At 38.1% G+C, this 121,930-nt stretch overlaps 3 protein-coding genes across 4 annotated transcripts; 1 reads left to right on the top strand and 2 right to left on the bottom strand.

The window, feature by feature from the left end:
• Positions 1–7,211: 7,211 nt before the first annotated feature.
• On the bottom strand, positions 7,212–10,192 carry LOC128503114 (uncharacterized). The gene is made up of 2 exons (XM_053473173.1): positions 10,119–10,192; positions 7,212–9,251 (listed from the first exon to the last, which is right to left on the bottom strand). The coding sequence occupies exon 2, from the start codon at positions 9,249–9,251 to the stop codon at positions 7,212–7,214; it is 2,040 nt and encodes a 679-aa protein (XP_053329148.1). The 5' UTR covers positions 10,119–10,192.
• Positions 10,193–20,463: 10,271 nt separating this feature from the next.
• FRMD3 (FERM domain containing 3) lies at positions 20,464–100,278 on the bottom strand. Of its 2 annotated transcripts, XM_053467052.1 has the most exons (14): positions 100,032–100,278; positions 61,500–61,604; positions 57,039–57,081; positions 50,255–50,333; positions 44,268–44,365; positions 43,079–43,202; positions 37,912–37,999; positions 36,066–36,154; positions 35,266–35,329; positions 34,116–34,204; positions 33,415–33,489; positions 32,700–32,768; positions 31,745–31,872; positions 20,464–21,796 (listed from the first exon to the last, which is right to left on the bottom strand). In XM_053467052.1, exons 1-14 carry the CDS (start codon positions 100,170–100,172, stop codon positions 21,198–21,200), a joined length of 1,791 nt encoding a protein of 596 aa, XP_053323027.1. In that variant the 5' UTR covers positions 100,173–100,278; the 3' UTR covers positions 20,464–21,197. The 2 variants fall into 2 exon arrangements, with proteins under 2 accessions (XP_053323027.1, XP_053323034.1); XM_053467059.1 differs by lacking the exons at positions 50,255–50,333; positions 100,032–100,278 and having other exon boundaries at positions 61,500–61,576.
• Positions 100,279–111,840: 11,562 nt separating this feature from the next.
• IDNK (IDNK gluconokinase) lies at positions 111,841–121,631 on the top strand. The gene is made up of 5 exons (XM_053467213.1): positions 111,841–111,936; positions 113,229–113,259; positions 115,138–115,224; positions 120,274–120,317; positions 120,912–121,631. Exons 1-5 carry the CDS (start codon positions 111,899–111,901, stop codon positions 121,261–121,263), a joined length of 552 nt encoding a protein of 183 aa, XP_053323188.1. The 5' UTR covers positions 111,841–111,898; the 3' UTR covers positions 121,264–121,631.
• Positions 121,632–121,930: the final 299 nt, after the last annotated feature.

Genomic DNA, 121,930 nt, shown 5'->3' on the forward strand with positions numbered 1-121,930 from the left:
AATAGTTGACGTTACAGAAGCAGTGAATAAGTATGATGATACCGTGGGAAAATAAATACTTATTCTGCTATTTATTTATTATTTTGCTGAAAAAACTGTGAATGCCCATCTTTTTTAGCTAAATATTCTGCCTATGGTTAAGCTGGATGATAATGACAGAGCAACCAGTTTTGGTCCACCTTTTAATGCATGAAACTTCTACAACAGTTACACAATCAAATAAATATGTACTGCATTTTCTGTGCATGCATAATTCCCAAAATTGGTAATACTTTAACAACAACAAACTCACAAAATGATATACAATTTAGATGTATAGAAAAAAATATAACATGTTACACAAAGCACAAAAGTAGTTTTCATGTTTGACTGCAAATCTTTTATAAAAAATATAATAACCTAGAACTATTTTGAAAGTAATTTTTGCTACAGTTGACTACTATTTATGCTAACACTTTGCCATTTTGTTTTTACATTTGCACATTTTGCCAAAATATGCATTATTTGTTTGCTTACCTGAACTATTGGGTCTGTGGCCTTGACTGTGGGTGTCTTTCTTTCTCACTTCAGCAGAATCTGGTCTTTGAAACCTTTCTGATCTACAAAAACCAAATGCAAATACATCAAATGAATGATAGTGTGCAGATATCAGCACCTCAATTAAGAAAAAAGTATGTTATATTAAATCACGCGAAAGCATGTGAAGGTGTAGTAGAACTGATGCTACTATTTCCTACAGTACACAACTGCAACTTTTGCAAATTGCAAACAAAAGTAGTTGCCACATAGGTATCAGAGTATATTATGATGTAAGCCACCAGTCTTTTTGATACAATGCAGTTACTTTGCCCTGATTTGGCTAGACACTATTTTATAAAAAAATTTTTGCAGTCATCTGATATAATTGGTTCATATTTATTTCTAATCGGAAAATGTGATAAAAATGATTAAATATTATATATAGATAAAATATTATATATAGATAATATATATTATATAATATTATTATTATTACTATCATGGCCTTAAATGAATTGATACTACAGTTTGGCAACAACACCCAATCAACCTTTATAAGCTAGTTTGTCTTAAACAAAAGCATGTCTGACACTTCTCAAAAAAAGTGTGATCCTCAAAGGGGCTATACACTAAAGAAAGAGTTGGCATGAGAGTTTGCATGAGTGCTGTGTTTCAGTTCCTTGACTTTACAATACATCGTGAATGGCCAACACCAGTGAGCTTCAACTGCAGCGAGAGCTTGGCAGGCCCTCTATAATGCATAATTAATTTTTTTCAAAGTCTCATTTAGGTATGAATTATACAGGACAAGCTCAGTCACTGACTTTGGAGAAAATTACCAGTCTTGGCCCTTCATAATGAAGTGAGAGAGTTAAAACCAGAACTCCCTGGAAGCTAACTCTCCTTTTAGTGATTAAATCTTGAAGTTTATGGACCTGTATGAAAAGGTCCTGCTACATAGAAGTCTAGTCACTAAAAGTAGAGTTGTCAGGATAGTTTGTGTTTCAGCTCCTTGACTTCACTATTCATGATGATGGTAAAAACCCAGTGAGCTTCTGCTGCAGAAGAAGCTTCTCCAGACCTCCATAGCTCCATTAACCTGCATAGTATAGTTTTACCTATATGGTATGATAGAGGCTTTAATACTAAGTTGCACTTCACAGCTTATAACGTATGTGAATTATGATTGGGTAGTGAAGTTTAAATTCCTTCTTTGAATGACCTACAATGGTTTCCCATTAAAACAACAATCATAAAGTTATTTATCTCGCCGTATTACCACCCATATTAATTGTTGCTACAAAAATAAAATCAGTGGAATACTATGATCACTGCATACTTAAGAGATTTCACTACACAGTACATATTACCAGCCAACCTCAAAATAAGCATTTCACCTACATCTTTCTAATCTACACCTCTGTAATATATGCAATCTTAAAACTTCCCCAAGTCTGTTGCTATGATTAATTCTGATCTTTGTCCAAGTTGTTGGCAGCATCCTTTATCTTTCCCATGCAGGCACGCAATAGCTTTATTCCTCCCTGACAAGCGTTTAGTTAAATAATATATGCAGGTCTTTGACAAAAATACACAATGGACACTGCATTTTGTAGCTGTCAAATATAAAATATATATGGGTCAAAACAACATTATCTCCCTAAGCACCACTGATTTGTTTTTTCATTAAAATACTGCCAAGGGATGTCCACAGTAATAACTTTGGTTTGCCTTGGCCTGGAAATGTATGGATTTGACTTGTATTACAATTATATAATAGGTAAAAATGAGATCATGATAACGGTAGAACCTCCACAGAGGAGAAGGCCTATTCTGTTTCCCATATGTTTTGATAAGACATTATATTACAATAAATAAAATAATATTTTATAAGAAAACACGAAATATACTGGATAGACCTCCACCTCAGTCCCCCATTAATGTCAGTGTGACATGTGTTCCATCATATATATTTGATCTATCCCCTCTATCACTTCAATTAATGTTGGGGGATTATGCCAAGCAATGTCTACATTCAGTAGGGAAATTGGGCAGAAGTTAGGGCACTTTGTTCTCGGTTTGATTGGTTTGGGCTCCAACGTCTCCTGTGGAAAAGCTTGTTGAGTCATAGTAACAACAAATAGTTTAACTCAATATAGAAGAAGTATGTTTTGAAAGGTCTTGTAATACATGTTGGTAAAGTCATCCAAGCATAGTGCTTTATGCAACTTTAACTTCTTTTATGAGCAGCTTAACTTCATCTATTGAAGTGGGTTGAAAGATAATGTGGGGAGATTGTCCTTTCCTTAAAAAATCTTTGTAATGGGTTGCTTAGTTAGGGTTATAGATACCCTATGAATCCTTCGTCTGTCCCTCCAGGATAGTCTCCAGCCTCAAAAGGCTAATAGATGTATCTTTGTCTTAGATCACAAAAGTAGTCACAACCACCATGATTGCGAAGAACAAATGGAACATTTTATTGTTGTAAAACATAGCCTTATATATCCACATAATTGAATTAACATTAATAAACAGGTACATGTAGACGACCCAACCTTTAATCCCCTTTGGCTACTGAATATCCTCCTGGCAGTAATCCTGTTAATGGGATTTGTTAACACAATGGAGTTCCTGCTTGAGTCATGTTTGTTATGCAGCCAGGCCGGAGCCATCTCTGTCTACCTTGGGGCCCTGTATGACAGGTCATTCTGTCACAATCTTCATCTCCGTTAGTGGTGGTTAGTGAAACGTTTCTGCACATTACATTCTCCGCAAATCCGTCTGCATTATTCCGGTCCCTTGGAGTGCTTCCCCAACAAGGAGGAGCCACAGCGTGCGCCACTAGGACAGCCATTCCCCCATTCCTCCAATTGGACAAGAGGGTATGCACGTAGCCTCTCCATGAGTCCAGGATAATGGAGTGGATAGTGGGGAGAAGCGGACCAAGAAAGAAGAAACAATACATAAGAAAAATAACAGGCAAGACTAGCTGGGGACACAGGGTTGGCAGAGAAGGTAGTAAGAAATTGAGAGAGTGTGAGAGATTGTAAGAGAGAGTGTGAGAGAAAGTGAATGAAGGTGAGTGACAATTTTGTTTCCGAATTGAAAAAACCCTTCAAATTTCCTCAGAACCAAAAGGGCAGGAAATGAAATTTGTCCAAAAATGAATGGATGAAAAATGAAACAAAATCATTTTTGGTCTATGTGTACAAGTCTATTAGTATAGACTAATCCCTGAATGTCTTTCACTTTCATCATTCATCATCATGTTAAAGGACACAATTGTAAACACTTTGTGTATCATAGTCATTACCCCTCTTTTCTTAGAGCAACATGATAAATGTTATAAACTTTTTTTTTACTAGACAAATGGGTTTCTTGGAAGCAAGCAACATGATAATTATTGGAGACAATAAATAGCAAAGAAGCGTATGGCTAATGATTTGTCTCAGCCGCAGTGAGCAACAATAGTTGTAACAGAGGTTCTGTCCTGGGCTAATATGATGTGTCCTGTTGAGGACTAGAAGATGATTCTGCTGGACACATGCCCCAGGACTTAAGTAATGTGAGACCTTCTTCTAAGAAACCACATGTTAAATGCCATTCTTGGTTATTATCATTTTGGTGGGGAATCCCCATCTGTATGGGAGATCACTGTCCCTAAGAAGTTTGGTGAGTGGCTCAAGGGATCTTCTGCTTTAAAGAGTATGCACTGATTATGTGATTTTTTGAATGTACTGAGGATCAGTTCTTTAATGCGAAAGTCATAGGAGTCTTAGGAGACTAAGTATTACATTAGGTGCTACTCGTGGCTTAAGAATCCTTGTGAGTGTGGGTCTTATGGTATATCCAAGTGTGTTGCAGTAGGTAACACAATAGGCATTCGAGATACAGCTCTCTCCTGGAACCCCTAATATCTGTCTTACTGTTCCTTCTCTGTCAACTTCTCTGGCAAGACATCATCACCCCTTCCACTTTCGGTTGGTGTCCCCCAAGGTTCAGTCCTTGGCCCTCTGCTGTTCTCTCTTTATACTTCCTCTCTTGGCAAACTAATCAACTCATTTGGCCTCCAGTATCACCTATATGCAGATGATACCCAAATCTTCTCCTGATCTCTCTCCATCTCTCATGTCCCGTATTACCAATTGCTTGTCTGCTATTTCCTCATGGATGTCACAACACTACCTGAAACTGAACTCATTATCTTACCTCCCTCCATCTCCACTCCACTACCTGAATTCTCTATCATCATTAACAACACGACTATCTCTCCTACTAACCAGGCCCGATGCCTTGGGCTCATCCTTGACTCAAACCTCTCCTTCATCCCTCACATTCAGTCCCTCGCCAGAACCTGCCGCTTGCACCTAAAAAACATCTCTCGTATCCGCCCATTCCTCACCCAAGAATCCACAAAAACTCTGGTTCATTCACTTATCATTTGCCGTCTTGACTTTTGCAACACTCTTCTGGTTGGCACTCCACTGTCTCGACTCTCTCCTCTACAGTCTATCCTAAATGCCGCTGCTAGGCTCATCTTCCTTGCACGTCGCTCCTCTTCTGCTTCGCCATCATAACCCAGCAAGTGTAGTGTTGAGCAAGTTTGCTACGAAGGCTGTGCTGGTCTTCAGAGAAAACTACTCCTCTGTAGTGTATTGGAGCACATTGTAAGGGAGATCTCTGGTCTCCCAACTGGCCCATGAAGCAGGTCTAGTTGGCCAAGAATATACCATTGGTGCATGAATTCTAAAGTGAACCTACATTTATATTGGAGTAATGTACTCATGGCATTGAGGGATGGCTTATTTTGGGACCATGTTCGTTGCAGTTAGATCTTTTTTATATGAATGGCATGGAAATGGCATGCTGCTACCCTATTTATCAGATCAGTACATTCTGGAACGTTTGGATAAACTAGTTTATCTTCTTTAAAGGTATATTTTTTCATGTCATGGTGGGCTAGCAATGGTAGGTACCTGTCCCTTGGGCAACTCTGACTTGAAGATGTCAGGAAACTACCAGTCTTTTTGTGTGCATTACCTCCATGTGCACATTTAACCATCTAAGAGACAATATGTGAGTAATAGTGGTCTCCTTTCCAAAAAAAAATTCAACTTTCTATCTTAAACCAAAATAGCCGTAGGGGATTCTAGCTTCTAGTATATTGTAAAAAAGGGTACATGAAATCAAGCTCAAACAACTAATAAGTAATTAATTGGGGACAGGAAAGTATTCGCTCAACTGAAAAGGATTAACTTTTACACATGCATTACATACCATAATTGTCTATGATCCACAAGACATGTATATGGGCTTTTATTAAAAAATCCTTTATTTGTTGTGAAGCAATGGGCCATGAAAGTACTATTTTAAATCACATAATATAGACTGAAGGACAATAACAGAAAAGCAAAACAAATTGGATTTTAAGGTAGTCAACTTAGTTTTGTTATTCAAAATTGTGTGCTTGCTATATAGTGCAATGTATTGTATTCTAATTGTATTAATACTGATCAAGTAGATTTCAATTCTGCCTTTGAGTTCAAAGAGTAAACATCACAGCCACAATGTTCTATTAAATTAGTTATAATTGCAAAGTAGGTGTCTATTTCAAAAAATCAATTTGAGCACCATGAAGCAACGTATTTAATCAAGCATTGTTCTGTGCTGAAATGTCAGTGGGTCAGTAAAATACATGTTTCAAAGTGTAAAGTAACATATACCACACATAATACGATAATTATTCTTTACAAATATACACAGATGTTAATTATTTATATATATATATATCTATAAACACCCATGTAATTTAAACAGTATACAAACGAATTATGCTTAAACTTATATATGGCTAGTCACCAGATGTTTCTACTAAATACCAAAAGAATATAGTCTACAACAATTTCAAAAAAATGTTAGTAAAAGTAAAGTAAATATGTACAACATCATTAATATTATTTACTAAAAAAATAGATTGTATCAAATTTAATTGATTTCATATTCATATTTAAAAATAAATATTTATATTTTAGATTTAGAACTACTCTATATTACCACCCTCTAACAACTATTGGCCATTTTCCAAATTTTCTAGCAAGTATAAGTAATCTAACCTTGGTTTCAGCTCTCCATGTGTATATGAAGACCATGCAATGCTGGACTTCTCCCAGCACCTCTTAGGACCAGTGACATTGGATGACATATAACTGGACTTTTGCAGCTTTCTGTCTAAAATATTAGTTATAAAAAAAGTTTTACTTCATAATATTCTAGTAAAAAATGTAAGGTAATAATACTCATCGAGTCATTGGAAAAAAAAAATAAAACACTTGACAAGGTAAATAATAAAGGCAACTGAACAATTATTCAACAAACTGATTGCTCCAGTTTATTTAATACAAAATGTACTATACAATTTCAATGAGTAATTTCTGGGAAAAACAAAAGTGATTTCAAGTGCACACACAAATCTGATTTGTGCAATTTACACAAAGTGCTTTCCAGTGTAATTAATTATGTTGATTATTAAAATATAATATAATATTTGTTTCTTATTTACCATGGTAAGGGGGATTAATATGTAATCAAGTAAGCAAAATATAAGTTGAGAAAGATCAATCATTTTTACTTTTACAGGAGTAAATCAATAAATTGATCATATATCTTTACCTAGTGAACCTTTAACAAATTGATCATATATCTTTACCTAGTGAACCTTTAACACTAGTCCCAATAAACTTGTCCTCAAGAAAATTCATGTCATTGGCTGTCTCTTGTGCTTCGGGGTAAGCTTTAACAGCATTTCTTGCGCCCAAAAACTGTACTTCACTCTCTTCAGAGTCACTTGGGTCATCTATTTTGATTACAGTCCTCTGAGGTAATCCAGCTGGTAAATGTGGTTTGCCGTACTCTGCGGTGGACTCAGCTTCACATGACATTTTGCTCGAGCAGCCATTCGTCTGTTTTTGTTCTTCGTGTTTCAGCACGTTCAGTTTGTTAACATAAAACAGATATTTCTCGAACACACTACCTTCACAATCTGATGAGACATCAGAATTAACTTCCCAGCCGACTGTTCTCTTATATTCTTTATCTTTATGTTCTATCAATGATGTTTGATCTAAGCTTTTTTCATGTTTGGTGGGGATCAGTATTTCATCCACTAGATCTCTTGGTGTTAATGTTGACTCATTTGCTGTGCGCTGTCTACACGGTTGGCTTTGGGCAGCCAGTAAAATAGAGCCACAATCAGTACACCAGCTAGTGTTTGTATAGTTTGTGAAACTGCATACTGGACACACTTTATATGATCTTGCTTTAGGATCTTCTGGTAAATTACTAGATGAGTGAGCTGTGTATGATAATGAAGTGTTGGTATCCGACTCATCAGTTTCTGGAGTTAACAAGAGTCTTTTTGGAGCATCATACTCAACAAACTTTTTCACTAAGAACGTTCTATCTGTTTTAAACCCATCATCCTCTGTGAGAGGAATATTCCTTTCTTCAACCGAATAAAAATCTTCCAGGTCATCAAGTCTTTCTGTATCAAGATGGGATTCCGATCGCCTTGGCTTATAATTGTCCCTTAAGTTTCCTATTGATTCAGTTACCGTGCTATCAGAATCATAGTCATATTTTTCATACTTTTCTATATTTTCAGATATGTTTTCTTCCTCGCTGTAGTCACAAACCCTTTTGTCAGTCACGTTTTTTATCAAGTAGATATCCTTTTCACTTCTGGAACTATCTGGGCTGCATCTGCCTTTGAATTGTGGAGGAATCATTTGAAATAAAGGGTCCGTATGAGAACCTTGTGCAGCAGCCATACCAAAACAACTACTTACTTGGCTATTTCTAATGTCCTTATGCAAAGGTGAATAAGAATCCAATTTTGGTACATTAGTTACATTTATTCTGTCAGGACTTTTTGGTTTTATGCTTTTGTGTGGAAAAAGTTCCTCATCATCAAAATGGAAATAAGGGTCTTTGTCTACTTTGCTGATATGAGAATCTACTAAGGCACCACAGCGAATGGTGAGGTCTTGGGCAAACATAACATTTAACTCAGCAGGCCTATGATCCATTGTATCTTCATCGTGTAAATCAGTATTTTGGAAAGTATGCAATTCTGATGATTTTCTATTGCGTATATCAGGTGCAATGGCTACCTTTTTAACAGAAGCAGTTTCTTGGGATGACAGTGAAGTATTCTGTGACCTTCTACTGTCTTCTGACTTGTTTAAAAATTTCTGTGCCCAGGACATCACATGAAGAAGCTTCTGGGTTTCTGGAATAGATGCACTTTCTAGAAGATCTTGATCTAGATCAGATATGAAGCTACTCCTTAGGAGACTCTGGCGAGTATGGGGCTCTCTCATACTTTCTTCAGTTTGTGCTGATCTTACGCCAGTTCTTTCGGGCTTTTTTTCAACAATTTTTACTAAATCTTTACCCTTCGCCACACTGACATTTGTAGAAATAGACTGCTTTGCTTGTGAGGTAGGTGCAGAGAGGCATCTTCTGGGTGTTTTACTCATTTGAGGTTGATGAACTGCTCTTACAGTAGTCAGAGAACGTGGGGATTCTTCTATCGCAGATATTGTACTCTTAGCTTTTCCTCCACAGAAGTAGTTTAACCGTTTTTCACGAATGAATTTGAGATTACGTGTTCTTGGTGTTTCTATATTGTTAGCCTCAGGAGCTGCATCTGTCTTTTGGACTGCCCGCTCCATCTAAAATAAATAAGGGAACACCGAATAAAAGAGAAAAAGCATACAGAATGTACTATTATGTTCTATAACAATAACAACTATTTTAAGGATAATATAATAAAAAAAAATTAAAAATTCTTGTTTCACACGGCCATAGTTCAATACACTCTGAGCTTGGCCATCCTGGATCAGTTCATCAAACCCTTATATAAGATGAGTTGGACTCACAAGACTCTGCATACCCGAAGACAGTATGAAGGATGTGTTTATCCTGCCATCCTGACCATCACCTGCTTCCCAGGCACTAGCCACAAAAGATTCTAGGCATCCGCTCATGGTCATCTTAATACACTCTTAACTGGTGGGGGTATCAAAAAAAGACATTCTTTTGCTTCCACCCTGTTAGAGAACTCTGTAGACTTTGTTACACAAGCTTAATGGCTAAACATGGTCTGACCAATTTGCCAGGTCTCTTGCTGATCAGTCTAACCGCCCCTCCCCCACTACATGGTGAAAATTTACTTTGCTAGAATATTATATTACAGTATGAAAAAACAATCCAACAAAGAAAACCACAGACACCATGGCCATCCACCTCTTGTGGCCAGTGTCAAGCTGAGACAATTAATAAGGGGATTGTGCCTAAGATTACATATATTACATTATTAAAAAAAATACACGAGGCTGGATTATTCCTAAAGGTCATGATTTATTGAGGAAGTCTTGATGTTATGTATAACCTCACTGTACATGGCTGGTGCTATAAAACTAAAAGTTATAACAGGGAATAACGATGATCAATGTGACGCCATACACGTACTGTCTGATGCTGAGATAGAATAATCAGAACGATTAACAGACAATGGAATGCACATTTAGATCACTTACCTCTCTCCAGTTAGTCGAAATGCTGCGTATAATGCGCAATCTTCAGGAACTTCCCAGCAGTAACTCGTGTTTTAGGGAGGAAATCAACACAACGGAGCGTTACCATAGCAACAGCAGACGCCCAACAGAAACTTGGGGAAGCCAAAGCGCAAGCGCCGTGGGGAGCCGGCCTCCCGTGTGATGTCACCTGCGTCTAACAATACAGCTATAAAAAGCGCTATCGGCCGCTGTTAGGGGAATCATGTTGCTTGCAGTGAGTTTGCGTGTCGCGGGTTCTTGTAATAGTAACATTATGTCATACCGTGTGATCCATTGATCTCCCATCAGGTAGCCCGCAGCAGCTAGTGTCTCCCTTGTGGCCAATTACCTGAACTGCGAGCCTCAGACATGCAGGTGGCAGGCATTGTGGGCACATATCCTGCTGAGATGTTCCACCAGTTAATAATCATTGTCTTTGCTTCCTTCAGCCACAACTAACTTGCATTCCATTTCTTTAAAAGAAGGGATTCTATATGTGTTAGCTGCCTTCATGCTTTGAAATAAATGCATTTATTTATATAATGCCAGCTGATACTGTAGCGCTGTTACAACTGTGAGTAAACCAATCTAAAATCACACACAATAACAAACTGGGAAAAAAACGGACAAGAGGGGCCTGCTCTTGTGAGTTTACAATCTAGTCGGTGGTTATGGGAAAAATTAGATATTCCGGATGATGCCCCCAGATACACGTGTGGATATATCGGCTGGCTGTGGATATTCACGCATGTGTCGGTTAATCCTATTGACATGCAACCTTGTGGGACTCTCCTGATAAACGAGGCCTTCTTCAAGAGTTTCCAGCCTAGAGAAATGAAGATGTTTTTTTATACAAAAAGCTGCAATGCAGAGGACAGCAAAGGTCCCAGAAGCCACGGTTTATGTCTGGTGCAGCTTGTATTAACCCCTTTAGTCGCCTATAGACATACCGGTACGTCCATAAAATGTATCTCAAGAATCCCCTATGGACGTACCGGTACGTCCTGACCTTCTTGCAGCGGCAGGGACACATCCCTGCCACTACACAAGAGATCAGGCTGTTTGACAGCCTGGACTCGCCCCTGTCAGCAGAAGCCAGCATCGCTGGCTTTCTGCTGCCCGATCTCCTGTAACAGCTGCCGGTGCGAATGCCGGAAAACCGTTACAGTTTTAAATGGCCGATCGCGTCACTGTGGAAGGACATCGGAGGACAGGATATTTCCTGCCGAGTCTTTCCAGACCCTGCTGGGATATCCGATCGCTCCGATGAGGCACAGATCACAGACACTGTGATCTCTATGCAAGTCTGTGGGGAATTCTATATAAAATTGTTTTTTTCAGATTTTCGCTAGTTTTTACTACATTTCTCAGGTAATTATCTAACTAAGGTATCAAAAGAAAGTCCTCTCTCTTTCTTTTGATACCTTAGTATAATATATAGTTTACATGGGTACACTATAATCGCTGAACCGACATACCGCAAAAATGGCAAAATTGCTCCAGGACTTGAGGTACCAAAAACCCCTGGGACTGATCATCAGGGGTTAATCATCAGGGGTTAATCATCATAAGTACACCTTAATGCCTGCTAATGAGTGGCCATGTCTTCAATATTTATCTGCCGGGCTTCAAGATTTTACATAAATATTGCCAGTCTTGGATTTTTTTAATAAACTTTTCAGAATTAGAATGACAAAAGTACAAATTCCTCCTGTAAGAAGGGCTAAATTGGCCGCGTATAATTTAATGGGTGACCAGAACACTCTCACTGACGCTTATTAGCATACTTGGGAACTTTTGGGCTCCGGCTATCTGGAGCCTACCCTTGCAGGACATGGCCAGGACAACCCACTCACGTCAGACACATGCCATAAAAGCATCACAACATCATAACAGCATCACGGCATCAGGAGGTATAGTCAGCAGCGTACCTAGCGTACCCGGGTGCCGCTCATCATGGGGGCGTCACGGGCTAGGGTGACCACATGTCCCGGATTGCCCGGATCCCTGGCATCCTCGTCACTTTTTTTTACGCAGAGGAGAGTGAGGGGCGCCTAGCAACCGCTCGGCTCCCCTCAGTCTCCTTTGCGAGGTCTCTAACTCCGTCGCGGTGCCGGCATGTCATGCTGAGAGCTGGAATATGACGTCATATTCAGGCGCTCAGCAGTGAAGCGGCGCACACCATGGGAGAGCAGGAAGACGGACAGAGGCATCGCGCTCCCACCGCAGGACGTCTGGATGGTAAGTCCAAAACATTTAACTACAAAGGAGGAGAGGGGGAGAAACAAGGGAGAGGGGGGTATTTAGTGAGAAACGAGGGAGAGGGGGGTAGTTAGTGAGAAACGAGGGAGAGGGGGTAGTTAGTGAGAAGGGAGGGAGAGGGGGTAGTTAGTGAGAAGGGGGGAGAGGGGGTAGATAGTGAGAAGGGAGGGAGAGGGGGTAGATGGTGAGAAGGGAGGGAAAGGGGGGTAGATGGTGAGAAGGGAGGGAGAGGGGTAGATGGTGAGAAAGGGGTAGAAAAGGGGAAAGGTAGATATTGAGACAGAGGGTAGTAAGTATATTGGAATAAATAAAACAGTGAGATTGAGTGAGAGAATAAATCCATTTTTGGGTGCATTGTGAGAATGAGTGAGAGAATAAATTAATGTGTGGAAAATTTGTGTGAATGAGTGAGAGAATAAATAATTGTGTGAATTAATTATGTGAATGAAAGTGTGAATTAGTGAGTGACTGTAAAAGTGTTTGTGTGTATGATAGATGTATAATTGATTTGTGGAAAGGCAAAGATGGCACAAGCAGGATGTTTGAGCCTTGGGTACCAAGATGACACAGGCAGGGTGGTTATGGGACAAAGATGGCACAGGGCAGGCTGTTTGGGGACAAACTTGACTCATGCTGGGCGTTTTGGGGACAAAGATGGCAGGTCCTATGTGTGTGTAATCTGGGTGCTGGTCAGGTTCTATGTGGGCAGTGTGGACGCCAGGGCTGGCTTTGGGTTGTGCCACCTATCATCTATGCCTGTTGTTTCATCTCTACCTTTATTGCTGAGTTTTTATGTGATTTACAGTTGATCTATACCTGCAATGCTATGTTTCCATACATTGTTATTGTATACTTGCAAATACAGGATTTGTATATCTGATTCTATGCCTACAGTGCTGAGTTCACATGTGAACAATAATAATAACAATATTAATATATATATATATATATATATATATATATATATATATATATATATACAATTACTAACAACAATCACAATCCTATCATCCCCAGACAACCAGTACATGCTGGAATCTGGATATGCCTGGGCATGATAGGAGTGTGATTGCTGTTAACAATTATATGTATATATATATATATATATATATATATATATATATATATATATTAATATTGTTATTTATTTTCTTTGTCCTATTTTGGTATGTTACTTTAAATAGTGGTAGGTGTTATGCTGTACAACAGTCAATATCTGCCTCAGTATATAGTGATAGGTGTTATGCTGTACCACCGTCAATTTCTGCCTCAGTATATAGTGATAGGTGTTATGCTGTACCACCGTCAATGTCTGCCTCAGTATATAATGATAACAGTAATGCTGTACCACCTTCAGTGTCTGCGCCAGTATATAACGATAGAAGCTATGCAGTTTTAAAGTGTGTGTGGGGGGGTCCGCCCCAGGTGCCAAATACTCTAGGTACGCCCCTGGGTATAGCCATACCTGGGAACTTCTGGGCTCCGGCTATCCGGAGCCTTCCCTTGCCGGACGCGGCCAGGACTGCCCACTGACGTCAGCGGGCAGTCCCGTGATGTTGGTGGGAGTTCCCCCTGACATTGGTGGGAGGTCCCCCTGACGTCGGTGGGAGGCCCCGCTGACGTTGGGGCGTTCTCGCTGAATTGTGGAAAATGGGCGGGGAACTGGGCATGTCAAGACCCCACGACCCGGAGGATTCGGGTCTTGACCCAGAGAAGCAGTGCTTCACCTGGCAATCTCCGGGGCAAACCCAGAGAGTTCCTAGGTATGCTTCTCATGCTGTGATGCATTTATTATGTGACAATAAACCTTGAATTTTTATCTGGATTTCGTCGGTACTATTTTGTGACTTATTAGTTCCCTATGAGGTGTGCAAGAATTTGCTCATTTCTTCTGTAAAGTTATTATTATAGCCAAAGGAGAGACTGCCTTGTGCTTCACTCAGTGGAAGCAAGCCATTGAAAATAGACATTGGATATCCGGGGCTGCTAGAATATTGCCTGCACGTTATTTATAATTTAATGTAATACCTCTTCTTGCCACTAGAGGGTATATTTGTTCTTGCAATTCATAACTTCCCGAACCCAGCTAAAATACAGTGAAGGTAATGGTGATTGAAAATGTGTGGTTTGTGATCCCAAATAGCCATTGTAAATTCCAAATGGCAACTGCTTAAAAAAAATACAAGTACATTCCAGACTATGAAAATCTTTGTCAATTAATTAAGCAGTCAGTGCATGCAAGTTTTTTTCAAATCTAACTCAGAATTCACTAATGGCAACACCGCATGTGCACTCATAACAAAACAGTTGACTCACGTGTACTCGACTACAGGAGAGTCGAGTTGGTGTGAGTTAAAAAAAAAAACGCAAGTAACCTGTTATTTAATCCACAACTTGCCTGAAATTGCAAAGCGTTAAAACTGCTTTCTATGCCACATATTTCGCCTCACCAGGGGGGGGGGGATTTTTGCAAGCTGCAGATTAGGAAAAGGCCACTATCAGAAATCTTGGGGCTTAATGCCTGGGCCACAATACTCCTGACTTCAGGCTGACCTCCGAAAAGGCCTGCAGGTAATTACCACTTACCTGTAGCACCTGCAAGACTTTCCTCAGGAGCTTGCTGACCAATAGCAGACAATTCACCTGTCCATTTACCTGTGTAACCTCCAGTTTGGCTAATTGGGACTCCATTAGCATAGCCATACCTCCCAGGCCATGACTGCATAGCACCAAGGCCTGGCACACGTGAGCCTCACAATACAGTCATTGCTGACAAGTCCCTACTATAGCAGTAGATGAAGGAGCTGGTAGGCAACCTTGGCACCATGTTACAGATGTACCAGACACCTGACAAAAGCCACCCACCCCACCAGCGAGGTTGGGAGCAGGATGACTGGTGGGAGCTCTATGGAAGTCTTGAACACATGCTAGGGAGTGTACCAGTCCCCATGACTGCTCTTTTGGACCATAACATTTTGTTGTAACAGTCGTGGCCAAATGTTTTAAGAATGACACAAGTATTGGTCTTCACAAAGTTTGCTGCTTCAGTGTTTGTAGATCTTTTTGTCTGATACTATGGTAAACTCAATTATAATTACAAGAATTCCATAAGTGTCAAAGGCGTTTATTAACAATTACATTAAGTTTATGTAAAGAGTCAATAAAAAACCTTCTTTTTCAAGTCCTCTGCAATCCGCCCTGGCATGCTGTCAATTAACTTCTGGGCCACATCCTGGCTGATAGCGGCCCATTCTTGCATAATCAATGCTTGGAGTTTGCCAGAATTTGTTGGTTTTTGTTTGTCCACCTGCCTCTTGAGGATTGACCACAATTTCCCAATGGGATTAAGGTTTGGAGAGTTTCCTGGCCATGGACCTAAAAATGTTTTAGGTTTGTTCCCCAAGCTACATAATTATCACTTTTGGCTTATGGCAAGGTGCTCCATCATGCTGGAAAAGGCATTGTTTGTCCCCAAACTGTTGGATGTTTGGGAGAAGTTGCTCTTGAAGGACATCTAAAACTTTTGGCCATGACTGTATCTGCATCTTGAGGGACTGGACCTGTTCTAGGGAGATCAGGAATAGCCGATGGGTAGAATCCATAGTTATCATAAAGGGTGACATTCTTATAGAGCTATCTAATTTCCTGCATGTGAATTCAATTTAAGGGAGTAGTTGGTACCAATCATCTTGTATGTGAGTGATGTAGTGATGGGTGTGGTTCATACACTTAGTCTGGTGGTAGTAAGCAGGAGACTGATGTCAGATAATGTTAAAATATGAGCTGCTGTATGTTCTCTGGCTCTGTTATGAGGATACCTTCTAAAATATTTTTTTGTGTTTGCACAATAACTAGATTCTGCCAAGCAGGGACTAGTTATAGGGCTGATATTGTCTTGCCCTTTTTCCTCATACAATTCAGGGGGCTCTAGAAGTCAGAGACTAGTCCAGACAATGACCTCCTTGACCACTCTGCCTAGAAGTACACGGACTACACTTCACTTACAGAGGAAACCCACATCACATTTTAGTTCTAGACCATCTGTGTGTGGGATTAAGTTCATATGGTGATGGATTTCTTTTCTCTGTGGCACAAGTTAACTAATATTTGGGACTCATTATTTTATTTTAATGTTAAACACCCATACTACCATCTTGCTTAGTGACTTGAGTTTTACACTACAAAAGTTATCTGGAATCATATCAGTTGTGAGGATGTGTAATCTGGACCTCACACAATAAAAACAATTCTGAAGGAAGGTCATTCAGATTCCATTGTGAATTTTATTTGAGATTGTCAGAGTAATAAGATACAAAACAATCTGAATGTTGACATAGAAATGTGAAATTTACTTCATACAAATATTGTAAGGCTCAAATGAAAGGTAGAGTTGCCCCCCATTTTGCAACAGAAACAATAAATGTGAAATCCCAGAGATGTGTTAATAAATAAGACAGACCACAAAAACACATTATATTTATAGACAAAGTACACGTCACAGTTCCAATATTATCTTCATAAACCAACTGTAACCAGTACGAACGGAACACGTCTACTATACATAACTTAACAGACTGTAGCAAGGCTAATAGGTAACTGTTGGTAGTTAAGCATGACTATTCAACCTGACCTGTGCTTTACTCAGAAACAGAATGGGGGTTTTGCTATGGTTCACGGCACTTTTCGTAAATCTCTCAGATGCCAAGCTAAATCAAAACCAAGGCAGAATATGTTTATCAGCTATAGCCCTGTTTGATATGATATGTATTCCCTTTAATAGATATCATGGTTTTGTAATTTAGTTTAGCTGCAAGAGATTACCGATAAGAGCCAATTCTGTCACTTAAATGCCTATATTGCCGGCACCTGATGGCAACTGTTTCACATGCAAGAATTGCTAATGGACTTATGTGTACGACATCATGTAAACAGACACAAAAAGTGAGTTTACAGATGAACCCTAAGTATTATTAAAGTTTTTCCTGCATAGTTATATCTGGCACTCAAGAAACCTCTCCAAGTTATCAATGGTCTATGGGGGTGGGGGCTCAAATTAGAAACAGTGATTGGCCCTTAATCATTTTTAGTGATGTTGGTGAGATGCGATACTTCATCCAACTCAACTCACAGTTTAGTGAGTATTCCGAAAACCTTAGTGTTAACAGTGCAAAGACTAAATTTATATGGACTAGACATGATCACTATTGCCATACACCGGAGAGTCCACATTCATCCACCTTCAGAGTAAACCATCCAAGTTTTTTCAAACTTTCTAAAACTTTCTGTTCATTCACTTGTGTGTCTTATTTAATAAATATTAAGTAAGTGTACTTGCTTGTATACTGCAAGAAGGGTTGTATAGGCAACATTGTTTAAATACCCTGCTAAGTGCTAGAACCCTCATTATTGAGGGGGTAAAAAAATCTAATGTGATCCATATATATTTTTGTCCCTATTAGAGTTTACAATACAGTGATATAGTACAATACAATGTTGTGATAAATTCACATGTTAGGTTAATGATTAATTTCAGACAGCCGGTAATTGGAAAGAATTTCAACGTGTCTCTACGGTAGGGTGGTTAACATGTATAAACCTATGTATATTAAGTACACAAATATACTTAAAGCTTCAGAGCTGTTATGAATTGCATAAAACAAAACTTTTTTTTTTTTTTAAAAAAGGACAAAGTATTTTTCAAGCATACAAATTCCAATATGAATAATCTTAATAATTGCATAAATCTCAAAATGCAAGAATAACTGAACTATAATCAAAGCAATCAAAAGTATACCTGTCTCCAAGTCTAGACCCCATTCCACAAACCAGGCAGACTTTCATTATTAGAGATAAATCAAATGTCAGTGTGAGTCTAGTGTTGATTAATTTACCTTTGCACATAAGGAGTCATGGCAAGATCATACACTGCAATATATGTTTGAAAACTACAGATGGAAACTCCACAAGTGGTCTATCCTTTACACTCGCTTACACCCCTGAGCAGGATTGATAAAGCTGACTTTTAAGCAAGGTACATAAGTACTGTTTTAATGCCCAAAACCATCTTATGTACAGATATTCATAATTATATTATTGCGCCCAAAGACAACTTATCACCATGCTAGTATTGACAGTCCTGTTTTGTCACTTGACACATGTGTTACAGATACCAGAGCCAAAGAAAGGAGTCTATTCACTAATGGTGTTGAGGATTCAACTCCCCCACTTTGCTATATATTATCAAGGGCCATCACTGGTAGTTTCTCCAGCTAGAAGGGCTGAGCCGGCCCTGGACCATCCAAGCTCCTCTTGCAGCAGAAGATTATTGGGGATGGACCTTCAGAATGTATAGTGAAGTCAAGAAGTTGATACCACAACTCACCTCCAAACTATCATATATATCCATTTAGTAAATAAGCTAAAAGGACTTTCATTTTACTTAAATTAGTCACCACACCTTAAGAGCGCAAGGGAGCATTGTCTCAAATAGTTTGTCTTTTATCATTCTTACAAATAACTTGTGATATTCAGTTCATGGGAATTTTACTAATACCCTTGGTTGACAAGTGAGAATGGAAGCTTTTTTTGATTTCCATATTTTTCTCTACTTATAATTGTTGTGTCTGTGTAAAGATTGTCATTAAACTCTCATTTAGCCAACTCTGCAATCTGATACCTCTACTATACATTTTATACAGTAATAAAAAACATTGTGATATATTACAACTAGCACACAAAAGAGAACCATGAGTTATTTTGTCCTGCTGTTTCAGAATACAGATCAGCATGCTGGTAATTTCTAACATTCACACATTAATGTACCATTACAGGGCTGATGGAACTCAACATTTTCTAGAATATAATACATGGCAGAGCCTCTTGGGTTTTTAAGGCAATCTTATTCAAACGCAGAAAAAGAAAGTAATAAAGTAAGCATAGAATTTAAAATGATATGGTTATTTCAAATGTGTTCTTCCCCCAAAATCTTAAATAACTGTATTTCTGAAACCTATTGCATTAAGTGTATTTAAAACCCAAATTATTTTACATGATGGATCTGTGCATTTTCTGCTAAAAGATCTTCATGACATCAGAGTGGGCTGTGTAGTTCTATTCTGTCATACTAACATTTGCCAAAAGATGATGTTCTTCCCCAAACTGTTTTAAAGAGTGAAACAAACTCCAGCAAGCATATGTAAGGTGAATAATTAGCATAAAAAAGCAAGATCAATAAATTGTTGAGAAATGTAAGTAAATGATCAGCAGCCTATGAAGCAATGGAATGAGTGACATTCATCAGTTGGTTTTTTTAACCTTTTTTGACAACTTAGTTGACAAAAATATGACAAATTAAATTGAACAACCACATTTTATATCCAAAAAGATCATTTTTTATTTTTTTTTTAATTAGCAAAGTTACTTGGTATTTTTGTTGAGTCTCTTTAGATAATGATGTCTGTTCACTAAAGGGAGAGATTGTGTGAGAGAAGAGTTTCAGCTCCTTGAGTTCAGTATACATCATGGCCATCCACTGTCAGCGAGCTTCTACCACACAAAAAAAACTTGGCTGGCCTGTATAATGCCTAGTTGAATCAGAGTTCCACGAACTCCCCTGACCCATTGAACAATACAATATGCAGGGCCAGATCAGCCTTCTTGCTGGAGAATCCTGGCGGTGTTGGCCCTTCATAATGAATGGTGAAGTAAGGCAGTTGAAACCATATCTCTCCTGAAAACTTTTCCATTAGTGAATAAAGCCCAATGTCTCTACCAACCTTAGCACCTCAGTAACATGACACAGAACATTCTATTCTTGTCATTTCCTATCCCTTAAAGCTTCATTCTAAATCTGAGAAATACTTAATAGAATTCTGTTCATAACCTCCTTAAAAGTCACTTCAAACACTTTTCCCCCACTTACTTAGCCCATCAATCACTTACCTCATTCGGGCACTAACGCTATTTATGGCTAAAAAAAAAATTTAGGTACCTTAATTGAGATCCAATCCCCACTGCATTTTGCCAGTCTATTTTTGCTGTGTTTGTGATGACCTTAATGTATATATTTTTTTCTTCCATTTTCTTTACTAGTCATGTAAATTCTCTAACGTACAAATATACCATTTATTTCCTGAAAACAGGACAACTTATTACAAAGAAAAAAAGATCAGAAAATAAGATATTGCCATACATAGAAAATAACAATAATCTCAACATGCTTTTTGTGCATTTATCTTTTAGGTCTGTACAATTTCATAAGTTAAGAAGACTTATCTGTTTGCTACAAATTTACCAAAATATTTAAACACGTAAAAAGTTAAGAAAAATAAGAACAGCAAAAAATGTTGCTTGTATAGGTCTCGATTAACCCTTCTACTGCATGGGACACCTGCACACACTTTCTTTTTCTTGATATTACCCAGCAGTTAAGGGATATTGCACTGAGGTTTATATTTAAAATAACTTTTCCAGTCTGGGCAAGGACTATTCTTTAAATATGCTATGTGCAGTTAATTCCACTTCAACAGAATATCCACAGCTAAAATATTTACATAATTGTCTAATATACAGGAAAAATAGCAAAAAAAGAATAAGATTAAGAATTTTACATTGCACACTTGTTTTTGGTAAAATTTCCCTTACTGGTTTAGTGAAAAATATAACATTATATATATATATATATTCCAAGGGGTAACTGCCCTATACTTCGTAGATTAGTTTTTATTTGTGATATTTATGGTATAGTGAGAAACAAAAAACAATGAATATAACCCTTCAGTCATTTGACATAGTCACTTTTTATGAACTGCTGAGGAGATGCAGTGCTGCACTAACTTTACACGCAATCCACTTCCGCAAAGGGCAGTAGTACTCGTTATGGAACTGCTCAAACTCTGGTGTCTGACGTATTTCATGGAGGAAAGAAATGTCAATGTTGGACTCCAGCAGAATGAGGAGCAGTGGGAGAACCACCATCAGCAGGCCCAAAGCCACCAGGATCAGTCTGGAGAAACTCTTCAGGAATGCGTTCAGCTGCATGTTCCCCATTAGAACATTGTAGCTCCAGCTCAGTGCTTTCCTGGCTTCTTTCATTTCTTCCTCCTCTGCAATCAGAAACGCATGTTCATCTGCCTCTAATTCCTCAAATGAATCAATGTCATCTCTGTCATGTTCTGCCCTAACGGGACTGTTAAAGAGCATTTCAACCCCCTCATCTATTGGGGTGGGCAACAAGCTAGCACTGGGGTTATACACCTGCTCTGATATTGTTAGTGGCTCCTCTTTTATACTCTCTTCCTCATCGATTTCGATGTCTGTTGCTGCCTCTAATTCTCTGGCAGGAGAGTTGCCAGGAACTGGGAGAGAGTTGGCATCGTTTGTCTGTGAGATCACGACACCTAAAGAAGGGAGAGAAATCTCATTAGACACTAAGATCACTGCTGTAAAACAAAACATTTCACATTTCCAGATAACCAAAAGGTGCTGTTCCACCTACTCTGCTGAGTTTGATAATTTATAACTTTTGCCACTTATCATGTGACACAAAGCTAGTGCTGTTGGGCTATAGAGCTGTGTTGGTTTTTGTGATTAAACCTTCAGAGAAAAGAATACAATGACAGATGTGCTAAAGTGTATTTGCCTGCCATACCAGAAAATGCAGTTGATGTAATGTAAGTGGAACAGCAACTTTAAAACAGCGTCAATTAGTTGTTTTAAAAAACATTAGCATCCTGGGCTTTGTAGTGTAAGCTTAAGACTACGGAGAGAGAAACTAAATATCTTATATTTCAATAGGAGCTGACGAGTTAGTTCTTAAAAGCAGATGTTAAATCCCCTTGGCATAGAGTAAGTACACTGGCACTGTAGAATAACTTTCTGATTCTATTCCTGGAGTGAAAGCCCCCTATTTATCCAGCGCATTACTTTCCTATTTTATTTTTATTAGTTTGAGATTACACAGTTTGTATTTGCCCTGCTACTTTTTATGTGATGGGTTATGTTGTATTAATATATGATGTTCATCTTTTATGCGTCTGTTTTTTGATGTTTTCAACTAAGGCTTCAATCAGTGTAATTCCAGAAATTGAGGCACTAGATAGGGAATTGTGTGTAAAAGTGACAGTATCTGATTGCATAGATACAATTAATTAATGTGAATTTTACTTTAATAAGATCTGATTGGCCAGTCCTAGATTAGATCGTGATTTTTCTTTCAGTCTGATTATAGGAATTGAGGAAGCCCTTTAGTGTCAATGAGTGGCAAACATACTCACCTGGGACTCCCCACGATCCTTCAGTCCTCTGCAGACAAGGCATCATTGTTATACATTGTTCAACTCATCTCCAAAATATCTGGTTAATTCAATAAAGCTCTACTTAATCTTTTTTCCTATGATGACACCATTGCTTAGTTTTCCTGCTAAAACCTATGACAGCTAAAAAATGTATAGGTCACACTAAAATAGTATATACGTTAACTGTTGATATTAATTTCTGTGTTTTATCTGAGAACTAGAGAGGTGGCCACATCAGCTGCATATTATGTAAAATAATAGTAGATAGAGATATCTACAGCACTGACACACTGCGGAAAGAAAAGGGTCAAAGGGCACACTGCAAGAATTAATTGCCTCTCATGAAGATAAATTCCAACAGCCCATTGACCCATAATAATTATATGAGATTCTCAACACAGTTGTAAGCAAAGGAAACATATTAATCAGATCATGAACATTTGATTGTTTTTGCAGCATGTATGGTATTATTTTTTTATGGAATTATTATTGCTATTTATATAGATAGCGCCATCATATTACACAGCGCCAAACAATGGGAAAACAGGACATAACAAGTAGTATATAACATAACAATTCAACTTACAGAAACAAGGGGTAAGGAGGGCCCTGCTCAAACGAGCTTACAATCTAGAGGGAGTTATTACACAAGATGTAAAAGTGCCACTGTTAGGTATGGACCTGCAGGAGAGGGACTAAGAAGAGTGGGTAAAAGGAAGATAGGAGGAAGAGCTTTAACGTGCAAGTTTGTAGGCATCCCAAAGGATAAGGGCAGCCCTTGAGAAATCTTTCAAGCGTGTATGAGAACTAGAAGCACAGAACAAAGAGCACAGGACAGACAGAGATCATCAGATGAATGGAGAGACCGGGTGGGAGTGTATTTGGAGATGAGCGAGGAGATGTAAGTAGTGGATCCACTATGAACAGCTTTGAAAGTAAGAGTCAGGGTTTTGAAATTTTGAAGCACACAGGCAGCCAGTGATGAGACTGACAGAGAGGAGAGGTGTTAGTAAAGCGATGGGTAAGGAAGATAAGTCTGGCAGCAGCATTCATAGTGGACAGTAGAGGGGCAAGATGGGTATGAGGGAGACCAGCTAAGACAGGGTTACAATAAACAAGGCAGGATATAATGAGTGCATGAAAAAGAACCTTAGTGGCATCTTGTGTTCGGAAGGGATAAATGCGGGCAATGTTTTTAAAAGGGAGACGGCAGATTTTTGAAACAGACTGGATGTGGTGGGTAAATGAGAGGTCAGAGTCAAGGGTGACACCAGGGTTGCGAGCGTGAGGGGTCGGGGAGATGACTGCACCATTAACATTGAGGGAGACTGTAGAAGGAATGTTAGCATTTTAGAGAGGGAAGATGAGAAGTTAAGTTTTGGAGAGATTAGGTTTAAGAAAACATGCCGACATCCATTTAGCTACAGAGGCAAGGCAGTTGGTTACATGATCTAAGACAGAGTGAGAGAGATCAGGAGATGATAGGCAGATCTGGGTGTCATCAGCATACAGGTGGTATTAAAAGCCAAAGGTTGAGATTAGTTTGTCAAGTCAGGTAGTATACAGTGAGAACAGAATGAGTCATACAACTGAGCCAAGGGGTATACCAACTGATAAAGGAAGTGGAGGGGAAGCGTTACTGGAAAGGGAGACACTGAAGGTATGATCAGAAAGGTAGGATGTGAACCAGGAGAGAGCAATATCCCAGACACCAAGATCATCAAGTGTTTTAAGGAGAAGAGGGTTGTCCAAAGTGTCAAACGCAACACAAAGGTCCAGTAGGATTAGCATAGAGTAGTGGCCCTTGGATTTAGGAGTGAGGAGGTAATTAGTAACTTAAGTAAGGACGGTCACAGTAGAATGTTGAGAGTGGAATCTAGATTGAAGAGGGTCAATAAAGAGTTGCAGTTATGAAATGTAGTTATTTGACTGTATACAATTTGTTCATTAAGCTTGGAGGCAATAGGCAGTAGAGAGATGGGACCGTAGTAGGACAGAACAGTCGGGTCCAGGGGTAGCTTTTTAAAGATAGGAGCTATGGTAGCATGCTGAAGGAGGATGGGACAGATCCAGTAAGGAGTGGTGGAACATATTAGCTAACGTAGACACCAAGGTAGATGAGAGAGACTGGGTAAGATGAGAAGGGATAGGAGGGGGGACATGAGGATGGATAAGGGGAAAGAAGAAGAGCACAAACCTCAGTGACAAGAGGAAATCACTTAATTTAGAAGAGGAAGAAGAGTTCAGTGTATGGGAGAGTGCAGAGTCAGAGGGAGGGCAAGGGCAGCAGAAGGACTGTGCAGATTTTAAACATCTGATTATTTCAATTTTATTAGAGGCAATAAGGTTAGTGGAAGGGATAGTTGTCATAGGGCAAAGATGGGAATTGAAAGTATTGAAGAGGCGTTTAGGGTTATGAAGTATTGAAGAGGTGAAGTAGGTTTCCTTAGCAAGAGTGAGAGCAGAGAAGTGTTGTTCTGGTTTACAAGGAACAGAAAGGTGGTGGTTTAATTTGAAATAAAATAATTTTCAAACTGATGTTTGTTTTTATTTTATCATATAGACATAACTACTCCTTTATCCACAATATTAAAGGTGCTCTTCCACTTAAGCAACATATGAATTGTACCTGCTGGTCTGCTAAAACCATAAACCTTAGCTGATGTCCCAAGGCTTACATGGCTCTACAACTTTTTTCTGCCACCAATAGGAGACAATATATGTTTACCAATGTTCAAAAAACAAAGAAAAGTAAACAGCTATCTTGATGTCATGTTCAAAAAAACCTAATCAGTAAGGTTAGTAAGCACAAGAGCACATTTAACAACACAGCAACTGAGAAAGATAAATCTAACATTTTAAACAGGAAGATAAAAACTACAGACATAGCAGATTTCTTGCTATCTGAAACATTAATACTATATTATCCGATAAAATTGAAATAATATGTTGGCTTTCTTAAGCAAAAAATGCATGTCTGGAATGTATACAATTTTTCTATTAGTAGCTTCACTTACTTTAATCAGTTAGTCTTACTAAGCAACACTATATTATCTCAATCTCTACTCCAAATTCAAAGCAGGGATACATACTGTGTAGAAATGCAACAGAAACCTATAAAATGCCATGTTACCAAGGTCATATCAAAAGCATTATCTATTTACCATTATTCTTCGCTATAATCTTGGATCCAAACTTCAGCAAGCGAATGAACACCTCCTTATCAGAGCGATTTACCATGCGCATATAAATACTTTTTGTGGTCGTAATTTTCACTAAGACTTTCACCATGTTGACTTCAGGTTTAGAGTTGAGCAATGCAGAAGCTCTCTGGACACAAGCTATAAATGACTCGGTTCTGAATGTTTATAGTGAGTTGCGGAGCATGAGCAAAAGAATGGGAAGGTCATCTACACAAAGCTAGGGATTTGAAGGGAAGGATAAACTGAATTGCCAGGCTAATAATAACTATATGCATAATTCTTAGATTTAGAACTGTATTGTGCAGCCTTTCTCACTAAGCCACTTTTTATTTATAGATACCAACACAGGGTAAGTAATTGTAGTTAATTCAAACAAGTCACAAACATTGATATAGGGGGGATCATTAAAAAGGTCCACAGGTGATTTGCGTGTTCAATGTAATATAAAGCACCATAATAATGTTAGTGCATGTTTCATGTTTTCTGTAATACATGACTGCATCTTTGATGGCGTATTTATTAGAAACCGGTGGTAGATGATTTCCTCTTTCCAGAACTTTTTGCAACATGCATGCATGTAGCACGTGACAGCATCTATAGGTTGCCTGGTTCTGTGGAAGTTCTTGGGCATGAAAAGATTGCAGGTGATTTATGTGTACAAAAATATATGAATGCATAAATTGCGGGTCTCTTCCATGAAGGAAAGAACTTGTAACAAAGTCTTGTAATTTCAACAACAAACGACAAAGCTAGAATTCTGTATTACCTGTGTTTTATCCATAGAGCAGTGGATGCAACCGTAGCAGAGGTTACTAACTTGAGTTTTATGAAATATAAAATGGCACCACCCATATAGATCATTGGCAGATGGAGCAGGACAAGGTAATTCTTGCCCATTATATTCATCTACCATATGCAGCTGTGAATTGCTGAGATAATGTATGCAGAGCGGCCTTCTTTATGTCTATGGGGTCACTGAATGATGAACCCTCCTCTGTTGGAAGACAGGAGAATCATGTGATGGCAAAGTCCAAATCCTGGTCAATATGTGCACACTTCCTAACCACCGTGGGTGGAAAAGCAGGGCACTGATGGAACATGATTATTGCAAGCATATCCAAAATCAGCCTGTGGCATGGGCCACTATAATAACATTACTAAAAGTGAGAAATTAACATCTGGAACAGCGTGTCCTCCCCTAAATTAAAGCTTGGCCTCTGATCAAAGGATTTCCAGTCCCTTCCAGAGAGATTAGACACAAAAATCACCCCTAATACAGATATATTATTGTCTAGCTAGAAGACACAATGGTTGCATACCTGGGCTATGAATACAAAGTCTGCTATTGGAAAGTAGGACCACATAACCTGTATAACCACAGAAATAGCTTCAATCATGTCTGCAACATGTGCATGATTTTTGTTTCAATGCTGGATGGCATGAAAGTGTGATGGCATATGGTGGTCATAGCAAGTATTGAGAAATTATGATTTTCTGTATGTATTGACAGATTTTTTTTACTCTTATTAATGAAAATGATGCATGATTATTTTTTTCAGGATTTTTTAAATTATTTTATTTATTGTGTACTTTGACTTTTACAACCTATTGTACATGATGTCAGCTTTGGTTGGTTTGTTCATTGAATTGCTGCTGCATAATCATCTACACACTCATGCTAACATACATATACACTCACACTCACAGATACTTACATTAACACACTTCCACATACTCACACATTCATGCTAGCACATACTGTAGTTCCTCTCTCATACTTGCACGTACACATTCATGCTCACACAAACATACACATTCATGCTCACACATACAAATTAATGCTAACATACACTCTCCCTTTAACATACAAACATTCATACTCCCCCTCCCTTACACTCTCACTCATCCCCTCACTCGCCCCCTAACCTCACTAGCAGCTTTCTTTATGGCTGTATTGTGTTACGTGACCCCACTGCATGCCTGCCTCCCTGGCTAGTCTAAAATTGTTCACAAAGTGTTGTTCCGACCCAGGCCTTTCTAGGCCAGATCAGCCCTTTGTAAACAATTTTAGCCCGTGGCTTAATGGGGTGGAAACAGATCAACTCTCAAAAGTCGGTGGATGAAAATTATATTCTAAATATATTGATGCTGTCCTATTTACATGTAGTGGAAGAAGAGTCTTCCTGGGCTTAATGGATTTGGATGTAGTTGGTGCAAGTGGAGATGGAACTGATAGCATATGAAATTTGAAGAATGAGCTGGTGGCATTGAATCTTTTTAGCTGCAAGAAGTGCTAGAAAGATTTAGCTAGGTGGAATGGGGGCGGCGATGATACTTGGTGGTTGAAGTATGGAAAGATAATGGTGAACTGTGTGGATGTGGTGCAATCAGCATGAAGTAAAGGTGATCTGATGCTAAATGCAGCTAAATCTGGTACCAGTAAACTAGCTATAATAATATTTAAGCTATGACATGCAAAGAGCAAATCCACTACTATTCAAAAAATTTGGGATCAATCAGAAATGTCCTTGTTTTTAAAAGAAAGCAAATTTTGTCCATTAAAATAACATCAAATGGATCAGAAATACAGTGTAGACATTGTTAATGTTGTAAATGATTTTTAATGGAATATCTCCATAGGAATACAGAGGCCCTTTATCAGCAGCTCATATCACTCCTGTCTTCCAATGGCAGGTTGTGTTCGCTAACCCAAGTTTAAGTTTAAAAGGCTAACTGATCATTAGAAAACCCTTTTATGATTATGTTACACAGATAGACATGTCCTTGTTTTCCATGAAAACAGCTAAGTGACCCCAAACTTTTGAATGGTAGTGTATTTCCAAGAGAATGGATCTGGCATGTATTATGCAGATCACGTGTGATGCAAGATATTCTGGATGGAGAAACCAAGGATATAGATGTCTTGTAAACATACCACATGGGCATGAAAAAACAGAGCTGTGGGAGTTACAAAGCATGAATATTTGCATAAGGCCATGTGATTCTCGTTCTATACAGAATGCATGGTTTGCCAAGTAATCCAGAGCAGAACTTCCAAAATGGTAGATCTCTGGCTGTAGTTAAACTATAATTACTATGGGCCTCTGCCAACATCTAATTGGCTGAGAATCTTGGAATTTGTAGCTGATCTACCTTTTGGCCACATGGGTCTGTAAAGAAGAAGCTTAGAGAAAATATATATTAATGCAATTTTAATTCTTGCTTTATTAATATCAAATAATTACTGGGCAGAAGTTAATGATTAGACTTTACACTTAAGCATAAGTGTTGCGTCCAGCCTGTGCTTGACTACCAACATGTGGCTGAGAGAGAACCATATATTGTGAGAGACAGCTGCCAACAATAAATTAAAGGACATGGTTCAAGGCACAGGCTTGTTGGAAGCACTGGTTTGCGAGCAGGTCTAATATGCTGCGGAAAGTCATAGCAGAGCACACACAAGAAGGAGGGGTATGGCTTTGCAGGCAGGATGCAGCACTGGAAGTAATGACAAGCAGGAGAAGATAAAAGAGGTCCAAAGACAATAAAACACAAAAGCATCTTTATCAGCAGACTGAGAGCACAGGTAAGGCAAATAGTAATACATATAAAAAGAGCCTAAACTCACACAAATGTTTTCTAGGCTGGAATGGAAGTCCTTTGCTCAGCTGCAGGCTTTCTCTGGGGGTCTCGGAGGAAAAGTCAAGAGGTCAGACGCAGTTTTCTGCGTTCGTTTGGCCAGATATTTGTCTAAAGAGGTGCTGGAGCTACTTTCTCCAAACTTATAAAAACCCTTCAGAGAGCAACTAACATCTATATTAACTAAGGTAACATTATTTTTATTATGTACAAATATTTATTGGATTGTAGTAGCGCTGATTCTGTTATCCCTTAAACTTGAGGGGTATGACTCTTTTTAAAACTATAAATGAGTCCCTTAAATTATCAAGAAATTAGCAAGAGATCCCAAGTTTCTTTGTAGTTATCTACATATGCATCAAAGCAGCATTTCTATGTTACATTGGTCCTGCACCAAAGGATTATACAGCTGATGAGAGAGGGCAATGGGGAATTAAACGTATACATGCCTCACTGTCTCCTTAATATTCCAAAAAACTTTCTTTTGTTCACTAAGGAATTCAGCAGGAGCTATCAGGTAACTACTTTGCTTTTTGGCTTACTAAAGACGTTAGCAATTAAATTACCAAAAATCACAATTTGTTTCAGTGATTGAACCTTCTTTTTTTTTAAAAAAAACTTATTGATTATAAATAAAAAAGCAAATGTCATGAAATGTAGAAAAAGATAGCACTGTGACAAATGTGTTGGAGAACTGGAAATGGCATATATTAATGTTATGCAGTAATGGACATGCAATGGATCTACCCTACTGAAGAACATCACAATTCTCATACAAAACAGTGATTCCATACATTACCCAACACTAATTACATACAATTAAATATTTTACACCCAAAAAGCTAGCCTTTTCCAAACAGATTTTTCATAATGGATTATTTTAGTGGACGAGAACCATAAGGTCAAGTAATAAAATATTTCATGCACAGCGATAATTTTAAAAATAATTGCTAACAATCAGAGCTGGAAATCTCCATTAGCCCACTCACCTGTGATGACAAGTAAGGACAGTTACTAGGTGGTGTAGGTAAAGGGTGTGATTTTAGCTATACTTAACTACCTAATAACTTAGATACAAAGATGGTGACATCACAAAAGAACCAATCTCCTTATCTACTGTGCCCTATATAGGATAATTTTATGCACATACTGTATCTACTTTATGTAGGGTAGAATTTTGTCACACTACCCTTCAGTTGTTCACCTTCTAACTTTAAAGGTGCATTTCCATCTTAAAATACTACCAAATAAGCGCAGCATCATGTAGAGAGAAACCTGTCTTTTTATTTTTCTCCTTAATGCTCCCCGTTACTTAAAAAGCCCTCCTCTATATATTACTAGATACTAGCATCCTTAGTAAATACTATAAATAACAATGAAGCAGAGAAGCAGGAATGTCTGGTATATTGATTCTTTTTCGACTTCTCATGCTAGTCTATGGAGAAATGATTGGGACTCGTTCCTCAACCTAAATGTTATGTTACATAAACCACTAGTAGTCTTATCAGTGAAAGGAGACCTTTTTTACCATCAACTACACTCTACACTTGTTAAAGATGAAGCAAAATAACACTCACTGCACCGATTACCAGTATGACCGATGATCTGAGTGTACAGATCTACCACCCAACTGCAGAAAGTCTGTAAAAACATTCTTACACTGAATGGTCTTTAAATAATGATTGCTTCTATTACAATTTAAGATTGCTCTAAAATAATTGTCATTAAAACAGTTTGTTTCCTTGTCTCTCTCCAAAGCATTACAATTGTGAGCATAAACAAACTCAACTAGTTCTGTTCTAACTCTGTAACTCACTGAACCCTGTAAGTTTCTCTTGTAAATCAAAACCACCCTTCAAAGTGCACTACACTCATCTGGCCCCATCAATCAGATATCCAACACTTCATTTTAGCTACAGAAAAGGTCCAACAATTTGGACAGTACACAAAAAGAGTCGTTTGACATGCAAAAAAAAAAATAATTTGTAGCATATAACTATAAATGATCTGTGTACTTTTGATATGTAGTATTGGCTCTGTAGTCCATGGAACTACAGGTCAAGATTGGGATACCATAAGGTCAAGTAGTCAATAAATACATTGACAGGTTGAAGAACATCAGCCTACCTCTCAGATGGCTAAAAAAATGGAATAACCTTGGCATAAAAGTAGATTGAAGTTATAACACTACAATTTACTACATATTTACCTTCATCTGGTTGTGCATGGTCTTCCTCTTCTTCATTCGGTGATGGAATTAATGGCTGGAGGGGCTCCATGTTGATTATAAGCTGCTTGTTTAAGGAATACGAACTGCGACTGTGGGGTATGAGAGATCTAACAATGCAAGGTAGACAATGTTAGCTGGACATCACACCAAAAAAAGGTTTTAGTGATAAACCACTGAGAGACTGGAAACTTTCATAAGTAATAATAACAAAACTGAAACATTTAGGTTTGGAGGGCTTGATCCAGTATGATTTATACAATGTATGTGTATCAATTACTGACATCCTCTTTATATTTAAAATTGTGAGTGTAAAAATGCCTTGTAAACAGGAATTTATCTAACATAATTAGGGACAAATATTTTTAGGATGTATTAATTTAGAATGGGAATAAATTGTTAACTATGAGCAAATATTATGAAAATTATCTGTTTCAATGTGTTTTCACAAGTCATCATTGTTCTAAAATTTTTATTTATATTTTACTATGTTATGTTTAAAATGTACATGTAGGGATGAAGTTTTTTTAGGCTTATCCTGGTTCCTGTGGTTTTTCAAGATTCATGTATAATCCACTCAGGGACTTTATACAGATAAATCAAAAAGCCATTATTAATCTCTTCCACAAGCAGGATATTGATCCAGCAAATCATAAAGAATAAACTATGAACCAGTATCAATAAAAGATTGTTCTAGATAGTTTTCCTTCCTGAAAATATGAGGTTTATGCCAATGCCATCACAAATTGCATGTTAATAGACTACAATTTTGTGAATGCTGGTACCCTACTTCTTGTCCATTATTATTCAGTTGTGCAATATGTTTCTTTATTTTTTTCTTAAGAAAACCTTTACACAATTCATTACACATGGGTCAAGGTGTAAAAGCATAAAAACACAAAAAGAATTTAATTTTACAAAAAAATCCCAGCCGTACCTATGTACTTCCGGAGGGTCCCTCTGAATTTTGCAGCTTGCATCTACAACCTCTTTCGCAACTTTTCCACTGTATAAAAATTAAAAGTTGTCTTAAGTTCATAGAAAACATTTGGGATGGAAATAAATGGTACACTAAATCCTGTATTATTGGAAATGTAGTTACGCCTGATTTCAACGTGACATTATCTGTGTGTATCGAGAAAACAAGTATACAAATATGCAAGCTGTTCATACAGGAATTATAATAGTGAGCTACCTTTTGTTTCCTATTAGTGTATTCACCTTATAAGCACATTAAGGAGCTCAATAGGGCTCCATAATGAGCAAACATTGAACTTGTGTTTAGTATAGAAAAGTGAATTCTGTGACATGTCCTCAAAATATTTTAATTGCAGACTTAATACACTGGAAATAGTATAAAAAGTGGGGAAAAAGGGAACTTTTGACTTTGACTGTGTTTGGCTATTTACCACGGCTTCTAACAGCTCCAGCTATGAAATACATTTCAATACAATAACAATGAGCTGTTTACATCAGGATCTGCGCAAATGCAAATTTTTGTCTATTCTGTCCATTAAAAACTGACTAGGTTGCAATATTGTTGCCACACATTACAAAATATGATAGTTATGCCATAGTGTAGAGATCATTTTAATGCAAAAGCTATTTTATTGTTAATTATACAAACAATAGGCATGCACTAGGATACCTACCAATACCGGAATCGACTCCCTTTAAAAAATATATTGCTGCTGGTCATTGTCTTCACTTGACTTGATTTTGCATATCTAAAAACAGAAAAATTACCAGAAATATATATTAGCTGAAGTATTTTTTTCTCACTTGTCCTTTTCATGCAGACATTAGAATAAAAAAGCAAATGTACTGCAGGTCACCAGAAGCTTGTTTCCTAGAGACCTAATGGCAAAAAATGGTGCTTGCATATAGTACACGATTTTTACAATGTGTATCAAAGAAAAAAATTAGGTCAAATGCATGAATAAGTGATGCTACCAGAGCCCAGATCTCAACATCATTGAGTCTTTCTAGGATCACATAAAGAGAGAGAGGAAACTGAAACTGCCTTAATACAGAGAAGAACTGTGGTTAGTTGTCCAAGATGTTTGGAACAACCTCACTGCCGAGATTCTTTAAACTGCGTGCAAGCCTACCTAGAAGAATTATTGCTGTTTTGAAGGCAAAGAGTGGTCACACCAAATATTTGCATTTTGTTAGATGATAAAAATAACATGTCTAATTTTGAACGTATTCTTGCTTTACAGCAATTAATTTCACACCTGCCTAAAACTATATATATATATATATATAAAATGAATTAACTTTATATGAATTTGAAACACTCTAACAAACTCAAATACAGTAAAACAATTTAATTCTAGAAAAACACCCTTACTTGTAAAAGGCTTGGTTCTCCACGCCACATTTCCACAAGTGCTTACAGGCCGCTGGTGTCGAGGTGTGAAAGGTTAAAACGTTTTTTTTCTGGTGAGTGGAAAACAAGAACAAATCCATGCATAAGAAAAAAAGTGAGCGTAAAGCAATGCATTTCTATGGATTACGTTCTCTTGGTTATGTGGGTAAAGGTTAGAGAGATCACTCGCGTGAAATATACAAACGTTCATTTTGAAAATGCCTAACAGGCTTCAGAAAATAACCAAAGTAAAATATCTCCAAGTTTTCCCACTGAGATCGTTTTCACACCATTGTCCTGAGTTGGTTTCAGGAGCTGCTAGCAATTTCCTATGCCAGTGGAGTTATTTCTACCTTTATATGATAATATGTAACAGCATGTGTGGGTACGAGACCAGCTATGTCATTCATTCTTAGAGCTGCCACCTTTTCTTAAAATAATAATTATTAGCCCATGTCTCATTTAGCTGCTCAGTGATGACCGCATCCACATATCCTGGCAGGGATACATTTTTTTTAATTCCAATCCCTATTCCAATGGAAAGACATCAAAAAGAAGGAATTGGTTTTCTTCGGTTAGCTTGGTTAATAGGCAGACACAATAAGAATAAGTAATTGTTGGCAGTAATGAGAAGGACATTGTGAATTATACAAAGGGAGATGAAATGTGCAGTCTTATATTCGCCACACTGAATGACTTTAAATTACATCTTTAACAGAATTCAATAGGTGAGGCATTTTACTGTTCCTGCCTAATTGAGTAACACACTGCTATCTTTATATTAGCAAGAACTCATTTCCGTTATTGACTTTTTTGTATTATGTTTTTTGTACCCATTTGTCTACCCTACATTGTATCCTTCACAGTGGATTAGTCTTCTGTGAGATAATATGTTTCTCCATTATATTTCCCACGGAACTTGACAAATCAGCTCTGACAACAGCTATGACTTAGCATAATAAAATGTTTCATTTGCTAATATTTAGTACTTTACTTATTCCACTTTTGTTTTAAGGAAAACTATTGCATAAAAGTGGTTCCTAGAACACAATAAGATGTTTATAGTTTATGAAGTACAGGCCTCTATCATCATTGGAAGGTAGCAGAGCAGGTGCCTAACTTAAACACTTACCTCCTTCTGCAATACAACAACATAAAATGTCTTCCCATCAAACTTCAATTTACAGATATCCGGCCTACAAAGGAAAAAAAAAGATGGGGGTATGTGACATGCTCTTCAGATGCTGTACCACGTTTGCAGGCAGTGGTGATCATGGGCCGGTTTGGTGATCTGAGGACCTCACCAGCTTGGCCCATTGAGAAGCAGAAAATATCTGTGCTCAATCAAACCTCAATCAAAGCTCCCACGCAACTTAAGACCTAATGAAGTGGAGTGCTGGGATATTATGCTGGCAGACATGGGACATTCGGGGAAGTATGTTTTAATACCTGGTTCTGACCCCAATCCCCAACACACATGAAACAAGGGGTTGCAGTAAAGGTAACTACACATTCTTTTATCACAAACACATTTACTAGAATGATCTACAGCTTGTTCTTTTTTGTTTTAGTAAAACTGTTATGGAGACATGTGATTCAAAAGTTTATTTATCTATGAGAAATAATATCATTTATCCTGATATCAAGATTTTAATAATTTTAATTTTTATTTTATCATTTAACATTTAATGCATTATTTTAAAGGAAAAATACATAAGTACCATAAAATATATTTAGTGCTCCAAACTATAAAATGTAAGATTTGTGTAAAAGAAACAGATTTGCTTTAAGCTAGCAAGAGCCAGTATTATGGCATTCTACTAAATATTGTTCTTTTTCTACATTTTTTCTATGTTTCATTGCAAAGAAACCGGAGGCTCAGAGTCTTTAATAGCCATAAGCAGGATGCTTGTATAAAGGAAAGTTCCTCACCATTTTATAAGATGCACTCTCTTGTTACCCTGGAAAACAACAAAACCTGCGGCGGTATATCCAAGAAATGTTGTGGTCCCAGTAGAATCCTTGAAAAGAAACCAGCACAGACACATGAACATACAGCTGTCAAATGAAAGGGATATCATATGTGCATCAGTCAGAAGTCTTCTGTATGAATCGATGCTTTTTCTATGAAGTCCTGCCAGAAAAGATGACTATAGTACAATAATGTCCCTTATTTAGGATAGAATGGGATTGTATTATGTATTATGATATAATGACCTAGCATTCTTGTTTGCAAACTACACCAACCATAAAGCACTTTCCATCTCCAGTTCTTGTGTAAGTAAGGCCACTTTAGATATATTTAGATGAATATATGGAGGATAATACAGAAGCGAGTCATATTATTTGTAAAAGAAGATTTGCAACTATTAAAAATTAAAAATTGCACACTTTTTTTCTAACGTGTAAATCCTTTATAAACTCTTAAACCCCTTTAAGAGTCAATTCTTTAAACATTTATTGATAGTATAAAAAGTTGCTTGTAACGTATGTGCCTATTGTACATTACTTCCAACTATTACATCAATGAAGTGTGATCATTTTTAGGATAATAAACAAGAAAGCTCTTCAGTTCTACTTCCCACATTATATTTCCCATTCACATGATAACTATCGTGACATTTTCCCTATAATTCTTTATATACCATCATTATTGAACTGATAATAATAGTGTTTTTATAACCCCCCTCCTGTCTAGACAACATTACTAACCTACTTACTATTTCCCCACATCAAGTTATTATTGTTCAGTATGTTTTAATCAATGTTATTTTCATTAAGCGTGTATGAAGGTGCACATATCTTATTCAAGTGGTCCGACTAGTGAGAAATCATGCAGTTGAACTTATTATCAGGATCAGATGTGTAGTTTTAAACCTGCAGCTCAATATTATCTTGGGTTTTTATGAATAAGTAACATGGGGGGTTATATGAATAAAATGCTCTTTTGGTTGTTTGATAATAATAATGTATTTGTATGGCCTTGTGTCAGTCATAAAGTTTAATGACTTTACCTAATGATGGCAACAAAATGACTCAAATAAACATTTCAGGATGTAAAGATATCCTGACTGAAATCGCTTGTATTGAAGCAGGTATTTCAATTGAGACATATCAAAGAGAACAACACCAACTTGTATGTTGAAATATCCTTAAATTGGAGTAGTGGATGAAGGGGTGAACTTGCTCTAACTGGGATACTAGTTGTTACAAGGTTAAAATTCGGAGGTAAAAGTGTTAATGATTTGCTGCAGCTCATGGCTGTATAAGGATTAGGATGTGTGCACCCTTCTAGTAGGTACATTTTAAATTGCTTGGCATACGAATATTGACTGGTTTTTGTTCAACAAACAGGATGTTTAAATTTGCTGAAAGCAGCTGTTTTGGGCTGAATACAAACTTTTCTTTTTTGTTCATCAACCTGGCTTCCAGTCTCCTTCCCTGCTGAGCTCTCGTTACAGACTCTCTAATACCGAGGGTCAAAACCTTGACAGTTCCCAGGTAGGTGTATTTGTGTGATTCAAGCATTAATGACTACAAATTTAGACCAGCTCTGCACCTGGTCTCTTAAAAAGCTAACACTTTGAGGTGTGATTAGGTCACACATTAATAGCTCTGCTGCCATCATAGGTGTGAGTTTTCATAAGAGTCACACGTAGGACTTTCACATTTGTTTAACAGGATGTGGAAATAGCTTCTCCATTGTAATAGCCAAGAGTTAAGACCCTAATCCCCAGTCACCAGACATATCAAACTATGTTGCAAACAACTGTGCTACCTTGCAAGGATGAGGATCCACGCCATAGGTTTCCAGGGAATGTGCTTTCAACAACAAATTAAATTCGGCAACAGCTGGGCTCTGACCTCTGTAATGATAAGAAAGGACAAAAAAATCTCCATTAGCATTTTTTCCTCCATGGTAAGCAAAACATGTCCCTCAAAGAGTGCACTTTATCTTTTCAGTACATTTCAGTGTTATTCTTGAAGATACATATCATATGGGCACCTAGACTATATTTAGTCTGTTTAACTGTCGTCAATGCTCCATATTCTGCCAGCTAAATGCTTCTTTGACTGGGTGGTCAAGTTGACACATCTTCCAGTTAGGGTGATCACATCAGCGATGTTTTCCAGGACACATGTATGATTTACATATTGATGAGCAGCCCAGGTAAAGTGCTGCCCTGCAGTATGCAGGATGTATAGACTCATGGAATGGAACCAATTAGTCAGCTATGCATCCTCCATACTGCAGGCCAGCACTTTATCTGGGCTGGTTAGCAATATGTAAAAATATATATGCGCTCTGAAAAACATGGCTGATGTGGTCACCCTACTTTCAGTCCTTCTGCCAAAACACAATGGCTTCTACTCACAGACATGGAATACTTTAACTCTGTAGGGTACTGAAAGTGCATTTTTTGGGCATGATGAGTCAGGAAATGGTGAAGCAGAATTAGTTTGGCTTCAAAAGGTTTTATGTTCTGTGTGCACCATGGAAAGGTAAGTTGTGTAAATTGAGGTCCACGTCTTAGCATGGTCAAATACAAAAGCAACATATGAACGAGTGCATTGTGCCCCTGGGAGAGTTGTGTTTTCTTACCCTTTGAGCCACAGAGTTGGGTACTAAAAGAATTTATTCTTGCCGTAAGAATGTCACGGTACAGCAGGCGGAATCTTTTATTAAATGGATGTCCTGGGATAAGCTTATCTCTCCTGAAAATGAATTCACTATTTGTATTTGTAGGTTGCCAAGTGAAGCTGCAGCAATTGATGTTTCTGAGCTATTTCCTCTTGAGGATCTTCACATTTAACGGGGCTTTCAGATTGTGTTTCATCCTCTGAGCACAGTTTCTAGTTATCATCCCACTGCCGGTATGCCATGTATGTTAATATGACTAATCCTGCTAATCAGATAGCGTTTTTCTAATTGACTAGTGGAATGAATTTACAAATCCCTGTTTTATTATTGGCAATGATAAAGCTCACTGTGTATGGCTTCATCTCATATTTCCACGTGATCTGCCTTAAACCTGTTCTGCCATATCTGAGAGACTAATATCTCTCAGAGAAAAATATCTAAAACATGATGATATGTGGACCAACAAATATCACAATTGTATATGTCTCTGCCATTCATTTTCTAAGGGGCCCTTTAAACTGATGGGGGCCCTAGTCAGCTACTTATTCTGTTCACGTGGCAATGTCACCTATGCTCTTACTGAAGGTTAGGTTGTATATATTGTTTAAGGAGAGGTGTTTGTGTCATTTGGTAGCTAATACGTCAATATATTAGTAAACATAGTCCATGTCTGTGATACTGACCTCTAGAATATATATATAGTAGTACTTTAAAATACTATAACAAAAAATCAGTTTCCGTCCCTGGAAGAAAACCATATTGGTAGACTTCTGTTTCTACAGCTGCAGCAGGAAAGCTCAGCTGCTTTTTGGTAGAAATGACATCATAGTGACCCCAGAAAAAAAAACTGTTTTAGAAGTCAGAACCTAGATATAGCTAAGCCTTTATTCCTGATTGCATGTTGCTAATGCTGCTTCTCCCCATGGAAGGAGAAACATTTTTTTTATAGAAATGAAAACATGCATAAATAAATGTCTTCAATTATGCCAATTTTTAGCGCAGCAATCTGGTGGTAACTGGTGGTAAGCATATCATCATGTCTTGATGCCTTCAGTACAGAACTAAACCCAATCCCCATCAAGATATTTTACTAATAAATAGTGAGGAAGGAGACAAAAGTGCTCCAGCATTCAATGTCCCATCACAAAGTTCAAATGGATTCTTATGGGAAGTTATAGTTTGTGGTATGATTTCCTGAAATTGTATCTTTTCTATAAATTTTTGGCCAAGGACTTTAAAGCCATGGGATGCTCAAGCTACTTCCCCTCACAGGTTTAAGGTTATCAGCAGGTCCTTATTACTTTATCATTAAAACGTAATTTATTCATTACTTTTAGAGCGTCATTTTCTACTGCAAAGAGGTTTTTACACCTAGAAAATAACATTACTTATGAGTAGGATAAGCAGCAATAATTTTCCAATTATAAGGGAAGCATTTTTATTCTTTAAACCCCGGGAGCCTCCGGGGAGCAGATTATAAAATGTCACAAAACCTTTTTTAAATGACAAGGACACAAGCGACTGAATCCAAGTCCATTTTTATCAAGAAAAATTGGGCTGGATTATATTATTACGATTTGTCACAATAGGGCAATGTATAAAGAGAATTCTATTGTAAGTCCCTATAGCAACGTATAGCAACCAATGGAATATTTTTGCTTTTATTACTCCATACCAGAATTGTTTTTCGGAAAAAAAGCCCCCGCTTTTTTGTTGGTGACTGCCTTGTTAAGCCCTTTTCTCCACATTATAATGTGACTTTACCATTTATAAGTTAAGTAATAAACAATTGGCCACGCTCAACAAAAAGGTAGACAACTAATAACATCAACAAATGTCAGCCTTACTGTATCCAAACTAAAAAAAAAAAGATTATTCAGATTATTATGATTTTTTTTATGTTTTTTTCTTAATTTGAAACAGCTGTGTGCATGTATAAAGCCTATGTAGGTCTTCTAATCGAGTTCTGCCGCAGGCTGCTCAATCAGGTGTGGAACATCACTATTACAGCGTACAAAAAGACCCACCGGCAACCTAATGTATAAAAAGTATATCCAAACAAGATAAATATCAGGAAACTATATTTCTAAAGGCCAACTTCTCAGCTCCATCTCAAAAACTCTTAAAATAGTGTGATATTCACATTAGTTACATGGTATACATCCATATTTGTTCCCTTACTTTCTTCAGTCTAATAACATCTTATGGTCGCAAGGATGTTATTTGTAACTCTGTACTCTCCCCTTTTGTAACAGCGCTACATAGATACTATGTAATGTAATATAAAAATACGGGACAAAGCTGTCAGCTGTAGCTAAGACAGTATGGCAAAAACCATTGCTTACCATATGGCTCACTTTTTCAACAGGTTTAATTTTTCAACAGGTTTTGTTTATTACATCAAGTTTTATCAAAAAGAATGTATTAATTCACACTGTACTCTCCTCACCCGAGTTAAATATTTACATATTTAGACTATGAGACTAAGATCCAGATCCCCGCAGCGATGCAGGGGACCTGGATCCTCCTGTGTTATGCTCCCCCAACTTACCGGTGCTTCTGAGTCCCCGGTGCTTAGTCCGGGCAGCGCGTAGAGCAACTTCCGCTCATCCCCATAATATGCCTTTTAACCCCCTAAATGCCAGAGTGGCATATAGGGGTATAAGGCAATTCTGGAGGCAGAGTGGCACATAGGGGGTCAAAAGGCATATCATGGGGCACAGTGGCATTTAGAGGGTTAAAAGACATATCATGGGGCACAGTGGCATTTAGAGGGTTAAAAGGCATATCATGGGGCACAGTGGCATATAGGGGGTACAAGGCATTTCAGGAGCAGAGTGGCAAGCCTGGGGGCAGATGTGCATTACTGGGGGGCAGGTTGAAAAAAAAGGAAATAAAAACAAAATATTTTTCTCCATCATTTGTTCACATAGTTTACATGAATTAACATTTACGGGTAAAACTTTTTTCCTATAGGGTCGTCTTATATTCAGGCTTTTTCTTTTTTTCATAAATTAATATTCAGATTTTGGGGGTCGTCTTATAATCAGGGTCGTCTTATAATCGAGCAAATACGTTATATATAAATTGGGCCCTTTCTAAGCTAAATTTAAGGTTTTTATATACAGCTCGTATGGCTCAATGACGGTTCTAAGTTTTATCTAAGAATTAGGAGTCCCTATCTATAACACAAGTGATGAAAACAATAGATATACATACTTGACATGACACCAATTGTGTGTTAAATAAAAATATTACAATAGTGATTTCACAAAGAATGTCATGCATCCCACATCCTCCAGGCCCTCAAGGCCCAAAGCAGCTGCTGGCAGCAAGTCTAAGTCTGCTTTCAGTGAACAAGTGTTGGGCAGGACTGCGTAGTACATAATGAGAATGCTACCTTCTGAATAAGTTATAACCATACCTGGGAACGCTTTGGGTTTGACCCTGAGATTGCCGGGTGAGCATCGCTTCTCTGGGTCAAGACCCGAATCCTCTGGGTCGTAGGGTTTCGACACGCCCTGCTCCCCGCCCATTTGATGGCTGCCGTCAGTGGGAACCCCCCTACCGTCAGCGGGAACTCCCCCTACATCAGTGGGAACTCCCATTGACGTCTGGGGACCTCCCACCGACGGCAGTGTGCAGTCCTGGCCACGTCCCGTGAGGGAAGGCTCCGGGTAGCCAGGTATGGTTATAGCTAACGCTATTACTGGGTCATTCAGTCTGACTCGCCCCTTGACCAAATGATGGCAGTGCTACCTTAGAGTGATAGCATTTTCAACACAACACAATATATCAGATGCTCCAGCTGCAAGAAAATCTGTAACGTAGAGGCAGGGCCGGCCGAAGACTTAACGCCGCCTGGGGCGAAGTTTAAAACGTCGCCCCCCCCCGCCGACGTCGGGGGGGGCATTTTAAACTTCGCCGACGCCATAATCTACGATCCCCCCCCCCCCGGTACTTACCTTTAAACAGTCCTGCGGTGAGTCTCCCTGCTCTGCCACGGTGCCGGCTTGTAATGCTGAGCGCCGGAAATTGACGTCACTTCCGGCGCTCTGCATTACAAGCCGGCACCGGGACCGAACAGGGAGACTCGCCGCAGAGGAGAGAGAGAGAGAGAGAGAGGGGCGCCGAGCGGGTAAGCGAAAACCACTCGGTGCCCCTCTCTCCTCCGCTTCAAAAAAAAAAACAAAAAAAAGCACTTGGGGCGGCAAAGTGCCGCCCCTTCTAAAGTGCCGCCTGGGGCAATTGCCCCAGTCTGCCCCATTATAGGGCCGGCCCTGCGTAGAGGGAAATATTTTACCTGAGTTCACTTTTATGAATGTCCATTATTTTTCTTTCAAGCTTCTGTGATTGTTTTGGGAATATCTTGAAGTCGCAGATGTAATTGTCAGGATGCTCATCAGGATCATAATCTCCAATTTCAGCTGTAGCAACAAAATGTATACACGTGTTTTTGTTTAACTGTTTTAATCAAAAAAAATATGAAAATGCTTTACCTGTAAGTTCATGACACTACCCAAAGAAAAATTAAATAGAAAAACATGTCAAAAGATTTAAATGCTTATTGCCCAATGTTGGTACCTTGTTGGGCAAGCAAAGATGCAAACTTCTAATGTGTAAACAAATGAGTAAAATAATGTAATGAGCGAAGAACTTTCAAGGGTACTGGAGAACTATCATCTGAGGTCATTTAATGGAGAATATTGTAAAAATGCCATAATGACTGCAAGCATGCCCAAATTACTTTTTTTTTTGTTTTGCCAACAAGAACATTTCACATGGAATGGCTTCAAAGCCTCTCATGTGATTCAAAGAGAAACAATTGTTTAAATTATCAAATTAGTTGAGTGAGTTGGAACAAAATTCTTTTTGACCATGAATCAACTGCTTAATGTGAAGATTCATTAAACAGACTTGCAGCTGCTCACACCAGTAACTGTGCTTAAATTCCATTCTCCACTATTAGGGAAATGTCCAACAGATAAGAACATCTATTAATATGGGCCCACTGGTGCTGTAAAGCTGTTCTTTATTTCTCATGTCTCTCTACAGGTGTTTTAGAAGACAACAGACTGGTACCGAACAACAATCACCTATTAGCCATTAAAGTCCAAGTTAAGTTACAAGGAGAAAAAAGGAAGGCATAGGTATTTTTTAAAAAATGTATACTACTGTGGGTTTACACATGTTCAGTATGCAAGAGAACTGTGGTTTTTAATCACCAACTTCACTGTGCATTATGGAGGCCCAATACCTGTCCACTTTCACCTGTAGGAAGCTGGCCCTGCATAATACAAAACTCAATGGGTGGATACTCTTAAGAAGCCTCACTAAGTTAACTATGTATTATCGAGGACTAGACCAAACTCTTCATAATGCATAGTAAAGAAAGTAAAGACATTGTCTACCAATGGTGGTAATCATCAGCAAGGGACCACATATGATGATGATGATGCCAAACCAAGAGAAGGTGCACATAGTTCACCAACCTTGAATAATACAGGCACCCAGGAATGCAGCATCCGCAAAAGAGCAGAGCAGACGGCCGTGGAAAATATCCCGCTTTACTTGCAAATATAGAAGGTACCTAAAAAAAAAAAAAAAAAGAAAGCACATATGGTTAACACGAGCTGAAAATATTGCATTATCAGAAATCATAGCATTTATAGTATATGTTCCATTGTGTGAGTCAGCATGGTTTAAGTATTGATGATTTATAGAACTGTTTTCATAAATTCATATTAAGTTGTATACGTTCCATTTGCCATTTCTATATTTTATTTGTGAGTTTTTGTTAGCTGTAAGAGACACATTACTGTAGATTTTATTCAAAGTCAACAATTGTAGATAACAGAAAAAATAGTAAAAGTAATTTGGGAGTAAACCCCAGATTATGAAGCACATCACTAATCTTTACGGAATGAAATAGCATCAAAGCTTAGATACAAAATAAATCAATTTGGTTTGTAATTTAAATCACGGATCCTGTCTTGATAGTTCTACTTAAAGCAATCACATTGGTCCTGAGGCTTTTCGCTCACAAATCGCAGATTAAAAGAATGGTAAAGCAGGATTTTTCTACAATTAATGAAGGCAAGGCTTAAAGTAATCACTATTTAATTACAGCAGATAAATACAAAACAAATGTTAATGGTTTGGGGGCCTTTATTATAAGCCCAGAACATGGGGAAGTTACGCAAAGCAAAGCTATGATTTTGCGGCGGCAAACTCGCCTGGGTTGGATTAAAGTCTGGGTCACAAAATTACAATTTGCAGATGGACCTAAATGTTGGTTGGCAATTGGAACTTAGTGTAGATTTAATTACAATAAGGCCACCCAAGCCCCCTTTCCGTGCCCAATGGGATGAGGTGGGATCCTTTAAGAGGCATGGCGCCAATCCGGTGCCTCCCTGCTCCATCAACTGTCTTGTTGTTTACACTACCCCTGCACCTATGTCTAAATCCCCAAGTAGAAATGATGAAGTATATCCTGTGAATCCTTTGGAAACTTTAAAAAGAGTCTGATGCAAAAATGCTCCTACATACATTCAGTGGCAGTGTATTGTAGAAAGACCACGGTCTGCACAGGAGGGTGTTTATATACTCCTGTTTACCAATGGCCCCTAGTGGTTGAATTGCATTGTATCATCCAGCAACATGAATGGAGAATAGAAATTCTTCTTTTTATTAATATGCATTTTCCTAGTCAAGCAATATGTTGGGCCACATCATGGTTTGTGTGTGTCTGAGTATGTTAGTGTGTGTGGGTATTTTAGTGTATGAACATATGTTAGTGTGTACATGTGTATTTGGATAGGTTAGTATGTGTGTGTCTGGGTATGTTCGTATGTGTATGGTTGAGTTAGTTTGGGTGTATTTTAGTGTTGAATATCTAGTTGTGTTGGTGTGAGTGCCTGTGTGAGTTGGTGTGTGCGTGCATGTTACCAGGCATGTCTGGATGTGTGTGTTAGTGCGAATGTCTGGATGTTTGTATGTATGTTAGTGTGAGTGCCCCTCCTGAGGTCAGGCTGTGGATCTGCCCCTGACTGCAGATGCATTTGCTGCATTACGGATGCTCCAGTGCAAAGTCTCTTACATTGGCACCCTGTTGTAACAGTTAGTTTGATTTAACATGTATAATGCAGTTAATAATACCAACAAAATTCTGTAATTTAAAAATTCCACACCAGACAAGTGTTCTGGATGGAAATATAGAATTGTACTATGTTGTGAAAGATGATACCTTTATCGGCTAAAACTGAATTACATTCAATAAAAAGCTTTTAAGACTACTTTGGTTCTTTTGCTCATAATTCTTATCTTTTTCATTAAAAATTATACATAGAGGAGAAACCTAAATAGTTTTGACATCTTGTGATCTCATATAATTTAATTAGCAAATAAAGGTATAATCTTTACCACAAGATAATGTTTTCTCACCACAAGATTGATGTTTGCTCCCTTATTCCCTTACGAAAAAATTACTGCAGTTTTTCTGAAGTAATACTGCAGTTTTTTGGACATGAAAAAACTGCAATACTGCACTTTTACTGCAGTTTTACTGCATTTGTACTTCACTGTACTGCAGTTGTACTGCAGTTATTTTTGTACGGAAGTACAAATGCAATAAAGCTGCAGTACATTGAAGTACAACTGTAGGTTTGCAATATGAAAAAAAAGTGCACTAAATGGGCGATAATACTGCAGTAAAACTGCAGTACAGTGAAGTACAAATGCAATAAAACTGCAGTAAATGTGCAATAATACTGCAGTAAAAGTGCAGTATTGCAGTTTTTTCATGTCCAAAAAACTGCAGTATTACTTCAGAAAAACTGCAGTAATTTTTTCATAAGGCTTGTACTATTATCATATCTGTAGTGATTGTGAAGAAGCACCAATGAGAGAACAACTCTTTTGTGTAGAGTATGAGAAACCAAAAGATCTACACAGCATTCCTTATTTGGGACTTAAGCTTCATATACTTTTGTAGTTCAGCAAACTGTCTAGGTTTTTAAAGAAAAATGTAGGTTTTCTTTGGGGGAATGGGTTCTTGTCACATTTCTCACTTTGTTTGTTGCCTGTGGGTATCAAAATGAAGAGCAACTGAGTTGCAGAAAGCAAAATTCTCATATCTGAAGCTGACAGCATTCAGTGTGATGGCTATGCAGATAACGCTCCGGAAACATTTCAGCTTCAGAAAAATTCAGCATGTCACCGTTTGCATGTTATAAGTCCAAAATGAGCTATTTGTACTTTTTGAAGCCTACTGATCAATTCAGATTTCCAGCTTGCCAAAAATACAATTACTGTACGTTCTGAGTATTCATTTAGTTAATGGTGTTGCTACTATCCTGTTCCTGATCACAGTATTTTTTTCATCAAGATTAATTCTGAGAAAAAGTGGCACAATCACCATGGAAACTAACAAATTGGTCTTTATCCTTATGGTCCAACACGAAAGATCCGTTCTAAGGCTGGGTTTTATTTTATGTCTTAACACAGGCACTAAGGGGTGGCAGCAAGTCAATATGTATAACTTATTTACAGTCAGGAATAATCGATAGGGTCATATATTTTACTGTTTTCAACAAAGTAGGCAACACAGGTGTGACTTTTTCTCTTGAGTATCAATTGGTGAAAAAAATCTTCACTGATTTGCGAAATAGTTTGTTGGTGGATTCAGTATCTTTATATTTGAGGCCGCCTAAATGTCCCTACAGCCCTATCAAGAAAGAAGGCTTTGAAAAAGAACATTATTTTCCCTGGAAATTGAAACCATAAAGACTTACACGGTGAAACAATACCAACTCCACTATCTGCATTTTTCACTGGCAGGAGTGCTTCTATTCAAATCAAGGGAATGCTTTCTGCCCATCTGCGTACGGGGTCTAGCGGGCTGACAGGGACACAACAGGGCCTGGGGGGAGGGGTAACACTTTGGAGCAATACCGCACTGGAGGGGACATGACAGGTGCTGGAGGAGACATGGAAGGGCCTAAATGGTACAGGGGCTGGTGGGACAAAAGTATGTGCCTCTACAAGACAAGATCTGGTGTGGGTGATGTAGTGAAGACGATATGTAGGTATTTGTAGGTGATCTAGTGGAATGATAAAGGTTAGTGTAAGGTTATCTGGTAGTAAGAGCTAATATGGAGTTTGGTATCGGTTATATGGTAGAAGGGGACATTATATGGAAGAGTCATTTGTATGTGATTTAATGAAAGGAAAGCAAAATACGGAGATTGATCTAGATTAGTGCTGCACAACTCGAGTCCTTGGGGGCACCAAACAGTCCACAAATTCTTGTCTTCGGGGGAAAAAAATGATTGGAGCTGTTTTTATCTCAAAAATGGAGGAGGAGGGCCCTACAAGCTTTCTTGCACCAGAGCCCTTTGCTCACTAGTTCCACTACTGTTTCTGTAGGATAATGGTAGTGACAGTTACTAAAGGAAATGGATATAGATAGTGTTATCGCTTTCTTGGTTTTCTTAAGAGGAACCTAATATTTGAATGCTATGTTTTTGTTCAGGTGTCCAGTAAAACTATGAGAATGGCGGTGACGTGTATCTCTGCCTGGATAAATACTGGCAGCAGACTCCACGTTCTCTATCAATGTGCTTGTTGGTTTTAAAAAAAATAGGCAGACTAGGTATTTCTATTTTGGTTTCTTAATACAGTATTTAAAGCTCTCTGGCCACCAATGGCCCTAGATATGTCTGTGGTGCAGACATCAATTTACTCTGGGGTGGGGCGTGGAGACCTAAGGAGTACCACTATTCTAGATGTGTGTAAGCGTAATTCTCATATGGTGTTCTCGGAGATTTCCCAAAATAACTGTGATGTTTTATATACTATCTTTCCTTATTTCTTAACACTGCCTAACATTGTGACAAGAATCTCAAGCGATCTAACATGTAAAGAAAATGCTTCCGACTGAAAGTGTGATGAGCAGGTGGCACATAACAATCTTATTACTTTTTCATTGTAGGTTTCTGTTTCCCTAGGAGCGTGTTAAGAATAAATGAGTTACTGCAGAAGACACTTATTATTAGCAAGACTGCTATCACCTAGGCAAACACCGCAGTTATTTGAACACAATCACTATAATGTGTATTTAACTATTATGAAGGCTCAGGTTTTTTTAAATATTTAGACTGAATAAACAATTGACTGTTATGAATGTGAATTATTGGTTGTTATCCTTTAGAAATATGTATCTAACAAGGTTTTCAAGTTAATAGAACAATATAAATATTTTATGACACAGTGTATAGGTGCCCTTTGGATCAGTAGTATACTTACATTGGGTGCTGTTCTAGGTCTAACTCTCGTCCTCTGTCTTCACTGCTGGGCACCAGAATATGTCTCTTAAAGGCATGTATCCCTGTGCACTGCATATTATGGTGCCCGCTCGGCACAGTTCTTCATAGTATAAATGGGCCGAATGGAGAGCAGGAGCCCACCGGAGGAACTCATCGCACAAAAGGACAATCTGCCCCTGGTTTTTCGGTAGATGTCTTGTCTGCCCTTTTTGCTTGATGTAAAACTTCATAGCTTATTGAGTTCCTGGCCTTAGCTAATGTTCAGGCTAGTTTAATGCCTATTCTGTGACTGCTTCCATGTTCTCACTGTATAAAACTCATCTGTTTCTACGGGAAGGTGATTTAAAGACATTCGACCATCCCCTTCGGTGAAAAAAATACTTTGTAGCATTATAATATAAAATATGTCATATAAAATGTATAAGATGTTTTTATGATTGAGCATTTGTGGAATTATATTATGCACCAACTATCAAATAAGCTTTTGATATCCTGGTAAATTTTAATTATTCAACAGCTGCCCATGGCCCAGTCATTCCACCATGGGATCACATTAGTTGGTCCTTGTGTCTGGGTATGGCTAAAGAAGGGGAATGTGAGTATGATTGAGAAGGAGCAAAAGAAAAAGATTTGATGCTGTCTGAATATTGTGTTGAATATCTGGGGGAAATTTGAAATGGGGAGCCACATGTCTTCCATGTGTTCATTGGGTCTGTGTCTAGGAGGTATGTGGTCTAACAATTGAACCATGCACAATAACTCCTGATTTACAGCCACTAAATTTCCAACATGATGGGAGATCAACATTTTGGAATACCTTAGTAGATTAGAGATTCACAAACTAAAAAGTAAGCTCTATCACATATGGATGATTGGCTTGGACATATATACATACATAGCATCTCACGCCACAAGACCACTGACAGACACAGATTTCTAGCCAACATTCCAAACACAAATTAAAAAACCAACCAAGCCCTTTCTTCAGAAGTAACCCACCACGAACACGGTTATCTTGGTGAACGAAGTGAAGCAACAGAACAAGACTTAAAAACTGAAGGTTAGATCTCTAAATGCCAACATCACTGGCCTTTTCACTTAACGTCTAGGTACATCAATTAAACTGACACGACACACATACAGACAGGAAATACCTGGTGAGCTCTTCTTTAATCTTCAAAGGTTCGTGAGGGTAGAATTTCACTCTAAAGCACATGGTGTATGGTGGATGAGCTGAAACGTTATAAAAAAAAAAAAAACAAACAAAAGGGCATGAGAACAGCAGCAGAGTATAATAATTTGATGAAATGCAGGAGAGGGGTTTTAAAACAGTGAAATGGTTAGATCTGCGGTATCAGCCAGTGCAGTGAACCAAATAGCATTCTGCTCATGGCATCAGTGGACAAAAGGTGATGCCAAAAGCAGATACGAAGAATGAGTACATTTTATATACAGTGTTGACAGCTTAATGGGGGGGGTATGAGAAGCGGTTGTCTTTGGTATGGTGTTCTTAAAGATGCTGTCCCACTAAGACAAAACAACAAACTGCTCTCTCTAGAATGTTAAGCCAATACATCTCAGCAGATCTGTATATTTATTTTCCCCCCTGAAATCTTTATCACATAAAAACAACACAAACAAGCTATTTTCTGTTGTTATGGCCGGCATCAGTGCCTCCTTTTTTTATCACACAATTAAGTAATCCCCCGAAGGAAAACGAATGAGGCATATTAAGATTTCTGGAGAGGATGTTAATTTGTAGCGGGAATTATGTTTTTAATGCAGCACTTAGTTCTAAAGTGTAGGAGGAACAGCACCTTTAAAATAATTACCAGTGGTTTCAAATTACTACTTGTAAAGCCCTGCTTTTTATTAGCTCATAATGACTAAATAAGTCATATACTGGATATACAGTGCATTATGTAGATTTGTGTTTAAATCAGCCAATATCATTAATACTCTTCTTTTGTGAAGGAGTTTTGGACGCTGTGATGCCATGACACATCCGCACATATTGGAGCTAGAACACGACCATAGACAGCCTTAAACACTGAATGTGAACCACATTCAAACAGCCAGTCGATAAGGAACTAGTTGCTTGCAATGACCACTGATAGATGTTCACACAGACCAGAGACGCAATGTATTCCAGCAATACCGAATATAATAAAAGCATCCATTTGCCAATGCATCGTTACACCATCGATGGAATGCATTACAGAGTCCTAGGGAATACATAGATATATTAACAACTGTGTGCAAAAACCTATACACACACACACGTGTATTGCTGTATATACAATAGTTCAAATATTTTGCATGACGTCTCAGATCCAGTATTATGAATATATAATGTATTTGTGTTTCCCCATACATTACCTTAAATGTGCTCATATTTGGGGGGTTTATCAATAGAACCATAAGGCTTCGCCTTTCAATATAGTAAACATAGTAAAACTATATGTAGTATGAAGTTGGGGTATTTTAATTTTCAGATGACCAATGGTAAGAGGGTGACATCAAACCTTTATTTCATACAGATACATATAAATTATATCTATTATATAAATACCTGTATATGGAAGCTAGAACCAGGACATACTGGTATGCATTTTTGAAACCATATATTAAATTCAATAAAGAACACAAGATTTTAAACTGATAACAAAACACAAATGTTTTTAGATTTAGTGTTCGCTGGGCAAATCACAACTCTCTTCAGTTGTGTCTCCATTGGTTAAAAACAGAGGTAACTTTTTATAGATAAGAACTGTGTATTGAATGTGTGGCATTATAAATGTCTTATGGGCCACAAAACTCCTTGGCCGCTTGAAAAGAAGCTAGCCCTCTTCTGCTACTAACACCTTCACGTAAAACCCTGTCTTCCTCAAAGTGACCAAAATCCATTAGCATGTTGTATAAGCAAATGATACGGCCTAGCAAAAAGCCTATTTTCCCAAAATACATAAATAATATATAACGTCCATTTCTGACATCAATTCTATGTTATGGAACCCTCATTGAGAGTTTCTTTATCTACTTCATATGATTATACATACTAAAAATGTGGTAATACAGAAATACATTGGAAAACTATTATTTAAATTCTGGCTGACAGGTTGTTCAAATACTCTATTTCTTTAAACTGGTTCAAGCATTCTACCCTTTAAATGTCACCGTGTATCATAAGCATGGATACACAAAAAGCTACTCATATAATAGTTGTGGTGTCTTGCAGTGAGATTTGAAATTCACGGACCATTTTAAAGAAGGCTTTCAGCAAACGCTATACTATGTTCCCCACGGGCAACACAGATAAGCCTGCGATACATTTTTAAATAGACACTAAACAAAGTTTTCCTATTTTGCCTCTCATATTCCATTTAGCACTGGAATCCACAGTATAGCCCTTGTGACTTGGTGTAAAAACATGTGTAAAAAGGATATAAAACACATATTGTGTATTTGAGAGGCCTCAGTAATAATGCAACTCCGGCAGCTAAAAAAAGAAAAGGCTGCGGTATCAGGTTTATTTATTTATATCATGCTGTCTTCATTGGACAAGTACTGTGTAACATTATGTAGCCCCAATTCCAGCCCTATGTTGTGCCAGTTTGATGTGGTTACCCTACATCGCCACTAGGTGGCAGTGCAAACAGGATAGATATGTTTTTAATAATCTGACAGGTTGGAAAAATATAAATTAATCTAAATACACATTCTGTCCAGATTACCAAAAAATATACATAAAAGTAGATGGAGAAAATTGGGCCACGTAGTGTGATAAATGATGGTCATCACCCACTTCCTCTTTACTGTGATAGTTTATTGGATTTTTTGTTGGATTTTCTTGTTGAGTTTTAGGATCTCAGGTAGAGAAGAACTTTTATCTGCATTATTTAGTATTTTTTTCTTGTTAACATCTCTTATTAATGAAAGCCTAAGGAAAGATCTGTACCCACATTCTGAGCAATGATCACGGATCCAGAACTACAATAGTTGGTCCACAGCTATCATTTAGCCAGGGGCTACAAACAGACTACATTTGATAATGTCATAAAGGACATGCAGCTTGTCACTTTTAATCATCAAGCAAGATGTATAAAAATACCGTGTTGTTTAGGTTTTTTTTTGCATTGTGAATGCAGTTTTGTATTTATAACTTGTAATTTGTGTATGGTAACAAAAAGAAGCACAATTGCAACTTTTTTTTAAATGTCTGCTACAAACTTCTCAAAATGACATTATTTTCTATTATTTTGTACATTATTTATACATACGACAAGTTGAGATTTTTATCCCAAAGACATACTGACACAATCTCCCAGTAAGCTTCCACACGCTGCAAAATGAGACTAGTTACTGTATAAGTCTTCACCTTCATTGCATTCTCTTTGCAGTGACGTACTGGTATATATCCTGGATCATTTTAGGTCCTGACATGTCATCTTAATAGTTCAGCTGAACAACTTGATTTGCAGTGTGTCTGTTTGGAGGTTGTCCAGCAGTACCTTTTGCCACTGTTTTACTGAACACATAGTGTGCTATTTTGACCTATGACTTCAGGTGACAATCTTATGTTTAATTACTATACATGAAGTATAATAATGTTAACAGAATTATAATAGGATAAAGTCAGTCATTGATTGGCCTGTGATGAACTATACAATTATGTTCTTCTTCCGCTGAGGAAGTATTAGACCATTAGCGCTTGGCAGTCATTTTTCACAGATCCCAAGTAGCATTGGATATGAAGCTCATAATATATTTGACTTACTGTAATAATTGCGTATGGCTATTTTGCCATTACCAATATAGTGACGTTACTCGTATAACAATATGGCGCATGACAGCCAAAAACTTTCAAGATCTAAGAGGTCTTGCTTAAGTTTTTTTTTTTAATAATTCAGCAGATGATCAAGGTTTTATTAATTTATGTAATTAGGATATCTTCTAATTCTTTATTGGGAAACTCAATGCATGAATATTAGAAGAGGCTTTTCTACATCTTGATATCTTCTGTGCTCAACTTGTCTTCTTTTTTGAAGGAGCTACAAGTAAAATATTTAATTAGTGCTTTATTATTAGTTTATGTTTTTGTTTATGTTTTGCATATTATGTATTGTATCTCTCATCTGGTAGATTTGTTTTAATGCTGCTCATTATGTTTTAACACCAGTATGTGTGCTAAGCATTGCTTATTGTTTAGTCATTCTTTTTTTCCTAAGTTTCTTTTGCAATCGCTGTAGAACTGACTTATAAGCACTAAGACTGGAAATTACTGTCAACAGATGGAGCAGAGGAGATCTATTTTTACAAAATCTGTTTGAAATGCACTGCATGAGCTAAACAGTGTTCGCCTTCTTCATATTTCCTGTAGGATTATCCTCAACCTCTCAAGTAATAAGGGGGAAGAAGATATTTCTAAATTTACCGTAATTATATACTAGCCAAAACCGTTTTTTCTTACACTGGGCTCAGTACTGTATACATGCAATCTCGCAAGAGTAGGTCTTTTGTTTGTTTATGGTTTGTTAACTTTTTATATCGGGAATGGTATTGTAAATGTATAATTTTGTATTCTCCATCAGTGTAATAGTGTTATGAAGTCTGCTGGTGTGCTATACATAAAATCTATCAATATTTGTAAATGATTAATAAATAGGTTTGCAAGGCTTTAGATATACAAATACGTTTTAAAGCAGTGTCAGCCTACAAGCCCAAATGGCACCCTTTTACCAGCCATGTCATACTAAACATTGTAGAGCATCTCAAAACCCGGGAAAACTTCATGTTGATGGATAACATGAGATGTACAACTCAGCAGAAATCAATGAACACTTCTTCATTAAATGTGGATCTCGTGGAAAATGTATGGCTCTTAAGTGGAAACCCAACATCAAAAACAAAAATGATTGCGAACCAGAAGCATCAAACCCAGGCGGTGCAACATGAAACAGATAAAAGGTACGTTTTATTTTGATTTAACCAGATAGTAAAGAAAAACACCCGAAACTGTGTAATTTTTCAATATGTGACACATACCAATTTCATATTTAATGATTATGTAGAACAGTTTTCATAAAGTATATTTATTTGTATTGAGGTATTTCTGTTCTCTCACCCCAGAAATGTTCACACTGCCACATGGAACTAAAGTTAAAAAAAGAAAATAAACAAACTTAACAGGTTTTGCGAACTGAAAAACAAGTCTGAAAGCAGTAATTCACCGTGTTAATCACAGCCCACAGCGTACATGGTGTTTATGCAGAAGATAATTACAGACATGTTAAACTCTGCCTTGGATATATATTTGATACTGCTTGGTACTTTGCTTCAGTGTGAAATTAGATCTGGATTTGAATGTACAAAGGGAGACTTTCTTTGAACATATAAATGGAATCTTTAATTAAAATTACTTACATTATTTTTTTTCTAAAGACTTAAAAGTAGGTTTTTTGGAGTTGCAAAAATCATTACTTTTTACTAAATAAAAACTAGGTGTCACCTATTAGTGTGGAGGGGAATCTGATGAATAGCCTAGGTGATGCTTTAACCCAGGGAACACATTTCGCACACCAGCCCTTACTGTTCAGACATCACTAATACTTATAACATGGGATCCATAGAAGGACAATAGAAGAAGCACCTGGGTATCCTAATTACTAATTAAATATTGAAAAGAGCAATTAAATTATCCATTGGCCAACTCATCCCTCTCGCTTATAAGAACCTTACCAGAGATGGTTTTTCATAATACATAGCTAATTGTGTGAAATCAAATGAATGTGACTATACCTAAATATTTAGTATTTGGATAAATACCATATTCTGTACGATGTATAAATAGTTTTATAAAATCACTCAATATTTATAATACATATCCACTGATGTTATCTGTATGTTTAGCTCAGGGTTCAGCCAAGATCCGACCTTTTACTCTACACAACTCTACACAACTCAATTTAGTATTCATTTGCACAAAAGGAGAGGGAATTAATTAGATGCAGGACACAGATTTAATTGGGATACTGTAAGATGTGTTATTAAAAAGATCTAAAAAAAAAAAAAAACACTGAATGAAACAGTTGTAAACTTCATTTCACCAGAACGCGAATGAAAATCACGTAAGCAAATATTACACACATAGGGATACCGCATTAAGAGTTCATCTTATCATACTAGAAATTTAGGAAAACCTATGTTTGGCTTTATTGATGTAGTCAAAGCAACTTGTAGGAAGTACTTAATGACTATTTTGAAACTAAAATTGTGGATAAAACAGTTCTGATCTCAGTGATATGTATAGGGCCAGCTTTGCCTTTAAACAGATTCCTCTAGGTCAAAGTGAAGTAAGTGTGAAAAACATGACACTCACATAATATCTTATTATAAATTAAACTTCTCAAGGAGATACTAGACTTTTGTGTATGTTTGGGTTATGATGGGTTTAAATACCATGTAAATCATTAGTAAGTATTACAAAAAAAACCTAAGGCCCTCCAGCTCTGGAACCATCCACTAGACATGGTCAAATGTTTAAAAAGTGCTCTTTTCAATCAGTCACACCAACTAATAAAATAGTACATCTGAGTGGACATTTCTGCTGAATACTATGGTCATAAGACCATCTTTATTCATAATACTAAATGTACCTAACTCACAGGAACCTCTCCCGGATTGAAAACTCTGAATTAACTGAAAACTATTTTGATGTCACACAGTTTGGAATTTTGCCACTATTCTGTTGTCTAGTAGCTCAATGTCACGTATTCACGTAGTGTTAACAAAAACACTACTAGAACAACAGACAGCAGATTTTTGTGAAATAAACAAGTATTCAGCATTTTATAGTTGTTTACTTATAGCATTGGTGGTTTCATCATTGTGCCACTTAGACTTTAGACTGTAATTACACCATAGGCTAGGAAGACTTACATTTCATTTGCTTGGCAATGGGCTTGTTGGGATCGAGCCAGTGCTGAAAAGAGAAAGCAGAGATTTTAAAGTTAGACTTATGTCTAATAAATACGATTTTAGATTATTTAGCAATGTACATGTGATGTGCTCAGAGTCCAAAGGCAACTGAACAACAAAGCCAGAGCTGAACTGCTAATCGTTCTTTCCAATAATTCAAAAGTGCCTCAACTTAGTGATTTTGGGAGAAACATCTTTACCTCTTATCTGATATCATACTTATTAAACAATTGTATTCAGCATTTCTTAAATATTAACAAGTGGAAGGATCATCGCTAAGGATTAGTTATTTGTGATATCCTTTTTTGTTATGCAAATCAGAGCTTTTTCCCAACATTAAGCAGGGATTTGTGTTTGATAATCTCTCCATTTTGTTTCATAGTACAGTGACCTATATAATTAACAAAGAGTACTAAAACATAGCAATCACGTCTTGTACCAATTATTTTACCGCCTCTCTTTACAATCTCTTTTATGCTCTATTTGCATTTCTTAGATGCAAGGTGGCAAATACCTTCTGTGACTGTTGCTTGTAATATATCATATATATTATGTTTTAATATATTTAATATCCATGCAATTTAATGGTAGGTCAAAGACGGGAAATATTTCCTGCAAAAATAGTATTGCAAACAGACTAGAGTACCCCGGCATACGCAGCTCAATCAAAAATCCAGACCCTCTGTCTGTGGGTCTAGAGTCCGGGAGTTCAATAACTCAGGTATACTATTTTTCTGGACATTTTCTCACATGGTATATAACCTAAAGGCATTGCTATACACAGTTCCAGGAGGGAGTTAACTGAGCATACAGGGTAAACCATGACTACCTTTCCGTATTCTATTATTACTGCAGAGAACCAACAAATAAAGTGTATGAGGGATTTAGCAAGGCCGTATAGTCTGCTTTCATCCATCCATTAGTAAGATGAAGCCGCAGTGTTCATTTCATGAAGGTGCTCTTTTCTCAACTGCTTTTATAATCTCTAGACTGTGAAAGAATAAATATTTCTGACGCCCTACTTGCCTGCCTGGGGCTGCCCTGATTTGTACAGATACACGGAAGAACACAGGCATGAAAACAATATTAATACCATTGAGATTTGTGCTACTGGAGGTTTTATTTAATTTTTTTTAATAAATAACTGCTGCTTCCATAATGTTTAAACAGTGATTTATTGGCCACATATTGCTCTGAAACGTCATTATTTTTCAATAATCGGGTTTGAGAATGTACGGTGCATCATTGTAGTTACATGACATGAATAGTAATAATCATTTGTGATGTATTGTCTGCAGTAAAATGTTTCTGGGATCTCTATGGAAAACCTTCCAATATTACCATTTATAGGAAAAAGTTAGCCCAGACAAGAACAGTATAAAACCCATCGTAAAAACAGCACTTCTTCCGTGGAGTAGGAACTTTCCATAAAATTAAAGGTTTTATGATGTCATCTCTTTGAACTTCATAACTGCCCGTCAGCTCTGCATTAGCACTGGCAGTGATCTAAGATCAAAATATTGATCTATCAAAGAATCCAGAATAAAGGAAATGACCCAAATGTAAAAATTGAAGCAACTGTCCAAAGTGTATTTGTTCTTCTTTAGGAGGAACAGAACATCTTTTGTACTCATTTGTCTATACCACTCTATTCTAGGAGACCATAATGCTTGCTGGCTATGAGTGTATCACAGTGTTCTTCAGCCCTAAAAGCCACAAGTGTGTTTAGAAACAGTAGAAACAGTTACAAGCTAAATTGTTTACAAAATATATATTTTTTCTTCTAAATGTTGTGAATAAAGAGCTAGCAATAGGTCACAGTAACACAAAAGTAAAGCCCTTCACTCTAGCCACTAATATAAAGGTATCCCTCTTTAGTTTGGAGCGTGGCATAACTAGATAGGTCTATGAGGATGCAATCAAAGCTATACATGTTGATGTACTCAAGTGCTGGAACATTTTAAGTTTTTGTAATGTTTTTTTTTGTAAGCATGGCCCTCAGTATACCTGTAAAAAATAAAAATAAAAAAGTGTCTCTCTGTGCTACTTGTAACAGACCGTGGATTACGTTGGCATATATATATATATATATATATATAGTGATCACAACAATACAATATAATATGTAGAGGTGATAAAATACTGGATGCAGTGTTGTGTAATACTTCTAATATTACAAACAGCCAACTGTTGAAAAAGGGAGATGACAACTCAGAGTAGTTTGGACAAAGCGTGATAACTAGGGTGTAACACATGTGAGTTTATCAGTGTTACCCAAAAACCACACCATCAAGTACACTATATGACCAAAAGTATGTGGACAGCTGACCATCACACTTATATGAGAACGTGGGACTTCCTATTCCTATTCTAGAACCATGGACATTGATCAGCTTCCACTCTTCTGGGAAGGCGTTTCACAAGATTTTGGAGTACTTCTGTGGGAATTTGTGCCGTTAAGCAAAAGGGCATTTATGAGGTCAGGCACTGATGTTGGACGAGAAGGCCTGGCCTCGTAATCCACGTTCCAGTTTATGACAAAGGTGTTCAGTTGGGTTAATGTCAGGGCTCTGTGCAGGCCACTAGACTTACTTCACACTAACCTTGTCTTTATGGACCTTGCTTTGTGCACAGGGGCACAGCCATGCTGGAAAACGAAACAGTCTTCCCTAAACGTGTGCTACGAAGTTGAAAACATACAATTATCTAAAAAATACTACCTGCTTAAGCACCGCATGGTGGCTGAAGTGCTGTTGCTCCTACATGCTTCCACTTCACACTAATAGCAATTGCAGTGGAGTTGGACAGATTCAGTAGGGCACAAATTTCATGAATTGACTTGTGGCATGACACTGTCACGTTTAAAATCACTGAGCTCTTGACAATGAATGAATGTCAGAAACACCATAAATTCAAAACATGGGGTGTCCACATGAGAATGTTACAGCTTCTCTCCGAAGCAGGGAGAGCTCTCTTAGAGTCCTGGAGGACTGCTATATTAGTTATCTTAATTATAGAGACCCCTCAAGCAGACAACAGACTAAAGGATGATAGATGGCAGCTTGAAAGGGCATAACTCCTTCAACTGCAGAGCCTTGTGACATTTCTATTTACTGTTTCCTTAGTAGTAAGCCAATAATTGCTTGACACAGAATAATAATAAACACTCTAGTGACTCCAATGTATAGAAAAGAAATCTGTGAGGTTTTCTTTTTAAAAAAAAACAAATACTGACCCCTAACTCTATACAATGCAGGGAAAGTCAGAACATAAATCAGCTCATAGCAAAGTGATATGAATTGGAGTCAATGAACATTATTGCATGAGTGCCTTAACACTTTAACTGGTGACCTGCTCTTGCCTGCATTAAATCCTGAAATGCCTTAGGAAACCTAAAGGTGGAGTACCAATCAATCTTACTCTTCTGTTCTTCTGTAAGCAATCATCCTGGGTCATTATTCTACCAGAGTAGCAAGATATCGCCAATTAAAGTGCAATTAACCAATTAACTTGTGTATTATACTTAGTGGATTTGGATAATTCTAACCAATATAGAGCTTCAAACTATTTTGTATATACATATTGCCAATTTATTGTGAAAAAGCTCCTAAAGGTGCAAGTAACTTTACATATTTGTGATGTTGGCCCAATAAAAAGTATCAACTTCAGATAAAGACTCCATTTTTGTTCAGGCTAATATGGCTAGACCCATTTTTCTTTTCAATTAATTCTCGGGACTCACTAAGGTCCATGCCTTCCAATTGGCTAAACCTTGGGGGGGGGCTAATTTTGCAGACCTAAATATTTCTTGTGAAATAATATAATGTAAGCTTTCTGGAGGTAACACTGCAAATAATTCTGTCTGATGTAATGTAAAGGGGTGCTGTCCACATTGCACCCCCTGATACGCTCTATTAAAAGCTATAACCCCAGGATTAAACCTCAAGGTATATGACATAAGAGGGGAGATGGAGTACTAATCCCCACTGCAAATGTACACATGAAGAATAGTGCTGCTAAATTAGCCATATTAATCTAACCTACTAAGGTTATTTTTTATACATTTTGTTATAATGCAAACTGATATACTGTATAATATTACATACAGCACCATTGCTTTTAACGTCTAGATTGTAAGCTCATTTGAGCAGGGCCCTTCTTACCTGTTGTTTCTATAGGTCAAATTGTTATGTTATATACAACGTATGTCTTGTTTAATCATTGTACAGCACCACAGAATATGATGGCGCTATATAAAACAATAAATAACAATACTGTATACATACTGTATGATTATAGCTCCTTGCAACCTCTAACTAAGCCATAAGGAGTTTAATGCAATATACAACCGAGGTGCTTAAATTAAACACAAATAAACCTGGAATAAACTTATGGAATAAGGAAAACATATCTAATACATACCCGCTGTTTCTCTGGGTCAACAAAGCGGATTCCAAAATAATCCTTTTCAAGCAAGCTGTAATGATTGCAGATGTGGTCTATGAGAAACTGGCCTTTGGTATCCCTCTGGAAAAGAAAATCGATGTATTTGATATAGAAGCATGGTCGATTTGTTTCACTTGTGCACATAAGAACAATAAATGTTTTTTTTATGTCTTTTACTTATATTTTCGAGTGCTGAACATTAACAAGGTGATAGTTCAGTCTTATAACCCTAATGCCAATGAGGTCTGCAGCTCAATGAAAATGGCAATTCTTCTACATGGAGTGTTTTTATAAATGGCTTTTACTGAAAACAGTACATACTGTATATATTGTGTTGGGGTCAAATCATCTGAGACACTGGAATATTCGCTAGTATTGCTGACCCCTAGGCGAGTAGGTGGAGGGCCTTATTATTGTCAAATGTGTACGTGTGTGTACACATTTGACACCCTTGTTAATATCACAGAAATGTTAACAAATGTTCAAATATAATCAGGGTTTATACAAACCACAAGAAACCATTTTCACAATAGGCATGGTCCAAAATAATGTATTTCAACCTTTATGAGGATATATTCACATTAAGATGTCATCAGTCACCATTGGCAAACACAGCATAGCAACAGTTATCCTTGTCTGTCAATGACATATACTTATGGAGTTATAGTCCACTATTTTTAGGTCTAGTTAAGGAGCATATTGAGATAATCAGAACATATTTGAGGTACAAGTTACATAATGTTACCAAAAGGGTCTGCAAAGAATAGGGGGCATTGTAGAAGCACAGAAATGATGCAGATATGATGTAAATGCTGCATGCAATCATTGCTAATCTATACATTTGAACTATAAGTAAAACACACAAGAAGACTTCTAATTGATAATATTTAGCCCTTGTCCCCCCCTTGTCTAGCCCTCTACTGCCCAATACTGCCCTCTACTGCCCAATATATCGGTAAGTCATCCCTTGTGGTGTCTGTATCACACCAGTTGTATTATTAAGTTTAAATTTATCACTGGAAATTAGGAAAAAATAATTTGTAGACAATAATCTTGAGTGTTCTCTTCCTTTTGAACTAAGTTTTTTTTACCATTCTTACAGAAAGGGAGATTATCATGAAACACTTCCAATGCACTTTAAAACTCCTTGTCATAAATGGGTGTTCTCGCTTTTCTACATCTAAATGGACCTGCTTTGTTTCTGGGATCAACTTCCATGTAATAATAGACCTATATAACATACTGAAAAAGACAAGGACCAATGCTTTTGAGAGTCCAGATATGATACAGAGATATATAACTTGTGTAATATATCGGGAACAATTTACATTGTTTCATGTGAAGACAGTGTTTGTCCAAAATGTGTTAAAGCACATTGGTATTATGCATATAAAATAAGATTACGATGCAAAGTTTATAAAGTAACAACTAATGCAATGACCAAGTCCACAGGAATATCCCTTTGGTTGGGTCATAAGACCACTTTTCAATGTTTGCAGGTGGCTATTAATTCCCAAAACATGATGAGAGGAGCCATGGGATATTTGTGTTACAGGAATCAGCCAAAACAGTGAAAACTACTCAAGCCACCATCTCATCGCCTCACTGACGGCTGGCTCTTGTCTATAGTGTATAGCTGAAATCTCCATGCTAATCTTTTAAGAACGGCACTGACATATGGTGAGTGAATTAATTGGATTGTACCGTTTGTTTTCTACTGTGATGGCTTACAGGGTATTGCAGGCAATTAAAGAACCCCTATAATTCTAGAGAAAACATTGACTACATTGTATCGTTCAAAGCGAAAGGCCCAGGAATGCCAAAAAATCAACCTGGCAACTGAATGAGTTGTACAAACAAATGAAAAGGTACGCAAATTCTTTTTGCATTCTACCCAGGAAACGCAGCAAGTGCCATTCTACATCTGCCGCAAGCAGCGATGGAACGAGTGAATAGACAGATGGCAATCTGCATCATAACAACCTGCTTAAGTAAGTGACAAAGCTACAATGGCTTACAGGATATTGTAGGTGTGATGAGACGGCATGTACCCCGAATGGACAAACACACTAAATTGTGCTTTCTACGATCCAAGACTACGTGGTTAACCCTTTCAGTACTGAGAGTGCTTTAGAGATGAAACAGGCCTGCAATCCAACGAGCCGCACTGACACCATGGCTAGCCGGAGCTTAGCTACCCAGTGGGACAATAAGTTATCATAGCAGCCCACCTCAAGCATCAGACTTGTGTTGAGGTGACTCCAAATATCATACTTGTGTTGAGGTGACCCCAAGCATCAGACTTGTGTTGAGGTGACCACAGGAACAGTTTATTGAGAAAACAAACAGCCTTATATTAAAAAAACTGATAAGGAGCATATTGACATCAACCAAACAATACCCTGCCCAGACAGCCCAGCGCCACAATCTGGTCACCAAGCATAGCAATGTCCATATAACCCAAAATCTGTATTTTCGGGGTGATCCCGGTGAAGCGGCGAAGATCCCGGATGTATAGCTCGGGGTCCCTAGATTGTCCAGTCCAAATAGCGATGTGATCCAGAGTCGGAACCCCCGAGTGAAGGCAGTTGGAATAAACAGGGGGAAATAACTCCAAACAGCTTAAACAGTTTTCTGGAGCCCTAGTTCTGTGACAGTAGGCAATTAAAGAGCCCCTATAATTTCTAGAAGAAACACTGACTTTACTCTACATGTCGTTGCTCAACATGACTGATCCATGAATGCCAACAATCAGCCTGGCTCCTGAACAACCTACAATACCTAAGTAAGTGGCTTCACAAGATGCCACATAAAGTGAAGCACCCAAAAGCTCTAGTTTGCTCCCTTTTGTCTTCCGTGGATTGTTATATTTACAGGTAGCATACCATAACGCTATAGTTACAAAACAAAAGAAACAAACACAGATTTAGACCATGTTTTCCGACCTGTGACCGTCCAGCTCCAAAAAAAATGAATAAATTGTGTCTGTATTTGTTTAATACCTTAAGTTTTTTGTAGTACATTAAATCTATTTGTATGAAATGCCAAGGCTATGTCTTTGTTTAAGCAGATGGTGAGGGTTGGGGCCTAGTTCTCTCTTAGTTACTCTATTTAATAAAATATCCTGCATTATCATCCAGATCTTGGAAATTCTATCTAATTATATTTGCAAATAAGTACACAGAAAACGGTTCTAAGATTTTTTTTTTATCTCAGCCATGTATGAGCTAATGGGAAATTGGACAGCGTTTTTATGAAATGATGCAGCAACATTATCACTGCAGTCTGCCAAGCTCCATGCGTAGATGAGCAAACAAGAAGGTTAGTTAAATTAACTATTTAAAAATGATTTACGATAAAGCATTAAGTATGTGTTACTTACATGCTTACTGATTAATTAATAAAAATAAATTATTGGGTGTGGTGGTGGGAGTTCCCTTTGGAACATCTCAGTTGGACTAGCAAAATATATATTATATCTAATATATTAGATGTTTTCAGATGTGTCACCAACCACTTGGGAGTTAAATATGGAGACACCATGTGGATGGTACTTGGTCCATGTAAGGCTGGGGCAAACTTCCTAACATTTCGAAATATTGTTGGAGAGGGTGTGGACGGAAGTGAGCACCATGAGTCACATTTAGTGGGGTTGTAGATTAATCCAGTGGTTACTGTAAAACAACAAATATTTTCTCACAAACAAATGTAATGTAACATCTAGTTTGTTTCTCTTATATTTAGGTATTTTGCTGTAGTCATCCTTTGTGGAAGGTTTAGGCAGTATGGATTTGGTACAGCTCATATTTATACTTTGACTTAAATGGAATATTAAAAAAAATACAGAATGCAATAATAATAATAATAATAATAATAATTATAATTTACTTCTTGCATTTAACTTTGTCCTAAGATGAATGTAGCTATCAAGAGATCAAAAATAATGAAGTAAAATCTAATTAATTCAACAGTGTGTAGTAATTAATACTACCATGCGATAATTATTTTAAAGATATTTCTGCAATAGATATGAATTAGGCTGGGAGTCTGTATGCTTGTTAAGCTTTTCCCTGTGGGTCCTGCAAAGTGGAGCTTAAAGGAACAGCTTACTGTCCCTGACAGCCGCACTAAAGAAGAATGCATAATATGTATAAAAACAAAAAACTGATATTTTTTCAGAATCCCCTCCAATGCATTTTGCAAGAGGGACGTCGTGAAAATTTAAAGGTTCCCCCATCTATCATATACATTTAATTGCACCTGATGACTTTAATAGGGGTAGAAGTTATCTGTCAGGGAGGCCACAGTAACATTAACTCAGAGTTTGTCTAATTTTATAGGTCACAAATGTAATTTCACCTGTCTTAGAGACCTGATCTTCACAAAGACATAAATAAATTAAAGGTAATTTAAAGAAAATTTAAACGTAGAAGGTTTTAATTATTTAAGCAAACCGTCATCATTTGGTGTACATGTTACTGACAATGGTCTGATAGATAACACGGCTGGTCCGATCTATCCAGTTATTTAAAAAGCTAAAAGGCGGAAGAGGGTTGATCGAATGAACAAAATAAGATTATTACTTCATATCTAATTTCTATTCTAACAATATTACACTATGTTTCTCTTTTCTCTCTCTCTTCTCTTTTCTTTGTATGTTCAAATTTATGAAGACGCTGACTACCTTTTGAAGATACTATTTGTGTAGAAGAACCAGACAAGTTTATTGAAACAATTTGTTTGATGTAACCTAAGGAAAGTATTTCCTCTTTGTGTGCGCAAACACCAGGGTGATTTACAATTAGAACAGGTTGGGGTTTTTTTTGCCAATGATGTCTAAGTAATCAATTATGTTTTTCTGCAAAGTGGCTCCAGTATATTACAATGAGTGAACGCAAATGGCCCATCAAATTCAACTCTTCAATTAACTTTCTATTGCTTCTGAACAAGTTGACTACAGTGTGCCTGCTATTAAAATAAAAAGCTATCTCTTAGTATGGTAGAAAATCTGCACAAGTGGCAGGTTTGCTACAAAATATATACGTGAAAAATTACTGTGATTTTTTTTTTTTTTTTACCAAAAAATGTGTGTGAATCTTCTGCTACCAGCACATAAGACAAATAATACAAAACTGGCCACTTAGAGACCCACTAAAGTAGATGCACCCACAATGATGTTGTGCAATAATGGAATACAATATGTGCTGTAATTGGTCAAGAGTAAACCGTGAAAACTAACCGTTAGGACAAATGGTTTGTTTTGGCTTGTAAGTGCGTGAATGAGTGAATGTTATAAGTGTTTAGGGGCAGAAATGTTTAGGGACAGAATGTTAGAAGAGTTTAGGGGGCAGAGGTAGCACAGGCAGACTGTTTCAGATACAGATGTGGCACAGGCAGGCTCTTTCAGGGGGAGAGCTGGCACAGGCAGGAATCTTCGGGGCTGGAGGTGGCACAGGCAGGTTGCTTCAGGTGCAGGGGTGGCACGGGCACGTTGCTTCAGGGGCAGTGCCAATGTCCTGCTTATAGTGATGGTGCTTATGCTGCACTACCGTCAATGCCTGGCTCAGAACGTTATGCTGTACCACCATCAATGTCTGGCTCAGTATATAGCATACAGTTTAAACATTTGTGAAATAAAAATTCTTTTCCTACATTATTTTTTTTGTGGGTGTCTTTACATTTTAAAGTGTGGGTGGCACATACAGGATCCGCCCCTAGTGCCAAATATTCCAGGTACACCCCTGCTATTTGCTTAACATATCGTAGGTTGAAATTAATGTTGTGTCTAAGTGGAACAGCATCTTTAAGAAATATAAGGAATATAAAAGTTTTAATAAACGCAAGGTTTTGCATCAGGTACCCACGACTTTCCCAGCTGAAACACATGCCATCTGGTTTCCATGCAATAAACCTCAGATTGGCCTCTATATATCTCACAAGGACAGTGCACTCAAAAAATCTATTATCCATTAAAAGCACTGCTTTCCATACTGCTGACATTTCTCCAGCAAGGAATAATCACCAGGATTATTGCACTGCATGCAAAGATAATTGTATAACACTATTTCGTTTTGCATTGATTGGTTACTCAATTAACTTTGACCTGCAGTGACATAAGTCTCTTCTTAGACTAAAGATCAAACAATTCTCTTTTTCAATACGCAGTCTTACTGCCATAAGGAAATGTGACGGCCGCAAACTTCAACACAAACAATGGGTCATCAGCTTATTGGCTCTAATAATACTCCTCCAGTAAACTATTTGCTCCATATATACAAATTACTTTGCAAGGTTTTTACCAAACATCCCACAGTTCTAGATGCATTATGGGTTATATTCAAGGAAAATCCCAGAGGGTTAAAGTGCATTAATTAAGGTGTATAGTGTTTCTTGTGATTTATTCTTTGCAGTATTGATTTGATTGTGTGTTTGTTAGACACAATTGAGAGCCTACATTAATGGAGGGAGGTGGAATAACTCCTCTCCCATGTGACATATGTGAATAATTGTTGCTTGTTCATGCACATCTTAGTTAAATACACCAAATTCTGCACTTTACGTCACATGACTCTACTCCGTTCCTGCTTTCCCTATACAGGACAAGAGAAGTGTCGGTTTGGGTGTCGGTGTGGCAGAGTCTGTCATGGTGTGTGTGTTTGGGTGTCGGTGTGTCAGAGTATGTCCCGGTGTGTGTGTTTGGGTGTCGGTGTGGCAGAGCCTGTCCTGGTGTGTGTTTGGGTGTGGCAGAGCCTGTCCTGGTGTGTGTGTCTGGGTGTCAGTGTGGCAGAGCCTGTCCTGGTGTGTGTGTTTGGGTTTTGGTGTGGCAGAGCCTGTCCTGGTGTGTGTGTTTGGGTGTCGGTGTGGCAGAGTCTGTCCTGGTGTGTGTTTGGGTGTTGGTGTGGCTGAGCCTGTCCTGGTGTGTGTGTTTGGGTGTCTGTGTGGCAGAGCCTGTCCTGGTGTGTGTCTGGGTGTCGGTGTGGCTGAGCCTGTTCTGGTGGGTGTGTTTGAGTGTCGGTGGGGCACAGCCTATCCTGGTGTGTGTTTGGATATCAGTGGGGCTGAGCCTGTCCTGGTGTGTGTATTTGGTCATCTGTTTCTTGGCACTTTACTTACTGTAGGAATAAATAGAACTATTTAATTTTTACTTATCCAGAGATAAAACACCCTCCTGCATTTGTAGTCACTTCACAGGACAAAACATTCTTGGCCCAGAAATCAGTAAGAGGAAAACTAAAGGTTTTGTGTTATTTACTCTATTTCAATCTCCATATCTTATTATAAAAGATTAGTGGCACTAAATTGTGGCCTTAGGCATCCCATGTATGACTTTTTTTATAGTGTATTAATGTCCTCCCAATTCCATCACATAAGATTCAATCCTATATTATCTGCCTCGCACTGATATCATCTTTATCCAGTACACATGGATGCCGAGGAGTTAAGATTCTGTCTATTTTATTTATGTTCATAAAAAGGCCACCAAAATTCTCAGCGCCAGAACCATGATGCTCTTAGTCCGGCCTTGCGAAAAAGATTCTAAGAAGCGTTTTTTTATCTCATGGACAAAATGTGAGAAATATATCATAGAATCACTTCATAAACACTTACTGAATACACTGCATATATAGTTTGAAGAATATATGCTTCTAAAATGTTTTTTTACCATTTGCCAATTAAAAAAAAATGTCCTGGATTTCATTTTAAAAATCTGGTCACCTTAATTTAACATGAACGTGCAATCACATAATGATAAACCCCCACAATGCTGTCTGTTATTATGAGAATACACATCTGTGGAAAATGGGAACTCCCATGGATAGAGTAATGGTGAAGAACAGGGGTTTGTCATAAAAAGGTCCCTCTTAGGCTGTTTGAAATGGTTGAAGGTAGGATTATACCCAATTATGTATTTAGTTTTAGTGGGTCAGTTATAGACTGTTTCCAAGGCCTAAAATACGCGACAAAACACTAATAGCATTCTCTAGTATGTTAAATCAACCTGATATGTCATTTAATTATTTTTCTCTGAAGGCTTAATCACATAAAAACAACGCAAACATTTCCAGCTTCTATGGAACACATTTTTCACATGATAATTAAGTGTTACTGGCAAAAAAATTGAATGATGTAAATTTCCCTTAATTCAATATTTTTTCCTGGAAAGGTTGGACATTCAACAGTACTAGGGACGATGTCTAGTTGCCTGCCCTTGATTAGTTCAGGAGTAGGCACCAACATTGCTCATGGTGGACATTTACTGAGGTCTGTGGGGGACAATTTAATGAGGTTCTACGGACCTCGCAAACCTTGCCACGGACACTGGTGTCTTTGTCAGGATAGACACCAGAATCAGGAATCTGCACTCACTCCCCACAGGAACTCAGGTGCTTAGCTGTGCCGGGAAGGGCCAACTCCCCAGTAAATCAAAATAGAAAAGGCTCCAGGCACTCAAGGGTTCCATCAGACAGATTTATTTGAAGGAAACAGACAACAACGTTTCGACCTCACAATGAGGTCTTTATCAAGTTTGTCAGGATAGAGACACAGTACCTGAAAATCATGGCTGTCCCACAAAAACCAGGAGACTAGGAGGTATCGACTTGAGTTCTTTCCTTGCTGACATAACTGATGTTCTATACATAATGTCTGTACTTATGAAACGTCAGTGATGTACGACAACTGTCCAATAAAATAAGCAGGGGATTAGGAACATGGAGACAGATGGTGAAAATCAAAGATTATTTAAAAAATCATCCCTATGCTCAATGCGTGTTGTTTGTAGGGTAGAAGTGGAAGAAATCTATTGGAACAAATAGAACCATGTGAGATTTGGAGATAAGTCAATGCAGGCCTTTTTACTGAGAAGTTACATAAGAGAAGGCACTTCTACACTTTGGGAAGCTGATATAGTCGAGCCACATGTGGTGTGACCCAGCTTGGGAGACTATGCACAAGACAAGCCAGACTTGCCCCATCATAAAGAAAAGCAGAAGAAAGTCCTCACAAGCATCTATATGATCACTCATGATGACCAAAATACTGAGTGAGGAGAGTCAGCCCAGCTCTTCCACTATAGATGAGCTAGTCTAAGTAGTTTATCATTTGAGATACCTTACTAAATGCCACAATCCTTCTAGTCTGATACCTGATAACCTAAACAGCGGAACTCCCCAGACAGGTTTCAAAACATTCACTGAAATCTAAGTTTAGTTATGATAAAATACAATTGTGCCAAATACAAATAACTCAAATAACTGGTCACTTCATTTTCTCCTCATTCCCTTGGAAAGGAATAATAAAGTCTTTCTACTAAACAGGTCTCGCATGGTAAAAATCTGTGTCTTTTTCCGTACGCCCTGGGAACAGTGAGGCACAGAGTATGGAATAGTCTCTGGCACAGGCAGTGGCCCAACCAACGGTAATTCTTGTTGCCATGGGAATACAAATACAAAATCATCTCGATTGGCAAGCATTGACCCAAACAATCTGTGACTTGTTTTACGTGGAAAATACAGGATATTGAGACAATTAAGATTACAGACATTTCCATTTGCTGCTTTCCTCTGTTAAAGCAGTTTCATGACACTGTTTATATATTCAGTAAATGGTTGCCTTCAAACCTGGAGACAATTACTGTTTAGACATGATGCAGAGAGTCATAATGTGAAGGCTGTAATTTCGAAATTTGAAATGCGCAATATAAAGAAATCTATAATTTTTCTGTTCACCCAATATTTTGTTTTACAACTAGACATGAACAAGAACAAATATGCAGTATAGCCAGACTTAGACAGGCCACTGGGCAAGAATGGCAAATGCTGATGCTCAATGGCAGTGGCATAATACAGGGGTTTCAACTGTAATGGGGCCCATCTCTCTAGGGGGCCCAGGTGGCCCATGTGACCACTTGCTCCTGTATCCTCGTGCCACTTCAAAATTGTTCATAAAGTGCCCTTTCGACTTGTGTGAAAGTGTATGTGAGCATGAATGTCTATGCATAAGGGTATGTGAGCATGGATGTCTGTGTATAAGGGTGTGTTTTTTGTAGAATATTCATTATATTTTTATTATTTTAATGCCTTAGAGCAGAGCTAGGGAAGCCCTGCATGAAATCAATGTGCTATATGTCAACGAGGCAATGAAAAAACAAATTGTCACAAGACAAACACAGGGAGGAGAATCACTCCAACCCATGATGGTATTGAGCACACAATAAACAGTGCCCTCTCAGCTGCCCACGGGCTATTCCAAATCCTACATGCATGCCATTCTTTCTGCACAGTGCCTCTGTGCTAAGCTCTAAATATGAAGCTATTAAATTAATAAACAATAATGCATGTCGCAATTATTCAGATGGAATGCGTACACCCCCACAGCATATTCCCATTTAGAATTCAGCATTTCCATTAAAGTAAATGTTGGACTTTACTGTAAGGGCAAAGAAAAGAGGCAAGACATTTAGCTGTCACTTGTCACTCCAGAGGTTAACAAAAGGGATTCTCAAAAGACAGAAATCAACAAAAAGGAATTCTTAAAGGACAGAAAGCATTATTTCCAATATACTGCATTTAATACATTTACAATATATATGACATATCCCATGATTTCTATCCCCCGCTGTATTTTACTTAAATGTTGATATACTGCATATTCAAATATATTTTATATAAAACATTTAAGTAAAATGCAATGAAGCACTATTTAGAACTAGGTTCTATACGCTTAATGGGTTAAGAGACATTCTGGAAAACTTGATGGAGAACAAGACAGTCTGACAGTATAGCTATTTATACTTTGTGCACAGGGCTGAAGATTTCCACTAGTCAACTAACCTGTGACATTAATACCTTTTTACAGTTAGCTAAACTCAGCTAAACTTCAACAGGATATAATAACCCTTTAAGGTTCAGAGCAATACACTTGGGCAATAAGGTGCCTAATTAGAGATGAAGGGCGAAGCCACTTGCATTGTATCAGCATCACAAAGGTCTCTAAGGACCAGAACCCAACAACCTATCACCGGTTCGCTTTTGTATCACATGGAAATTAAGTGTTCTCAGCAAAATTATGGATGAGGCAAAACTGTTTAATGTTACAGAATGAATTTAGCAGAACAGAATAAGTGCAACAGAAGATAAAACCACTAAATATCTAATATCAAATGCTGGTGACTAACCACATACAAATGTATGAGCAACAATTCAGTATTGAGAAGTTTTTTTTCCAGCATGCATTGTGAAAGTACAAACTACAACATATAAAGAAGCCATAAGATGGACATGAAAGTATCCTGAATATATCATAAAACTGATAATTGAATCCCACGATTAGAGGTTTTAAGGAAAAAAGAAAAGCATTATGGCAATCATTCCACTCTCCTGTCAAATTGTATTTTTTTTTATAAGGTAAGTAGCGTTGACTTTCTGAGCAGTAATTTAGTTATATCCGCTTAAGTGTTTTTGCCAATACATGCCACAAGAAAACAATGTCTGTGCAATATGCAAATGGTATAGCCTAACAAGGCCATCTTGTCAAATTATATATCCCCATGGTCCCATGGTAATAAATCAGGTGTAGTCACTTTTACAGGCATAGCTCAGCTTCTGTATTTATTTGTATACACAGTATATATATATATATATATATATATATATATATATATATATATATATATATATATATATATATATATATATATATATATATTTATAAGTAAAAACAATAACCATTTTTTAATGCAGTAAAGCAATCTTTACAATTGTATTATTGCTGATTTGCAATCTGGCGTAATATATTTCGTATTATGATATATAGTATAGTTAATACAGGATATTAACTGCATTTTCAGTTGCATTTTGAACAGTAACTGTGGCAGGTTGTACAAGAGAGGCTAGCGTGACATCACTGGGCAAGTAGTGCAGGTTATCTAAGAAGCTTCCCATTCTAGTACATCTTCTCCCGCCTCTAGTATAACATTAAAGGTACACTCCAACTATCATATGCACTTTAACACATGTGAGTGGTCCCGTTAATTTTACATGGTGTCCCCCTTGAAAATGCATTGGGGGGGATTCTACAAAATTCCTTTATATGCATTTGCCTCTTTGCCAGCCCCCATCCTCTTGTTGCTGATGGCTGGCCCCATGGACTGTCCATTTAAACAGGGGAAAGGGGAGCTGCCAACTACTCATATTGTAGTAATGCAAATAATCAATTTCTCAATGAAGAAGAAGTTTCTGCTGTTCCAATGAATACGACCAGTGGTCAAACACTAGATGCTAAATCTCCCATGCAAACCTTATACCTTCCAATTGTCCCTCTTTAGGACCCAAATCTCTCTGTCCATTTGTGCTCTCCTGTCATGTTTCATGTATCACAGTGTTCTCTAGAAAGAAGTGATGTAATAAAGAGCAAATTAGATGGGTGGAATATGCTTTTATTATTGTGCCAGGTGTATATAAACAGCAGGATTTTCTATGTATTTATTTTATGTAACACATAAACACAGTGCCTGTGTTGCATACCTACTCTTCTAGCTCCTAAAATTGCAGTATTAATCCCAAATTTTGACCATACTTGACAGCTAATTAAGCAGTCTAACAGAGGGATAAATGTTCAGTTGCCTTGTAAATGTGTTACATTTACACACTGAGTCTATAGGGCGAGCAACTGCTCTCCAAATCTGCTCAGTTTTTATGTGGAAAACAAAACAAGTACAAAATATTATCAGCAATAAGCATAAACTTTAACTTTACAGAGACAGTCTTTAAACTATCGAACATGCCTTCTGCAAGCTACGTACCTGGGGGGGCAAATGCATATGGAGGGGATCATTAAAGTGCATTTTTTACAAACTGCTAGAGCTGAAACATTTTTTTTAATGTACCAACATTTGTTAAAAACTAAAACACAATAACTTTTGTCCCCAGATCATTCTGGACCAGCACCCAAAATACCTGCTGAGTGGTAGTTCATCTTTAAAAACAATGACGGTTATCTGCTAATATTTCCTTATAGCTTTGAAGAACTAGGTCAAAGGGGAAGACAAGGATGACAACAGAACTATTACTGTCCACGCTAAATAGTAGTAGGAACAAAGCAGAGATTGTGGATAATTACTTTTGTGCGGATGCACCCCTGCAGAGACATATATAATGCAACGATTGTGGAGGCAGACAGACCTTTTGATAAATCAGTAAATGACTGGAAAGCACATTAGTTTCTCAATCAATTGAGAAACTACTCCCTGACATCATTAAACACAAACACATGCTGGGCGTCAGTGTACTACAGTGTTCTGCAGCTCTAAAAGTCACGGTAATGTGTATAAAAATAGCAGAAACACACACACACACACACACACACACATATATATATATATATATATATATATATATATATATATATATATATTAATTAAACTGTGCAAATAATATACATTCATCTTCTTCTACTGCCTTACTCACATAAATACATAAATACATATTAATAGGTCTTAGTAAACCCTTGCCCCACCAACTACACCTCAAACCATACATCCTAAAACAAAGGGGTCCCTTTGGCTATTTGTAGTAGGGATAATATGGATAGTCCTGGCTAAACTTAGCAGCCAGGGCTGCATGTGATTGCGGGGATAAGGGGTCAAATGTAGGTCAGGCAGGTAAAACAGGTTAGGGTCAAAAGTTCAGTGCTAAAAAATAAAAAGTGGTAGAATGTTCTATTGCTGCCTACGCTTTTTTGCCCGCCTTGCGCTCACGGCTTTCTCGTGCTGCAATCGCGGGTATCTCACGCTGCACAAAGGGCGGGAATTTGCGTTTGAGGTGAGGTGCATTACCTGAAGCGAACTGCAAACTGTCTGCACTGACCTCGTAGGAGCGAGATGAAAGAACTTCTTTTCAGGCGGCCACCCTCCCACCCAAAGAACTATTGTTTTTAATTGTCGTGGCCTTAATTGGGGTTAAGGTTGCCCTTTCTTATATAAAAAAAAAGAGAATGGATGCACTGGTGGTTTAGTGGGCCTTCTGGCTTTAGGGCAGATGGCCTGGAGTAGTGTTAAAGTTTGTTGTCCTCTGGGTTTGGGCCAAGAGTGTCAATATGTTAAAGAGTATTGGTATATGTTAAGTTATGGTTTTGTTTGGTAAATGTATTGTAAGCTAAATAAAAGACCATGGTCTGTTTATCCAATTTCAGTTGTTTGTCTTTATATATTATGCGTTCATGTTTATAGTGTTTGCAAATGTTTTGTTTCTGTTGAGTTTATATATCCCTTACAATCACATGTAGGCAAAGGCACAAACTAATTTTGTCAAAATGAAAGAAGACCAATTTCTAAATAAGTGTACAATGTTCTCCATACTAAAGGATTAAGGTGGAAATAGCTTAAATGGAATGAGTGAGTGAGGTGTGAGTGGCAGTGCTTCCCATTTTACCTACCACTTAACAACCCACTTGTCTCATTCTCACATTTAAAACACTGCCCACAGTCCACTGTGGGACTGCATGGGCCAGTTAACCAACATCATAACATGATTATCATACAACCTTTAAAACATGCAACCAAAAGCAGTAGATGTGGTTAGTTCAAGTACATGCTTACAGATATTATCAGGTGGGATAGAATCAGTGTGGAAATTGAAACCATCATGATTTCATGGTGTTGCGTATGAAATATTAACTAAGAATGTCAGACCAAATAACGTTGATCCACGGGAATATTTTCTATTCTGTTACATCCCAACACGCCTTGTTAGCAAAGCCTCAGTGTATTTCACAAATCTTAATATCAAACTCAAATAATATTTCAAATAGGAATGCTGGTAATATGTTAATATGACAGAAAAAAGCTACATTTTTTCCAATTACAATAATAATTTGGAAGACATCCAACATCACTTACCTTCTGATTATAAAATTACTGTTTCCCCACTCTGTTATTTTTTGGGGAAAATCTACATTTAAATTTGCATTATAATGAAGAGTTTATCAGCTGAACCTGTCTGTATTAATATGCCAAATAATAGGGTCAGTATTCATGAATAAATCTGTTGCAATTACTTGGATCCGACAAAATATTACTTATATTTAACAAAATGTCTTTTAAAAATATAAATTAACAACGTTTTGCATAGCCAGACTAGGGATGACTAGATGGCCCTGGTAGCTGCATATTACATTCTTATACTAATGAAGAGACTGGCAGATTGGGGTATGGAGTCATGTTGGTGAGTAGCTCACAAGGCATTTGCCTGGTGTGCCAGATGGCAAGTCCAGGCCTGGGATTTTGTCTTAATGGTACTGAACTAAGTGTTGAGAAGATACTTTTTCCTTTCCCTTCAAGGGAGTAAAAATATGTTAGAAACTGTAAGATGAAACAAGATAAAGTTCACAGACATCAATACAACATTGTGTCTTAAGGCACTGTGAATCCATTGGGTGATAAAATTCAGCACGCTTAATTCATGCATTTGATCTGCAAAAACTTCTGATAAAAAATGAATACTAATCGGAAATGCTTAATTTGCAGTTTCAATCTGTAACATCTCTCTGAGTTGTAGAAAAATGAAAGCTTTTTCTTGGAATTTCTTTTCTCAGAAAAGAAACTTGTCTTGCTTTAATAATTTCCATTTAATAAAAGATTAGGAATTAGATCTGAATTATTCATTCTATGAAAATGTACGCTTCACAGACTCTCATAGGTCTCGGCTCTAATAGAACCATCGACGGATTAGCTGCCTGTGCTTTCCACTATCTGATTTGTGTTATGTCATAAACCCTATTCACATGCTAAACAACTGGACATAAAGCAGACTAACAAGGGAAAATAACTACAAGTGGAACATACATAAGGCCACTAACTCAATAAAGGTTAAAAATAGGTCCCAGAGAAGGAAAATTCTGTTTAAATTAAACTGATATTTAATGTGTTAATGTAATAAATCACGTAGGACAACATAATCTGAAAGGGTGTTAATTGCTAAGATAATATATACATTTGGAACACTTCCGAATGGAGGAACAGAGGAAAGGCTGTCCCCATGGCCTTGCCTTTTGCCAGAATAATGCAGACATATTTGTGGAGAAAGAGAGGTGCAGAAACGCTTCTGTTTCTCCGCAAAAGGGCAGAACCACAGAGACAGCCTCTCTCTCATTCCCCTATTCAGGGGAGATAGTGTGCCCGGAGGCTCCCCCCTATCGTGAAAGTACTCTGGGAGGCCTAGTTATGGGAGCAGATAGCAGGGAGAAGCATGAAAGAAAGAAGACAGAAGTCCGAAGGACGAGAAGAGGCAAGAGAAGAAGCAGATCTGCAGGAAAGGAGACAGCGTCACAGAAACGGTTGGCGGGGGCAGGTAGGGAGACATTGAGAGAGAGTGAGACAGAGTGAATGAGAAAGTGAGAGAACATGAATGAGACTGTGAGAGAGCATTTGAGAGTGTGCGTGAGGTGAGTGACAACAATTTTCATTTCTAAATGGAAAAAGCCATCCGAAAGAGGAGGAAATGAAATTTGTTGTTTAAAAACGAATGGACCAAAAACTAGATGACAGTTTCATCTGAAATGTTTTTGATCCCTGCGCACAATTTAATCAGTACTTGCAGACTGTAGGTTAAGTTTGAAACTCCTTTGAAACTCCTTTGTTACAGTAGTCAGTAGTAATAATAATATTGTAACCGCTTAAGGGAACATGGATCTCAGGAGCAGGTGCAACAGCCCTGGCCCCCAGGATACAAATATTTTCCTTCATGTTGTTAATAAAATTACTCACTTTTTATCACTAGAAGTGAAGGGAATCCTTATTTTTTGTTCACATTTATTTTCAAGGTAAAATTAGACCTATTGAAATTAATTTTAGAATATTCATAGTATGTAAGTGTTTATTCCTAGATCTTTTCATATGAAAGTACACTGTGGTTACTGTGAAACATTCAAAATCGCGGTAAGGTACATGGAAAATCCCAGTGATAAATTAAAGTGGACCAGCTGAGCTTATTTTCAGTACAAAATAAATACGACAAGGCCATTTAATTACTTTATGAATATATATATTCAAGTTGGTACAATGCTGTATCTGGGGAAACATTTATCAAAGGACTGCTTTGTTTTCTTCTTGTGGTTTCTCTACAGAAATCAAAGGACTATGAAGATTTTCAAAAGAAGGGTGTGTTGTCCAATAGGTTAAACACAAAGTTTAGTTAAACACAATGTTCTTTGTATATTTCTGATAATAAACAGCTCTTTATATTGGACCTGTACATATTTATACAATGTTATAATATCCCCTCTAAGAAGCAGTTTTTCTAGCATATATAGATGCAACTTTTTTAGTCTTTCTTTATAATTAAAATCTGCCAATATCCTTATTAATTTTGTGGCCCTCCTTTGCACATTTTCTTGTTCCATAATGTACTTTTTAAAGACCGGTGGCCAGAGTTGCACCAGAGATTTAAGGTGAGGCCTTACCATTGACTTATAAAGAGGTAAGATAATATCCTGCTCCCATGAATCAATACCCCCTTATATATGTGCCAATATCCTATTGGCCTTTGCAGCTGCTGACTGGCATTGTGCACTGTTGCTAAGTCATTTACAATTATTCCTAAATCCTTCTCCTTAGTAGTGTTTCCCAGGGATATACCATGTAATGTATATGATGCATTTTAACATAATATCAAAAATTATGTTTACCACTATCACCAAAACAGACAAAATTGTGTTCTCAGCATATTATGCCCAGGAAGCCTATTCTCTTTCTAAAAGATGAACCAGAAACACAAGGAGGAAATGGAGGCACTTGTGCTGATAATAGAAAAACACAATGATTGTTTATCTTGTCAAGAAAAACTATAGGTTTTATCTAAATAGCAAATTTGCTGTAAAGGATTGAACGTAGTCTCATCACCATAGCAACCAATGCGATGTTCCAGCTCACACAAGCATTTCAATTGTTGCTATAGTAATAGTAAGACCGCGATAAAAACTTTGCACCAATACCGCTTTTTATAAATGTTTGATTAATAATATGCATGTCATACTCACACAACTATTGACAACAAACTTCAAAGCATGTGATAGATGAGAGATACCATTTATGTGTGGTCCTTTTGCAAGTGCATATAGGGATGCTATAGAATCCCACCATATACCTAGGAACTTCTGGGCTCCGGCTACCCAGAGCCTTTCCTTGCAGGAGGAGGCCAGAACTGCCCAATAACGTCAGCGGACAGTCCCGTGACGTCGGTGGGAGGTCCCCTTGAAGTCAGTAGGAGGTCCCGCTGATGTCAGTGGGAGGTCCTGCTTACGTTGGTGGGAGGTCCCGGTGACGTCGGTGGGAGGTCCAGCTGACATCAGGGGCGTTTCTGCCGATGTCAGCGGGAAACCTCCCCATTTAAATGGAAAATGGGTGGGGAGCAAAGCGAGTCAAGACCCCACTCGTGGATTCGGGTCTTGACCAGGGGAACCAGAGAAGCGGTGCTTCACTCGGCAAACCCGAAGAGTTCCCAGGTATGTGTATGAGTGCCCCTCATGGTTGATTATTTCATTTTTGGCACTAATTTGTCTTTAAATGTGATAGGTATCTAAGGTCAGAGTCTGGAAGTGAATGTTCTTATGTTGTGGCCTTTTATTGGGATGGAGGTCACCTGCCTATTCAAGGGGCGGTGAACTAGCTGGTTTTGGGTAATATGTTTTTAGTTCAGGCTGAACTAAATTACGATGTATATGGCTAAATTCTCTGGAGGTTTAGAGACCAGGGATATGTTGGCACAATGTTGGTTACATGTTGGTTACATTTAATGGAAGTGTGTTGCAAATGTTTTAAAGCTAAATAAAAGACCACTGCCTTTTTTCAAGTTTGTGTCTGTTTGTGATTTCTAAGGTTTTGTTTTAACAGTTTTGGTAAAAGCCCCAGCAGTGTACAAGGCGAAGGAGGTTAGCAGTTATCCCACCTACTGTTGTATGTTCTCTTTTTATTTCAGAGCATGATCCATCTCTTTTTGAGCGTAATACATGGATTCCAGTCATCTTCCACATAGTCCAAAACTATAGCTTTTTTGATTTTACTTCTTTTGTGCTGTGAAGGATGAGCAGTAATTTATGCCTAGGGGTGGCTTCCAAATACATCCTATCCTATGTGTTTACAACACTTTTTTTTTTACACACATGGAGGGTCAATTTGAGACTCTTCCTCAAATTGCTAAAACAAGCACACTGCTGCCCCTGACATACTGTATTTTAATTAAGTAGCCCATTTTTAGGAGAAACTTATTGTACATCGCTGCAGAATATGATGATGCTATATAACTGGAAAAATAATAATAATAAAGTGTAAAGTGAATATCCGCCGGCTTGTTATTGCAGCAATGAGGCCTGAGGCACACCTGTAACCTGAGCATGCATATTGCTGATTTCCAGATGGGTGCTTTCCACAATCTCCTGAGACATGCACAAGACTAAGCAGGCAAAAGGTAATTGTTTAGATGACAAAAACAGGTAGCAAAGCATGATATTTTATTGCAATTAGGCTTTGACCAGAAACGAACTCTCAAGTGTAACAGTTGGGAAAACAGGTCTGATAACAAGAGTGCTTAAGTATGCTGTCTTTTTATGCATTGTAGTGCACCAATGCTCAATGCAACATATAAGTGAATTAAGTTCCCTGTAAAATCAAACTCCCATGCTTGTAGAGGAGGGTAGGTGAATCACAAGTCTCATTCTGGAACTTTTATGAGAAGAGATTCGATTCACTTGTTTTCATGCAGTAAAATGAGCTGCAGTCCATGAAGGATGGACTCTAAAGTGCATTTTGCTGACGTTTGGAATGCTTTAGCATCAAGCACTGCTTGCCATCTCTTAAAGGAGGCTGTACTGCTAGTAATGAATAACCTATACATGTGTATTGCTTTAATACATAAAAGCATGCCATTGCAGGAGTGGTTTCAAAAGGATCCTAAACACTGTGCATAGCTGTACACGCGGGTATGATTAAGAAAGAGTCGGTAAAAGTGAAATGCTTTATCCTGCAATGCCTGCAAGCTGGATGTGCTTTATCTGGGCAGATGGCAAGCAGCTAAACTAAAAGAGGATCTTAGCTGTCCATCTGGACTGCGGCTGCAGCCATAGCTTGCATCCTATTCTCCCACGTGTCTAAACTGAAGACCTAAACTGAAGCAATGAGCTGTAAAATATAGCATAATGTAATTTCTGTAATATTTATTTCTAGTGTTAGAAAGATGAATTACAGAAAATAACTAGTTGAAGAGATCTAAAAATAAATAATGGACAATAAATGTTATAACACACCTGCCATTCCGAAAAACATAGCAGACTGGCTTTTGAATATGTCTTTCTGCATTGATAGGATAATGATATAAAGTAATACAGATTAAAAGGCTTGGAAGCAAGACACACAAAAATAATTAATAAATCCATCCATACAACCAGCACACAACAATGATCATCGCAATGGGAGCTTCACAGATCTCGGCCCCAAGACTAGAACTTTGCCCTGTCAGGGTCCTTATGGGAAGCAAGGGTGGTAGAGATGAGTTGGAGAGTTGGGTCTAGTCACATACTATAAGTAGAACCAGTGCACGTGCAGAGCATGGGTATTGCCAATCAAAGACTGACCATCAGGAACAGTGCGTAAATGTTCTGCAGGCTAGTGACCCATAGCCCTCTTTCTTACTATTTTTGCTGCACAAGCAACCAATCCAATGCTTTAGTGTGTGGCCAGCTGCTTACAAAGTAAGCTGCAAAATGTAAGAGTTGTGCATGTGGCTGTGTTTATCCAGAAGGCAGACACACACCAAAGCATTGGATTGGCCGCAGATGAGGGAAAAAGTAAGATGAAGGAGCTACTGGGCATGGTGTAACTGATGGCCATGCCAAGCCTAGCATGACCCATGCTCTAACCATACCCTAAATTACCAGAATGGGTTATCATCCCCAGTATGTTCCTGGTAATTTCCCTCTAATCCACCCATGCAAATCATATCCCAAGGTCCTCCAGAACGTCCTCATGCATTAAAATGGTGTTCCTGTGAGTTACGATCACCAGCAGTGACGAGCATGAAGTAAAAGCTCCAATGTTATTATATGAAGCCCTGTTTAGTATATCTAAAACCAGTCTAGAGTAACAATATATATACTATGGAAAAAAAAGTAAAAACCTAATCCAGACCAAATCCACTAATATAAGCATGATGTTAAGGTTGAAGAGTTTAGATCTGGTTTCTACAAAGTACCAAAAAACTAAAATGTTAAATTCAAACACAGTTTAAAACCCAAATATTAGTATTTATATAGTAAGAAATTCCATCTGAGGAAGAGACCTCTGTGTTCAAAAGCTTATGTGACTTCACATCTTTTTCTTTGTTGGTCCAATTAAAGGCATCAACACCACCTACCGAATATTTATTTAATGCAAAGAATATAATTTTTTTGTGAAAATAAACTTATTGTTTGTATATATAGCTACAAGAGTTAAGTATAAATGTCAATTCTGATGCAGAGCAATTGCCCCGCTTTCACCACTCTGTAACACAATTGCCCTCGACTCATCCCCCAGCAAAATACATACCTCCCAACTATCACTGACATTTCTAACATCCACTTCCAGGCCTAATGGCTGTTTTATCAAATGCTCAAGTCGCTTGCTCTGCTACATTTTTCCAAGATTGTAAACCTGTTATGAATGCTAATTGATCTTATATTTTTTTAATCTGTACGGTATACCAGACTTAGCATGTGATAAATATTTTAAATACTGCTGAGGTTTACACAAAATATCATTATAAATTAATAAGCATAGTGGGCCTGTTCATTCATGCAGTTCTATACATCGATAAATACATTAATCAACATATACTACATTGTTTCATTGTGTTTGTTTCAGTTTGTAAAATTATTTTACAGAAATGGAATTTCAAAGTGAGGGAATAGTTTACCTTGGCAGAACTGTATATAAGGTTAGGGTTGTACAATACATGGCAAGATATGCGTAACTAATGCCCAGTACTGAACTAATCATCATAATAAGTGCTATGAAAAGCAATATATTCTAATATCTGTATATTGGTCTAACGTCACATAAGTTATCACAACCACAGAAAGCTTTTCTTCAGATAGAATGAAGAACCGACTTGTGCAACTGTACATCTTTTTTTTCTGTGTTGGCTCAATAAAATACTGAACATGCCATGTGATGCATTTGGGCTGCCATTATCCCTGGTTCATACAAAAGAAATAGAAAAATAAGTAAAATGGATATAGATGTACAGTTCCAAGAGAAAATGTAATCTTTAAGTAAAGGTAATACCGTACCTCTTTTTAGACCAACACATTAAAAGTTGTAGAGATGCATAAGCTAGAAAAAAAACCCTCATCCTGAAGGAACCCTTTATTTTCACCACCTCAGAGATTTCCAGCCCGGTGACTTCTCCAAATTATTATTTATTGTTTTATATAGCACCATTATATTCCGCAGCGATGTACAATGGGTAGACAAAGGATCTAAAAAGTAGTATATACCATAAAAAACAATAAAACCAAGTTTACAATCTAGAGGCCTAGCTACAATGAAATTATCCTCAACCAAGCAGTCCCTCTCCTGTCTCATTCCCACCTAACCTAGATTGTAAGCTCCTACATACAGGGACCTCTATCCTTCTGTATTAGTAAGTATTAACATGTGTTAATGCTACTGTCAGGTTTGTATATTGTTAATTGTTATGTTATTGGTAATTTTCACTCACCTCTGCAAGTAACAGCGCTACGGAATCTGCACTTTATAAATAAAATGTAATGTAAAAACAAAGGAACATTTGAAAAATAGACCTCTCAGGTGCTTATATGACTACATATTTGCTATATATTGCTTCTATATTCTATAAATGTATAAAACTAAAGACTTATTCATCAACATAAGTGGAAAAACCAACAATATTTGATTACTATAAAGCTACAGATATATAAATACAAGTAGGACACAATGATTAAGAGCTACCTCGATCTATCTAAACATGCTAGAAGACATCACATACAATGAATGGGTGTGAAAAATGACCCAAATAGATCATGATAATAGGCCAGAAGAACATTCTATATCTACTGTATTCAAGTAACTGTGTATGTGTTATTTTTCATTTCAGTCATGACCTATATATCCTAAGGTGCAGGCTCTTCAAAAATATGCAAATAAAGGCATAAACATCAAGGACAGGACAGAAAGAAGACGCCACATGACTACCAACCATATTCCAGGTAGTTCAAACCACAGTGGAGCTTCTGCTGGTATTTTTCTGCCAAATCACCTAATTTCCCCGTGTCCCAAAAACGCCCCTATGTGTGAAACATGCTATACCTGCCCTATTTGGGATCTCAAACATTTGGCCAAAGCAAGGTTAAGCTTTTATTACATATTTATATATCCTCACGTTGCTGTCCAAATCCACCCTATGATTTCAACTGGCTTATTACCAACGGGGCACTTATGTTTTAAAGTACCGTATATCTATTTGCTAGCACAGCTGAGCAAATACAATGAAAAGAACTAGCCTCAGATGACTTGCTAAATTGCAAATGGGAATTGCATAAGTCTAATTTTATGTTAGTACACATGGCTGCTAAACATGCCAGATTTCATGACAAGAGAGTTGTGAAGCTGAAGGCTGAATTTCTGTCCATATGAAAGCAAAAAGAGTGTGATAAAAATGCCTAATGTTCTGATCTATTATTGAGAGTCCTGATTCATGTTATGCTTTAAACGTCAGAAACTTGTCTTGAAGCGCTTGAAAAAAAATAAAAGTATAATGTGATAGTTGTATAAAACAGTGGAGCTTGTGTTCCTTCTTCTAGCCAGAATCCTAATGAAGAAATATGCGCCTCCTATTACTGAGTTTATGCTCATGCATTCTTAGCCCGTGAAGCAGAGGCGGCAACCACAGTTCTCAGGACAATAGGATATGCAGTCAAGTAATATGTCTCCCAACAGTCCAGATTTTGAGACACTGCCCTGCTATCCCAAGTATTTGCCAGGGAGCATGGGCCAGTTGGGGAGATCCTTTAGTCTTCTCCCTTCCTGGCCATGTCGGGTGAAAAAGGAATGCAACAGCACAGACCTCCTTTCCAGCTTCTACATAGCCTCCTCACAACGCCATGGTCACTAGATGGCCAATCGGGTGACCGTGCCTCCTGTCCCACTCAAAACCCACGATTTGGACACCTGATATGTTGGAGGTATGTAATTACTGACAGCACATATCAGATTTTGCGAGTTCTTAAAGTAGATCTCACATTGAAAAATGGCAATCTGTCTCTTTGTATGGGATATTTTATCAGAAGATGTAATTTTCCTCTTTTATCTCTCTGCTATAAGGTTTGATGGTAGTTGAAAAACTACAAATATGGCCTACCAAGTGAGCTACTATCTACAATTCTCTGAACCAGAATGTAACAGAACACTGTACGAGCAAATATGTTCTATGAGAGAACTTCTTTCTGACAAAACAAAGCAAACAAATGAATAATCATAACAATAAAAATGGACAATGGATGGTGACATGCATTGTAGATTTATATAGTAAAGGGTTAATTAACGTGTCTTGATGTGCCGCACTTTATTGCTCAATAGAAAATTTTAATACTTCATATATTCCGTAAGCAAGAGATTCAGTTTCTCTGTTCTAGATACTAATCCTCGCTATCGCTCATTTCATTATACTTTATTCATTTATAATCTGCAGTGGCCTCCTTTTCATACCAGCGTAAAGTGACCCTCTGGCTATTTCCTCCAGTTTAGCCCATCAGTCTCCACTAACAACATAAAAAAAACTATTTTTAGGACATAGCTGGAAAACAATACTGAATTCCCAGGTCACATCACAGGAAGCTGCAAGCACTTACGTTCCTTCAGATCTCATAGACTCAAGCAATTGCTGAAACCAGGATGCAATTTTAATTAGCTTATTACTAATGGATGTGTCTTGATGTAGGCTTGCGAAAACAAAAATCAATATATCACAAGACTTTCAACTTCATCTCCGGGGGAAAATAAAAAAAAACGGACCAAGGCCAAAGCTGTTGCTGCTCTATGTAAAATAGACGTCTTTAATAACTGATGGTTTGCAAGATTGTCTTTGACGGTAGACAAAAACTGAGATGGGCAATGAGCAGTAGGTCAACTAGTGAAAACAGATTAAAAAAAACATTTAACAGTGTAGCCTGTAGAAAATAATACAATGTAAATCCATTGCTTGGTAGGGTTAGGAGACAGAAAGTATGTCTTCATGCCTCCATCCTAGTTAATATAACTAAATTGGATATACACTTTATCTACACCACTCTCTACTGTTATTTCAGATTAATATGAACAATAACAGGCTGCATGACTGGGTGTATCTGGCAGCCATCAATCCATAACACATTTCCATTCTACATTATCTCCTGGAGTCCTGATGACCAAGAGCGTCTGGTTATGACATCATATTCCAGGTACATCGCAGCCTGATGGAGTAAGTATAGTTATCTTGGGTAGAAGGCACAATGGGACGTTTATGCAAAATAACTCATATATAATTAGCTGTTTAATTATGTCTTTAAAGCTTACACATGAAAATATAAACCAGCATTGCCTCTTTCCGTCCGTGAACATGTGAGAGCAATTCATGTAAACGTATTGCTTAAACGAGATAAAAGCTTGGCTTAGAGAAATGATGTTTGAGAAATGGGTTTGTTTGCTATTACCATTCCAAAGGGATCATTAAAATGCTTTCTTTTCAGAGGTGATTATTGTTAAGTGTAAGTACTTTATAAATGCAAAAAAAAAGGGTTCATTGTTAGTGGCAGAACCATAAATGCCACAGCACACACAACCCTTCTTCATGAGGCTGCAGTACTTGGCATTACGCACTGGGCTTTTTTATTGCTTAGTCGTGATGGTCATAAAAATATTTAAAGAATAAATAATGAGTTTTGCTTGTGTGACGTATACGTACCGCTCTGGTTTATTTTTTAAATCACTGTTGTTTTAAGAAACTACGTTGCATTATGCTATGGAGACCAACATTGCATCTCAACCACAATCAGGGGCAGTTCAAATTCACACAGAACCTGTCACCTGGTCCAACTTCTTCATGGTGGGCCCATCCTACACATACTTTCAAACTGTTCTGGTTTTGAGCCACTCTTCCTCATGTAACTTTTATGGGCAGTAGGGACCATGGACCAGTTGAGAAGATTCTCTGATCTCCCATGACTAGCCCAAGGTGCTATAAAATCAGTGGAGTTCTGTTCTATTGCACCGTAGGCTTCCGTTGCAGTTCTCACGTGGCTGCCACACAGCGCTCTGAAACTGAGTCTCACAAGGAGGCTCCTCAGGTAAGGTGAGTGGCAATGCCTCTAATCACCCCAACTTTCAATGTTGACCACGCTTTTTCCCTGCTACACCTCCTGCCAACACAGTTGTCCCAATTTGGACAACAAGACATGTTGGAAGGGTTTATACCCCGACATAACTGAATTTATGAATTATACAGTCTACTGTTCTGTACTTGTCAACGAGTGTCCTACAGAATATATATCATTTCTGTTCTAAATGTTCATCTGGCAATGTCCAATTACAGGTTAAACCAATGTATTATTTTGTAGAACAGAGGTGTGAGTTTTGTAGAAAAGAATAATAATGGAATAATTACAAGAATATAAGAGTTCAAAATACAAAATCAGCACGTATAACAGTCAGGTTTACACACTCTCTAGCGGTGTTCATGCATCTATATTTATACTTAATAAAACAATGGCTCAATCGCTTATAAATGATCTTAATTAATGCAGAACGGTCTTGTTTTGTATAGGTAACAAGCTAAGTGAAGTTCTTAATTTTTAAATGCTATAATCTCAGACTTGCATTTTGCAGGCTGCCATGTGCTATTATTTTCTTGACAGCCCTTCTCATTGAATCACTCAGTGTTGTCACAATAGCGTTATTACACGGAAAGAGGTAACTGCTGAAGCTGATCTACGACCAGTAGAAAACAGCGATTGCCATCGAAGTCTAAATAGACAAGCAAAATAATTTAAAGCGTACATAAGATATAAGCATCTATATTTTCAATTGTCCTCCTTCACATCATCTCTTATTCTGGTTTTAAGGCTAGAGAGACTTCAGTTCAAATTGCGGTGTGATCACTGGTTGACACACAATTTTAGCATAGGATGGCAGATACGATGGAAAGTGGCAGTCGTCACTAAACCAGCGCCATTTGGGAAGATTAGTGGCCCTGTTACAAAACGGAAGTCTATGCCTAGCCGGCAAATCCTCTGTAGTATCCTTACCCAGTGCAGCAGTTCCTTCTAACGAGGAGCACCTAAATTTTATGTCATATATTAGTGAGGAAGGTGGTTAGGCGTGGCCGAGGCATAGCAATGACAGAAATTGTATTTACCAATTGGAATTAAAAGGGACATTCCAGCCATCATATTGAATGCATATGATAGAGTTTACATTTACGTGTCCCTTTTTTAAATGCATGGGGGAATTCTGTACAAGATCCCATGTTCTCTTAGACCATAGCATCCCCAACATTTCAGTTGTCCTAATTGAGACACGTGTTGGGGGGTGGCTAGAGACAAAGAGTGATGCCTGGCCAGACCTGAGGGGTGTCACTGGCCCTGAGAGAGGGCATGGTTAACACCACCTGCTCCATTCAGCTCTTTAATTCATTTTAACATTACGAATATCATACTGCATCATGAACACATTTTTCTTCATACATGTTTATACGCTAAAAATGATGAATGAAAATAAGAAAAAGACCAGTTACCAAAGCAAAATTGTAACAATTGTGACATTTAGACCCAACATGAAACTAATCAAATAAAACAACAATTTGCTTTTCTGTGCTAAGAGTGAGATCTCATGGTTATTTGGTCCAAAATACAGAAGAGTACAAAGAATAACCAGGAGAGCAAAGGCTGTCTCAGAGGTCTGGAGATCAGCTGTTAGCCATTGTAACAAAAAAACATTATCTCACAGTGAAACATACAGCAGAATAATAAGTATGATGTCTATGATATCACAGGTACAATAAATTACCCTCAATAAATGGCAAATCAATATATACTCAAAGTACGCTGTGTAATCTGACCGCTTTGTAAAAGCTCAAATAAAGATGAACATTAAGGACAGATGTGTGTCCATAATTATATGTATACAGAAGGGCCTTGAACTTGCACACAATATTATCCTTTATTTATTAAAGGATACAAAAGCCATACAATTCAAACGTACAAATATAAAACATCCTACAAGAAAAGAAAGGTCCGAGGATAGTATTTGGACATTTTCACAGACCAGGCGGTACAGATAAACTGGAATTCATTGCTGGTTTCTTATGACTGAAACCTGAACCAAGAGTTTTAAGCTCAGATGCAGCCTATGTTAAATTATTTAAACGATTGAATGGGATAGATGTCATACGAGATGCCCGCTTTAGAATAGTCCAGTCCTGCAGTCATGATGCTAATGGTTTTTAACCTTTGTGACTTTGAAGCTAGGATTGTTAATAAATAAGAATATGATGTGTACCTTGCCATTGGCCATAGATGCATCTGAACTTTACCTCCCCATGAACTCTAACAGCCAAACATGTCACCGAACAATGACACTGTAACCATCAGTAACCTATTTACCCATTCTGCCGGCGACAGCTACCATCAAGGGAATACGTCAATCTGCTGAAATCAATGAAGGCTGCATCGGATCCTTTAGTTTGTGCGCTTTTCACATATTAATATGTCTGTAAACTATCATCAAATAATAGATCTAAAGTTCTCTTCCCATGACACGTAATAGAAGTTAACCCAGTGAATATCCAGAACAATATAATTAAACACATCAGTGCCACAAGAGGAAAGGGCAACACATTGCTGCAAGTATTAATTAAATATCAAGGAAATAACATAGAAAATAGATTGTGTTGATGATCTCAATAAAACAAGTTTATGCTGGGATGATGCTGTGATAATGGAAAAACAATTGCCAAAAAACTGAAATATACATTAATCAAATAATTAATAATATTCAGCTCCAGAACACAGACTTTGTTGCAATATTTTAACATTCAGTCTCCCAGTCTTAAAAAGTTGTGTAATATGTTGCAACCTTTTATATAAATTATAATAATATGGACTATTGTATTATTTTAGTGGATTGTTACAGTTATTCTAGCTCAAGACATTTAGGATATATTGTAGATGTTTAGCTCTACCCAACTAAGCACACCATCAACAATGATTTAAGTATGACCGACGGAGTGTCTCATCAGCTATCACTAATTCACTCCTTTCTCTGTCAACTCTGATTCATAATGCTATATGGTGTCCAGTCTTAATAAAGAGAAGGCTCATGTTGGCACGTTTTTCCATTTTGATTTAAAGATTATCCTAAAATGTAAAACTGATCAATGTATTCAGAAACAGCAGACCCAATAAATGAGCTGAAATGTAGGACCTTTCAAATTAAGACAGCTTGTGACATCTCTAATTGTATCTTTCAGATAAGGGGCGTAACTAGAAACCACATGGCCCCCAGTGCGAAAATTGCCCCAGGGCCCCCCATCTCCACCAAGCAACATATTCCACAGTGCTACCATTGTCCCAAACAGCTTGTGAGTGCCACCTTCGCCCCAAGCAGGTTATCAGTGCACCCACACAGCCTGCCTGTGCCACCTTTGCTCCAGCTTGCCAGTGCCCCCAAAAAGCGTGTTTGTGCTATCTTTGCCCCTTTCCCCACCTCCAACATACACTTTGACACACATATGTAAACACACTTACACAAATGTACACATGATAACACACACACTTATACTCATACTCACTAACACACACATACACATTTATTCTAAAACATACACTTCATCCTCTCACACCACTCATGCGTACACACACTTTCACACCACTTACACATACATGCTCACACTCACTTGCACATCCACATCTATGCTCACACACACGCACACTTACACATACACATACACATCCATGGTCACATACATTCATACATAGACATGGATGATCCCATACACTTTTACATACACATCCATGCTCACATATACTTATACATAGACATGCATGATCCCATACCCTCATACATAGACATGCATGCTCACATGCATACAAACATGCAGATTTCGGTCTGCTGCCTTCCACTGTTTGACCACACAGTCACGTAACATAACAGGACCCCGCTGCGTGCCTGTCTGTCTCTGTGCGGGTTCCAAATGCTTTGGAGTGGTCAGAAGGGCTCTTTCTGAACAATTTTAAAGCAGTACGGAAAGAGACACCCACAAATGGTTGCAAAAGTCGCCCGGGTCCCCTTAAGAGGCGGGCCCCGTCACAGTGATGACTGCTGCAACCCCTGTAGTTACACCACTGTTTCAGATTATGATGTAATGGCAGACATGAAAGAGTGGAAACATATAAATGATGTAGACATGGTGCAAATGTAACTTATCCTCAATGCAAAAATAATTGCAAATAAGAGATGCCTTAGATAGAAATCTCTATTTCCTGGAGAGCAAACAGAGACATCATCTAGACATCTAGGCATCCCATCTGAACACATAATAATGATGATGACCATGCCTCAGGATTACATTTGCATTTGTTTTGAAATTATAACGTATATTGAGATCCATTTACCATTTTAATATAAAATTATCTTTTGAAAATAAGGAAGCTGGATGTCTCTGGATTTATATAGATTAGAGGAAATACAAAAAAAAAAATATTGATAAAAATTTGGGGATCCATTCCCATTCATATCCCTGACTGGGCACTTCACGTATGCCATGGGTTATACTGTGATGTTTAATGTTTGCCAATATCTACCAAATCGTGGCAGTCTAAGAAACAGTGGCATCATTTTGGCACTCTACAAAAACAGCATAGATATGTTCATATAATAATGACTATATTGAGGTATTATATTTTTTGTGTGCAGGCTTTCTAATAACAAAACACGACAAATTACAGCAATCACTTACTCAGCACACAGGAAAGAAGCATATTCAGTGCTCAAAGTAAATATTTGCACAACTCGATACAGTCTTAGAGCAAGTAATTATTTAGTCATTTCTGAACCCGGAATACTAGTTATGAGCTGAATTCCTGTTCATTGCCCTAGGGACACTGTATCTATCTGACCGAGTGAAGAAGGAGGAAAAATAAACAGGCCACAGAAAAACATACAGCTTTTTAAATGTCACAAGTTGAACATTCTTTCTAGAACTCATACAACCCCCACAGAATATTTTTAATAATTTATGCATGCTTAAGTACTAAATGTTAAAAAAGATAAATAAGATAGCTAATCATCTTTTTTTTCCTGCTAGCATACCATTCTTTTTTTTCTATTTAATCTTTTTAATGGTAGTTCTGTGATAACAATTTAAAAAAAATACACAGATATCACATACAGTTTTATATTTTATATGTAATATGGAACTAATTGTTTTATATTATAATCCCAGTGTTTCTCCAGATCTTTTTTTGTGTATTATACTCCAACTACAAGTAAAATTCTTGTACAATAAATTTGGTAATTTTTGTACAATAAAAATGGTAATTCCTCATTGAAATGCTGGTCAGATGTCGATGAAACCATGACAGTGATGCCAACCATTTGTCTCTCTGATCTCTTAGAAAATGCTATGTTATCCCCTTAAATGTATACGGTGTCCCCCTTACAAATGCATGGAGGAATTCTGCAGCATCCACCCATTTGCACTTTGCTCACCTCCAAGCTATATGCCATCCAGGAGATGTGTTCGGCCGAACACCTCAATAATATACTTACCTCTAATCATCTCCAGCAAACGCTTCGGGTGGAGGGCTAATGATTTCAATGGGAGTGCTTTCCTGCCACTGATTGGCTGCCTTAAGGATTGTATAGCAACGTTTACATTCTGGAGCGGTCATCAGTAATAGCAAATGCTCTGTGGCTTTGTGGGTGATGACCCATTTATTGACAATAATAACTGGAGGCTATGGGAAACCAATGGTCTATAAAGTCTCAGCAGCCCTGCTTTTCTCCCAACATCCAAGACTACTTGCAATAAAAAAAACATCTAGTGTTACTCACACATCCTTTGCACTTCCCAATTAAACTGATTATTTTCACCAAACCCAGTACTCCACCCCTATGAAATCATGAACTTCCGATGTCAGGCTGAATAACGTTAAACAACCAAGGAAGAAGTTTGGTTGATGTAGGTTAATATCTCAGCTGGTGTGTGGTGCCAAAATGATCTTTTACAAAAGATGTAGTATTTCTTATTATCATGTATTGCATAGCTGGAATCTGATATGTATTATTATTATTATTTATTGTTTTATATAGCGCCATCAAATTCCAGAGGAAATAACATGTAGTATATAACATAACAATTACAGAAACAACAGGTGAGGCAGGCTCTGTTCAAATGAGCTTATGAGCTCTAGAATCATATATCTTGTAATATGTATCCTTGCTTAAAGGAGAAGCATCTGAGGATCTCGGCTCCTCACTCCATCCCTTGTGCTCCTTCCCTTGTTCCCTGTCCTTTGCTGTGTCCTGTACCATGTATGTCTTGTCTGGCTCTGTCCAACTCCACTACTGCGCAATACCTCCTGAATTCAACCGATGGGCGCTCTGGGTCATTACAGTCATCTGTATGGACCCAGCCCCTGACAACTGTGCTATATTATTGTATGATTCTCATTTAAAGTTGACCATATTCTATTTTGTAATTCTGGTATCCACCCAAGGCACCGTCAAGACAATTCATGCCATTTCTTCTTTGTTTTCCCTTGATCCCTCAGTGAACATTGCATTGGAATCGTCTTGTATTATTCTAGCATACAGCGTGTGAGCTTCCAACTGTACAGATTGTTTACAACTCTGCAGTTCCTCCATTCAGCTGTTATCCCAGATATCTTAGAAAAGGCACCATATTAAAGCATAATACAAGGTGTCAAGTATATGATTAATATGTTGCATACAAGTGTTACAATTAAGAACAGAGAAAATCTGTATTGTAACAGATTCTTTTTAAGTGGCAAGGCTTAATTATCTGGCAAGCGCAGCGGAGATTTTACATTGTAAAATAAAGTAACACTTATTCATTCAATCCTTGTGTTGGCAGCTCTTTAGTAACACAGGTATTTCAATTCTGTAACAAGATTGTGGTTACCTACTAATCTTATCATATAATTTTACTGACATATATATACTGAGCACAGGAGTCCCCAAGGGCTTTAAATTGGAAGATGCCTTTAGGCATTGGCGTTATTAAATAGAGTTATTGTCAATGGATGAAAGGTGGTATTTCACAACCACTTTTAAATTGACCTGTGAATGAACAGCAAATATCTCTCATTTACAGCTCATCGTGGTGTGGGCCAATAAAACAAACACAGAAAGAGCATGCTTTTTCAATATTGTGAACAATATATATATAAATATATATATATATATATATATATATATATATATATATATATATATATATATGTGTGTGTGTGTGTGTGTGTATGTATATATAGATAGATAGATAGATAGATAGATAGATAGATAGATAGATAGATAGATAGATAGATAGATCGTGATCCTACACTACAGGACAAGCAATTCTGCAAATAGCACCAACTAAACAATCAGAGGTACAAATTGAGGAAAAAAAGAGGAATAGATATATGTCTGAGATGGCGAAGAGCTAAATCTATATCAGGCTATGCAAACTCTACGCTTGCCAGAAGTTCCTGCATATATTGACTTAAATGGAGATTATTGACAATGTAATCTGGATTTATGAGAAATATTGCATGTGCTAATTGTAAACATAAGAAGCATTATTGATAGCCAAAGAATTCTGTAGAAGCACGGCATAGCTATTATTTTGGTTGGGTAATATCTTACACCTAGTACAGCAGACTATGAGAATTGGCATAACTATGTTCCATGTGTATTGTGGTTTTTATGTACTGGTATAATTGTATCGGTGAAAATGGTGTGGCACAGCAACACCCTAAATTTTGGAGACCTGACACCACCACCTACCATGTGAAGTCTTTGCACAGTGGACTAGCATGGAGCAGAGGGACCTAAGCCAAAAATAAAGCCTCGCTCCTATGCTCTTCACTGGCCAACACATTACTAGATCAATACATATGTTGGTTTTATATTCCATTTTATACAAAATAAAACAAATGTGTATGTTTGCTAGTAAAAATTATTTCTCTATACAACAAAATCATCTGAAAATAGACAACTAATGTACCTAAAGCGTGCCTCACTAAAAATTATTTTACCACCTACAAATTCATTATTTATAGAGCTGTGAAGCTGTTCTAATTCCTATGCAATAAAAATGAACTAACTTTTCCTCCCCGCCCAATGTAAAATAAAGACACCCTAGTTTGTCCATGATCAAAAACAGTGAAAATGCAAACTGCTTGCCATCAAAGGACTTAAAGGATTAAAGGGACAGTTTACTGTCCCTCACATCCCAGCTAAGGAAGAATGCATATTAAAAATACTCTTTGTGCTTTAATATGCATTCTTCAAAAAAAAAACATTCTACCTGAGGTAGCTGCCCTCATCCTCCTCGGTGGTCCAACAAGTCTTGCCCATTACTGGCTAGAGCAGGAGACCCTCACCCAAGCCAGTATAATACTTGGGTGGAAATGTGTTCAGCTGAACACATCTCCTGAGCTTAAAACAACTGCGGGATAGGAAGAAGAGTTGTTTTACATAATATTTTTACTTAACGTTTCCAACATTTACAGAATTTCCTTTGCTGATTAGAATGATCACGATATCATTTCTGGGAAGTACATATACAATTCTGACTGCTGTATCAAGCCTAAATGTACAAATAATGGTAACTTTGTAGTGAAAATCAGGAATTAAATATTTGTTGGTATTTTTTTAATTCATTTATAAAGTAACTTATCTAGAAGAAAAGGGTACAATCTAAATTTCACCAGGTTAGCTAACGTTCCTAATATGCTGATACTTAAGATTTTGTATTATAGTATAAAATTATAGTATTTTATACCTATCCCTATACCTGTTCTTTGCTCCTATATACCGTATTTGCTTGAATATAAGATGCCCCTCTTCTTATATTCGAGGTCATTTTATAATCCGACTTCAAATAGAGGTCTATAAGACTGCTGTGCTGCAGGGGACCTGGATCCTCTTCTCTGGCAGCCGGTGGACGTCTGCGTGATGCACGCAGACAACCTCCGCTGCTGCTCGGCACTTCCGTTAGGGCTTCTATGAAGGAACGCCAGCAAGACTTGCGCTTCCGCAGAGGTTGTCTACGGCCATCGTTCAGATGTCCACCAGATGCCCCCCACTAGACACCAGGGAGTGTGGCGCACGAGAGGCAAGTCTGGGGATGCATTGGTAAGTCAGGAGGGGCAGAGTGGCATATCTGGGGGGGAGAGTGGCATATAAGGCGGTATAAGGCATATCTGGGGTGTCAGAGTGGCAAGCCTGGGGGCAGATGTGCATAACTGGGGGGCAGGTTGGAAAAGAAAAGGAAATAAAAACATTTTTCTCAATCATAGTTTTTATTAAATATGAAAAAAATTGTTTACATGTGAATTAATATTTACTAGTAAAACTTTTTATTTTTTTCCTAAATTAATATTCAAATTTTGGGGGGTTGTCTTATAATCAGGGTCGTCTTATAATGGAGCAAACACAGTAAATAACCATATAAAGCTGACCTAAGATTCTCTGTCTGGCTCCTGAATATGTAAATAAGTCAGACTCCGGACTAAGCAAGGGCTTGATTTTCTAGGCTTATCACCATTTTAAAAGGGGGGAAAGATGCAGAACAAAAGCAGTCTAACTGTGTCAACCTTTATAACTGTTATTGAAATAACTACACCCCTTTAAAAAATAAAATGGGTGCATTGACTGAAGAAAAGCCGTAAAATGAAACTGGAACGGGGAGCGGCTTATTTAAAAATGAAGTTAGAAACGTAGAATTTGATGGCAGATAAAGACCACTTGGCTCATCTATTCAGCCCATTTTTTATGCAGAATTTAAATTCAGGTCAGCAGTATGCTTATGCATGACATCTGATTAATGTATAGTATAGGAATTCTGTCCCACCCTATCCACAGTGTTACCACTAGCGTTGTTAATCAGTTTTTGATTACCCTTTGGAAAAACAGACATCCTTATGTCTACTACTACGGGCTGAAGCCAAAATGAAACCAAGGGTCTCATGTTTAATATTACAAACAACATCTCAATGAATATTTTATTATCTACTATTTATATATTTTATTTATATATTTTTTACATAGCACCAACAATTTACGCAGCACTTCTTACACTACATACATTCAAAGGGTATGACAAAACTAGAATGGACAGACTAAGGCAAAACCGTATGTTAGGAAAAGAGGACCCTGCCCTCAAGTTTACAGTCCAGAGGCTTCCTTGGGAATAAGTGCAGTTAAAGTGGATCTGTCACTTTCCCCAAATCCTACACTAAATAAACATATGTCATTGTGTTTACATATTACAATGAGCAATATATACACAGTAAGTATTTAAAAAATGTTATGTGTATACCTACATAAATAAAGATAATAATGAAATAAAAGCCAGATTTTTTTCCCTTCCAGGTTTATGGCACCCAGGTGGTTAGGATATAGCTCATCTGTGTATATTTTTCAATGCACCTTGTTTCAGGCATAATGCTAAGTAATTTAGTAGAATAAATATTGACAATTCCCAGTACAGTGCCGGAGAACAGTCATTATGGGTATACATAATGATGAAATTTCAACTTGGGAGTAGTTAAACTTGTTAGACTTCTTAGAAACCGTCCACTTCAATGGAAACCCCAGTGGCAGCACCATTAACAAAACGTAGGAGTAACTGGACATAAGTCTGCTGTGACAAATCAGTGTCCCTACAGAAGTCGCAACAAGTCTCCGGCAAGGCTTTAAGCCACAAATAATCTGCCTAGTGTTCATAGTTCAGTAAACCAATTCCATGATGGACCCTTCAGGCAGCCCTGTGAGCTGTGTGTACAGTCTGCTCTGTGCTAATCATTATATGGGAAATACACAACTAATGTTGTTTAAATATTTACATTATGGTATCCACAATGATGGCATAATATTGATTTGAAACATTTTCAGTAGAAAAACATTGTTTTTGGCTGAACCTCTGTGACAAGCTCAAAAGGTTCTGCTCTTACTTGTGTGTCTTTCCTTAAGAAAAGGTACATCTTCTATTTTGACAGAGGGTGGGGACTGGGTGTATATTCATCTAGAAGTGTAAATAAAACCTATTCCAGCTATGTACTTCTACCTAGACACGTGGACATGACATGGACAACAAATACTGAATGGCCACATGTGACAAGGAGTTTACCAGGGTCATGATCTTATATATATATATATATATATATATATATATATATATATATATATATATATAGATATATATATATATATATATATATACTGGATTGTGGGTATGAGGGGATCTGATAAATACTGTCTTACATATGAAGTAAGCTGTACTCATTTACTGTATGCAGTGTGAGGCACCAGGGGGCAAGAACCCAGCTGTAATGATGAAGCCTGGAGAGGTAGATGTTCCTAAAAGGGGTCAATTCAAGTTGGCTGGACTGTTTCAGCTTGTTGACTTTGCTATAGATTATGAAAATCCAACCTTAATAAGAGTCTGTAGGGAACGTTTTGCTAGCCCTATATAATGTATGATTAAATCAGCAAGATAACCTTGCACATTGAACTATACATTATACATCTTGATATCTTGATTGATAAACATGTCAATGTTGGCCATTCATAATGAATAATGAGATAACTCTTCTGCAAAATAAAGCCCACAGTTTTGTACAGTTTGTAACATGGAGCAGCACAGACTTCATCCAGCAGGCATCTCCCAACTTTCCCTGCACACTCCCAGTGCCAGATCCTCTGTAAGCAAAGAGTGCCCAACGTGCCTTTGGATGGCTCCACAGCTCCAGGCTATCTCTAAGCTTATACCGACACACAAGGGAAGGGTAGTGAGATCTAAACTGCCAGGAGGGTCCGATCTAGAGAGAAAAGTGGTAAGGCGTCTACTGTGCAATGTATTCCTGTCAAAAGCCCTCCATATACATTACTTCTATATGTTTGGGCGACACGTGCTTAACCCAACCCCTGACATATGATCAGAGGCAAAATTCTAGGGCTCAATGACAGCCCCCAAACATACACACTACACGTTATAGCGCAGCCCCCAAACATACACACTATACATTATAGCGTAGCCCCCAAACATTCACACTACACATTACAGCGCAGCCCCCAAACATACACACTATACATTATAGCGCAGCCCCCAAACATACACACTACACGTTATAGCGCAGCCCCCAAACATTCACACTACACATTACAGCGCAGCCCCCCCAAGCCATTCATAGCCATACCTGAATACTGCAGGAGATTTCGGAATCATCCAGCAGACGGACGGTGCATTTCATCTCCAAATTTAAGGATCTCATACTAGCAGTCCTCAAGCGGATCATTTTCATAGTCCCCTTCTCCTTGGTGCACTGGCAGCCAAACATGCACCCTCCAGACAGATCAAACACTGCTTTGAAAAGAAGGCAAGAGGGTCTCCTATCACCACCAGCCAACAAGCAGCATCTTTTCCTCCTCTTCTCCTCCTCCCCTCCCCAACCTCCACCACCCTCCCCTCCTCCTGAGACCTTTGCGTGGTGGGGGTCTGGGAAAACAAGGGAAAAGCTTATGTAGGCTTTCTGGATGGACGCTGAAGAGGAGAGTCAGGAGGGGTCGGACGCTACTCCTGGTTCCAGACAGATCCTCTGCGATCCCCCCAGGATTGTGGGAGTGCTGCTGCTGCTGCTGCTGCTGATGTGAGATCGAGGCTGGGTTTGCAGTCTGCTGTGTGAGTGTTTGTCGCCTCCCCAGCTCAATGAACAGAGGCTGTGTGCTAGCAGAATGCCTCCCTTATGTTTGTGGCAGAAATTTCATTAATAGCCTGCTTGCTTGCTGCTGCTGCTGCTGGTGGTGGGTGGGAAAAAAAATATATTCAACAGTATGACTGAGAAATTCCACATTTCCTTGAGATCTTGAGGGTTTTTTTTTAACCTTTTTTTGTTGTTCTACAACTAGTCTGCAGAAAGAATAACTTTTGCTGTGTCTGGGATTGACTTTGAACAAACATCTTGAATAGGAATTGCTATGATAATGGGTAGTGAGGTAGTATGGAAACCCAATATGTATAAGTAAATAAATGGTGGCAGGTGAATTATCAGGGAAGTAAGGGGAAGCATTACTACTATTATTATTATTACGTTTTATTTATATAAACAATAAGCACTTCTTACAATACATATATTCAAGGAGTATCACAAGACTAGAATTGACAAATTTAAGATAAACCAATACATTACATAAAGAGGGTCTAGAAAGCTTGTTACCACGGTGATTACTCCAATTTCTTTTTCCTTTTGTACCAGATCTGCTTTTGTTTTGCCTTAATAAATATGGGCTTTTGTCCTTTTCAATAAATACCGTTGAAACGGCGTAAATATTGTAAATATTCCGAAAAGTTATTTTTGTTGAAGACGTTATAAGAAGTGAATAAGCAATTCTTAAAAAAGGCTCAAAACAATATTCATGAAGCAGTTCATCTGTGACGTATTAAAATAACCCCCTAATTTCATGCTAAAGTAAAACAGCTCAATGAAACAAAGACAACAGATAAAAAAACCATTCAGCCCATCTAGTCTGCCCAGTTTTTTTTCCTACTTTAAAGACTCAAACCTTAACCAGCCGTTGGCTTGGTCTTAGATTCACGATAGCCGTATGCCTATCTCATGCATGTTTAAATTCCCTGTTTACTGTTCTACTCTTAGTAAAGTATTTGAGAGCATTAATTCCATGAAGTTATGGAAACATTTACTGTAAAATCTCACTTCTTGTATCGAGTACATCTTATATACATATAATACTTGTATGCTCCAAACAGAGGCTCCTACTTATTATACACTTATGCAATATAAAACAATATAAAATTAGATTGTATGGGGGATCAGCAAGCTGCACTCTCTAGAATTTTTTGAGATATCGTCACAGCAGATTTTTTTTACTTACTCTGCTGCCTACAAGACAACATTATTATACAAAAACATGACCATGCCACAACATTGTCTGGAGCATAAAGGAGGCATATCCCAAGTCTTAATTCTTTTGTTGCCAGAAGCCTGTCCAGACTGACCATTGTAGCACCGTGCTTTATTCTAACCCCTGGCAGCGAAACGGTGAAATGTATCATGTCAGAAGTAGCTCACACCCTATTGGGTTTTGTTACTCGTGACAGATGTTGTCTAACACCCAGTGTGTGACTCAGTACATTCCAGTATCATATTTCTTCTACTCCTGCATTTGTGTTAAATGCTAAAATATTAACATGAGAGTGTTTAATCTGTCATCGTAACAGAAAGTAAGTAACAGATATGGGACATGCTGTGATTAATTGATTAGGTGACAAGAATGCTACATACTACTGAGAATAACTATTAGTGGCCGACAGCCTGTGGGTATTATATTAGTTATGGCAGAGTGAGTATATTATTTTGATTTATTTAAACAGGCTTTTGCCTGGTGTGCCAGGTGGCCAGTCCGGCCCTAAACATCAGGAAAGGGCCTAAAAATAATATTAGAAAATAATATTTAATTTGTATACCATCTTAATATGTTGTTCCCAGTATATGGTTGATAACCCCCCCCCATTACATTATGTCCCTCTTTGATGGGAGCTGTGACATAGTATAATAAGAGATCAGGACAAGAAAGTAATATGCTAGTTTTGTCACCATTTGCCACAGATCTTATCTTCCAAGTTGTAATATACCCACTTACCTTAAAATCAGATATCTCCAAAACAAGTATACCAATTAAAATAAAAAGCATACGTTATAGGTAGTTTTAAGAAAATAACTGCTTGTCATTTTGTACTTGACATTATCTGTAAAATTTTTACCTTGTACAGCGCTGCGGAATCTGTCGGCGCTTTATAAATTAAGTATAATAATAATAATAATAATTAAGTTTAACGTCACACAATTTTTGTTCAGATTATGATCTTTCTTTCTGATTTCATGTTGAGTGGGATTTGAGTTTATAGTGCCGTCTTCAATACAGGGAAGTTGCTTAATATAAAGACGAACAATGTACATCTATAAGAAGAACTCTTTATTTATTGGCATTACCTAATGTCGCATGGTCAGTATATATAGACGTGAACAGGAAAAACTTCACAGAGCCAGAGATTCTTTAGCTGAAGAGTATATGCTGGTCCTTAGATATTACATTGGTATTCCATGCATCTAGACTCTCCTAGCAACAGAAAGCAGATCCAACCTTCCTTTCAATCACTACCAATGCACAGTTTTGCAAGGAGCAGACTCTGAAAAACTGCACTTACTGGGTTTTTTTTTTTTTTTTTTTTACGAAAGCTTGACGCACCGTATAGGAATGGTTTGATTTTCACCTATAATCCTATTTTACCATTTTTCTTCAAAATGTGTTAATTACTGATCCATCATTTAATTATAATATGTATTCCAGAAGAAAAAAAAGTATGCTAAATACTGCAGTGATGACCGTTCCACACACAAAATGGCATCATTTGAAGAACAGCGGTATTGCGAAGTTTAGAATTAATTTTATATTATCTGACCATTTAAAGTTCGGTGTACTGCTGGGTTACCATTTACAGATACTGCAAGAAGATTTGTTTTAGTTCTAGACACTAGCATAACAGAGGCCCCCGCTGCGCTCTCATTGCTTCTCATTGTTACTGAGTGTGTAAGTATTTTACAGTGTGTATGAAAATATGTATATGTAAGAATGTTACTCTACATTAGTGTGTTACTGTGTGTAAATGTGTGTGTGTAAGTATGTTACAGTGTGTAGATATGAAGTGTAAGTATTTTACAGTGTGTATGAGTATGTGTATGTAAGTATGTTGCAGTTTATGTGTATGTAACTTTGTTACTGTGTGTGTGAGTATGTGTGTAGTTATGTTACTGTGTGTGAATATACAGTATGTGTGTGTGTGGGTGAGGACCGTGAGCAGAAGAGCTGCCAGCTGGTGGACTTCCCCCTCCTCAGCCTGTAAGTATGTTACTGTGTGAGCGTGTGTATATGTGTAAGTATGTTTCTGTGTGCGAGTAATTGTGTACAGTACATTACTATGGGTGAGTATGTGTGTGTAAACATGTTACTGTGTGTGCAAGTATGCTACTGTGTGTGAGAGTACTGTATGTGTAAACATGCTACTGGACTCCTATAAAGGTAGAGGTGTGTATGTTACTATTCGGTTGTGTGGGTGTTACAATGTGTGTTAATATGTCAGTGAGTGCACGTATGTGTGTGCATTTGTGTGTCAGTATGTTAGTGTCTGTATGTAAGTATGTCACTGTGTGTGTCTGTGTGTGTGTGTGAATGTGTTGTGTATAAATATGTTACTGTGTGTGCAAGTATGCTACTGTGTGTGAGAGTACTGTATGTGTGAACATGCTACTGGACTCCTAAAAAGGTAGAGGTGTGTATGTTACTATTTGGTTGTGTGGGTGTTACAATGTGTGTTAATATGTCAGTGAGTGCACGTATGTGAGTGCACTGTGTGTAGGAGGACAATGTTACTCCACTGGCTCCACTGGATCCGCATTTTATACAGAACTAATAACTTCTAGGCCTAATGATAACCCAACAAACCTAATATTTGGTGATCATATTAACACAAAAAAAGTCAAATTACATATCATAGCGAAGTAAGAATCATTTAGGTAAAAATATAGACATGTTTACCAGCCATCTAGGTGTGCGACTGCAACAATTGTAAATATAAAAGTAAAATCTCCAACATAGACTCTGTATTTCAAGTATACATATTAATATTCATAGCAGTATTTTTTAATATTTTATTTCATGGCTACTATATTTTTGTTTTATATTGCATGGTTGGTTTATATGGTGTACCGGTATATGCAAACATTTCCTATGTACAGACAAATGTATGTCAATGATAATGATATGTCATTACATTACATTACATTTATTTATAAAGCACCGGCAGATTCTGCAGTCAACATGTATTTTAAGCATTTCATCTTCTATAAGTCTTATACATATATAACCACACATATTTCACTCCTCAACTGAAGGATTATGGGAAATAATAAAAACATTTTACATTATATGCCTCAGCTATGTATTAAGAGAAAAAAATATGAATTATTTTTAAAAAAGTATCCCACTCCTTTCCTTCTAACGAGTATTTCTTATATTCTATTGGCCTTTCTGCTCTTTCGTCTTCACATTTCCCATCTTGCTTGGACATTTACAGACGTGACAGCCACAGGCTACAATACGTATCTGCTTGATTCTGCTTGTTAGGTCAAGTTTGCTTATTGCTAAATAATAATCATAGTAAGATGAAAGAGTAAGCTTGAGAATGGCACGTCGAACCAAACCCTGGAGAATGTACAAAGGGGTTGTTGTCCATCCGGATGCTGCTTTCCAAAAATGCATACGTTCTATTACATTAGATAAGAAATAGTTCCCCCACTTTGATCTTTTCAAAAAAACTAAATCTTCCACATGGAGTTTGAAAAACATTGGTCTGGTAAATATATTTCATTCTCATTAAGTGCATCAAGGACCATTCTCTTATTAAGGAGTATATGTTACTTATATAGGAAGAAGCAGGTGATACGCCTGTGTGAGAATTGGGTTTCTCCTTTGATTTAAAGACTCCATTATGCAGTGAGGAGAGTCATACTGGATACATGCTCCCTGCCACTGAAACATGGCCTGGCCCAATGGGCACTTTCTCTATATGCCCTATGGCCACTCCATGCCTAATGCTGATATCCTGCACTGGAGTTATTTTACTGGAGCAATTATTTAATGGCAGAGAGAGGTCACATAATTTACGATAGAAGGTTATCACCATTTATCCATTAGGCACATTAGGCACATGCCTAGGGGCCACTGAGGTCTTGGGGCGCCATTGTTCAAATGGGTAATTTGGCTGGCACACACATCACCGGCTAAATAGCAGTAGGCGTTATGTAGCCATGGAGTAAAAGGCTACCATGGAAGCAGAAGAGCCACACTTAAGAAGTAAGGTGATTTTGTGTGTGTCTGAGCATGTACTGTACATGCGTATGTCATACATGTGACTGTGTGTGTATATGAAAGAGAGAGTGTGTGTTACCTCTAATTAAGAAGACTCTCCATCCATTATGTGCAACCATTTCTTTTTTAGTGCATGAAGGGCCCCCCACTCATGCCTATGTACTCTTTTCCAGTCCCTAGCCCCTGGATGTGTTTAGCTGAATGTATGTCCTGTTATCAGTGTGCATACACACTATACTCACTTCCAGGCAGCTCTGGCATGCATGAGAGTTACATGGGGGGGTCAAACAAGACTTTAGGGTTCGTGTTCAAAATGGACTCCCATTAATTTTGGCCAGTCAACACTAGTGTGAATAACATAACAGAGGGGGAATTCCACTGCAGTTCTGAAGGGTGTTTTTTTTTGTTTACAGGTAAACAGTGCATATTAAAGTACTTACAGAATACTTTTACATGCCTTGTTCATTGGTGGGGATGTATTGGAGAAACTAAACAGGTCCTTTAATGTTTCCTTCCCTGCACTGCAATAGACAAGACAAGCAAAAACACAGTACAAGTATGCAGGCCATCTGCTGACTTTATACAGTACTACAGCTTTTCTGCTTAACATATGAAACTTCTCAGGGCTTATTTTTTGGCTTTACAGGTTCCAGTCCGGGGATAGACTAGCCAACTGGCACACACACTAAATGCCTCTTGGGCCACTGGCCAATATCACTCTGGCAGCTAATCAGTTGCTGCCGTGTGTGCCTACCATACTTATGTTACTTGGTGGTCACTGCCCACCTAGTCTGGCAGGATGGGGGCAGACGTAAATCATTTTAGATCATGAACAGCCTCAGGAGTCTAATAGAAATGTCTGTCTCTTGGTTAGGGTTGTTAATGGCTGGATGATCTTGGAGAATGCTTGGATGAACTTCCCATAGAAGTTTATAAATCAAATAAAACGTTGTTTAGGGAGCTGGTCATTCCAAGATTGAGGCTACCCTTTTTAGGGACACACCAAAAACAATGCCAGCTTGGCCTACGAAAATATAAATAAAAAGCAGCCTAAAGCATCTCATCGGTAGCTCAAGCGTTAAAGGTGGAACACCTCACACCAATCAGAAAAATGCAGCATATTGCACAAGGGGGCGGTTATTGGGAAGATCTTTGATCTCCCCAGCTCACCAACTTACCTTATGGAGGCTGTGCCAACTCAACACATCCTCCATAGATTGCATTATTTAATAAATTCAGGAATGCCGACTGTGGAGGGGCAGTTGGGGTTGCTGCCCTAGGTTGGGCCTGGGGGAATTCCCAAGGTAAATACTCCACCGGGTCTCAGTAGTCACAGGTCCCTACTTGATGGTATGTCCGTCAACCAGTTGGAGATGAACAGGATGGTTCTTGGGTCTAGGGCCTTTACTAATCGATGGTCAATGAAGCTATCTCTAGCACCCAAATCCACAATGGCAGAAACTGATGCCTTATTATTGTCTCACTGCAAAAAGAAGGGATAGTGAAAAGCAGAAGGGAACCACCCAACATCAACGTAGGTGGAGTTGGGTGGTTTAGCTCCAGAGGGACTGGGTCTATCAGGGCACTGATGCAGCAGGTGATGTAGATTGTCACAATACATGCAAAGCTTGAGTCTATATCTGCAGTTCATCTTGTGAAGCTGTGATGGTCCAGGCAACTGAGTCTCTAGTAACAGATGGACCAGGGGAAGAGTTGTAGAAGAGCTTTAACGTTCTTGTAGCCAACAGTCAATCTCAATAACTATGTGAATCAAGTCCTCCAAGAATGTAGAAACACCCATACAAGCCAGTTCATCCTTAAGAGTCTTGATCCGGCAGTGCTGGCTCATTCGATTCGGTGGCTACTGCCAGTCTTGGGAGACAAAGTCCTTCACTGGTCATCGACCAGATGGAGTTCTGACAGAGGATTCTGCAGTAGATGTGTGGAAAGGGTCATCATACAATGAGGACATGACTTGGAGGAAGGAAGACCACAAGTTCAGAACAGAGCTATTAGTGTCAACCTAATGGTGGGACCAAGCCATGGGTGCACTGGACAGCAAAGAGGTGACAGTAAAAATTTTAATAAGGTCAGACCAATACTTCTATGCTTTAAAGAAAAGTATTTGACATAATTTAATGAAAGAGCAGAACTGACAGTGCACACCATTAAATGTATAAGGTAGTTGTACTGATTGTGCTGGGTCTATCTGACTTTCTGCTTATCCGGTGTCAGGAGTTATGGGTGAAGTCAGAAATCACAGAGGTAGCCGCGACAGTTGAAGGCTAGGTGGAGGTGAATGCCTGCAGTTAATTTTTTAGCTGAACCTGGTTACTTTGTATTTCCTGCACGGTTTATGTCAATGATGTTATCTGACAAGTTAAATCAGGAACCAAACAAGCAGGATGCACCAAGGCAATAATCTGAGAGGTAGAAGCCGGAACAGGTCCAGAGCAGTCAAAGCCGGCTCAGCAACTGGTAACAGGAATCAGAGCGACAGAGCACATACAGCCAGACACCTGGGAACCTACTGAAGATGTCTTATACCTTAGCTGGACACAGTTCAGCCATGGGAAGTCTTAATCCATCAATTACTCAAAATCACCTCAGCTATGGAGCCAATTGCAGTGTCCAGGCTGTATGCCATGTGAAGAGCCTCCTTATCTTCTTTTGTGTATGCACACATGTGTATGCATGTGAGACCAGTGCGCAACAACTTGTCATGGATACTTGCCGTGACCTTACTGGTGACTGGTTATGAGGCCCACAGCGCAAAGTAGTTTGACCAGGTGCATGACAAAAGATTTCACTTGTGAAATCCCAGTGACATACTTGAAAATAAGATAAATACCAATGTATTCTTCCTGCTAAACCTGTGATAAGAGTACAACCCTGAAAATTTGGGGCAATTCTAGACAGTTTCCAAGTAAGCAATTGGCGAGCAGACATCAGTATAGGCTTAGGTGATCAGTAAGAAAGCTTTTCGTTATTAAAATGAATGTATTTATTTATTTAATTATTTTAGATGTGCTCCATATCCCATACGGTGATATATTTTCAATTCGAAAGAAAACAAGTAGATCCTCTGGTTCCCTCGTATTTTCTGGCATTCTGGTGATCTTGTATCATATAATTTACATGAACTATAGAGCTTAGTGTTTACATCTTCCCTGTGATCCACCCTTTACCGTGTCGCCCACATGCTTTTTGGCAGTTTTCTGCCTTTCATATGTGAATCAGTGATGTGAATCCTCCTCCACAAGTAAGCTAATTGTCGCCTTGGCTTGCATGTTCCTTTTCTCTCACTCCTCTGCATTCTTGGACGGTCTGTTTGTGTTGCGTACATGACACAGGTTATCCTTACAAATGAGCATTCCCAACATGAACTTTCACAAATGGTTATTATGGATTCAGTTTACCCACGACTCATCTGCAATGCAGTCACTCACCCTGCCACTTTCTGTAAATACAGTATATCCAACTTTCCCGTTGTTCAAGAAAACTCTGTTACTTAAATATATAGATATTTCATTTTATTTCTGCTCTGTTTAAGCACACATTTTATGTTTAGTAATTGTCGGAAGAAAAAGAGTCACAACACTTCCAATTGAGATCAAATGTTCATTTATTGTGTCACAATGGGGATAAAAATCAACCTTTCAGCCTACTTGTTTTTTATCAGTCTTGTTAAAGATGAATGTAGGTCGATTGTTGTATTTTATCACTATTCTGACACAATAAATGAACATTTGATATCATTTGGATGTTTCTGATGAACACGTGATATGGTGGGACCATTGAGATGCCCGCACCATGTTTTAGAATGAAATATGCTTGTAAGTGAGTGCTTTGCAACCCATTGGTTAGATTTTATCTTTAGTCACATGAAAAAACATCACAGAAATTTTAACAATGTCTTTCCGTTTCTAATGCAGCAGCCTATGAGTGCTTGATTTTGTACCGCATGAGTTAAGGACAGGGAGGATAAACTGCGTGAGCTGCATGTATAACAAGAGAGAGAGAAAGTGATAGTGTGTGTGTATATGTAAATGTAAGGTGTTAGTGTGTGTGTGTGTATGCATGTATGTGTAAATGTACAGTGTGTGTATAATGTTGGAATGAGTGGACATTATTGTATGGTTCTGTTAGTGTTAGCGTGTGTGAAGGTATATGGTGTGTGTCAAAGTATGGTGTTAGCATGAGTGTGTGTATATGTGTGTATGATGTTAGCATTAGTGTGCTTGTTGTATTTGGTGTTAGTGTGTATGTTAATGTATGATGTTAGCATTAGTGTGTGTATGTTAGTTTTTGGTGTCAGCATATGTGGGTGGGTGTTATTGCAGTGTATGGCTAGTGGTGCAACAGAGATATACGGTATATATATATATGTGTGTGTGTGTAAGTGCATGCTGTGAGTGGCTCTTAATCTGCATTTGCATGTTAGTATGTGCATGTGTTTTACCTATGGAGGGTGGCCTGGAAATACTGCACCTAGGGGCCACTAACCCTAGACTCAACCCTGCTCCCTTATGCCATTTTTATAACTCCTAGTATCTAGATAAGGAAATGTATGCCTTACTCCTTAACCCACAATATATTATTCTTTTAATATCTACATTTCAGGGACACTACTTTTTCATATATCACTATGCAGATATTTTACACGTTAATAAAAAATGGACTAGATTTTCACTGTAGCAAGGCACTCTTTATTTAAAATGATCAAAAACCTTTATATACGGGCATATGTAACTATATATATATATATATACATCATCATAACTGGATAAAATACATGCAGTAAAGAATAATTTCAAAGCAGGTCTGTTCTTCAAGATAATCACAAACTGTTATTTGGACTGCTGACATGGTGTCGCAGAAATCACATCAATAAACGAAACTGCAGTGATGGAATGCATTATCTTGGCAAATTTACTTAGACAAGAACAAATTCACCGTGATATAGAAATGAATGCTGCAATGTATTCCTCTATAAGAGTAGACAAAGAAGACTTAAGATTAATTTTGGCTGGATGAGAATTTACCCTGCTGCCAGGCAGTTCCCTTAGGTGTCACGGTTCAGTTAACTCTGGCACTCTGTAATATAGTGCTGTGTAGGCCATTATAGCACAAGTGTGTGATGGGTCCAAGAGAGCTGAGTAAAGGTGAGTTTAGGCTCACTCCTCTTTTGCTCTGAATCCGCATCCAAGGGATGACATTGTATGTGGGAAAAGTCCTGGATCTGCTGCATAGTGATGCTGGCTGGTCGCCTTTAGGCAGCTAACTCAAGTTGCTCTAGTATGACCAGAAGAAATCAATTACCCCTCTGATAATTTCAGGTATCTGAATTGGGACTTCTTTGGAGAGTTGTGGTTAGAGGCAGGGACAGGGGCATGAGTAACCACCTACTTTATCTGTCCAGCTACTATGCAAATTACTGAAGAAGGATGACTGGATATGATGTCATATTGTGGAAATGTACTTAAATACATCACAAGGCGAACTCTTTTTCCCGGAACAGTCCCTCGACTTGGGAGCTTGTCCCGGTACTTTCAGTAAGTTGAAATTTACATAATTTTATTATTATATACTGTACCTTACCCTACCAGTTTGTTCTGTAAATTCCATACATTGTTTGTACATGACAGACTTTTTTTTTCTTCCAGATCTACATATGTAGGAGCTATGTACGTTGAGGTCCGTCTGTACTTGTTAAATTGGAAGCGCAGTAAATACCTGGAATACTTCCAGAGGAAGTAGTTCTGTCAAACACAGTAATTAATTTAAGAAGGCTTGGGATGTACTTAGAGCAATCAGAAGAATTAACAGGTTAATTGTAGTTCAAAAAAAGGGCAACTAGGGCCAGTTTGTTTTTTCTGCTCTCGCTGTTTATGTATCGACGTATAAAAAAATCATTTTACTATATTGTTTGCCTCTTTTGGGAATTGCAGTGAGTTCTGCACTGAAGTAGACAGGCATATCCTTGTAGGAGTCTTGCAATACTAATTACTTCCTGTAGGGTCTGCACACTGTGACAAAATGTGCAGGGAGGGACCGGCTCGACTTCCTGTTTGTGCTGAGCGTGCAGGTTCCTTACCCAGCTATTGTTACAGTTACTATCATGATAGTCGTTATTATGGGAGTGAGCGGGTCTGGGAAGTAGGTATCATTGTCATGCTGACAAGTGGTGTGTCTGGCGAACAGTCCTTCTAGCAATAAATGGGTTAACTAACGAGCAGCTGGCTATACAGCTCAGAGCTGCTAATCCCATTGTGCAGTGTGTGTGCGTGTGTGTGTGTGTGCGCGCATGTGTGTGTCACACTCTGTTTTGAACGAGTGGAAAGGCTTTACAGTGGGAGGGGTTGTTCATAGTTGCACATTGAAAGGCTGTGGGCAATGCGCTCTGTGCTGTGTATTCTGGGGGAAGGGAATGTGCTCACTTTAGATTTTTAGTGTGCGTTTGAACTGATAGAGGAGCCAGAATGCACTTTAAGGTTAAATCAATTGTACACTACTGTCACCGAAATTGTATCGGTATATCATAACGCTCAGCTCTTGGTGGCACACAGAACAGTTTGGGGCACACTGCCCCTTTCTCAATGTGTAGCCCTCAAGTATGAGTTTGCTGAAAGTAGTATATTAGTATTGAATTCTAAATGATGATGGTAATTTTGAAGCACAGCCAGTCTTACTTAGCAAATCCCCACATACTGCCGTAAATATGAAATTACTAGAGGGTTAACTCTTGGAGCAGTGGAATGGTAAATAATGATTTGGGACTATAAAAGAAAATATTAAATATACACTATTTTCAGCTAGAGGAAAACTATTTCACTATTTCATTTTTTTATGTGACATGTATATCATATTAACAACATTTACAGAAAAGAAAACACGTCAAAATAACAGAAAATCCCATACGTGTTCTAGGTGTCCGTGATATTGTCATTACATAGTAATGTATATTTTTAACAGGCAATGATGCTGTTTTTCTCCTCTTCACTGGATCAATGAAGCAGTCTGGCAGTTCCGATTTCAGTACTTTCCTGACAACTGTCTCCTCATTGTAGAACTTCAGGGAATATCTGACTGGAGCTCCGGTTGTCTGCGCATGCACACGGCTAGAGTGTGCTTCATGTTCTCCCATTCTTTCCCCACTTGTGACGATGCTCAGCGTTGAACCTAGTGTGCTATGTCATAGCATGTGATAATGTAAATCTGCGGCATAATCATTGCAATGTTTTCTTATGGACACACTATGCCGCTGTTGCTTCTTGGAGTAATCTGGGAGGAACTGGTCATGTCAGTGTTCCTAGATGTGCCCTAAATGGCTTAGAAACCTCAGGTTGCACATCACTGATCTATGGAATTGTTATACCATATAAATTAAGTTTCTGCTCCTTGAGACCAATTCTACCATAATAATAATTATGTGATATTTCTTTGCACAGGTCTGAAGTGGGATCTATACTGGCTCGAAAGGTATGTTCTATGAATTTATTTAAGTGTATATGAAGTTGTCTATTCATTATGGTCCAAGTAGGCCTGATCACTACATTATCTTTCACTCATAGACCAGATTCCAAAGCACTATTATAAAGGGGGAGTGTGAAAATTAACAATTAACATCAAAATTCACAATTGACAAAATGGTGGGTTTTTAACAATTGTTCAAAATTAGACTTGGCCAGGCATTTAAAGTTTATTCTGGGGCATGGGGAGCCAATGAAAGGACTGTCACCGATTGAAAAATCATTGGAATAAGAAAATTAGCCTTGCAGAGGTGTTAACTACTAACTACCCAGTTAGTAGGTAGCTTCAAATTTATGTCAAATTTGAAAAATATTCTGCGGATGATGGCGACGTGATTTGGTAAGCAACTGGGTGTGAGGGGAGAAGGAGCGAGGGGAGTCACATGTAAAGAGAACGCTACAAAATATTCCTGTTGTATCAGGAATTGAGGGCAGAGGAGATGGAATAACCAAAAGCTCAGTTTTGGAGATTTTAATATTTAAGTATTGGGATGCAATTAGCGTGTCGCTGGCATAGAAGTGCTATTTTTATCCAAAAGAAGAGATTAGCTTTTGTAGAGAGGAGGTTTTCAACAGAGTAGATGCGTCAGAACTAAGCCCTGAGGAACACCAATAGAAAGTAACAGGGGAGAGAAACAAGTCCTAGAGAAGGAGACACTAAAGGTATGGTCAGAGAGGTAGGCTTTGACAGTAACAGTTTGGAGGCAGCAGAGCAAGAGGGATCGTTGATGAATATATTAAAGTCACTCATGATTAGTGTGGACATAGAACATCAGAAGTGTAAAGAAGAGAACGATAAAGTTCTAGAAAGAGAAGGAGAGAGAGAGAGCATTGGTGGTAAACCCAACAAGTGAAGTGAGGAGAGAGGATACCAACATTCCCTTCAAAAGCTGTGAGTCAGGCTTGAGTGATGTTGAGATTGTTAGAAATAAAGTGGTCATGAACAGCAGTGAAAGTCTGCATCTGAGCTTCTGTGCAAAAAGGTTTGTTATGCCACCCTGACCATTCTCTCGATAGAAACTCATCAGATGTCTTCTAAGAGATAAGGTCCAAAGTTCAGTCCCCATTGATATTATTGGAGACTAAACTTATTGCAACAAGCCAGAGCTGGGGGCTGAACCCGTACATATTTAAGACAATTATCAATGCCCTTTAAATAACCGAACAGAAAGTCTGTGACAAAGTAAAAGAAATATTGAGAAGTTGAATCACTATTGTGTTAGTGTTTTTGGTAATTATTCATTGTTTACGTGGACTCATGTTTGGCCTCCCTCCCCAACACAAGAAACGCTGGAAAGTTTTCTACAACATGAGAAAATTGTCCGCAGCTATGCAATTGTATGCATCTTACTGGGAGCATTTTAGAGGCATAAAGATGTCTCAGAATTGTTAACATACAGTAACTAAGTAATGGAATTTTGTGACATTGTAGCCATGGAAACATCAGATTGCGCAATGTGCTCTATGTTGTCAGTGGAATGCATGCATAATAACAAGCTTTTCATATATAGACATGCTGGACAGTACCCCGATCAATCAAATATAATTGCAAACCATGTTATCATCATGTACTTCTAGACAGCTTGCTAATGAATAACACTGGGGCAAGTACATTTTCCCAAAAATATGTCATATAATATTATAATTTCTAATTATCAACAACCAAATGATTTGCTGCTATGGAGATATTATATGATAATATGTTTTACCTGCGCAATAACACTTATAGTGACAACTGGATAATTTCATAAATTGTTCAACTTCATAAATTGTTGGTGCTATATAAATAAATGCTAATAATAATACTAATAGTATGGCTCTGTTGTAGATGGGATGGAAGTTCTACGATGCAGATGATTATCATCCCGTACAGAACAAACTGAAAATGTCACAAGGAATACCATTAAATGATCAGGTAAAATTGCCTTTAACCCCTTAATGACAAAGCCCGTACATGTACGGGCTCAAAATGCATTGTTTTTAATGGGTTTACGGACCACCCATTGTCCTTAAGGGGTTAATCCTGGATTTTTTTAAATATAATGTATCATTGTCAAAAGGAATTTGGCAATTATACCCAACAGTTAGTCCGAGCCAGCTGGCAAAAAAAATGTTGGGCCTCGCAGTAAAGCCTTAGGCTGGTTGGTTGATGGATAATGAAAAAACAGTCAGGCCAATACATGTAAATCATTGAATTTGGCTTATTGCCAAAAAAAAAAGCCCATATAAGAGAAGGCTGCGGTAGATTAAGGCAGTCCGTACATGAGGTACTACACAGCTGTTCTATATCATCTGTTTATCATGAAATAAAATACATAAAAGGAACATTTAAGACGTGTTTAATTTCTTACACACCCATTGTAAACCCAAAGGTTTGTTTGCGTGTATTGTCCACCAGATCAGAGGAAGAAAGGTACTTATATTAGTTTACTGAGTAAGATCAATATTGCCTTTCATGGAACATGATATATTCCATAACTCTTTGTTACGTCAGACGAGGCAGATAGTAAAGTATGGTCTGTGCTTATAATAGTGAAGTCAGACACAAAGCTTATCTACGGTAACACCTTCTATCCTGGCAGATAATTGCAGATTCTCGCATTGTTATGTTGGATATAACATTGATCGATTGTTCAATTATGGTGCTTAGAATGATAATAAATGTCGTACACCACTTAGAATGCTTGGCACAGTTGATCATATGTTCCTGGACGTGTCCAGTGTGATGGATGCGTGTTTGTTCAGGTTAAAAGGACACAGAATTGTAGCGCATCGCTATCCTTTGGAGTATGGGTTTTACTTTAGTTTTGACCATTTGAAACAGCCAATCATAGGCAGGAAAATAAAATAAATAAAAATAATTGTAAAGGGGACACTTGGCTATGGTTATCATATGCATTAAAGGGAATACGATGACTGGAGTGTCATGTGAGCCTATTGCTCTGTTTTTTGGCATAAGTACCTTTTATTTTCTATATTGTTGTGTTTGTTAGGGGCTAGTAGTCTCAAGTGCTCTACCCCAGGACATTGCTTGAAGGAACTTTCTGTAGATTCCCGGCCTGTCATCCTTGGAATACAGTGTTGTTTAAATTGTTAGCAGAGGTGATGACAGGGCATTGATAAATGATGAACAAATGATGAACAATAGTGACATTTCCTCCAGGGGTCCTGGAGCACATTACATGGCACCGAGAAACCTATCATTCATCTTTATCATTTGTGACAAGTTCTGCTTTCATCCAAAAGAAAAATGGTTTGGAAGGAAAGTTTCTCAGGAGAGCACTACACTTAAGTCGCTACCACACCACATCACCCGATTCCTTCTTCTATTACAGTGCATGTATAGCTTGGAACTAATATTTTAAGTACATTTCACTTTCAGCGTACTTAAAGACGCCGAGTAACAAGTAAATATCTAAATGCATCAACTTATCATAAGTCATTAAAAACAACAGGATTTTGTAAACATAAACTTAATGATGTCATGGGAACATGTAAGGATGTACATTGCCAGGAATTTGCAGCAGTTTAGGGTTCTCAGTGATGTCCAACTTGCCCACTCAAGATTGGTGGGGGCGACAGACTTAAGCCAACAATACCTTTTATTGGGCCAACACAGTAAAAAAAATCACATAAGCTTTTTGAACCTTAGCGATCTCTTCTTCTCATGACAATAAGCAGAACATAAAGGATTGAATAGGAAGAAGTTGTTCTCTTCCGTAATATTTGATGATAGATGTGATGGAGTGTGTGACAGAACTGTCCATCACTGGGGCCCCTGGAGAGGACTGAAAGCAAGCCTGCTACCCGCAGATTATGGACCCTGTCTCCCTGCCCTGGCAAGTGGGACTGTTGTCCTCGTCTGGGACCCGAACTCCCCAGTCTCTAAGTGCCCCCCAGGACTGGTTAGTGGGACAGGTGCCTCTTGGCAGCCCCCTGCATCCACAACTCTAGGAGCGACGGAGCTGTGCTCCCCGACTGAACTGGATGCAGACCCGGTTGGGGTCTGGCCCCAGTTCAGTCTTCTTTTTAAAAGGGGAGATATATCTCCTTTTTCTGGGGGAGACTGACATCTGATAAGACCCCATACAGTTTGACTCCGAAGTCAGTCTGTATATCTGGACCACAACTGCCAGCCACAACTTGGTACTCCCCACAACAATGTAACAAAAGAGCAGTACTCCGCTGGAGAGAATTGACAATTGCACCTTCTCTCTTGAGTCTTCTCAGCCGCCGGGGAGATGACAGGGTGGCGGGGGCCCCTTCAATCCAGGGTTGGGGATCTGAGCTAGCTGGCCAGCAATTCTGGGGACCACAGGTGGCAACCACAGTTTCATCCACCTGTATGGGATACATGTCCCCCAGTGCTGGTTTTGTACCATCCTCTAGTGGAGGGACGTCTGATGAGGGAGGGCAGAGGCCAGCTGCACTCTGACCTGGAGAAAGCTCTTCTATAAGGTTTGCAGGCACCTCCAGTGCTGGTAGAGAGGGGCCGTCCTGCCTCTCTCCTGTTGCCAGTATTTCAGCTGCGGTGGTCTGAGCAGGCTCTGCGGGAGTGTCATGGTTAGACTCAGGAACAAGGGGGAGGGGTGGGCAGAGACCAGCATCACTCTGCCCTGTTGCCAGCGCTTCTGCTGGGGAGTGTGGATCTGGGCCAACTGCCCAACATTCTGGGGACCCAGGTGTGGAGACCGCAGTCCCATCAACTACCACAGACTCAGGGGCTGCCTGACTGGACCCTACAAGGTTGCTGTGGTCAGGCTCAGGAAACAGGGAAAGGAGCAGGCAGAGGCCAGCGGTACTCTTCCCCGATGGCAGCTCTTCTGCTGGGTGGGTGCTTGTGGAGACCGCAGTGCCATCTACTACACCCAGAAAATTTTCTTCCTTTCTCTGGGAAGGGAAGTCAATTGCAAGCCCTCAGATGTAAAATCCAACATCTGACCAACATCCTCAGATGTAAAATCAATTAAATCCACAATCTCTGGATCCGGTTGTGGTGTACAGTCACATAGTTCCGCTATCGGATCTGGGTTAGCTGTCCAGTATCCCTGTGACTCAGTCCCATCCACCCCTCCTGGGTCAACGGCATCCGCAACTTCCGCTGGAGCCAAAACCTTTCCTCAAAGGTTGGGAGGCTTTTCCCCTTGTACTTAATTTCCAAGTGGAGAACCTCCCTCCAGAGCTTCAGGCGGGTACAATTCCTCTGGATCAGCTCTGCGTAGCTGACTTCCATTCTCTTTCCTGGAGATAGATCCCGGTGCAAAGGAAGTGTCCCTCAGACTAGGAGACAATCCCACTGCTGCCACCAATGTAACGGGTTCACCAAGAGAGCTGTAGTAACTCCCAGAGATCACCCACATGTATCCTCCTGTTGTCCCCGGAATCACTTCCAGCACCAGTCAGCATGCGCACCTTGGAACCCTGCTATGTGTACCCAATAAGTAGACACAACTACCTTGAACTGAGTACAGCAGGAATGAACAGTTTATTGTAGTAAAACATAGACTTATATAGCCACATAACTTCATTAACATAAATTAATAGATACATGTATTCAGCCCAACCTTTAATCCCCTTTAGCTACTGAATATCCCCCCTGGTAGCCATCCTGTTAATGGGATTAGTTTAACAATGGAGTTCCTGCCTGTTTGGCAGCCAAGCTGGAGCCATCATTGAGTACCTTGGGCCCCTGTATGACAGGTCATTCTGTCACAATAGATTTGAATGCATCATGGGAAAAAAACACATAATATGTAAAAGATACCCATATCTTTAGATGTTTTTTTCTTGATGTTCACTGATGTGTGAAATATTTATAAGATTCTTAAAAGGAACATAGGCAGGAAAAGAAATTTTAGGTTATTAAACACTAATAAAGTACAATGAGATGTTCTATGTAGAATATGATGGGTTTGTGTAAGGTATTATTAACAAATAGATGGTTCTCCAACAGTACAGGTTCTCAGTACCTCTTTATAGTCCATGCCATGGGTTGGTATGTTTTTGTTTTTTGTTATTTTTGTGCATGTGTGAATTTGATTTTGGCCACTAGAAATTCAGCAGTAGAGCCTGGTGCTCAAAGATTTATTTTTAGCAAGGCGCAGTGGACTGTGACTTCTAGTTGCCACTTAGAACACAGAAGAAGAAGACTAAATATTTGGTTTCCACTGTGGCCCTACATCACTGGCTGCACATTCACATCTTTGCACAGCAATGGTAAGCAGGACAAATCAGTGTTTCAGCTCTGGTTAGAGATAAATGCGAGAATCCATTAGGGAAACATGACATTTAGACAAGAATAGTCATACTGCATCTTGTTTCTAAATCACAGGTTTCAGCAGTTTGGATAAAAAAATATAAATAAAAAGTCTGTGGATGTGCTTATGATGAGCAGAGCACAAGGATTGGGAAAGTGTGCAGATTAAGACAATAAAATGACATTATGGAATTTATGGAACTTATATTAATAAATATAACAGATATAGTTTATGCTCAAGACCTCAGCTGGAGTAATAGGTGTAGCAACATGAGGAGCAGAAACAGAGTCAGCAAAGCAAGTGGTAAAATGGTAAAAAAAAGTTGGAGAGCAAACTCGTGATGGTGAATACAATAACAGTAATAAAACAGGTCATTATAAAGCATAGTTGGAACTACAAGATAAAAATGAGAGAACGTGAAAAAGGAAAAATAGCTCACGCGATGTGGCAAAAAACAACATGGGGCATTTGAAAGCCTCTGATAGCAGCAGATATCTTTTCCATGTTTATGATATTTTATTATGGATTATTGGACTGGCCAACAAGTTAGATATATGTACAATGCATGGGTATTGCTGTGTATCGCCCACATCTTTAACTTACATTGTGAAAAACTAAACTTGGTTTAAGGGAAAGTGGATCCTGCTTTAAGCATTTGTCGACCAAATGTACAGAGTTTTAAAATAACATTAATTTCCGCCTTACAGGACAGGCACCCGTGGCTTTGTAAATTGCATGAAGTAATAACAAGGTAAGCTGGATTTACTTTCCTGCACTAAAATTACCGGATACATTTTATAAGGAGCCAAGGAACTTTACTGGTAAGCCAATTCCCCTATGCAAGGGGATTATCATTAATAATGCAGAACAGTTACTTTATCATGTCTGCACAATATCTATGCTTTGGTTACCAGACAGATGCATCTCGCACCTCTCCCTGGCCATTATTTTTTAACCAAGTAATATTTTGCCTGTAAACTTTGTGATGTGAAACAAAAGCGGGCATGGATAGGTTGTTGCCATAGGAACTGAAACAGCTTCCTCAAACTAAGTGGAACAGCACCTTTAAAGTTTAGGACTTATTATGACTTTTGCTTTATCTCAACATGAAAATGAATTTTTGACTTGTAAACTGTTTTTTGGAATGTGTTGTATATAATAAGAAAGTTTTAAAAATGAGCAACATGTAGACTAGTAGACTTTAGGTTTTATATCATATATCGATCTAATATACATATAGATATATATATATATAGATATATATATATATATATATATATATATATATATATAGGACTTGGGAAAAAAAAAAAAGAATGATGTTCTCTGTTCTGTATTTTCATAGAGAAAAATCATTTGGGCATCACGTTGTGCTGGCATGTTCAGCTTTGAAAAGGGCCTACAGGACGACGTTGACAACAGGGAAGAATCCTCTTATGGATGAAAATCCTCAAGAAGGGAGGCACGACATTTCCTCTGATATGTTGTTCGTTCATTTGCAAGGCTCAATAGACATTATCTCCGATAGGCTGCAGAAACGAAAAGGACATTTCATGCCTTTAACATTGCTAGAGTCCCAGTTTCAGACATTGGAGCCTCCAGCAGATCCAGAAGTTTTCATCACCGTGAATGTTGAGAGAGAGATTTCAGAAACAGTGCGTGAAATTGAGAAAGAATTAAAAAGTAAAATCAATTGAAACCATTCCATGCTTAACCCTTAAATCTACCCTTGCATTGTTAATGCACTCAATTGCAGCGTAGTAATGTGGTTATGATCATAAGTTGATTCATCTGGTGTGTGATGTCATCACGTCGCTCCCATATAAAAATAGTTTCTCTCTGTTATTCCTTAATGGATCCATTATGGGAAGCAAGAAAGGAAAAATCCGCCCAAAATTAATCCAGCACCATTCCAGAAAATATTTGCATGGCTTTAAGCGTCATAAACGTAACATCTGCAAAGCATTTTCTTTGAGTAATAAAGCAAGCACATTTTTGAGTAAGCATTTCTAGCAAATAATCACTTCTCTGGGGATTACAGCCTGCAATAAATGCTACATCATCAGATAAATTGATGAAATGTTTCTGTTTGTAACAAATTAGCGGTGCACCTAATCAATCACCTGCAGATGAGAGGACACATATACATTTAACAGAAACTAAACTCTGCTATGAAGCCGTTTATTACCAGTTTATTTACAAATTACAATGCGCAATCTTTATGTAATCCCTCTCAAATAACATTTATCAGCATTTGTGTGAAATTCTATTCCCAGGACATTAATTATTATTATTATACGTTTTGTAACCCAGTACACTCAATAGCTCCATTGTACACAGCCGGCTTAGGCAGCAGAGTCGTGT

This window comes from Spea bombifrons, chromosome 1 (genome assembly GCF_027358695.1).
Source record: "Spea bombifrons isolate aSpeBom1 chromosome 1, aSpeBom1.2.pri, whole genome shotgun sequence".
Taxonomy (NCBI): domain Eukaryota; kingdom Metazoa; phylum Chordata; class Amphibia; order Anura; family Pelobatidae; genus Spea; species Spea bombifrons.

What these genes read in the sequence shown, in the direction of transcription:
- LOC128503114 (XM_053473173.1), bottom strand. Translation starts at nt 9,251, where the DNA reads ATGGAGCGGGCAGTCCAAAAGACAGATGCAGCTCCTGAGGCTAACAAT.
- FRMD3 (XM_053467052.1), bottom strand. Translation starts at nt 100,172, where the DNA reads ATGTTTGGCTGCCAGTGCACCAAGGAGAAGGGGACTATGAAAATGATC. An exon ending in ATTAAAGAAGAGCTCACCAG is followed by an intron (nt 44,366 to 50,254) that starts GTATTTCCTGTC and finishes TTTTTTTTTTAG; the next exon opens with GTACCTTCTATATTTGCAAG. An exon ending in CCATGCACAACCAGATGAAG is followed by an intron (nt 21,797 to 31,744) that starts GTAAATATGTAG and finishes TCCCTTCTTTAG; the next exon opens with GTGTCGTGATCTCACAGACA.
- IDNK (XM_053467213.1), top strand. Translation starts at nt 111,899, where the DNA reads ATGATAGTCGTTATTATGGGAGTGAGCGGGTCTGGGAA. An exon ending in GATCTATACTGGCTCGAAAG is followed by an intron (nt 113,260 to 115,137) that starts GTATGTTCTATG and finishes GCTCTGTTGTAG; the next exon opens with ATGGGATGGAAGTTCTACGA. An exon ending in TTGCATGAAGTAATAACAAG is followed by an intron (nt 120,318 to 120,911) that starts GTAAGCTGGATT and finishes GTATTTTCATAG; the next exon opens with AGAAAAATCATTTGGGCATC.